The sequence below is a fragment of the Centruroides vittatus genome, unplaced genomic scaffold, assembly GCF_030686945.1.
Source record: "Centruroides vittatus isolate TY-2023 unplaced genomic scaffold, ASM3068694v2 scaffold_712, whole genome shotgun sequence".
Lineage (NCBI taxonomy): Eukaryota > Metazoa > Arthropoda > Arachnida > Scorpiones > Buthidae > Centruroides > Centruroides vittatus.
The window spans coordinates 1687463-1831641 of NW_027122715.1; the positions used below are offsets into that span (position 1 = coordinate 1687463).

General features: G+C 31.9%; 2 protein-coding genes, 1 long non-coding RNA gene and 1 other non-coding gene across 4 annotated transcripts; 3 read left to right on the plus strand and 1 right to left on the minus strand.

Annotated features, from left to right (window-relative positions):
* Positions 1 to 885: 885 nt before the first annotated feature.
* On the plus strand, positions 886 to 958 carry TRNAK-UUU (transfer RNA lysine (anticodon UUU)). The gene has a single exon. It is a non-coding gene; the product is annotated as a tRNA-Lys (tRNA).
* Positions 959 to 6254: 5296 nt separating this feature from the next.
* Positions 6255 to 8232, plus strand: LOC136989599 (putative nuclease HARBI1). Its single transcript, XM_067287816.1, has 2 exons — positions 6255 to 6713; positions 7423 to 8232. The coding sequence occupies exons 1-2, from the start codon at positions 6273 to 6275 to the stop codon at positions 8230 to 8232; spliced, it is 1251 nt and encodes a 416-aa protein (XP_067143917.1). The 5' UTR covers positions 6255 to 6272.
* A 6455-nt stretch (positions 8233 to 14687) lies between these two features.
* On the minus strand, positions 14688 to 65992 carry LOC136989611 (uncharacterized). Its single transcript, XM_067287829.1, is given in 5 exon segments — positions 14688 to 16897; positions 22265 to 22436; positions 45969 to 46050; positions 46053 to 46289; positions 65655 to 65992. Coding segments are annotated over 4 exon segments (1518 nt in total). The 5' UTR covers positions 46270 to 46289; positions 65655 to 65992; the 3' UTR covers positions 14688 to 15850.
* A 2218-nt stretch (positions 65993 to 68210) lies between these two features.
* On the plus strand, positions 68211 to 68942 carry LOC136989607 (uncharacterized). The gene is made up of 2 exons (XR_010882931.1): positions 68211 to 68414; positions 68653 to 68942. It is a non-coding gene; the product is annotated as an uncharacterized lncRNA (long non-coding RNA).
* Positions 68943 to 144179: the final 75237 nt, after the last annotated feature.

Below are 144179 nucleotides of genomic sequence, written 5' to 3' on the forward strand. Positions count from 1 at the left end.
CCACATCGTACAATTTACCGACTAATGTATAGAAAAAGCCATTCAGATAAGAGGTTTTTGAATAATGGCAAATGTTTCCTCCCAACCATTTTATCGGAGAAAAATCTGTTTTTCTACGTTTTGGAAACTCGAGATTAATGATTGATCATATAAGCTTATGTATCGTAGCATGAAATACTTTCATTCTGATTACTCGTATTTTACTTTTTTTTTTATTATTACTTACACTTTTTCTTCTCTCTCTCTTCCTTTTTCTTCTTTCTTCTACACGTTTCCAATGATCTCGATCGATTTTAATCATTAAAATAACCGTTAAAAACTCTTAAAACCCACTCGAAACCTCCCATACACAACTCTGATGTAGCCTAAACAGAAAAATCACCATTGTAACATTTTACGGAAAAGAGTTATTTCGTGAAGAATAACGTAACGTAATATCCCTTTTCGGCATTTTTAATAGACATAAATGCGAATTTAAAAGTGAAATACCAACGTTTAAATATATACAAAGTTATTTCAAACGTTTAAATATTTTGGAAAGGTTTTCTTAACAACAAATTACAGACATTTATAGCAACATTGGAGAATCCATGCAAATGCTTGGAATTTCTGGAAAATCTTTAAATTAAAGCAAATTTTAATGAAAATTCACTCGAAGGGACATGATATTTTAATAAAACTCTCTCATTTCTGACTTATATAAAAATCGATTCGTTCCTAATATATTGCATATGTATTATTGTTTTTGGTACGAATATAAATCACAAAATATGTTCTAAGCGCTCGTTTGATAAATGTAATTTCTATAAAAATTAACTATAAATAGCACGTGTTCAGAAACTACTCATTATTATTAATAGGTTTATAAGAAGGAGTTGTTTCCGTGCCCGGATAGCTCAGTCGGTAGAGCGTTAGGCTTTTAACCTAACGGTCCAGGGTTCGAGTCCCTGTTCGGGCGTTTAATTTTTTTTTCTTTCCCTCGATTTTTTTTTTTACTTTCTAAATTCTTTCATTAATATATTAATTTAATTTTTCTACTCGATTTTAATTAATTACGTTAACGTTTTAAAATTAAATATATTTATATATGTATATGTAAATACAATTAAACATTAAGTTTTTTTTAATCTATTATTTACTATAATTTTTTTTTTTATTTTTTTAATTCAACAGTTAAATTAATACATTATTTTAAAATTATATTAACTTTATTCTTTGTTAGATGGCGCCACGTGCTATTAAATTGATAAAGTTAATTCTGTATTCACCTATGAATATAAACTAATATAGAACTTTTTTAAAATGGTTAATATATATATGTAAATAATTTATATACAGGATTGAGTAAATTGCGTTTAATAATATATTGGATGAAGACGATTTTTAAACGTTTCTAATCGTATTTATTGTAAAAGTTTTAGTGGAGAATGGCAAATTGTACGGTTGATTGATTAATACTGTGTATCAAGTATGCAGACTATTCAACCCTTACTTCCGATCTGACTGTTACCTTATTCCTTTCACATTGCCAAACTAAGTGGTTTAGTTCACTCCGACCATTACCTCTTCATCAGTAATGGATGAAAGATAGAACATGTACAGAAGTAGGAACTCGTGTTACCGCTTTGCTTCTTCTTCCTAACACCTATAGAATATTGCAACTTAGCAGAATTTCTTTTATATTTAAATAACATATATAAATACTTCATTTCTTAAATTGATCGGAATGGGTTTTTAGTCATAATACACAGAAATGTGGTAGAGATCGAATGAAATCAATCCATGACCCTATCGAATTTTGATTAAGATATTTAGTTGGTAAACTAACGGTGCAAACCTTTTACTTGAATGTGCGTCACGTGCTTAATTACTAATTTACTGATTACAACATAATTACAGAGTCGTTTTCAGTTCGTGTGATGACTTTGCAAAGGCCGGTTGAAAGATCCGAAATCCCTTTTGTAGTTACCCTCAACAGTTCTGAAAATCGCTGACGATAATTACTAGTTAATGTGACTAGTTTCTATTATCTCTCTATGGTCAACCCAATTGGATCTGGTCGAACCGATCGAAATATTAACTTTGTTAATTTGTTGGATTACTTGCATATCCGATTTACTCTATCTTTTATCCGATCCTTTTTCGAGACTTCGGGATGGAAAATCAATTTGCAAATTTTATAAGAAATGTTATTTAGGAAGGATTTGTTTTGTTTTTTAATATATCCATCACGGAAAGAACGATATTAAATATCCTCAACGGGATAAAAAATCATTTGAAGAAATATACACAGAAGAATATCGAAAAACAATTATTCCTATAGAAGCAAATCCATTCTTGTCAGAGGAACAGCTGCAGACAGAAGACCTATCAAACAACTTGCAACACAGAAAATCATTCTCTTATCCACCGCGGGATGTCATCCTAACTATTTGACGGATATCAGAGAGACACGCACATAACATCGATCCGAGACGGCCATTTTGTTTCCCATCACGTCACAAACCCACGAAAACATTTTTCCATATTAATAAATTACGGCTTTTAAAATGAGAGCAACGTCATTACCATTATTATTTTAATTACTATCAACTTTTGTCAGCCTTGAGCTTTCATCGAGGGTAGATAATGTTCTGTATAGACGTAAAGCAAAAGTTTTCTGGAGAAATTTTAAACGGCCTGAGGTAGTCGACTGTGTAAAATAGGCGTTAAATAAGATACACCTTCTAACAATGTCGATGGAAATTGAGGATCGAGACAATCGCTATTCCTAATGACGTCATTAGCATCTTATTGACGTCATGGTGGAGGATACTCGGTTCAGGTACGCAATCAACTTCGTGGATAAATTTTCTTTGTCTGTTTTTAATAGAGTTGTTTAATTGCCCGAAATCTTCTCTTTGCAGATGCTTCGACGTTTGAAGATCCTTAAATATCCTCTTTGAATAGATAGAATTGTCTTCTCTTACAATCCATTAACATTTTAAACAGGGAAGAGCTGTAATCTACCTCATATTCTGCTTAGAAAATAAGTCAAAAAGGTTAGTTTAAACTGTAAAGTTTTATTAAATTAAATGTTTAGTAGATTAAATCTAAGTAACTCTTGTAAAATATTTTAAATAAAATTACTGAATCATCTTCGTTTCGTAACTTTTCTAACTAGGCATTTACTATTGCATAACGTCATCCTAATAATAAACTACATATCTTTCTTCCTAATTAATAAAGCTTATGATTGATCTTAATAAACGTAACGAATCTCGTGTGTAAGAAAAAAAAATAAAAATATGTACTGTACACGGCTTACATACAACGCGCGCCATTAAATAATTAATTAATTATCATATCTCATAAAGAAATTTGTCTCTATTATGTAACTGTTTTTGGATTCTATTTATCTTCACAATAATTAAATATATAATGCGATTTCGACGGATTATATTCTTTAAAATCTTTCTAATTTTTATAATTGAAAATAGCGGGTTTAAATTGGTCATTTGGTCCAAGTCATGGACGAAATTTTTCTTTCGTCCATGAACCGTTTAAGCTACATTTTTTTTTTTTTTTCTTTCTTCCTCGAAGCCTTACGTTAATCCGATTTTTGAAATCTTTCTAGACCGATAAGCATAGGTTAATGATTTCAGACACTTCAACGAAATCGAATCCATCTTCGCGTCTTACAAATTCCTCACGCTTATCTCTTTTGCTATTTCTTTTGTTCGATGGAAAATGGAAAAAGAAGTGGAAATCCCAAAAGACAAAGAAAAAAAATTTTGAAACGTTTCTTTCTTAACCGCTAAGAATCAATAAAGACCAAATGACAAGAAGGTGAGGTTAAAAACATTTTATTAACGGATGGCTTTACTTTTCTTCCAAAGCGTCAGCTGTCTTGCTGTCTGCATTTATTGCGATCAGTGTAGCAGATGTTGCCTTTATAGCCTATCTTGAGGTAAAACATAAAAAATTAAAAAAAAAAGAAAAAAAAAGTTGGATCACTTAAAATCTTTCCGAGTTTCTAACATTTTAATTCGGTGTTATTAATTCGATTTTTAAATAAACCATTTTGTTTTATATAGCCCCATTAATAATCTTGTTTTACCAACTTTAATAATTAAATTTGTTTACACTAGTTACTATTTTTAATTGTAATTTAAGTACTTTATGAGCTCAGATTGATATATTTAAAAAAAAAAACACCTTTTTCAACAGACTATCTATTCATATCAGACACGTCTCATTAACAGTAACCATTCATTGATAACTTTATGATTTATCAAGACAGGAGGAATATAAAAAAAGAAACCCCTTCTAATGTTTCTTAAAACTTCGCTTTTGTTTGGTATAAATAAGCCATAAAAGAGCCGCGTATTTTGGTATGCCATTTGCTTTAAATTTCTATTCTGACCCCGAAATACCAGTATAATCTTTTTTTATATACAGCAGACACTTTATTTATAAGATGTGGATCTGAATATTTATGTTCTAAATATTTTAGATATAACTTCATATTTATATTTAAAAAAAAAAAGTGATGACTAAACTAGTTTGAGATCTTTTCTGAAGTCGAATTCTTAAAATGGTTCTAAGCTATTATAGATCTATCTTGTATTAGAGATCAATGAGGTTTATGTTCAGGACAAGACGTATCGATTGCAATTTTAAAGCCAATATTTTTCAACAGCAGTAAGCTATAAAGTCAACGATTTGTATTCCCAGGTTCGGTTTGAGTTTGAAATTAAAGAAACCGATTGGGAATAGAAAGATTGAAGTTTTGAGTGATGTGTAAACCAATGAAACTAATCGAAATTTACTGAGAAGATTAATCTTGTTCAACTTGTTTTTTAATCTAAAAAGCAATGAGAAAAACATTATAAACAAAGTAAGAAATTATAGAATGATTAATTATATTTATACATTTAATCTCAGAGTGTAATTTTTCAAGATGTTCGTCTTGTTTATTGAGGTCAATAGAGTAGTACAGAAATTCTTTAATATAGCAATATGTTTCGAAGAATGGTCTCAATTGAAGAGCATAAAAATAAAAAGTAATCTAATTGGTCTATTTCAATTTAAAAATTTTTACAAAATTTGCCGAAAATACAAATTATGTCAAGCATAAAGATCATTAGTTCCATATACGAAAAGTAAGATTCAAGCGAAGAATCAATAAACGATTATCAAACTTTTCGGATCAAAAGAGCCAAGACAAATCGAACATAGAAGATTTGTCCCCAATCTTCTCGCCTCTAACGACAGATTATTGGTGGGGGAAGTGTAATTTCTTCCCCAAATAGGGTCTAGGAGTAATGACACCGTGGAGGGATGAAATGAGCAGTAAGCAGCTCGCGGGAACAGGTCATCAAAACCCAACCTATAGCCTTAGAAGAGTGTTAAGAGGGGAACCCCTGGCGGCACCCACTAGTACATCACCTAGAATCAGAATTAATAGCCCTGTCGGTGATAAGGGAAATAGGTTGAGATTATGATGTACCCCCGGCTGATAGTGGCAAAGGTACAGTTTGTCGTCTTTACTACATTCTAATCCCTTTGGGCTATATTGGAAAAGGAAGAACATCGATAAGGTGGGGAAATGATCTAATAGCGCAATGTTTGGATCGCATCAGGTAATTCTCGGAATGGCACAAGTCGTTTACTGCAAGTCGAGACCCACAACAACTTTTCAAACTACTCCAGACTAACACCAGAGAATCATTTGAATGAGAGTAAGAGAGCACTCAAGAGATAGCGGTAAGGAAAATCAATTCGCGACGTTTTATTAAAAAAAAAAATCAACAAAGCTACTAGATTAAATTTAAAATTATGTTATATTCTAGATAGAAATTTTGAAGAAATTCTCAAATTCAACTGAATTACCTAAAGCATCGTTTCTGAACTGTAGAGAGCCTCGGGTCTAGAATAGAGATAGTAAAGGCCGCCACACACGTTCAGGAAATCCTTTGAGGAATAACTGTGCAGGCCTGGCCTTGAGGAAATTCAGAATTTCCTGTCACCCACATACGAGGAGGATAATCTCTCAGTTAAATTGTTTTATTGCCCTGTAAACAAAAGCTTTCTCCCCGATTTTAAAAGTCGGTGTTGTCATTTTATTGCATTTAGAAGTGTTCGATTCGTGGAAACAGTGCACGTGTTCAAATCAAACTGCCACTTTGTATTCTTTCAATTTGTCGTTCGACATCCGTTTGGTTTCTCCTGTATAAATCTTTTTTACATTATCGCAAGTACAATTTAATCTCTCAGTTCGTCAGTCGGCCATGGCATCTGATGACGACGTACTGGCTATTCTTGGGTGCTTATTGGCAACGAATTCTATTAAAACTCGCAAGAAAAAACATGTGCGTAGGAGTCTATGGTGTAAAGAGTGGCTTAAAAAAAGAGGATCGTATTCTCATGTGAACCTGATCTCAGAATTGAAGTTAGTACCTAAAGATTGGCACAACTATTTAAGAATGGACGAAGAAACGTATTTAAATCTATTATCATTGGTTACACCAATTATAAAAAAACAAGATACTGTAATGCGAGCAGCAATTTCACCACACGAGAGGCTCACGGCGACCTTAAGATATTTGGCAACTGGCAGAAGTTTTGAAGATCTCAAATTTTCAACAGTAATATCACCTCAAGCTCTTGGCTACATCATACCTGAAACATGTGAAGCTATTTACAAAGTCCTTCATAAAGATTATTTAAAGGTAAGAACAAACTTTTCTTTTTAATAGATATTTATTATCATAACGTACAAAAATGCCAAATTACACATTAACATATACAAATTACATATATTAATTATTAATTAAGGTTATCATGATGAATTTGGACGGAAGTGCTGGAAGGGGGACGACTAGTAATACCGAAACCGGTAGAAATTGGTGGATGATAACGAAAAAATTGATGTGGCAAGTGTTGCTGTTCATACACCAATTTATGCGATAAACTTAAAGTTCCCAACTCCGCTTGAAATAAAGTTTCGTTTATTAACTTTTCGGCAATCAGCATTTGTTGCTTTGGGAGTTCACGCAATTTGATTGCAACATTCTTGCCGAAAATATCGAAACGATCATCTTGAACGTGTGGTTTGTTAAAATGATCTTTCACGGTTAATAAAACTTCGTTCGTCAACGATTCTTGGTCTACTCGACTTCGTTTAGGGGGACGGCTGCGTCGCGTCTGTACTGGTGTACTATCCGAAAGTTCTATTAAATCCTGTGTTGCGATTATTGATGGAGTAATAATATCGTCGCTGCTATGATTCTCCTCCGTTGTATTATCCATAGCGTTATCCTAAAATAACAATTTTATTAATGTAGTAAAGGAAATTGATTATCTTTTAACACGGTTCGTCACACAAAATTAAAAACAGTCAGATATTTATTTATTTATTTATATTTTTTTGCTTTTTAGTTTCCACGAACAGAAAGAGAATGGATGGATATAGCGAAACTTTTTGAAGAAAAATGGAATTTCCCGCATTGCCTTGGAGCAATGGATGGAAAGCATATCAACATTATTCCTCCAAGTGGAAGTGGATCAGAATTTTATAATTACAAAGGAAGACACAGCATGGTTTTATTGGCTATTGTGGATGCGAAATATCAATTCATCATGTGTGATTTTGGTACCAATGGTAGAGTTTCAGACGGAGGTGTTCTAAAAAACACCAAGCTTTTTGAAAAACTTGAAAACAATAAGTTAAATATTCCTGTTGAAAGTAAAGTCAGAAACAGTAGTAGAAGTATGCCCTACGTATTTGTAGTTGACGATGCCTTTCCTTTGAGGGTAGATATGATGAAACCGTTTAGACAAGGAGATCTAATTTCCAAAGATAGAAAAATATATAATTATCGCGTATCACGAGCAAGACGCATTGTCGAGAATGCGTTTGGTATCTTGGCATCGAGGTTTCGAATATTTCATACGGCAATTAATTTACAACCTCGTAAAATCGAATCAATTGTGATGGCTACTTGTGTTTTGCACAACTTTTTAATGAAATCGGTGCCAAGTTTTTATTCTCCTCCAGAATGTTTTGATCACGAAAATACTGATGTCGGAACTACTATTTTAGGTTATAACACAGACGACTCAAAAATGACGCAACTGGCTCGAAAAAATCCAGGAAACACAAGTTTTTTAGCAAAAAAAGTGAGAGAAGACTTTATGGATTACTTTGTAAATGAAGGCCAAATTCCGTGGCAATTGAACTTCATTTAAACATTATCAACGTTGTAATTGTAACCAAATATTGTATTGCCATTAAAATAATAAAAATTTTGTACTTTTAACTCAGCATATATACTTAAATGAACAATGACATATTAATTTATTTAACAATATTTATATTTCAATTTTTTTCTTATGACACAAAAGACACAAATATAAGTATTATATTAAAAAAACAAATTTTACAATACCCCAATGTCGATATCATCGTCACTATCTATGTTGGAGCGACTGCTTCGAGGCGTATCTTGGTCATCTAAAAACCTAATTTAAAATACAAACAACTAAATAAATTGCTTAATTTTTCGTCGTATTTTATTGTTAAAAATTTAAGCTTACCTTAATAATTCGAAGTACCACAACTTTGGTTTGTATATATCTTCAGTTCCTGCTCCTGATTTAATTGACGCTTTAATTTTTTTTAATTTCTTTTCTGTATGCGCTTCTGATGTTGTTTATTTTTTTTACAACGCTTTCTTTATTAGCGTTTGGCTCTATTTCTTTTAGTTTTTCAATTAAACGTAAATAAGCAGCTTCTTTCTTGCTTCTATCGTGGTACTCTTTATTTTTTACATGCCAAAGGCATGGTTCGCTCTCGTAAATTTTTAAAAATTCCTCCAAAAATTCACGGGACATTGTTCTCACTACTCAGCGGCCTCACAACTGAACGACACGACTCCACACACGTTCCGGTCGGCCTGCGCAGTCCAAAACTGTGCAGGAAAATCAAATGGTTTTTCGTTTCTACTTCGGTGGACTGTACAGGCCGCCGAAACTGTACAGTTTTCCCCCACACACATTCAGGAATTCCTCAAGGTCAGGCCTGCACAGACAGGAGAAACCAAACGGATGTCGAACGACAAATTGAAAGAATACAAAGTGGCAGTTTGATTTGAACACGTGCACTGTTTCCACGAATCGAACACTTCTAAATGCAATAAAATGACAACACCGACTTTTAAAATCGGGGAGAAAGCTTTTGTTTACAGGGCAATAAAACAATTTAACTGAGAGATTATCCTCCTCGTATGTGGGTGACAGGAAATTCTGAATTTCCTCAAGGCCAGGCCTGCACAGTTATTCCTCAAAGGATTTCCTGAACGTGTGTGGCGGCCTTATCTTAATCTTAACTCATCACTTATATAATAAGTGATAAGTTAAATAAACACCTTAGCATTGCTTGTATGCATTTCTATACCGAAAAGATTTAGAAATGTTGTGGAGAAGTATTATTTCGAATTGAAAGTTAACTAAATACTACTTAGTTATTATTTAATTTTGATATAATTTCAACTCTTAATGAAAGTTTTTTTCGTTTCCATTTATTTCCAACTCTTTAAATTGTAAAGAAGAGAACAATCTTTAAATAAAAATAGATTACCCAAGGCATTTATGAACATTTCATTAGCAATTTGTGAGTTGGAGATAGATGCGGTTTCGCAAATTTCGTGCCTGGAGTAAATTTGAAGTCGTGCAAATTGTTATCCCAATTATTATCTGCATTACGTTTCGAAATGTTATTTCATCAGCTGTCATCGTTCTATAACCAATAAACTATAGGATCATCATCTATGTTTATGCATCAGTTGGAAGAGCTGAGACGAAATATATTGCTTCGGGGGAAGAATGCAAAAAATTTCTTGAAAATACGTAGAAAAAGTAACATTCTTTCTCTGTATTTACACAAGAAATTCCCATACAGTCATTCTGTTTTTCGCAGAGAAATCATATCTTAGAGAAATTGAGGAAAGATTGTTTTTTGGATAAATAATACAAAAAATATTCAGGATTGGAATCTGAACGTCGCCATATCTCCGTTTATCGACAGGATGGCACCCGGAAAAGCAGAACAATAGCAAATGTCTAACTAATTGCTGGAACTATCGGAACAGAGATATCCGCCGCTTTCTGGAAGTTGTATCGATGATATCTGCTGTAGCTGCTCCCGGCAACCTTCCTTCCTAGGACGTTCTGGCATCTGGTATCTTAGGTCGACCACTGATTAGATGAGACGGTGGTGAGTGATAGCATACTGTGGGAGTGAAATACGATCAGGATACGGTGACGAATCTCGCTCGACACAATTGCCAACGCTGGTGGGCATCATTAGATGTCTGAGCTCACTGTCAACATTGTCTAGCCAAAAATAAATCACTAGCAATGGCTATCTGGATAGGAGGAACTAAGATCTTTGCCCGGAGCCCATGCTAGAATTATAGTTCTTCCATGATCTACCTTTGATCAATATGGCCAAGGAAATACTCATCTAATAAAAGCCATATATTTGCCTTCCTAGTTTTTCAATTTCCTCGCGTAAAAATGCTATTTTTTCATCGTCATCTTTAAAACTCGAAGTAAAGATGATTTCTATTCGCCCTATCTCCAATCTATTATATAAATCGATTCATAAAAAGTTTCAGCTACAGTTTTTCAGACTGTGACGTTCATGGCTAAAGTTAAAGTATTTTTTTTTTTTTTTTTTTTTTTTTACATTATCTGCAAAAGGCGGATTGAAATAGCTTGAAAAATAAAATTCTAAAACACTCGGGGCTAAGGTTGGAACATATCAACCTCTTTTATTAATTGCTCAAAAGACTTATTTTGTCGTTACCATCGAAATTCTAGTTGACGACAACACCGGATACACCCAGTTCCCTATTAACGCTTGCACAGACATAACTCCACACTTAGAACTTACGCTCATTAGTGTCGCTCCACTCCGACTACTAACAATCTACATCCGGGGGTCATTGATTAGGCGCAGTATGCATTGTAGGATAAAGAGAGTTAAACAAATGAAGTACTTCTTCCTTCGTTCCTTATTACTGAAACTTGGCTTAGTTGAACTCCACCAATTGTTGCGAGTGGCGCCACTCTGGAGATCACGATGGAAACGTAACATGACTAAAAGCTCGAGTATATACATTATTGAGGTACATTATTCCGAGTCATATGACATAATTGATGATGTAGTCTATCCCTGTATAACTATTGTCAACTACTATGAAAATTTTTCATAAAGATTCATAGGGGCGATAAGCTACTACCCTTCGTGACGTTATTAACCACTGTCGACATCATAAACCTCTTTTTAAGTTAGTTTCGAATGTTAATGAGTCTGCAATTACGTTTCGAAATTTTTAATGTGTTTTAAATTATGTATAAGTTTTAAAGAATGTAAAATTTTTCTCTGATAAATTCAAAGGATAATCCAAAATTAGTCTAACTGTACCATCATTATCACTCTCTAGCGACACCTTTCTAACCCCTCAAGACGTCTATTTATCTTGAAGACGTGCCACAATACAATGCCGAAATGACAAACTTAACGAAGTGAACGGATTCCGCCTTAATTAAGGCTACTGGATCTACTAACCCAAACGCCAGACTAAGCCGTTTGGCAATGGTCAAAGTCTCTAGCGACATCCAGCAGTGAGTTTGGTGCGAGATCTAACTGCGGCCGTTAATCCCCCGATGACACTGGGCTTACCCTCAACACAACGGTTAGTGTTATCATCGGAAAACTAAATCGATTTGTTCGCAGCTGTGTATGAGAAGACACTCTTCTAACATCCAGTCACATCTGGAATTCGATATCGAAAGAATTTATGTACTTTCACCCACTTCAAAAAGTCTAATGAAAGAAAGCTCTACTTAGACCTATCTACACGCCTCTACTGTAAAAAAATTATCATTAAACATATCGAAAAAAGGAAAAAAATTGATAAATCTCCCTATTCTATTTATATGCTTTTAAAGACTCTTTATCTGCCTTTAATTAAAAGCAAATGCAGCTATAAAAACATACTATTTTAATTAACAAGTAGATCTAGGGTACTCGATTTATGTGATTAATTCTGTTAATTTCTTCGATGATCTGATTTAGGGTAAATACACTAACAAGGGTGTTTAAATTTAAAGTAATGCTATCTAAGACTGTGTGTTCTACAAGAAAGATTTTAAGTAGAGATGGCACCCAGATTGGCTATCTCCTGGGTTAGATTGGTGATAGCCTGAAGGCAGAAAACACGAAATGGTTATTAGGAGTAAAGCAAATTGAATGAAGAGTAGATTGGTATTACTACCAATGATAGATAGCAGCGGTGAGACAAACGAGTAGAAGTCAGTTTCATTACCACACACACTAAAGCAATTGATATAATGGTCCTTACATCATACAAATGATTTGTTTTCTAGTTCTTATTCCACCTATAGGCGTAGCTTTCTGTAAATTCAAGTATCCTATTTCCTATTCGTATTTATTAATGCGAGTAAAGGCTTTTATATCATAAAATCTACTTTTCACAGTATAATTTTAGTAGTGCCATTATAGGTATGATTTTTTTTTTCAATTGAAAATATTTTGAAATTAAGAAAATAGAATATTCTAACTCTTTCTCAAAAACGATTAACATTAAAAGAATCTCAAGAAAAGTGAAAAATACACAATATTTACACGCGTGCAAGTATAGATCGTTTCGAAGCACCTCCGAAAACTTTGGTAAGATAGATAATAAATGACAAGAGAACGCCATCTCCATTTGAAAACGGTAGGCAACGTCATCTGTGAATGATAGGAAGTACTTAGTATGCACGCGGTTATTCTCAACTCGTAAAAATGTTGCCAACCGTAAGCATCGAGCCCCTTTATATAGCGAGGAATATGGCGACCGAGATTTCATTTCCTCGACTTCTCCCACACCAACCGTTTCTTCATCACGTGACCGGAATAAGGCCTAGAAAAATATGTAATACCAGAGAATCTCCGTTCACCAAAAATTTTATGATTGTTCAGCTATTTATAATCTATCTTTAAAACATACGCACTCATTTCTGTGTGTAGAAATCAGTCGAAATATTAATATTATTGTTCTTATTGTTGCATTTTCTAGAGGATCGAGTTTAACCTGTTGCTATTAAGAAAACACGTTCATTAATCATTAAATTTTTGATTATGAATGAATGGTACAGTACATATTAACGAGTAGAATTTGCCGCTAAGATAATTGCAATCTAATCATCTTAAATACAATCCCAATTATAAAAAAAAATTAATGATTTGAAACTGGTTAATCAATGAACTCGGCTAACTAGTTTTCAAGGCAATCACTTTTTTTTTTATTGATATCTTTCATTAAACCAGTAACTCCGCTTATCCAGAATGATTTCAGCCATTACAAAGCTAAATGCTTTTTATAATCTAGTGAATCATCTTCCTGTATACAAATCTGGGTGTTTAATGCTAGCATTCCATCGTTCTTTGTCCAGTAATTATATATATTTTTTAGTTAAAGCTGCCGAAGCAAACAAGGAAAGAAATCGTCCTTCAGAGTCAATTATCTACTCAAAACCCGAATTGCAAGTATTCGAATAATGAAAGCGGACAGATTGACAAACAGGAAACAGCTTTATATCCTTCTCGCTCTAATAATAAGTTTTAATTAATGGTAATATTAATAATGAACCCTCTCTAACTGATTTATATAAGTAATGGGGATCTGCCGTGTAATGTCTTAATTATAAACTAGCATCTTTATAATATAGAAATATTTGTGGCAAACCAAATTTATTTTTAATTACTCTTTTCTCACGTTATATAAGCCAATTAACTGGTAAATATTTTCTTCCGATCGAGCTTTTTTGGGTGGTATACATTATATCCTTTTGGAATCGAGGGCGTCTTCGTAATTGAAACTGTAGAATTGGGGCGTAAATTTTCTAATCCATGGTTAAGAATTAATAGATAATTCGCCACGTCTCGGTAGGAAGGTCGAAGGTATTTAAAGAGAAAAATACGGAACATGGCGTAGGAAGGAGAAAGAATTAGCGACGGATCATTAAGATAAGAGTGACGTCGAGCCACCACCGCAAACCCTCCCATCGTCCACCCCAATCTCACGCCCGCCACGGGTGGGAAAAGAAAAGAAAATAACTGAAATACTTCTACAAAACCGGAAAATCGAAAGCTGTTTGGACACGCGAAACCACCATTAAGATGCGGGGAGGAAAAATTAAGCTTCTTTTAATCCCACCCAATCGACCTTCGGATTGTTGGGGAGAGGAGGAGGAACGGGAGTGATGATCCTTTATTCGCTGTCACGTTCTACCTCCCCCCGCTCTCCATCCTCTTTATCGACATCGACTGGTGGAATCACCAATTGTTGTTGTTGCTATTTCCCAAGGGATATATCGACGGGGATGCTTGGTAGAAGGCAATAAATGCCACCTTGCGGCTACCAATGGAACTATCGATGTGTTTTCTACCTTTCATTTCTTAAGAACTAGATAAGTTCTGGCTATTCTTCCAGAATAAATGAAAGTCTGCCCCAGTCAACAAAGTTAGGTCAACCAAATTTCAGCGATAAGCTTATATATAATAAGAAGTAACGGATCCAGTGATTTAAAAAAATAATAATAATAATAATACGGCCATTGAAAACACAAAGTTATGTTTATATTTTTTATTACAATCATTCACCGTTTTCGGTTGGTTTAGTTAAATAATACACAAGTCAAAAGCTGATATGTTGTACACATGTCAATTCAGCGCACAAAATCGCTTTTTTTTTTGTTTGTTTTGTTTGAGGAAATTTGAAATTCTTGCAGACAAATTGGTAAAAGTCCTGTTGGTAGTAGGCCTATGAGGTCGAGGGAATAACCAAACGAATTACGACCGCACGAAATTTCACAGTTTTACACAACACCATATAGAAGATAAACAAATTTTTACCACAAAACGCGAAATGTTCGTGTTTCTTGAAAACTTTTCCGCTTATAGCGCCTTCGTCCTCTATTGATTTCGGATTTTTTTTTTTATTCCGGTGGTCTGTAAAAACTGTAGGGTTTCTCTTCTTAGATATTCTTTATTTTCGCATATTTTCAGCCCCTTTATAAGTCTACAAAAATAGCTCCGTGTAGTTTATGAACTGTAATGTTTCTCTTTTAAAATTCCTGCTTCTGGAAATCTTGGAAGAATATAACGCGCTTTGACTGAAAAAATTTCTCATTTTTTATATTATTACTATTATTATTATTATTGTATTACTCTTATTAGCATATCTTCTGGAATGGTTTACCTTATACAGGGCAGGATTGCATAATATTAATTGATGGGATATACATATTCTACCAACTCTTTAAAATTTCTCTAACAACATTCATAAAATCGGTTGCATATTGATATTTTCCGTTTCGAAAAAAGATAATATATAAAGGAGAGTGCGAATCGCAAACGTGGTTCCTAATTTAAACGCAAGAAAGGACCAAAAATGACTTTATTTTTTTTTTATTGCTATACTTCCGTCGTCATCTATTAGTGGGCCCATACTTGATTAACAAACGCTCCGAGGACGACTTAATTGAGCATTTGCCGATCTTCTTCATGTTTTTTTTTTTAATTGCATGGATTAACCCATGCTATTGCGTGATGTGCAGAAATGAAGAGGTGGCGAAGGGTCAAAAGGACCGTTATCACAGCATCGACAGGTGCATCATCGTTAGTCGTCGTTAAAAATTTGTACGACGACAACGATCACAACCACGAAGATTGGCAGAAAAACTAAAAAATAAACACTTGCTTCCTTTAGGGGTTATTCGAAAGTGGTCCACATCACGTACAAGTTGCGATGCGTGTTTCGAAGTCCGGTCGAATATCCCCATAAGGTTCCGGTTCTTCCGGTAGCTCCTTGTCTGTTGGCACAAGATGCTTTTGACTAGATGGTTGTTGTTGTTGTGGTTCAGTGTCCTCTTCGTCGTCTATTGTCGAATAGATATTTTCTGCAGGAGAAAGAGGAGAAAGAGGGTTGGATCCTTGGGGTTGGAGTTTTGGGTGGAATGTACTAAATTGTGGCACAGGTCTGCGTCGGGACGGCTGAGAAGATAGCCTTGGTGACGTCAACCCCGGAACATATGGAGGGGGAGGAGGAGAATTTCTTGTATATCCACCGAGAGGAGAAACTGGGGACAGATTTGAATTGGTAGGCTGTGGATATGAATTTGGATGGTCCGAAATGTCCAAAGGATTAGTCATTTCTTCTTCTGGATGGCACATCCTAGATGGTACATTGGACGTTCTGTCAAAGTCGGGATAAGCTAAATCTGGTCCCAACATCCCTTTACTCATATAATAATTTTGTTTGGCTTGAAAGCTGTCACTCGAATGCCCATCTTTGTTTCTTTCCAGAGACTGCGTGTGTTTACACGTATCGTGACCCGAATTACTTCTGTACAGACCTCTGGATCCTCTCACTGCTCCTCCGTCCTCGCTGGCACCTCCTTCTCCGTCACTTGACCCCACATCCCTGCACAGATCTCCACCAGTGGATCCCCTAATACTGCTAGTTCCAGAACAAGGTCTGCTACCGTCCTCTCTCGCTAAACTTAGTTCGTCTTCCGCAAAGTCATCCTCACTGTCCATAGTTCTCCCTTCGGCTTCGCTATCTTCCACGTCCGAATTATAGCTACGAATGTCTGCTCTTTCTTCGGAACCACCAGACACTTCTTCATAGATAGGATTAAAGTGATCTTTATTCTTCTTGGATCTTCCTCGTTGTTCGGAATGATGATGATGAGTATGAGGATGATGAGGATAAAAATTTCCTTGCCTTAACGGGATCAAGTGAGTAGGTCCGAAATTATCGTACTTTACTTCCAGCAACTATAAAAAAGAGAAAAGAAAAAGTTAGATAATTGCTAAAAGAATTTTGCAAATAGAGATATTTCTAGTTTAGGAAAATGCTGATGAAGTCAAAATTGGAGACAAACATATGGAATGAATTATCCACGCATTTCCTAAACCCGGAAGGAAGGCCCCAAGAAATTTAATCGGGCAACGAATGATAGAATTTCTGGTTAAGGACGCAATTAAGAGTTGAAAATAATTTTTTCCGACTCCATTCCTAGTCGATTATTAAAAGAGCAATTCGGCAGGACATCACTCGGAGCGTAAAAGCAATCTGAAATTAATCACTGGAATTAAACGATAAAGAAAATATAACCATCAAGTGGAAATAATTCGAGAAAATATTCCCTTTAAATTAGAACTGTGGAAATTAACTCCTTGAGCAAGTATAACACAGAACAGCAACTTCTTCAAACTCGGTTTAGGGTGCAAATAAACCATTTCCGCGTTATTGAAGTTATCGACGAAAAGTTTTTTCGGGTTTCCTCTAAGCGAATTTAATCTGAGTGACGTCAAAGGAAAAAAAAAAGTGGAATAGAAAGGGAGTTGAAGAACTCGCGTGCATCGGAAAGAGCCTTATCGTCGACAAACACTCGAAGGAAAGATACTCAAACTTCTAAAGCGAGCTTGTAATAGACTCGGGACAAAACTCGGCAGGAGAAGGGCTCAGCTACGGAGTTTGTCAATTTTGTGTCGTCATAGCAACCTTACACTTTCCCCACGTGACCGATGGTACGTGAAATTGATTCTGTCCTGACAGCAGACCTCTAAGAAGGTGTGCGAACTCTACCCTCGCCAAACTAAGATACCCTTACTCTACCATACAAACAGACGGAGTCATTTTTCAAACGACAGTTGGCGAGGAAGGTTAGTAGATGGGAAGGAAAAGAGGAAGGAAAGAGAGAAAAAAAAAGATGTGATTAGATTTCCCACTCAACCGCCGACTGTCCTTTTCTAGTTGAAAGGAAGCAATATTGTTAATGGACTTCGCTTCGCTCTATTGAGAAAAAGATAGTAAAAGGATTCATCAAAAATCGAAGAATTCTTAACGATCTTTATGAAGAAGTTTCAACGGATTTAATTGCAAAATGGTATGCAATTCCGTCTGTATTAAACGTATCCAACTTCGGCCCCTCCATCTTTTCAACTGTGCTAAAAGTTTTCATATTAAAAATTAAGAATTCTAATGAAGATAAAACGCCATCCTGAATGTTTTCATCAACACTAAGATATTCCCAAGTCTGCAAAATGCATTAAGAAATTAGTAGACAGATATGAATTTTTTAAAATGTTAATTCACCATTAACATCAACTCGATGTAAAACGGAATGCAAAGAATATTAATCTAGAAACAAATAAACTTTTTTACTACTCAAAATATCTTATTAATATTATTAGTAGAGTAGAAAGAAGCTCTTTAACGTATAGGTTAGATGTTGGAAACTTTTAAAATATTCCCCTAAGGAGAATGAATATTAAACTCGAAGGATGTTTTCAGAGTAAAGTTATTTAGTTTCAATGTAAAATTATTAATTATCAACCTTTTCAAGTCTTAATTACTTTAAGGAAAAAAAAAGAAATCCAGAGGCAAGTTTTTATTTTTCATTGTTGGAATTTTGATTTGTAATCCTTATGGGTTTTATATCAATGTTGGTCTTTTGTGTCCTCTTATTATGAACACAATGTCCCCATATAGTTAATGGACTGTACAGACAAGCGGGGAGGGAACAAGGGAGAAAAGAAGACAGAAGACAAATTTCACACACAGTTCATCACGTGCAGTGGGTACTATAGACCGAAAATTACTGTGCCATTAGAGGAAATTATGTACCCAACACATCCATTAACAATGGAGCCGTACGGCTTTGGAATTGTCAAAATGTCCTGACGCTATAAGAGGGGTGTCCAACTCTCTCAACCACGTTGAAATACCAACACGCATGACTACCTCTTATATATGGCTACTTTACATTTTTTACAATTTAAATATATTGAAATCGCAAGTGTTAAAACACCTCTTTTATTATTATTTTTACTGCAGTTTTCTCGATTTAGAAGAGATTTATCATCTAAATATGAATGGAATGCTGGTTTTTAGCGCGGATTCCTTTTTTTTTCCTCTCTCTAAAGGATAAGTATCCAGTTTGAGAGAGGGAAGAAGAATAAATATATAAATAAATCATTTAAGACCTAGCGTAATTCAAGTTTCAACAAGAGTCGCGCTTCCAATTCTGTCAGTTTTACAGCTGCTTACGATTATTTTCTACTTTATGGAAAAAAAATGTAACAGAAGCTAGCGGTTAACTACAATATTATTATGACTTAATTGAAAGCACATGGTAAGTTCACATTACAGGCTATCAAAGGTATTTATGTATTCCGAGAAGATATCATCGCCAAATTTAATTATTGTTAACAATTTACTACGCATATGTCACTCTCTGCCCTTTATAATTTGATTCAAAAGTCAAATTTTTATATTCTATAATTTGAAATAGAGAATTTAGCAGAATTTTAATGAACTTTAAAGTGTTTTAATGTTATTTTTATTAACTATTTGTTAATACATCCTAAAATCTTTAGACTACTACGTTTTTATTTGCTAAATAAAAGGGGGAAAACCTAGTATAAAGGACCCGTTGTACTTGGCTCCAGTTACATTCTCGAGGTCCTGCCTTCACCTGTATGAAATTCGACTTATGCAAAATGACATCTTTACTAATAAATCATGCACTAAAACTTCTTTCCCCCATATTTTCCAGTGATAAAATTTTATTGGTAACAGCTCAAAGATTGAAATCATTTAAAAAAAAAAATAAAATACTTTAAAAGATATTAAAACGACGGCAAGTATTTTTGCAACTTTGCCAATATGAATAATGAAAAAATAAAAATCTATATTACCTATAAATCTGCTTGAAATGTCATAACGGGGGGTTTATAGTCGAAGCAGAAAGCTGGGCCATAGAAAACCTTAAGAGTTTGTCTTTATAATAAAAGAAAATCTGTTCTTTCAGTAAAGGAAAAAGGTCGGTTTTAATCTTCCATTTAATGTGAAAACTAACATTTTATCCCTTCTATATTGTTTTAGAGATGAAACCAATTCCAACTTTTTTATACTTCTTCAATATAATACACATCGATACACATCAGGGAAATGATCATACTGTAGCTATTTACCTCTTCATTTTTAACAGATTTACATATTTTAAAATTAATTTAATTCATTATAATTATCATATTTAAATTCTCAGAAGAGTAAGGGAGAGAGAGAGAGAGATGAAAAATCCGAATTACTCGAAGAAAAAAGTAAAATAATTAGAACAAATGTAATTCTGATTTACATAATAAATAGAATCTACTTAAAATGTGTTCTTCAACGATTTATAAATTAGTGGCAATTATTTAAATTAAAATAATTGTTAGCTAAGAAAAGATATAATTAAAAAAAAATAGGCTTCAATTTTTATTGCAATTATAGATAATCCTTGTGTAAATTTTCTTTTGTATAGTCGAGGTAAAGGAACAAATGGAAATGTTCTTCATGAAAATGTATGGGCGAGTTTTATTATTATTATTATTTAAATGAATGAAAATAGGTGCATGTTATCTAATAGGCGTGATGAATAATCTAAAAAGTGGTTGTACGCATTAAAAAAAATTATAAATACGGACAAAAGCGGCTTTTAATCTATTTCAAAGGGAGTATCGAGATGGGATAAGTTTAACGTTTTCTTCCTCATCAATCCTTCTTTAAAAATATCGCGGTCTCAACGTAGCTATTTACAATCTGTAAAAAAAAAACAAGGAAGAAGCTGCTAGTCTAGTTCACCTTTTACTCTATCTCTTAACCACCTGGCTAGCGGCAAAAGTTGTAAAACTTATCAAAGCTCTATGCCGGTAACATCTAGGGAGCTATAAAGTGAGAATTCGTAATGTCGGGGGTGAGACTTTTCTGCTTAACAATGCAACCCAATTCTAATCTCGCAACGTTTTCACCCACAGGTGATGACGTCATATAGTGTGTATAATCTGTAGTTGCAACTTTAAAGGAAAAGATAATCTGCAAATGGACGTTGTGTTGGTAGCTTAGCAGTAGGGAAGAACTCGTAAAAAGAACCCATAAAAGAAACCCTTCGTTAATACGCCGAAAGAGCAGTAATATAACGAGTTTGTATCCTGTATCAATAGCGTGGGAAAACTTAATATTGTGGCTACTGGAAAGCATATTATAATTATAATTATTATTATTTTTTTTACGTGTATAAAGAGATAATTATAGGTTTAAAATAATGCAAACTCTATGCGAAAATTTTCCAGTGTGCAAACTCGGTGAAATTCTATGCAGCTTATTAATTTCTTCTTCACGAAATGGCAGTTAACCCGTACACAAAACTACCATTTCCATTTAATTATATACGTAGACAATAGTCAAACAAGGCAAAAGAATTTTAAAAATATATATATGTAGGGTAATCCCCGCATTCAATTTTCTTCGATGGGAAATCCCCCCAGAGTCATCAAACCTTTTAATTTTTAATTACCTAAACGGTCTAATGGCGTAACACAGATTACGTATTTCGAAACTTATTATATAAATAAAATTTATATTGTATTATAATCCATATTTCTTTTACTCCTTGTCACCGAATAATTCATTTTGATTTATAATCTGCCGTCAATTAACGAAAATGATATTAAATTTTCTTAATTGAATAAATTATCTTTTCTAATTCATTAAATTTAATTTACTAAAACTTCTTACGATGTAATTTTATATAATAGAAAGCTTAAGACATTTCCTTTCAGTTGATAAACACCTTTAAAACAACCGTCTAGTGTTTAATTCTCAAATACGCGTTATTGTTTATATTATATTGTAAGGTTAAAGAACACTGTTTAAAACTCAAACACATGCTCTATTAGTATCGTATTAAATTAAAATAGTTATATAAACTGCTTCTTTTCTCTATGAAAGGTTTAAATAATCTGCATATTTCCTATAATAATCTCATCAATAACAACTACTCATAATGTAACAATAGAGCGTGTCAAAGTTGGAATTACTAGAAAAGTATAAAATGGGGAAATCTCACGTTACTTTGGTTATATAAAATGTGATTTACGTTGAAAATTCAAGGTCGTATTAAATCTCCATATTGGTAACTTTCATTGTTATTAAAAAAAAAGGTTGAGAAGGCTCCAAAATGGAGTCAAGAAAGAAAAAAAAAAAGCATCAATTAAACCGAGAGAAAATCGTGACGCGTAATATGTTAGTAGAGAAGTTCGAAAGAAAGGGGAAAGTTATTATAATAGCTATAATTAAATTATTTTCCGACTCACCTCTATTGGAGTTAGTGTTTGAGAGTCTGGTACTGTGTGATGAGGTGGTAGTCGTGTAGGATGGTGGTTGATCAGTACATCGTCGTACGTGACCCCGTTTGATCCTGCCAGGTCACATCGTCCTTGGTGGTCATCCTTGCATGGCAAGAAATTCTGGACTTTCTTCTTGTGTCTGGAATAACGAACGACTGATTAGAACTCATTATAAAGTATCTCGATGAGCATATTAAGTAGAACACGCTTTCTACGAAAAATGATTTTCCTTAAATAACGCTCCAATTGTTTCCAATTAAGAACCTGCCCACTCTCTTTTTTTTTGAGGTAGATTTTAGGGAAATATAATGAGACCAGTGCTTAAAAATGAAATATTTTTTTCTCCCTTTTTCTTTTTAATTTCGATCAGTTTTAATAACGCTCCATCAATGGGAATAGAAAGTAAACGAATTCGATTTGTTAATTTTACCTGTAACAAATGACGACTCAATTGTTCAAGGCGTTAATAAACTCGATAAAGAAATGAATAATTCTTCACGTACAACGAGCATTTATTTACTAAAATAATTTCGCATGATTGAAACGTTTTCCGTTAATTGCAGCTGTAACAAATATTATAATCTGTTCAATACTTTTTTCATGTGTTAAAATGAAAAGAATAAAGTTCATCGAGCTTTGAAAAATTACATATAATAACAATAAGAAAGTTGCTTCTCGCCAATAATCGAACAATGATTATTAAGTAGAAAAAGCTTCAAACGATCTCCCCCCGTAATAATCTCTTGTATATTATTAAAAGCGAGCCAATCAAGAAAAAAGCTGGTCAAAAGATGAGTCAACCTGGTAAAAAGGGAGGGCCCAATCAACGTTTCCCATTCAACAGAAAGCCAACAAAGAAGGGGGCGAAATGGTAAAACTACACGCAAATCCACCATTGTGCCATTCATAAATATTCCATGACCGATTCGGAATATACGTTTAGATATTTATTTCCAATGTAACAAGAAGAGCCTACTCGAAATAGCGTGAGAAACGAAATATATATATATTGTATATATGACTATATAAGAGGGTTTCATTAAACACAAATAGGGAAAAACGAAGGCAGACCCATTCATAAAATTTGGCTCCCTTCAGTCGAGAAGTCGACCGTTTGTCAATGGTTTGAATCACGCAATTTTCGTGACAACTTCTGAAAGTCTATTTATAACAAAGAATAAAAAGATTTGTAACCCGGTAATTTATTAAAGAACACTCGGATTTCTGTGTAAATAAAACGTGTTGACCACTAACAATTATTGAATTATAAAACTCTAAGCATTGGATAAAATTACCCGGTGACTAATGGGATGAGTCGTTTCCTACTATTATGTTCGGATACAATAAATGATCAAGACGGTAAATATTAACGACTTAGTCGTGTTTGGGTGTGACCCTTCGGCGCGAACACCTAGCAAAATTAATGATCTGGATGTGTGTGTATACCGGTCCACGCCACACTCCAACTTTCTACTGTTTATACCGTTGCAGTAACAAATTATTTTCCTCAAACATTGTTTGTTCGGACTAATGTAGGTACCTTATAAAACAGCTACCGAAAGTAGAACGGTAGAAACATCAATCTCAATCTAGTAGTAGTAGTAGTCATAGAGACAAAATTACAAACAAATTTTGTGGAAAATTAAAGTCGTCATCGTGTTTAATTTCAATTGCTCGATAGAATTAGTTAATTAAACTATCATTGCTAAAAAAGGAGCAGCTTACGATAGAGATTTTAAATTTCTTTCGAAAAGAAATAAAAATAAATCCCATTAAAAGCAATAAATTATACTTGGTTTGGGTGTCCAATTTGTAAAACTGAGACGAGAGAGGGAAGAGGATCAAAGTATATATTTATAACTGGTGCGAAAAAGCTGTAGGTAAATGTATTATATATCAACATGTTTATTAGTAAATTGGACAAGTTGACTCGCGACACCTGAAAAATTAGCCAATTAACAGAAAACGCAGAGGAGTAGTTACATTATCGCACTCAGAAATGCTTTCGATAAATGACTTTTGCTTAGCAAACTGGGAGGACGTGATGTTATAGCCGTAGCTTCTCTCATTTCTTTCTAGATAGTACTCCTTAATTTTATTTTCTCAATATCGAAACATCGTAAGAAGCTTGTCGTTTTAATTTCATTTACTTCCTCTCTCCGTGGTTTTTCTGACATAAGCTGTTTTCTATCCGAATGAACTTTGAGAAAAATCTATCTATAATGGCACAAGTTAGTCGAAACACGATAAAGTTTAATTTGGATAAAGTTAATATTGATTAGATTAAGTTTATCGGATATAAAAATATCGTACATTCCTTAAATTTCATTCTAGGTAGTTTACTAGTTATGCCATACACTAAAACTCACCTTTTTTTTTTTTTTTTTAAGAAGATACACCCGTATACAACGCGCATATATACATAGAAAAAGAATATTTGCTATCATCTCCGAATATAAACTTCATTTTCTTGTATAGATCAGAAAGCGAATTTAATTTTCTTCAGTCACATACTCTGCAAGAGTAATCTAGTTGGGAAAAGGAGCAGAGGAGAATCTTCTCTGCCCTACAGATGTGTATATCCTTCAGGATATCAGTCTACTCCGGGGGTTTATTAGATTTACAGATATGCAAATACCTTTTTTCGAATGACAGAAAAGCGTACCCGAAAGCCAAACTGGAAAGGGAGCATGCTCTGTAAATGAATGCATTTCAAATTTCGTACGTTTTCTAGTGATGGGATGCAGGTTGGCGACAGTCTGCAAGCTACCTTTATATCGATTTTTCGACGGAACTAAAAGTAGCACCTTATTTCCATACTATTGATGTCTCATGGGGAGTAGACTAATTTCTACCTTAATAAAAAAAAAAGAAAGATAAGAATCATCCTTCTAAAGCAATAACATGTTAATAACCCACTTCGTCCTCATTCGCTAGAATATTTACTGAGACAACGATATAAAAACCTTTTCTAATTTGCAATATATACTCCTATCCTCTATTAAATATCGCATTAAGTATTTTTTCCAAAGCCCCATCAGAAAAATAACAAAAAAAAAAAAAAAAAAATGAATAGAGTTACAACCTACTTCAATTTGCTTATCGTCTGGGATAGAGGAAGAATTCTTTTACTATCAGCAAAATGTCAGTTTTGACCAAATTCCCTCGAAGACATTAATGTAATTTGATAGTCAGAAATAGCGCCCGGGTGAACTACAGATATTAAGGGGGGATAAAAAAAAATAGAAGCGATGGATAATTAAAAATCAGCAGTGCGTGACTGCCACATGCCACCCCAAGCGTAACACCATCACCGCTACTGCAACGTTGTATTCATCAGGATGCGCGTTATACAATAGGCTCCAGAACTATATCCACTTTCCTCCGTTAAAAACGACATATCGATGTTGAAGTTAATCAGAAAAGATGAGAGACCAAACCCAAAATTTACTTATGTAAAACAAAAAAAAGGGGGACCGGGGGAGGGGGGCATTCTCTGTGCATTTAAACATTTCCGTTTAATTCCTGCTATCATGTTAAACAAATAGATTTATCATCACGATCTAGATATAGAGGATGTACAGACAAATCATATCTGTCAGGTCGAATTTCCTGTTTCTCTAATTGCGAACCTTATATAGGTGTATCTCCTGTACTAGGTTTAATGAAATAGTACATCCGGTAGCCGATGTTTTGTTTTGTCTGCTTTTTCTCAAACATGATCTTTGTTTAAAAACTATAATTACTATTCCATGACTCATACTTAAAAGTATTATAAATAAAACAGATCATCAAAGAACCTAGAAAAAAAGAAGTTCCTACGATAATAAACACTATTTAGAAGGCATTTAAAAATAATAGATATTTAGTAAAATCTAGTTTATAAAAGTTGGTCAGGGTATTAAGAAGTGACACGAGAAAGATATTTTTTTCGCATATATATATATATATATATATATATCCCTATTTTTTGTATTTTTTTTCTATCCGTTCTGATCTGAAAAACGTCTTGAGTGAAAAACTGAGCACACATAGCTTTGGTGGAGTCAATGCATCACCAATAATGGCTTAAATCAACCGGTCCACTGAGCTCGGAGGGGTGAATGGAGGGAAGTAATACTTAGTTACACTGACACCAGCGAGCGTGACTGTGGCGGATGACGGGAAATCGAAGCCACTTTTCGTTTTTATCTTCTCTACCCTTCTGCTCCATTTTTCTTTTTCTCTAAATGCCATATTTGCAGCGTTGAGAAAAACGAAAGCTTCATACATTGCCGGCGACTCCATCTTTTCCACATTCTTTTGTTTAGATTCTTTACTTGGTAAATGCCGTTTGATGTGATTGAGACGAAAATTATAGTTATTGTTTCTTGTACCATTTTACGTGAACAATTTTGGTTTTCCGGCGATTACAAAAAGAGTAAAGAAAAAAAAAGGATATTTCTTAATAATTTTCGTTTTAAAATTTAACTTAGAACATGAAAAATTACCTCTGGGACACTTTCGCATCAATTAAAGCATAACATTGGCTAACGGACCAAGAATCGAGATATGAAATTCCCCACGTACGAAAAAAGTCTATCGGAAAAAACGGCAGATAACGATGGAGGTAATCCTCTACGTTTATAGAAAATAGGGCGAGGAGGGAATTTTTATCTGTCTTTAACAGAAGTTCGAGTGACACCCCTAAAGAGGAATCTGTTCGTTACAATCAATCAACTTTTAGAAAAAGCAGATGGAGAGAGAGAGAGAGAACTAAGACCGACTTTCATATTAATGATCGTTTTAGTTAAATATTTTATCTGACATAACTTTATTTTTCAGATTTGTCGTTAGATAGGAAAATTTCCCGTGTATAACGTTTGCCGAATGACAGATAAAACTTAAATAAGAGTTTAGAAAAGGGCGGAGAGAAAAACGCGTTACACCCGAGACTTTTCTTATTGTAATGACGCAAAAATGCGTTCAAAAAGTTAGTTTTGGGCATGTTAAATGAACGAGTAGTGCACATGCGCGTTCCCCACGCCCCATCATCCGTCACACGTCATCATTCTGCAACCATTTAGCCCGCCTTCGGCTTTGCTATCTTCCCCTTTTATGTAAGGGACCGCATCGCTGCAGCTTGATGATTAATGCATCGTCGTTAGATTTTCTGCATGGTCGAACATTGTAGAAACAATCGCGCCTGATGGCATATTCCAGTTTTTCTTACGACCATCGGCTTTGGTTTTGTTTAATTTTAATTAAAACGAATTTCTCAAGGATGAAAACCAACATTTACAAGAATCAATTTTTATCCCGCGAATCTTTAAAACTAATTATATCTAAAAATTTTAACTTTTGGATATTCATAAATATGTTTCTTCTTCTTCTTACTCCTTGATTTTTTTTGTTTCTTTCTACTATGTTTTTAATAAATGGCAGTCGCTAATATGAAGTTTAAAATTCTCTTGCATACGGGTTGCTGAAACACTCGCAGGAGGGCTGTTTGCAGAGTAATTGTGCTTGATATATTAACACGTTTTATTCTAAGAAGTATCGCTGGACCGATACGAATCCCACGAGTGCTATACACACGAGAACTCGACATGAGATGCTTAATTTAAGGCTGTTAAGTATTGAAGGATGGGGTGTTATACACTAGCTCGTAAATTAATGTTTCACTCGAGAAACAATAGAGCATGTCTTGTTGGTAATTCCTTCATTGTTCTCCTGGGACTGATCGCTTCTACTTGTGGTCTTTCTTAGTACAGTTACTCGTCACGTCTGACGGTGTGAAAAGATTTGACATATTTCTACTCATTTCTCGAACACTTGTAGAGACTTTATAGTAAGCTAATGTGCATTTTTGTGAAACATAAATCGACATTTCTCTGTTTATTCGCTTCTCGTCAAGCGTGATGGTCGGAAGGATGTCATTCGGGAAGTTTTCGGATTCTCTATGCCCCCTGCACATTAGTTTTCTCCCGTGTCCACCCATAACGTCGTAATGACATTATATAATCATTAAGCCATTTACTTCTGATTGTGCACAGAACCGAAAACATTCCCAGAATAACGAAATTCTACGTATAGAGCAAACCATTCTGTCATTTTTCTAATCAAAAATGAATAATTTATAGATCGTGTATAGAAAAATAAGTTTACGTGAACGGAAAAATCACTATTTAAAAATAATTTCAAATGGAAATTTGAATCAATTTATAAAAATAATAATAGAATATTCTTGTCTAAACTCTATATGTCACTCTTGATAGTCCATTGAAAAACAATAATCTTTCAAAACTTATACTGAAAAGAAGAAAACATTAGAAGAAAAAAAAAAACCTTAACGGGATAACGTCACGATTCTAATCCAATATATCAAAACTTTGTCTTATAATTAATTATTTAGTTAAATAATTTATATCATTAAAGGATCTTAAACGTGTAAAGAGCGTTAATCAGCGAAACAAGTTAATCGCATGATTAAAATAAATCAAAATTGAAAGGCCATTCTCGCGTGAGATAGGATAGAAGGCGAGAAGGAAAAAAATTGTGATGTGGATCCCGGTTGCTATGGTACCAATTCGACCCTATTGAGGCGTGCCCATAAGGCATTCGAAATTTATACATTTCGAATTTTACGATTGATTGTCACGCCAACATCCCTATATACATGGAATTCTGTGTTGAAACAAAATGATTAGTAACATCTTTAATTATTTTCTAACGTTATCCTCCCATTAACATTTGTTTCTTGTTAAAATATGGCATTCTTTTCGTGTTGTTACAATGGACTTCATGGTCTTATAATACTCATTCTTTTATCTCGACAGTTTAATTATCGTCTATTATTACTAATAAAAGGGTTGTTTTAAACGGTTAAGCTTTTTTTTTTGTGTGTTCTCGAATATAAAAGAAATTTCCTTCGTTATTTAATACATTTTTCAAGTATTCTTCCATCGCTAAACGACGACTAATTGTAATGTCAAGGCATGCAAACGTCTCATCTGAAATGTATTTTACGCGTGATAATTCCATCAAAAATTGTACAAAATACTTTTTTTAAATGTAATAATATACGGCGTAGAATTTTTCTCCGGTTATTTTTTGCTATTAATACATAAAAGTGCAACTTAAAAGACACTTTAATAAAGAAACGAATGTGTGCCGAATTGCAGAAAATTCCCGAAGTGAACAAAGGAAAAATCTATATTACAGTAAGCTAAAGATTGGTTAAAGTAGCTTACAGATTTTCTCAGAAATATTTTCCTTTTTTAAATGCAGCAGTTTAAAATCTTTATGCAAATTTCACAGAAATTGTTAAAATACGAATAAATCGTCTAGAAATATCGAATTTTTACTTAAGATTTTTGCTCGAACGATTCGAAATATTGTCTAGAAAAGTAAGATTTAAATTATAACAATACCATTTCGAACAAATAAACTCGACAAAACGGCGGCTCTTCCATGCCTCCAATTAATTAATTTGTACTAGAGCAACCGTTGATATCTATATAACTCCATCTTGATCGATAACGTAAAAGTAAGAGTGAAGGAAAAAAAAAACACCAAATTTGCATTTATAACCCGAATATAAATTAGGAAATTTCCGTCTGTTCAATTATACTTTAATAACAGATGTCTTAATCACGCGATAAATGAATTATAAGTCGGGGTGGTCAACCCCCTTCTATCAAACGTCACGGAAGCTTAAAGTGTGACGGATCTCTCTCTCTCTCTATTGCTCGAATTAAAGGTAGTGTTCGATACAGAAGGGAAGGGAAAAAACAAAAATAAAAAAGAAATGGTGGGTTTCCCAGACGACTATTTCCAATAATTGTCTTAACCAAGGTCAAAAGTGCGAGTTTGCGTTTTGGCATCGGAAAATTGAGTCGTCGTTTTTCGTACAGGAGACGACAGAAGCGTGTCAGCGGATACTCTAGGATTTTCTCTCGTAACACGCGATCTAACAACTCTGTAATTTCGATAATGGCACCGAAATTTGCTGAAATATTTAAGTTAACTCGGCACCTTGCTCTTTCTTCCATTCTATCATAAACATTCTACACCTCCCGTAGAGAAGATTGTTATCCAGAAGAATTTTTCTCGGTCACAGTTTAGTAGGACGAGTGCGGGGTATTATTATTTTTTTAAAAAATGTTGCTAATTAATCGTTTTAAAACGTATAAAGAACGTAATCATTTTATTACCCAATATTGGAGATATTCAATATAATTCAATTTTATACTATTAGAGGGCGCCACGAACGGTAAGAAGGTTAAGTAATTTTTTTTTGAATTTTTTTAGTAATTAAAATATATTTATCGAATTAAATAAAGTTTTATAATTATTTTAATAATTTTAACGGGTATAAAATTTCCTACGTTATATTTAACATTAAACAATTATTGTAAAGGTATGGATTTTTCAGGCGGTTAAAAAATATCGGTGACGAAACATGCAACATCCTTTGACAACCAAGCGAAAGGACCCAAAGTCTAAACAATCGATGATATACAGATGTTTTCTTCGGTAGTTTTGATCTCTGCTGGCAACTACAGAGTTCCCAGCGGCAGAAAGTACTACAACACAGATGGATAGATTTTGTAACTGTCTGTCCAACTAGAAACTCCTTTGAAATAGTCGCTCTTGTATGAATAATAGAAAGGGATTTTTCTACTCCGCCTATGAAATAGAAGGTGAAATTTAAAATTCCGAAAAAAAAAGAAGAAATAAAATCGATCAAACGGTCGTAGAGAGAAAGAGAGATTTCGAAATCTCGTCGTTACAACCAGTGCTTTCTCAGGAGCACCTCCATATCTCTCAACATAGGGGAGACGACCAATACGAGAGAGAGCAAACGGGTTTAAACCTTACTTAATTAATTACACCTATATGACCATTATAAGGACGTAATTCTATCGCCGAAGTTATGAATTTACAACCCTTTCCCTTTGCCAACGAATACCGTCTGGGTGCTCGATACACGTTACGTTAGATAAGATAGATTGAATGGAAGGGCAAGTAATGTTTAAAAGGAGGTTGTGATCAAATACTCCCTACTGCGATCTCAGCGTCGAGTCCTTATGTGTTCGGATACCCACCGTGCAGTCCATTTAGTTTTAAAGCGGCACACACCCTAAAGATATAGAAACAACACCTGACAAGATTTTAGATGTCTTCATTTCTTCCCCCCTTGTTTTCGCGTGGAGGAAAAGATCTCGTTAAGATTCTATGAATCTTAATGTTACGTATGCAAATTTATGCAATTTTCTAGATTGTGAAATTCGTATATTATTAAACTTTCTATATATATACATTGCGGTTGAGTTATAAACGTGATACGTGATTTTCACTATATTAATATTATAATAAACCGAAATTTTCACATTTATGATAATGAATAATAATTGATTTGCTTGTGTAGTCAAGTAAAAATTCAATTGTCTTATTTGTAAGAAGATGTAGTAAAAGCGAAATTTTTAATGCTTATGAAGATAATTGCAAATGAAATAAATAATAATAATTTTGATTTTTATGGAGTTGTTACGTAATAAAGGGCTGAAATAATAATATTCTTCGGAATATATTTATAGTTTGGTGCAATTTTTATGGCATGGAATTCGATTTGCACGTTAAGGGCGTATGTAGTTGCGAGTGCTGCGTTATTCCGGGAGAGTGGAGTTTGCCGGAAGCATCTTATTCCTTAGAGAACGGGAGACAAACGAGGGAACGCATTAAAACTTTGCGAGTTTTAATGGGTCGTGATGTACACCTCATTATGTTCGTCCTTCGTCAAGTTGTATTAATGATCAACGCCTTTAGGCGAGTGTCGCAGAAGGCATTTTCGTATATTCCCCTACAGAGGGAGAGACGAAGGAGTCGGGTTATAGTACGAAAAATATGAAAAAGAACCGGTGTCTTGTACCGGTCCAACTAGCACTTGTCTCCAATTATAGTTACTTTCGGTCGTCTTCCCCCTTCCTTATCGAATGATTTATGTTCTATTCATTATAACGTCCCTAAACTCCGCCCTCAAAAATAGTTTAGGGGTAAAAATGGAAATGGGCGTGAAAAAATTTGGAGAGAGAGAGAAGTGGAAAGGTAGCTTAATGAAGCTAAGCCAGTTCCTTCGGAGAAAAGCAAGAGAAAAAAAAGATGAATGATAATTAGTTAGGTGTCAATCTCAGAAACTTAACCTAAATATTATAAAGTTGCAGCATCTAAAGGTTTAATATTGCCTAATCTTTATTGGGAGGAGATTTACACATTACATGTAAATTTCGGCCATAACAATTAATGAAGCCAATTAAAAATTTACAAAGGCGTAACGCATTTGTAAGCATAGAAGAAAAAAAAAAGGCACGTTATAAAGTCATCTATGGTAATAAAGCAAGCGAAAATATCATTTTGTGTGGCACACAATATTAAAGTTTTCCTCGGATGAAAGTTTGTGGAAACGGCTTTTAGTCGAAACCATTTAGAAGGCCAAAAATCCATCTCAGGTAGGAAATCACCTGTAGATAGGTTTAAGTTAAATGATTTTTCCAACCTGTTGAATTTATTTACATAATATTTTAAAGTTTGGTAAAAACATACTGATGCATATATTAAAGCGTTGCGCAGAATGCAGCTGGGAAGAGTGGGATGGAGAGCCATTCAACAGCGATTATAGCACCCTTATGAAATTCAGAGCGGGGCATCTGGCGTCAATGTATGCAGACCGAGAGCCCATTACGTAATGATGGACGCCTAACTGGCAAAACTTTTTCTCTTTCGGGATAGTCGCTACCCGTATAGCTCCTTTAATGACGTCATTTCCAGCTAGGACCCGTAAGCCTCATTTTCCTTGGCTGCTTTTCGATTTACGTTCGCCTCATAAACTATTGTGCGACTTCTAGCTTCTCCCCTTCTTCCAAGCATCTTTAAGACTCCGAAGACACATACGCGCTCTCTCTCTCTATATATATATATATATATTTTTTTTTTATTCACTACTTTCTTACAAAACAAAATAAAAACGACAGTAATAATAAGAAGAGAAAATATCAGATTAATTTTTAAAAGTTTTAATTATTAAGTAGATAAAGTATATCGAAAGATGGGGTCCTTAATTAAACTGTCAATGACTAATTAGCCTGGAAACATGACACATTGTCATAAATTATCGTTTAGCACCGGGGCCCAAATTTTGTCTTTAGTTATGAAGAAAGCAAGGGTGGCAAAATTCTCGAAATTAAACTGGTCTGTCACTCCATCTGACACAACCAGATGGCATCTAGTCAAACTTACGGTTAATGAAGTGTCGTGTTTTCATGACATTTCTTAAATTCCTCGGACATCTGAAATGCGCATTGACAACTTTTGTTTCTCCTCTTATATGCCACATTAATTAATAATAATTTTTAAAATATTTCCATCAAATACAATGAAATTTTCATATGGGATTAAGTACAAGAAGATTCGATAAGTTAATTATTTACTTTCGACTAAATTTCTAGAATCTCTTTGATCGAAAACAGGTGCTGCAGCAGTACGAGAGAGAGAGATTTGAAAGTCGAAACACTTTTTACTCGGAAGGAAGAAGAAGAAGAAGAAGAGAAAAAATAAAACTAATTTGCACTGTAAATGTTTTGAGTAATGCCCAATTCAATTTTCTTCTCAAAAAAATTTTAAATACAAGAAACATTCCCATGCATTTATCCGGGAAGTTAGATCTATTTTAAACATTTTTATTTCGTTTTAAACACTTCCTCGTGTAAATAGAAATCATGTGGATAAGTGTATTAGATTTTTTTTTAATACTTTTTCAGTGTGTGTACATTTAAATTCGACCGAAAATAATTTTAAAAAATAATCAAATAACGTGTTGAGAATATTAAATAGAAATACACTCGCACTGAATACGCGCTTGTTTTAAATAATGTAATAAATAATAAATGTAATAACGTAAAGAGGTGGAAGAAGTGAGGAAAAAATTCCTTTAGCATATGCTGTCTTATGCAATATAATTGAACTAAGTAATAAAACAAAAAAAAATGTTAACGAAGATTGTTGATTGGAGATATAGGCTAATTACTTTAATGATGATTGATTGGGAAAGTATAGTTTTTTTAATGATAATTAATTTGAGAAATTATGATTAGCGGAAATATATGCTTATTCTTACTTCCGTTTCCATTATAGAAATCGTATATTGTATCACAGACATGTGCTTATAGTATTAATTGTGATTCATCTTACGTAGAAGCAATTTGTAATTTATGGAGTTAGAAAAGCCATTTTGAGAAAACTTTCGATCAATAGCGAGGAATTTTTTTTTTGTAATTTCAAAAAGTGAAAAATTTAATGTGAACTAGTTGTGAATTTCTTCTGCTTTTAGCCGAAGGTAAGCCACTTTTGCACAATAAAGAGCTTTCATCCTACTGAAAACAAGTTACTAAAAGACGAGAAACACACTTCCAAACCTAAGAGAAAAAAAAAATCTTTCATTTCTGTAAGTCGTTTGCACTTATTTCGACGTAACGTAAGTGCCATACACGTAGAAATTAAAAAAAGAAATATTATATTATATATATATTGAATTTATACAATACTCGGCCAAAGAATACAAGCTGACTTTCGCAAATAACAGAATGTCGTCTTCAATCCCATTTGATTCGAAAAATACAAATAGAATAAAACCATTCGTATCTACATTTATATTAAATTTATCTGCTTTAACTTTACGTTACGGCAATGCATATTGGTGTACTTTGCTATTAGAAATACATTTATTCCCATCCCCCCTTTCTGGATCTTGTATTATGAATGGTAAGAATAGAAAACAAACGACTATACGCGATTAAAAAAACAAGAAAAAATCTGTTTATTTTTTTCGTTTTAAATCAATAAGTTTAATTTGAAAAATTAACGTTATTAAATTCTTTTTTTTCTTTAAAAAAAATCTGTAATAAAGTAGTACTTTATAGAAAAAGAATCGAATGCCATCGGTCAATGCACCTAACCTGATCATCCGCATTTCTTATATCCGAAGAGACGATAGCCTCGGGTGCACCAACCACCTCCCTAACAAAATATGTATCTGTGCAGTTCGAAAATAGCCACTTGTCCCTACTTTCTTCCATTATCCTAACTATTTTTTATGGCTACATGGAGAAGAAGAGCCAGAAGGCACACGTGCCGAATATTCATTACTACAGCATCTAGATGAGGAGATAACAGGGAAAAAACTTCCGAACTCGACAGTTTCCCCCCACGACTAATAAAAACAATAGAGATGGAAATGAAGAGAGAGAGGGGGGGAAACATTTGACCCGAAGAAGTTGTAAAAAATTTTCGCTTACTCACAAAACTATAGTAAATGAAAGGGAGTAGGCAATATTTTCGATGGTCCCCGAGGGTTGAATACCTGAAACCTCGATGGCCGTGCTTCTACAACTTCATTACACCGACAAACGTAGATCTGTTGCCACGGAAACGCCACATATATCAGGATAACTGCTTAGACAACGCGAGAAGGGAGGGTTGAGTTGACACGAAGAGGGGCGAAGAATCTACGGTTTATCGTAATGGAGTTGAGGAATTTCGTTTTTTTTTCCGTCCCCCTTCTTTCGCATTCTCAAATCGGATGCAAAGCCGTCTCGGGTCTCCGGGATATAACTGATCGCTTCTGGCAGGATTGGCCCTAGGAATGAATAGGAAAGACGACATAGAAGAGATGCGGTTGGGCCTACAAAAGTTGAAATCCTCTTTGCAAGTACCATCGATTCTGCCGGAGTGTTAGAGATGATGAAAGGAAATGACGAGTACTGGAAAGATTGTCAGTTCTGCTTTCTAGAAATTTGTTGAAATAGGTATGCCTTAAGAGAATATAAACCCTTTAAAAACATGCAAAAACACCGAGATGAAACTTCTCGTTATTTTCGTAAATCAAAATCAATTTTGAACTTAATAAAAAACATAATAATCTACCTAAAATAGTCTAGTAGACACTTGAAAAATATCAAAAAAAGTTGTAACATAACCAGCAAAATATTTGAAGTTTCTTAACAATATCAAACAAGGGTTGCTTATTCTAATATTTTATTGATTTTATGCAAAATATACCTTATAAATTAAAATGATTACACTCGTGATATAAGGAAAATCAATAATAACAATAGACTAATAATTAAAAACCATGCTTATGTTAGAAAATAAACAGAATCCAATGCAATGCATCTAAGCTAATCCAATGTAGTTGTTGAAAGGTTATAAGCCTATTATTTATAACAAAAAGTAATAATAAAAAAGATATTTTGTTAAATTGGACTAAGCTCATTTGCATCGTCAGTGATGCTTACAGGCAAAACTAAATTAGACAAAGTCGAGCTATGTTTACTTTTTAACTCGATTTGAAAATTTAATGGAGGCTCGGAGACTAACAAAACACGGAATTGAGAAAATTTAATCATTAAAACACGTGGGATTGGTAGAAGTTGCACGTGGACGGACAGAAAGGATAATTAATCCGATTGGGGATTAACAAAATACGCTTTTAGCGAGAATAAACTTCGAACACGTCGTGTTTACTATACATATATATACGCTCATATAATGCTATCTTCATCGAATCATAATCGGTAATTGTTTGGCTTCGGACTAGAGGTGTAATGCTGAAACAACAGCTGAACGTGTCTACTGCTTCTAGTATAAAAATCAAGCCCAGTAAATAGAAAATGCTGATAATAATAATGAGATATGACATCTTATGTTCAATCTGACAATCTGTTAGAAGAAACACAACGACCCATCTGGATACTTTATAATGAGATACAGATGAATGACATCTCTAACTTTTTATAAAATAGTATTAATTAATAAAGTTAGAAATTAACGAATAAGAAAATCCTTAATTACTTTCTTCTACGGATCATTTTAAAAGTACTGTAATATTAAAGCTAATGTCTATTAAACACGGGTTATCTTTACTTTTCTAATTTAAAAAAATTGAAAAAACTTTAGATTATATAAACTTGACTTTGTTTAGATACCATAGGAGTGCTACACACCATCGCGGTTTTTCGAAATGATACAAACATCACCCCGAGGCACAATAAAAGCGTGGGAAGAAATGTAAACAAGTATAAAGCAAATAAAACCGAAAAACCGAGTGAGGTAAAGCGTAATTATGTTCTTAAATGTTTTTGTTTTGTAGTAAAATGCTTATATTAAAGATACTGAACTAAAACAGAAAATAGAATAAAGTAACATTAAGCAGCTTCCTACTAACAAGCATCTCGAATCTATTAAAGCTTCCGATTCAATTTTGGATAGAAAATCGTCGGAGCAACGTAGTGTGACCATTAAATATATTATTATTTTTTTTTTTCCTTTCTTCCTTCCACTTAATTTTTCCATCGTTAACTAGAAATTCTTGATGACATTTTTGCAAATGAAGCACGACTTTTAATTAATAAATAAAGTTTCGCCGTGAAAATTTATCATGTTAAAAATTTAACGTTCCGTTTTTCTTCTTGATTCATCTTTTAAAAATGAAAGATTTACGCATCTCTGATTTGATTTTCATAAATTCTGTTATCATTAAATTATATGTTGTGACACCTAAGATAGAAAACTTTTAAAATTTCATATAATGCAATGATTAAAGTGAAGGGGGAAAAAGTTATCTCCCTCTTAGTGTAAAAAAAAGGCGACGATATCCAAAGAAACTTGGTCTGCACGATGAAACACGATGCCTCATTCCTTATATATTAGAAAAAAAAAAGTGAATAACTTTACTTAGTTTTTGATTTGTCAATTGACAAAGAGTAAAACGGTTGTAAATAGAAAGACGACAAAAACTTCAGATATCGATACCACTTCAATTTCCAACAATTCAAGGTCAGTTTTCAAAGTACACAATTCCAGAACAATATAACTACTTCTCTATCCTCCGTTTGGCTAAGATCTTGGCGTTGGGGAGAGATAGGAGGGCGACAGATGCAGCTGCTTCCACTTCATCGTCCCACACGACGGAAGTGGCCACTCCAAGACTTGGAGGCACGGCGAAGCCAATTGTACAACTTGAATCTGAAAAAGTTTTCAAACAGTTTTTGTCAAGCATATCAAGATTTCAGTAAAGAAACCATTGTTGCCCCCTCCCCCAATCGCATAATCTTGCTATTTGCTTCTTGAAGATCTTGGAAACGTTAGGAACAGATTAACATCCGACATCACATATAAATCGCTTTAATCTTAGCTTATCTAAAATAGGATTAAAACAGTGTTGTGAGTATACGGTTTTAATGAAAGGTTGCCCAAAAGGTGAAGAGACACAGATGCTCATTCCGAGCCAGTCAAAAGATCTATTCAAACTTTTTATTTTCTATATCCATTCAAAACTATTCACCTCTTAGCTAACGACGGCTTTATGAAAATAGAAAACTTGGATAGCACCTCCAGGGAATAGGAAGGGGAAAAAATAGCTACAATCTCTATTGCCGGAAGGCAATTAAAGAAATAACTCTCCCTCATTGTATGATTCAGAAAAAAAGGAAAATCTTTTCATCTTTAAATATTAGAAGAGGTATTTTTCATAAATAGATCATTTTATATTAAAAATTTCGTTATTGTCCATGCGATGACATTTGCCGTGTCTCGAGGTGCATCGCAGCATGAATTGAAGCATCAGACTTTGAAGAGAGCGGCTTTCTTTTAACAACCGGATGCTCGATGCTGGTTAAGTCAAAGGTTATCCTCAGGCAAACAATCCAGGAGGGAAGATGGTAATTTCACTATATGTGTTAGCCAAGTCTCCGAAGTTTGCTAACACATACTGCGAAATTACCATCTCCTCTCCTATATTACTCCTAAGAGTAATTTCTTTGCTCCGGATAAAAATTTACGAAAGGAGAACGGTTCTATAGAGTTTAATACAGATAATAACCGCAGATTGATTCTTTACTTCATTTCTATAAGTGAGGATAGATCTTATTCAAAGCAATATGACATTTAATATATGATAAACTGTTTAAAGCAGAAGAAGAAAGTTAATTCTGAACGTTAGGAGGTAAGTAGATTTTACTTAACTTGCTATGTAAATATAAACATCTTTGATTTTTCGTTGTTTATGATTATTCCAAGAGCATATAAATCTACATTATTTATTCTTTTAAATGTGCAATATTCTTAAAAGAACGACGTTTATCAAATGTAGATCTATTACTTAACGTTAGAAAGCATAGCACTCTAGTATATAAAACCATTTTTTTTATCTACAAATTTAGTAAACTTACACAGGAATGATTTTATTTAGATTTACATTTGTTTACTCTATATTGATAAACTTTTACTCTCTTCTGAAACATGTGAACGTACGCAATTAACCTAAGAAAAGATATCGAGCAATAAACATTCTTATTACATAAAATGAACAAGAAAAGAATCTATCCTATGTATTGAAATTTTAACATAAATATTTCTTATCTACAAAGTGTATTTATCCTTCCGAATCCTTTGTTTAAGAAGAACAAAAGAAAAAGTGTACTTATAAAATAAAAAAGGCAGACAACTCGGAACAAAACATGCAACGTCTTTCAGAATATTCAACGAAATGCCTGACGATGGGGCGATGCCAGGGGGGACCTCGACGCGACCTCGCCCTTACTATACAGACAACGCTTAGTTTAACCCGAGGTCACTGTAGGGGAGCAAATCCTTCCGAGAGGTTCTCTCCTTGTCCGATCGAATATTCATGGCCGATTGCACGTCTAAGCTGAGCCTAACAAGGTCTAGATCTGCATGAGGCAGGTGTATTTCTCTAGTTGTTGTTGGACTGCTTACGCCGGAACAAACAGGATTCTCTCCTTTAATAAGCATCGGAAGCGAAGATACAAGTACGGTACACGGTTACATTGCCTTCACGTCGTCCGAATGGAAAAACGGAAGCGATAGAAGAGACTGTTCAAAAAGGTACTTTCTACAAGACGGAGGAGGATCATCCGGCGCTTTGGCTGAGAAAATGAGACGGCAACCAAGGTCAAAGCAATCGCTCCGTCTCGATCTGCCAAGTTTAAGCCGGCCTCTGCCTTGGGGCATCTTGCCGCCTTCGGATGGTGACTCCCCGACGTTGAGAATATCCTGAATGTATTGTCAAACAATACAGTTCGGGTCAACAGAAAATTAACTTCTAGAAGATCGATCGAATTCTTCTAATAATATATTCTACGCTCTTCGACTTTTGAAACGTTTTAAAATGCAAAAAAGTCAGCAAAAGCGATGTTCTCGCACACCCACGTTTAGCAGTCAACGTCCTTTTATCCTCTCGCCAAAAAAAAAAAAAAAAAAAAAAATACATATTAACTTAAGGACGGCAAACCTCACTTTCGGACTCAGACAAAAGGATAGAGCAGAGCCTTTATGGATATGCCTAATTACCAGGACAATTAAAGACATCAACAATACGGAATGGAAAGTATCCTCCTATCTGGAATATCTTCTACCTCGGGCGACATTCATTAATTAGCAGCAGTCGCAGAGAGATAAACTGTTAAAGCGATTTACAGACAACTCCAAGTCTATCGGTTTGACGTTCGACTTGCTGGTAATTAATATAGGCATTTCAATATTAATGCAATAACAATTTCGGATTTCGATTCGCTCTGTTTAATTGGATAAACAGGATTTACTAAATCAAACGCCATAGTCTGTCCATCACAGATAAATATTGGAAAACGAACCTATTTACTCCCTATATCCCTGCTAGGATTAGAATAACTTATTATGTCGTATAAAGTATTTATATAGGATGAACCATAAATAAACTTAATAACCTTGAAAGATGATGCAATAAAATAAAACTACGAATATTTACGATTCTCTGAGACGTAAAATAAGAATTATGAAAATATAACTATCTGAACAGTGATTGGATGAAGAAAATCCAAGTTGACTTGTCTTTACTTATTTATATTTCTTCAAGCAATCATCTAAAGACAACATAGGCTATTCCAGATTAATTTCTCTTGGAATTTTTTACGTAAGCACACGTTTTTCAATTTGTGTCTTCTGTGCATGTGTTGTAAAGAATAATATTTGTATTCAATAAAGAACTTTTTGCCTCCACTATCTCATAATGTTTGCTTTTGATTTAGTATAGCCTACGACTTAGAATGTCTATAGAATTACATTTGCTTTCTTTTTTTTACAGAAATTCCATAAAATCTTAAAGTCTATTTTAATAAAATTAAAAATATACCTTCATTTAATTATTTTAAAGCTATACCTTAATACAAAATTACGCTGTGGCCAGACGTAACGTAACGTACGAAGAGCCTGCCTGAACACAGGCTGAGATATGAAACCGAAAATCCGTAAAGTAACTCTAGTTTAAGTAACATAGAAGCATCCAAAATAAGTGACATTCTATTACTGTGACTACAATAATGCCAATATTATTAATTCCTTCGGGCTATCTCTTTCATTCGGATATTTTCAATTGTCGAATACGTCTAAAATAGTAGCACAGATGTTTATTATAAGAATTTCTATAATACCGGTATATCAAGACAATTTTTAGTATGAAAAACAGTTGGAATTTATTAAATGCTAGTTAATTTACATTTAAAATAGCCGTTAAAGAAAATTAAAGTCAATTATTAGTAAATGTCGTTATGGTTAATGACGAGCAATCATGATATTCTTGGCATTTAATCAACGTCTATTAGTCTTTGTTACTGTCTTCATCGCGTTATATATTAGTTACTATCTGTAAGTTATAGCTAAACAGTAGCTACAATATTCTGTTTAATTAGAACAATGGGTGGAACAAAACAATTGCACGATTTTAAAATGATCGTATGACTAATGATGAATCATTCCCCTGCGATAAGATATTAAAAAATGTAATCAGAAATTCGCATAAAATAATGAAATAAAAATCGAAATTCAGTCGAAACGTTGAGTTTAATAACTTGCGTAGGTATCAAAGATTAAATCACGATTAGATCTGATCTATGTAAATCGTGAGTCAACACCTATCACTTCACATGAGTCAACAAATCAAGGTTAACGTAGCCTTGGATATGTAGCAAAACCTATGTGAACAAACTTATCAATCATACGCTACTTTTGCCGCTGTCGACTCACATTTGAAAACATAAACCAATCACAATATCGAATTACATTCTCTTTTTTTATCGATATAAAACAAACCATTCCATTGAGTCAAGATTTTTAAAGGAAAAAAAAGAAACGACGACATACACGATAATTTGCTTAAAATTACACATACTTAATTAAGTAATCGAACGACATTAACAATTAAGCAAAGTTATAATTAAGTGCCTGTTTCAAACCTGCGAAGGATGGACTTCATCACTTCTCACAGAAAAATACTTTTTTAAACTAAAATATGCGCATACAATTATAAAGATTGAAAAAAAAGACAGCAAAACACAAGTGTTTTTTTTCTTTTTTAACTCTTAAATATTAGCGTGTATAATATAAACGATTGCTTAACACAGTTTTATACCAGGTGAATTTCAATTAGGGAGGCCTATAGTTTTATTCTTAGACACCTGCTCATGTTCTAATAATTTGTAAGCTACTACTACCTGCATCTACAAGTAAATGAAGACGTATTTCTTATGCACCAACCAAACCAGACACTTTATATCCCCCCTTTTAATTCTAATGTACTCGAAGCACGGATTTATGACCACTTTAACTCCATTAGGAATGTGTTTGTTGCACCCTCCCTCCTGTTGAAAATAAAGAGAACTGTTACGAATCCAGTCGTCTCGCTTTTGGTTTTACGTTCTTCGTTTCAAAATATATATATACATATAAAGTGGAATGAATATAATGGTGATTCGTGACACGAATTTTCGTCTAATGGACTAGAATATTTTAATGATCCTAATCGATTTTATGTTTCGATTCAGTTACAATGCGAAAATTGGTACAGCATGTCTGATTCTCGGGGGGCTACAGAACTATTTTATCCTTTAATAACCTGGCTTCGAGTATCTGCCATTTTATTAAAATTTTAGCGGTTAAAAAAAGAAAAAAAAATCCCACCAGTGTACGTTGAACTTGTTATTTTCCTCACTCTTCTCCGTTTTCTATCGATAACTTTTTAACGAAATCCATTGATTTTTCCTCGTGTAGAATATATCGTGTTCTTAAAATACGCTCGAGGCAGGAATATCCGGTACTAAAAAGCAATGATAGTTCCTGAATGACCGGGTGCGGGGTAAAAGAAATGATGTAGATTAAGGGGCTACTGCAATCAAATCCATCTTATTGAGAGTAAGGTAAGAGTCTAACCAGTCGACCTTCATCTCTACTAATAATCATGTGGAGACAGTTTTCCCTCTGGAAACAGCCACTGCCATTCTTTTCTTCGTTTTCTATCTTATACGGTGCATATGGACACAATATAAGCTCGTGAAAAATTTTAAACAGTTAAAAAATATATTTACTCTATTAAGAATTTCTAATTTTATAAGTTTCGCTGCCATTTTCTCGTCTAAAAAAGTATTTCTTTAGAGACGAAGAGCTTAGATTGTTCTAATGTTCAGAATCGATTCGATCTCGTCTTCAGAAATTTCTTTGAATTTTCTGTTGATATAGGATTATTAAGCATTTCTAAATAAATGAAACTTTAAACTCTGGTAATAATATACAATCTATCCAAACGATTTAGATTTTTATACCGTTATAAATCTACCGGCATTTTCAGGAAATAATCCCATATAATCTCGGATGTAGCGAATGTATTTGCAAAAAAACCTACTAAGTTTTTGCAATTGTTTATATTTTAACCATCCCATATTTCCCAGTAAAGTGCTACTAAATCCAAACATCCCATTTTCGAGCACGGAAGACAAAAATAAAAGCAGGAAAACGAGTTCAATGTGTGTTGGGGGAAACTTAACGACATCCACCGATTGCAGTGAAAAACAAGAACGTGGGTGGTCCGAGTTCTGCTTTCCAGGATCCACCATAATTATCCTTAGGAATAAAGATCTATCCTCTATCAAACTATAAAATATCGCTTCTTAATTCCACTTCATATTTTATTTCTTCTCCTATCTTGCAAGAACGGAAACTATATAACGAATGAATAAATCACTATAAGAAACCGGGATTCTGTTAGAAATTTTGGCATTGATCTTTTTTTAATTTTATTAACCTTAAAAAAAGGAAAGTGAATCAGATAAAACAAGACACGAGAGATAAGTTCCCTATTAGAAGAGTTATATCATCTCAACACAATTCCCCCTGCAGCATCTGAGAACGGAATCAAAGACGGCCCCGATGTCAATCTCGCGTGGCACGCTAGACAGACAGCATCTGTAGTTCCGGAATCAGACAGGGATCCTTTATCAATTCATCTCTAAACTGTACTTCTCAATGTAATTAACCTTCTAGCAGCGATACCTTTCCACTCTTCATTCATATACGCAGCCGGCTATTTAATCGATTCCGAGTTTCAGTAACCCCTTTTCTGTAGTTAATCTGAGGAAGTTACAAGGCAAACCCACATTGGCTTCATTAAAACTAGAGCTCGGCTCTAAGGCAACCGATGTTTTAATTGGACTCCCGATAAATCAAAGCGGCCACCTTGCAACCACGTGACTCCATCGATCGCGTAGCCATTGTCACCGGGAGGCGTGCGACGCGTGCGAAGACAATGGCGACGAATTTATACTCTCCGCCAGGACCAGATTATTTTGACAGCCTTAATCTCTTCCCTGTGAAGTTTTTTTTTTCGTTGGAGAGAGATGTTCGATATAAATCTAGTCTTTGGATTTGTGATCTCTGCTTGGCCAGATTGTACTTGCTAATGGAGTCCTGTACAATGCCTCTGAGTAATCCGTACTGTAAATGCGTTTTTATGCTTATTAGGGATTAAACCCGTGTGTGGCTAGGGCTTGTGCGAAAGTTTACAATGCCTTTCGGACATTTTTAATTTAGATCGCTTTATATTTTAGATTCGGTTTGATTTTCAGAGGGCTAGATTGTGTGCCGACTGACCAGGAAAGGCTATACTACAATAAAGGTCGAAGAACCGTGGGAATGAGTAAGAGTAGGGATGGAAGTGGAGTCTTGGAATGTTTACAACTTCCGAGAACTAGCAGGAATAAAAAAAGAAAGGAAAAGAGAGGAAAGGGACTTTTGCTAATTTGCAGCAATTCATCTGGGAACAATTTAAAGACAATCTTAGACAAATTATGCACCTAAGCCGACATCAATTGTCCGAAACGAGCGGCCAACTCGTAAAAAACACCGGCCCACTAATGGACAATAAACAAGATGGCGTCCGAATTGCTCTAATGGCTCTAAAACGTCATGGCTTTAATTTAAGGTTCTTTTTTTTTCTCTAGGTTAGAATTAAATTTTGCAGAAAATTGATGGTTTCGGTAAGCTTATTGCTTAGAGATATTTGATAAAAGTAATCGATAAATCGATATTTTTTTCTACAGCAACTCACCGAACTTATAAATTATTATTGGAAGGGGAAAAAAATATTACTCGAAATAATGTATTTATTAAATTATTTTGGCTACTTAATGAGTTTTTGTATTAGTTCACATCATTGAAAATCAAAAATCGCAAAATATGTTTTAAGATCGAAACAGTTTGAACAAAGTTTAATAAAAATAGCTAAAGCAAAAGGGCTAATGGCCATACTTACTTCCAGAAGATGAAGGATGCAACTAAGAGAGCCACGACGAAGACTGATGAACAGACGGCTATAACTGGTAGGGATGGAAAAGTGCTTGAGTATAACCAGAACCGACCGGTTCCAGATGACAGTACTGAACATCGGAATCGTCTCCACCTCTGCATAGCTGAAGAGATGGAGGAGGGGGAGGAGGGGGAATGACAAACTGCGGCGGCGGTGGCGGCCCGGGACATTCGCAGTTATCATAGTCTCTACTATCTACATCCCAATATGGACTGAGATCGACGTGAGCCACTGCCTCAGGATCCATGATGTTTGATAAGAAAATACCTGAAACAAAAGAAAAGTATAAATTATCTTTCCTTTTCATTTCAAAAAATTTCAAAGGCAGAAAAAAAAATACATATATATTATTTTCCATAACTAATAACAAGATATGCATGATACCCTTTAGGGCCTAATTATTATTTTTGAAGGTTCGTGATCTCTGCCTGTCTAATAATCCATCCTTATGGACATAGTACTTACTAATGAATGATTCATTAGCAAAGTTACAAGGGAAGATCTATCATAGATCTATTTATTAGAGCTGCCTCGTTAGATGAATCACGATACGTTGTGATTGACTGGAATTAAACAAAATAACTATATTTTCTCGAATTGAAAACGGAAGAAAAATTATTACAAACTTCTATTTAGATAAAACTTTGATCGGAAAGTTGATACAAAACTTATCTAAATCAAAAATCAAGCGGCGGAACATTATTCCAATCAGAGAACTGCGAATGCAAATAAACTTTCAATCGACTGAGTCGAAGTTTGGGGGGGTTGGAAGTAGGAAAAAGAAAATAATTTGGCGCTGTGTTTTCAATTATTTTCCTTCCGTCTTGAGCGACTCATCATGGGACTTAAGCTGTCCTCCTGTAATTCGCATCCAACCAAATCTTCTCCCGTTCATACTCCTGAAATCCTGCCAGTGCTGTTACTATAGCAACGACATATCTTCCCCACTTCGTGAGAATTACGCTTTCCAAAAACCTTCAATTGAAATAGGTTTTATATTTATTTTTTGATTTGTTCTAGATTAAGTTTATAAAATTGAGGAGTATCGGGAGAAAGAAAATAAAAATATAGATTCGAAAGTGTGGCGAGTTTTAAATATACATACATACATACACGCATGTATATTTAAATACACACACACAGTATATTTTCCTAACTTCCGTTCAACAAAAGAAAAGAAAAGAAAAGAAAAAAAAGATAAATTCTTAGTTAGCCGGATGAGTCATTCATTGTAAAAATACAGATAAAAATCGGAATTCTTTTCTCTTTTTTTGTTTATTAAACTGGTTTCTAAAGGCTGGAAAAAGTTGAATGGATGCAAAAACAGCATAGCAAAAATTTTCTAGACTTTTTCTTAATTATTTTATCGGTAAATTTAATGTCTTCATCGGGAAATCGTGACAGAAATTCTTGAATATCATAACTATAGCTATCAAGAAGATATATCGTAGTAGAGCCATTCTCTAATTGGAATCATACCAGAACGTAATCATAACTATTGGTTGTTACGGTTTTCGGAGCCATTCTTCAGCGAGGTTACTCAAAACATCATTATTCATTCGTATCGAAACGTCATTACAGAGTAATTTGTTGCAGGAGATAAATTCCTTACACGAATTGGAAGTGTCGTGACTGCTTTCATTTCTCACCGTCCCGCTTCTATCTTTTGAGTAGTAAAGTAAACAATTCCTATGTGTTTTCCATTCCTCTCTCTCACATCATCGGACAGTTTTGTGACAAAAGATGTACGATATTCCCCTAAGAACCCCAAACAGTCCCCTAGGGGACTGTTGGAGGCGGGAATTTAGGGATTGGATAGGACCACACCGGCTGTCCAAACAGGATTCGGATATACTGTACACTGTAGACTTAAAGGTCTGATTCGGTGTTTGTGGACACACCGCTGAGTCACGTTTCAGCCGCGATACACGTGTACCAAAATAGTCACGCTTATCGTGGTCACGGGAGCGGCTCGTGACCGGTTACAAATTTGGACTTTTTTTTTTTTTAACTGATAGATCGAATGGTACGATTTGACTCGAGACTAATGGTTATTTCCGAAAATGCCATTTCTCCAGTCGTTAACTGGGTAATTGATATCTGGGAATCATCACGATTATTTATATCTATTATATGTTTTTTTTTCCTCTTTTCCCTGCTTAATTTTTGTTTCTCGATTAATTATATATTAGCCTAGACGCGATGTCTAATAGTGAAGAATGGAAGAGAACCGAGATGACTCTAGGGAAACGGCGATGGGGAGGTGAAAATGAGAGAGGAAAACCCGTAGATGAAGGGAGAAGGAAACAAAAAAAAAATAGACAAAGAAATATTGTCAAAGTAGTGCTTGAGTGATTGAAAAAAAAAGAAAAATGGCTAGTATCTGGAATGAAAAAAAAAGATAATCAGAATAAAACGACTGAGTGGATTTCTACGCTATTCAAGAATAGCTTTTAAAATAGATTTATGTATATTTAACTATAGAATGTTAGCAAATAATAATAGCTTTAAGTGGATAAGAAGCGAATTAGTAAAATTCATTAGTGACCAATTTAATTATAAAGTTATGTAGTACTGCATATATAGTTCTTTATTAATATATCAACAATATTTATTTCATTCGTACAGATTCATATACTTATATGAATCTATAAGAATAATAATAAATAACTAGTTATTTACATATTATATATCGTGCACTCGCTATTGTCTCACAAAATTCTCAACGTGCTCTATCTAAAATGCAAATAGACAATATTGAATTACTAGAATAGGATCGATCTACTTCACTACAGGTTATCGTAAAATTTTCCTTAGTTTTTAATGCAAAATATATTTCTTAATGTTCTGATCTATCTTCAATACATAATACATCAATAGAAACACGCGTAATATAATAAGAGATACACACTGAACACTGATCAATATATAAAATGTATTGTAATATGGTTAAGCATATAATATTAAAACGTATAGTATGAAAATTTAATGAATATCAGCTTATATAATACAAGAATATGTTATAATTTTTTAAAAACAAATTAATTATAAAATAATGAAAAGTTGTTTATCCAATTTACGAAGAACATCACTTTAAATCTACGTATCCAATTATAACCTGTTGCATGTTGATCTCGTATTAAATTATACAATACCAACACGCTTATATGTGAAATATATATATATATATATTTTAAATACATTTCGCCTATGAACTGAATATATTTTATATTGAAATTAGCGTAAATTTACGGATTATTTGAACAAGATAAGAAGTAATACTTGATAGATTTTTATGAATGAGAAGAAATTAGCATTCTAATTTAGTGATTAATAATTTTCCATCAGAAAATTGCCTCTTTTTTTTGTCAGAAGAAAAATAACGAGTTACTAAGGATTCATTTTTCTGTTTTGTGTGGAATAATTCATAAAATTAAATTTAAAATGATTATTGTAATCATTATTATCTTGACAATTTTAATAAGTAGAAACCGATTTTTTTTTTTTTGAAAGTAAATTTTTTCTGATTAAAAACTTTCAACTTCAGGAAATTTTTAATTCAATTACTTTTTTCTTCTTCGATAAAATTGTTTTTCGTTCGGCTATGCGCGTTATCTAAATTCTGTAACTTAAGGGAGGAAAGGGTGAAAAAAAAGATAGGATAATATGATAAAAATCACACTAAAGTTAACGATACATTCACTTATTAAAACCGTTAAAAATAAAATTGTTTAATTACTTTTTAAAAGAGTTTTTTTTCCTTTTCTTTTCTTTTCTTTCGAAAGGATGTAAGATGATAAGCTTCTTTGTCAATGAATTTTCAACCGGTGTTATTGTCCAAGCTGGACTAATGTTTGACTCATGCAATGTGTATCACATTGCGAACCAACCAAGAAAGATTGATAAGTATCGTATTGATGGGGATTAATGAAACGCATCGCTTCCTAGAAGCTAATCAATCTCTGCATCTAGAAATTTCACAGATAATTTAGGTGTCGAAGAGATACAAAACGAATGAATAAATACATTTACAACAGTGACAATGACCGATAATGAGATTCAATGGCTTCTCTATTACCATATACTAATAAATAACAAAGGTAAAATTAAATTTTTAAATCATATTTCGAACTAAATTAAAAGCTTTATAAAATTCAAACTAAAAAGTTATCACTTTGCAAGATATATATATATATAGAGAGAATATGGAAAATAGCTTTTATGGATAGTGTGCATGCTTATTGATATTGAAAGGGACGTTTCTGAAAAAGAAAATGAAAAAAAAGGTATCGGGAATCGTTATTTTATCGATTTATGGCACCGTTCCCATTTGTCATACGTCTAGGCCATGGTCAGTTTGACACAGCTACCCACCCCTTAAAAAATTACTGGCACATATATAGAACTAACTAGCTAAATTTATTTCTTATACCAACCAACAAAACTCAATTTAGTCTAGAAAAAAAAAAACTATTCTGGACTTAAATTGAAAAACCCATTAATATAAGTTAATAAATTTACACTCGCAATAGTTCTTTTAGCTTTTTATAAAATCGAATGCTTCTAAAGGTTGGAACAACTCGTGAAATAAATCGAATTCCGATTATATTTACTAAGAATTTAATTAGAATAATACAAATTTTATTTGTAATTAACGCTATATATATTCAAAAATTGTTACAAGACTGGGTGAAGCAGACGTTTAACTACATTTCTGTAATCAATATCAATTTATTGATCGACTGAATAAATACGGTAGATTGTTCGTGTTACAAAAGATTAGAATTGATATGAATCGTCCATCTGTTCTCCTATCGGACAATTTCTGAATGGGACAAACAGCAAGAATTTAGAGCAATTGCTCTATCGATTCTATCGATAATTATCACGTGATCGCCTCTTATAATATTCTACTGACAACTAAAAAAGGCGCCGTATATAAACCTTTATCGTACATTTTTCCTGATTTATAGTATTTAGGTACTCTCTAAATTTAGAACGTTACGTAATTTTTTTCTTTTTTTCGCTTGGAGGTGAGTGTACTTTTCACTAGTCGTCTAGGTGATAATTTATCTTTAAAAACTTTTGGTTTACTTGACTCGTGATGCCATTTTTTTTTTCCTACCCCAGTCTTTGGCTCTGTTTCCCTTAAGAATAGAGGTCGAACGTCAAAGGTCATTATAGGGTAGAAATGATAAACAGTTTGGGGTCAAAGCCGTCATCTCGAAGCTCGGATTTCTTGCTCTAAAATGACAAAAGTTTCTAGAGTTTTTCCCTTTTTCCCTTTTTTTTTAGTAAATTATTAAAGCGAATTAATCCAAAAAGTTAAATGGATGAATGTTGAGATTCAATCAGAATAACAGAAAAATTGTTAATATCCTTCATCAATTTTCATTCCATTGTCTGCAGTTCAGTGTCATCCGGATGACGATTCCTGCTATCTGATGTGAAAATCCTGTCTTAAAAACGATTTTTGGAAAGGGATAAAAAATAAAATAAAATAAGTTAAAAAGAATGTCTATTTTACAATTTAAAATATTCGTTATTAAGTGAGGATTTCCTATACAGAGCTATTAAAACGAGAAACGGTGCTGCATGCATACGAATTCGATCCCTGTCGCATACGTTGAATAACATTGGGTGGCAGAACGTCTAGGCCCTGCCTAACTTGATATTCTGCGGCGTGGCAGGAGGAAAGACGTTTGTCAACTTTTTTTGGGTGTTTGTTACTGCATAACTAGAAGTTACTAACAGATACTGTGTCCTTCTTACTGTGTGCAAGAGAATGTCATTTTCCCCTCAAGATTTGAGGGAAAAATCCTACCGCGAAGACTCGTAAAACAAACTATAAGTACAGAGATAATGAGCTTTCTAATTAAAAAAAAAGTAATCAGTTTTATTGTTTTAATTGCTTTCTTGATTAAAAAAGTTGTACAAACAGTTTTTTTTTACTTGAGCAATTTAAGGTCGGAAATTTAAAATTAAGCACACGTTTATATTAGATAGATAGGAAATCGGGTAGAAAATTATTATTATTTTTTTAATAGTGATTGTATAATTAAATTACATATAAAATTTTATTAAAAGCAAAATCAATTGTATGCATATCCTGAAAATCAAACGGAATAAGTTGGAACAATTGTTACAATTATCCAAATTATGGAGCCAAATAGCAGAAAATGTATCTGCTCGAGTGTAATAGATATAATTATGTTAGAAAAATCTTCGATTCTCGAAGAAAATTCGTAGTGAAAATAAATAAATTCATCTAACGATTTTTTAAAACTTTATTCTTCAATTCTTTTATTGAAGGTTCACTAAGTTAATTCAGAAAAAATTTAAATTAATTTGGAAACCACTTAAGGTAATGAAAAAACAGGAAGTAGAAAAGAGCAAAAACTAAAAAAAAGAAGTGCAATTGTGCACGCAAAAGAAATCTCCTAATGCCCATAAATAGTAAGATTTTATTGTTTATACGTCAATAAAATTATGAGTCATTATTTAAATATAATAACGCCCATTAATTATCTTAATTTCTATTTTTTTTAATTACCGCTAAGTAAGTTGTCTTTTCAATCAAGAGCAATTTTTCAGGAGGAGGAGAAGGAGGAGGAGGAGGAGATGAAAGAAGTTTTTGAGGGACTAAATAAAAATTAAATCTGTTCTTAATAAATATCGGCGTAGAAACCTTATCTAATTAGCATATTAAATACCATCTGAGCCCAGGGGTATATAATAGGGAACCTATAAGGATTGTGGAGTCTATCCCTTGTCACAACATTGGGCCCATTTAAAGAGTAAAGCCTTCTTTCCACAGTGATTATTTTAATGCTACCCGATCTCTTCACACTGTCTTGATTAAAATGCGTAGAGTTTTATTGGACAAACCGTATGACAGCAAAGTTGACAGCTAATTTTGCAGGTAATTTGCTGTTTCTCTTTAAAGCCAGCTCTTCTGCACTTTTGTGAACTGGTCTTTCCCTCTTTTCATTTTTCAGATTAAAACTTTTATCTTAATTCAACTTGGCAGACGAGTTGGAAGGTGTTAAGCTGGTCGTAAATCTGGTGATTTAACTTCGACTGTAAAGATAAACGATAAAATTCAATTGGCTGGAATGATTGATACTAAATGAGTAATGGTGTGAGAGACTTGAAAGGAAGAATAGAATGAAAAAATTAATTATTCCTCATCTTTATAGTCATCTCCTTTCTCTTCATCTCTTTCTCCATTCAGTAAAATCAATTTAACAAAACAGTTTTGAGGATTAATTTTGCTGGATTCAAACTTTTTAAAACTCATTTAAATAGCTTTACAACTATAAATAGTGAAAAGTGTAAGGAAAATTAATAAGTCAAAAGAAATTTTTACAAGTTTTTTCTAACCTTTCTCAAGCCGATTCTTTAACGTGGATTGCTTCATCATAACACATTAAATACTATAATTATTAATTAATAATTCAATAGATAATTCTATTTATCTGTTTAAAAACGTTCTTCGTTTGTTTTATAACGCGCAAATCGACTTAACATCCATCCATCACACACGTTTTACGTCAACCAGTCCACAATAGAAATGTGTAACAGCATATTGTAAGTTAAATTGTTAGACGAACAAAGAGAAGAAAAGTATATTTCGAGTACGTTTGACTTATAACCTTTCTAACGTCCTTCTGTTTGTTATAGAGCTTAAACGACAAAGAACAAACCGGAAAACGGTACAGACCTCATATTCTCATTTTGTCATGCTGATTGAGCAGATGTTGGCAGTTTAACAATGATTTTTGATAGTTTTCAGGGGGTGCCGTTCGAGATAAGCTTTTTAACAAATTTAGCTTGTTAAGAATTTTGTCAAAGACATTTGCCTTTCTCATTCTTACAGATAAGATTCTATAGAACGATAAAATCTTACTGTAAATATATTTTAAGGATATTTACTGATAGTTTACGACATAAAAATGCCTCTAGTTTCCTAACTCGAACAATAACTAAGAAACTCTAAAAGTATTGGTAGATAATTTTCTATTTCTCGATACATTTTGATACAACTCTGGCATCATTATCATTCTAATAGCGGAGACCATCGACATTCCAAAAGCCCTTCATCAGAGTCCTTCAGATTAGATGACGACAAGTCCTTGAAGTAGGATGTCACTTCAGTCGATGAGAGGAACACTCCATTGACAGATCTCTAATCTCGAACGCTGCGGGTGTAAGAGTTCCTGTTAATTCCGTTGTTTCAGGAATGTTCGCACTCGATAACATGGGAAAAATAAGTTCTGTGATTACGGCCCATATAACACTACTCGTATAACAGCTTCCAACAATTTTGGAGACGGTCGAACAAGTGTAATTAGCCGATCTCCCGTTCTTCTAGTTGAACCAATTTCCACGTAATAACTACAATGTTTAATGTTGCTGAGCATTCAACCAATTACTTCTTTCTTTTTTTTTTTATCTAACCGAGTGATACATAGAAATACACGTATAACAGATTATAGTGATTTCTTGCTGGAAATTTCATACATTTTAGTAAATCGAAAACAAATTACATTGATTTATAAATGAGATGAAACGTGGAGGAGAGGACAGATCCATTCCGAAAGTGTATTTCTCTACGTTGATATAATTTTCAATTGTGAACTAAACAGGGCCATTGTAGTTTCGACAAAAAGCTCTAGCGAAGACTCGAGTCTATTGTAAACATACAATACTTTTCTATTCGAAACGAAAGATTTTTTTTTTTTTTCACTAAAATACAATTTCGCCATCTGGAAATACGACCGAATTATCAAATTCTAGTCAAATCGAAAGAAGAAAAATTACTTTTAACTTAATAGAAATATAATAAAGTTATTAATTAATTTGGAATTTTATAAATATAAAATATTCTTTAGTTAGAAATAAAATATTCAGCAAAAGTCATTTATGTCTTTGACGGAGTATTCAAAGATTAATGAGACAATAAAGTTACAAAATATCAAGCTTCCGTGACAAAATGTCAAAACACGGTTTGTCCATGTTTCCAATAAAGATTTCTGCATAAATAAAGCGCTTTTCAATAAATATCGGTTGTTTAGATTAACGTGACACGTTTTCGGTGGCCACCTGGCACTTTCTGTTGCTTGATGAGTTACACACGAACGTGCTGATCTATTCTTATCTTTTAAGAACTTTATCGATTACATTAACCAATCTTTAATGTCATTAAGGAATGTGTTTCTTTCTGGAATTTCGCGTTTCAAATGGGATTTTTTTTTTGTTTTCTTTTTTGGGGATTGACCGTATGCTTTGTTTGTTGTTTGTGTGTAGCGGATCAATGAAATATATCAACTTTAAAAAATATTACGCAAGAAAATTGCGTAAGAAGAGCAAAGATTTATAAATAACTCATTATCTCGACACGCAATCAGTTTGAGGAAAATTCTTTGATGGGTTTCAACTGTGATATGACCTCGGGGAGGAGACTAAAGCAATCCCTTTGTAATCAACCGAAGGCTTGACCATAGACTTTTAACATCACCGGTTTCCATAGAAACCGTCCATCAAGTCGACTTGAGTCATCTATCTTCATCATTCGTCACGTGCACCTCTTTACTCCCTCCATGCTAACCGGGTTTAGATGTGCGCGGCAACTGCAAGTAGGGCACGAGGCCCGCCAGTTTCTACCATACAAGAAGCACACCGAAACACCTTTTCGGCTTCCGCACGTGTCTAGCAATATCGCAGCCTGCCTATAAGACTAGGATATTAAAATCGGGTGGAACATTGATTTGTAAGTTAACAAAAATTTATATTTTAAACTCGAGTAAGATCAACAGAGCAATTTAATTAAGATTATAATTCATACTTAGCCTAGAATTTACTATAAATGATATTGCAGAAAGTAGATTAGATGGAGGAGGAGGATATAAGAATAAATTTCAGAGGAGTTAATTACAAAAATTTTGTCAGGAAGCTGGATAAGTTTGGGATATTACTTTTAAAAATTCTTCAGCCGCCTTCCAATTCCATAAAAATAGCTTTTAGATATGACATAGCGCGAGAAAAGTGTCCCGAAGTGTCTTCTTCTGTCACATGTTAACCAAGTGAACAAGTTTATGTTCCCCGGTGTGTTCTGTCTATGCTGATAAGAAAGAAGCTTGGTCGTGAATAAAAATTCATGTCTTTATTCTCAGCTAACGACTTTTACTGTTATCAGCAAGGGACTGTTTATTGTTCGGTCCGGTACAATCAAAGTACATAGTTTTTCAACAGAAAATGATGACTATCTTCGCATGTTTTGATCGTATCCATAACTAGAGTGCAAATACTATCTTAATAATGGAAATCACTTTTATATATACTACTACTACTTAACACTTCATTTCCTAATCGTTTAATTGTTATTAGCTAACGATTTAAAAATGAGAAAAAAAATAAAGTTGATACGAGAGTGCCTATGTTTTCTATGCTTAAAAACACTTATTTTTGAAAGATTTCAAAGAAAATTTTTACTCAAACATATGTTTAAATATATAACTTGAATGTTTCAATCTATATATATATATATATATGTGCAGAGACTATTTCTTTTGGTAAAGATAAATCCAACACCCTCCTAACCGAAGCGAGATGCACGAAATTCAATCTATTATTGCATAATCTGAAATTTCACACCTGTGGTCAGGTTTATCAACACAGCAGAAATTTCTCACATTTTCCAATACAGTTCACGTTATACAGATTAAACCCAAACACGCTCTTTCGTCACTAACAAAGAAATATTAACACTCGACAAGGTAACGTTTGCATTCAATTTACAGCTAGCTACAGAAAGATAAACGAATATATTATTTTTTTCTAGAACGTTTCTAGTTATAAAAATTAAAAAATATATATAATAATGCTAATAGTTTATAAGCGTTGAAACAAAAAAACTTTTTTATATTTCACACTGTTATGAAGCCGTATCCCATCTGGTCATAAACTAACCTTATAGTAACAGCTGTCAGCAGTTATATAAAATTAACACCTGGTAACTAAAAACCGCTTTACAGTGCAGGTGTGCTTCTAATTAAAACATTGGTGAAAAGAAAGTTTTAAAAATTTACTGTATTTTTCCTAGATAAGAAAAAAAAACACAAGTGATATCACTCCCTATTAAATATTATGACACTTAATAAGAAAAATGCACACTTCTTAAAAATATATACTTGTTTCATCGCAGCGAAAATTAATGTTTTTTTAAGCTGTTTTTCCTCTTCTTTCTCTCTCTCTCTCTCTCTCTTCTTTTTTTTTATCTCGGGATAAGTTAAAAGAAACAATTTCTTAACTGTCAGATGAGAAGATGCCGAAAGTTTTCGACAAGTCAGGCAATTTCGGTAAATTCTCTAGCCACAGAAGTTGTGTTTAATTCGTGAGGAGTTTGCGGCGTCAATTTATTTTTCTTTTGCTCCTGGTTTATCTCAATCCGACTGACAAGACTAAGACGCTATTAGCGAGAGAGTAACAAGTTTGTTAGCAGAGTCGTCACCCACGTTACAAGTGGCAGATGGAAAACTCGAGGTAAGATTGTATTTATAGTAAAAGAAAATATATATATATATATATTAAAAAACAAAATACAACGCTGAATATATTAAGAATTTTTGCCAGTTTTTTTTTTACGATAATAAATCTAACTGCATCCATCATCACACTTCCTTTTATCTATGTAGGAAATATCACAGATATTTTTATCGGCAATTATTCTAGATAATTAAATATGTAATAAAGAAATAGTTTGATATATAAACATTAAAGTAACGTTTGAATATTTTAATATTTTTATTAAAAAAAATCGTGTTCTTTCGATTGAAGGGTCGTGATTTAACTTTGATGTTGGTGAATCGAATCGATATTAACTATGGCAAGAAACCTTACAACTGAAAATGAGTAAAAATTTATTTTAATACTATTCATGATATTCTAATTTATTCAAATATAATTAAAGAAGATTTCTAAACATATCTCTTGTATTATAATTATTATATATATATATAAAAAAATAAGAGTTTCGAGATCAGGAAATTGCGGTGTTACTTCGTCGAAAAATTCATACTTATCAAGGTTGCGTATTACGTATAGTTTCTATTTGATTTTATTAATTTAAAACTAGCTTACAACCTTGTACTCGAACCAAAAAGGTGTTTTTTTATGATGTAAGATAAAATCTGGTTTGTTTTCAAACTATTTTCTCTGGTTATGTCCAAGGAGGAAAAAAAATAAAATACGACTACAGATGATATGTAACTAGAAGTAACGTTTTTAATATATTTTTTCCCCTTCATCTTTTTCCCCCTCGACAGAAAACTTTAATGAAAACATATTTGTAACGATTTAAGCACATTAAAAACACATCAGCTTTTTTCTGATAATTAGTCAGTTGATATAGAGGCAGAATTAATCTAAATTACTTTTGCTACAAATCAGAAGAGGATAAAATTTGTTTCTGTTAAAACGAATTATCGTATTATGACAAATTGTCTACACGTTTTCTCTTAATAAATGAATTCTGCTTCTTCTACCGATTTTGCTCTACGTCATCTCCATTATCTTTTCTTGTAATGGTGATTAGATATTTCGTGCTCCATAAGGAACAGTTAAAAAGAAAAGTAAAAAAAAAAAGCCTACACAGTTAACCTAGAGAGTTCGTGAAGGGCGTAAACCTCTTCTTTAGCTTATCGAAGCTAGGCAATGAGACAGGTGTTACGAGAAGAGAGCCAGTTACATTGAAATGGGCCATTCTGTTGCTGACCTCCACTACAAGGTTGCTGGACGCTTTGATTCACCGTCCCAGATGAAAATCTACTGGCTACCACCTTTTCCAATGGCTCTGTAATTATTTTGCTCACCACGACCTGTTTCGAGGACACTGCTCCATACTAGAGATAAACTGTTCATTATTTTCTTATGCTACGATTTTTAGTTAGGGTGATATCTTGCCAAAATTACTATCTTGATCGTTTCTAAAACCTATAGGATTGTACGCTTGCCATCTGTGATTATGACGAAAGTAAAATTTAACATTCTCTTAAAAGGTTTTTTATGCAAAAAAAAGAAAAAAAAACATATTTAAGACCCGAGGCTGTTTGCTGTTAAGGAACATTACCGTTAAAAAAAGCAACTTTTTTCTATATTACCTCGAGTTTAAAGGTGCTACAGCTTTTTGTAAATATTCGAAACTGATTTAAGTTTTATCGAGAAAAATCTTAAACGACTTTGTTATTGATTTGGCTCAAGACTGCTGCTCTGCCAAGTCAAAACTTCGGTTGCAAGTCTGGCTCATATGACTGGGCGCTGCCATTATGCAGACCCTATTATTTACGAACATCGGAAGTTCTACCGAAGGAAATAGCTCGGTAGCGATAATTGTGTTATTCCGGAGCCATTCTTTTTATTCTGATGGACGGAATATAAGAACGATAAGCTTCCTGAAAGCACGGAACAGTCCTCCATTAACGTCGACTGAAACGTTATTAATTTTTTACCCCACCTAAGCAAAACTAGTCCATTTTTAACGTTACAGATAAAGTTCCAAATATGAATTTTCCTACTTCTCATTACGTCTTTGATTGCGGTGAGTTAAATATAGTAAGTACAGACAACACGGAGAAGTGCATAAGAAGGGAAACTACCATTGGCAATCTCGAAAATCTTACATATTCGGTTACAGAATTGTTCGTGGATATTTTTAATCACTGTTCCAAATAGAGATATCATTCGGGGTGCAACGCTTAAAGAGAATGATAGGTATATTAGCCACTCCAACCTCTGGATAGATGATGCTATTGTTGACAGAACACAGCCACTACTATCTCCCCCATCCCCCTTTAACAAGTAAGCTGTATTAGGAATAACACAATGCTGTGGTGGTTAAGGACTACAAGTCATCTGATCTCTATACACAAACAAGAGGCCCTACCTACAGGAAGGCTGTCAGTCCAATGATGGATTAGATCCACAAGGAATAGGACAAAAGTCCTGTTATTCTCATCCAGTCAGAAACAACAAACAGGGCTTAGGCGTAACCTCTCTTTCCTCTATCTGGCTCCATACAAATGGTGTGTTCTTTCTTTTTTTTTATTTCTTGGGGTAGCTACTCCGATATACAATCTAAACGAGTGGTGAGAGGCGGTTTAGAGAGATAGTGTGCCGAAACAATCTCTGTTTTGTTTCAAAGTCCGTGTGGAAAAAATTTTAAAAATATATTTCCTTCTAGTTCATACTATTCTGTTTAGTGTTTAGCTCCTTCATCCAAATAACTTTAAACAAATATTACATTAATTTAATCTTCATTAACAATCTAATTTATTTATTTACTTTAACTGTAGCAGTAGTTTTCGATGTATACTACACGAATTTCCTTTCTATAAACATTACTAAAAATTATTTCGAGATTATTATCAGTTATAAAATAAAATCTATATATTTTTAGTTCATTTATTTTAATTAATTGTTAAAATTGTTAGAGTTGGTAGTCCTAAATATATGATCTTTAATCTGTGGAATTAACTACAGCTGAGTTTAAAGTACAATGGGTGTACTTCCAGACTAAAATGAACCGTAAATAAATAAAATTCAGAAATGTTAGATACGACAAATGCATTTTTTAACGAAAATTGATTGGAGGATCCTTCTTTCAACAAGTATTTACTGTAGAAGTAAAAATATCTATCTAAATTTCTACCCATCTCAATCAATTCTCATTACGATAACCATATTTTCAAGCAATTTCTGTTAAAAATCACTTATATAACTAACATACACTGCAGTATTTACATTCATAAGAGTTATTTCACTTAATTTTATCATCTCTAACATATCCAAAGCTTTATACTGTACTGTACATCTATCCATATCTATCATAATTATATTTTCATTGCTAAAGATAGAGTCATATTATAGAAATTTCGAAAATAGGAAGCAATTTCATAAAAGAGAAGACTGAATTTGACACTATTACATATCAAATTTAAAAAGCATTTAATTTGATGTTTAATGGCATCGAAGTGTATTCTTGCTCTTTATATATCTTTCAATTAAATTTCTTAAAATTAATCATCTATCTTCGATAAAAATAAAAATAACAATTATTTATTGCACTGTCAACAGCATTTTAAATTTACTATCTTAAACCTCTTAGTTCATGGCGGAAAGAAAATTGGGAGATCATATTGCTCGATTCTTTAAATATTCAGAATGGTAGAAACCGGAAGAGAATTTTATTTTCATTCCCTACTTAAAAATTTATATCAGATATTCGAAGAATTCTCATTTGTTGTAAGGCAAATACGAAACAAATTCTTAAAAGAAAAGACGTAAATATTAAAGAACTTCCACTACCTTCATTAGAATCAGAGAAATTCCGAAAATTCTCATAAAATAAATTCTTTTATGGTCCCCATTTACATAAATCATTGGCAGTTTATAGTTCAGGACGAATGAAAAGCGATAAAAACACACAAAACGAATGATCACTACTCCATTGTCGGTAATTCATCTTAATACGTAGACTACGCGACGTTAAGAATACGGTGACAAATGTTACTTTTTGAGTGGATTCTTTCAGTTTTTAATGCACAAAACCTTAGAGAAAATGCCGAGTTTAATTCTGCTTTACTCAATTAATGAAAAGAATTATGTGATTTGTTTGAAACAAAATCAAACTAAAAGATAAAATTTAAATCTCTTCGAAAATTAAGCAGAAAAGTGTTTCCTAAAGGCTCCACCAGTCATTAACTTTTATTAGAGGGTGTCGTTAGCAAAAGTACAAACAATACCATTGGGAGAGTTCCATTATAAGTAGGATTACTGCAATAACAATGCTTCGGGCTGAATTCAAAATTAAAATCTCTTAGGGAATTATAAGCCTCTTGTTTCAGAGTCGTTTTATTTATATTTAAACATAAAATGTTTACTTTCCAATATAGCTTTTGTATAAAATACCCGATATAAAATCAATTATGGCAGCTTACATTACCAGTGACGTGCCTACTTTTCCTGTTATCCTTACTAGATAATATTGTAACTATCGATTATTTTTATCGAATAGTAAGTTTGATGCTATTGGGCTGCCGTATGTGTGAGAAAAAAAAAGCATCAACGTTCCCCGACAATGACACACTATTAGGTTAACGGTCTCATTAAGGCTGAGTGGGTCAGCATGGAATTAACACTGCTACGAACGTCCCCTTTCACCAGATGGGGTGGTTAAAGTGCACGCCCGTTTCGCTCCCTTGCTGTTTTCAATGTTAGAAAGGTACTTTTATTAGGGCTATCATTAATAGCTGACAAACAATACCGTAGGGAACGGCCTTTTACTTTCTGTATAAGATACTCTCCGCTCGAATCCCACTCTGTAATTTGATAAGTTATCAAATTCCATCACAGTTTAGTCTGGAGATTATAGCTTTTGTTTTACAACTTAGGTTAAAAACGCAATGCCTTTAGAAAATTCATAACTCATAGCAGCATAATCGCCGTTTCGGATCGACCATGCTAGTGCCGCAAGGTTGACGTCCAAGTCCTGTTTTTGGTGCAGCGACATTCCAGCCTTGGAGACTGGAAGGTTAGAGCTGTCCCCGGGGTTACAACGTGCTAAGCCTACCCGACCTAGAGAACAAGGGTCTTGTCCACACCCAACAGAAGCAGCGAGGTGCCAACTCACTCCAGCTTGCCATCATTGAGTGCAAAAGATAACCACTGTAAGACCCCCAGGCTTTTCTACAGCCTGCCGGATTCCCGATGACGCAAATGGTCATTCCATTGTTTAACAATTCGAAATTAGCGATTGCACCCGCTCGCACAATGCATTTTATCCCATTGTTTGATGTAATCTATGGCAGTCAAAAACAGCACGATGCGAAAACACGGCTCTATTTGCATACAAGAAGATTAACGCATTAACCTTTTCTTCTATTCAATTAGAATTCTTACTCGATTCTCCTCTTTTTTTGCATCCAGTTAGAAGATTTTAAATTACTTTTTATAGTTGCATTTCGATTCGAGTAGACGAGACAGATGCGCAGTTCACTTGACGGTTTGTGCAAATTGCTGAATATTTGGGCTTGCGTGATGGAAGGTGATCAACCTCGTATTCCTAGGGCCACGTACGGTACAACGCTGTACACGCCAAGCGAAGTACAAACCGTCAACACGAGCCACCAGCACCACCACCATGCTTGTTATCCCGGACATGCAAAGATGGCAAACGATTACGTGCTCCAGACAGACAGGGTGGTGCAAATAAGTGACCGGTTTGAAAATATGTGCGATTAGACTCTACTAGATGCTCTCGGCCATAGAAAAATTACTAAAGGAGCAAAAATAAATGCGCATGCAAATTCAGTTAGTACCAGTGCCGTTGAAGATTAGCGTTAGTAGCCTGCAACCTGGGAGGTGTCTAGTTACTAGTCATTACTTGTAGAAAGAATATCAGATGTAGGATGAACGGTTTTACAAATTGTATCCATAATACTTTCTCTTCGAGGGGTAAAAACTAATTTAGTCTACTTAAATCGTCCAGAATAAATTTAGAACTAGAAAATGGATTTTTATTACAGCTTATGAGGCTAAACAAAAAAGAGATAAAAACATCATTAAACACCTTTCTCACATTATTAAATTTTAATTATCCGCTATAAAAAAATCCATAAAAAATTTTTAAACTTATCCTATAAATATTTATATTGGAGATAATTACCTTCTAGGATATTTTTCGATTGACTTCTTAGCATTAACGTTCTTTGAATTTTTCCTCGACTTAGAATTGTTTCAGTTTAAATAAAAGTTCAGAGACAACTACCCATGTAAATCGGTAACATGTGGAACTACGAACGATTCGTCTAAAACTACAAAAAAATAAACTTTAAAAATCGTAATTCTCGTTTTTTTAAAGAATAAAAGAGGGGAGGAAAAACTCAAAGACAAGACTGGAGGCTAAAAGAAATAATAGGAAGAAACAACAGTCTGAATGACAGGCAGGAACAACAACAATAGCCACAGACATGAGAAAACGTGGTCAAAGACAATTGCAGCGTTGAATGCTTTATAACAGTCTAGTCAGAAAAAAAACATTCCTGGCAACAGTAATGTGTTTTGAATGTATACAGATAAAGTCAGACGCCCAGATACCTTCGGGGTGGCTATTGCCAGATGAAAACAGTAAATATAATCGGGGTAATAAACAGCAGATCAAAATGTAGTCTGGAGTTCAAAGACATTAAGTTCTTTACCGATTCATTCGACTACGACTTGTACTATCATTTTTTTTTCTTTTAAAAAAAACAGCATTATATATATATTAAATATTTGATTCTACTTTGAAAGTTGCTACATTTAAAAATTGAAATCCTAGAGATTTATGAAAATTTTTTTTATTCTTTTTTCTCTCTCTCTCTGCCTCTTTATTAATATCGTAATCTCAGGTCTAAATTACTTATTGAAGCTTGTGTATTTAATCGCATCAATGGAAGAAGACCCAGTTAATAAATTGCGACTTATCTCCGTTGCCGATCGATTGCTTTGGTTCCAAAAACCCACATTGAATCTAACAGGAGCAGTTTTTCTTCTTCCTTCTCCATAACAGGAAGGAAAATAAATATCAGATAAGTAGAAAAGTGGACGTTAAATAATAAAATATTTTGCTATAATTAAAAATTTATCTTCGTCAACTTTATCGTTTAAAATACATATAAAAATCTTTTCTCGATAAATTACTATCTGATACAAAGATTTAATGATTAAACTCGTCGATATCAATCGATTAACCATTTCTGAAATTTTAAATGTATGCTTTTGTATATTAAAACAGTCGCGTGTTGGCTTACGACAACGATGAAAAGCGGTTTGGCAACAAGAAGTCACTTATATATGCATATCTAATAAGTAAAGCGTTAGCTAAACTTGACACCATAGCAAACTGTAACACGATACAGCGGAATGTTGATTTACTCAAACGTTTGGCTTTTTTTTTTTTTTTTTTTTGTTTGACCACCTAATTATTATACAGTTATTTAAGGACATAACCCCATTAAAAGTTTATTTGTATGGCCTATAAATAATAGCAATTTTTTTTTCATACGTTATTTAATTCATCGCACGTTACAACGCAATGTCACTATGTACTGTAACACACCACAATATGATTCATACGAAACTATTTAAACGAGTCATTCTTGAGAACAAAGTGTAGTTTATATAAATGTCGTACAAAGTCTTGCTACTAGATCGAAGTCATCGAAAGTGAGTCCTAGTAACATTCCGATAAAATCCCTCATTCTTTGAACAGAATGGTACACTAACAATAGTCTTAAGTAAGCGATCAATACTAATTCTGCAACAAACTCCGTCACTTCTAGTATAGCCGGGAAGGAGCGGTAGGAGCACAATTCCCCGGTGAGTTAGTCAGACAGTTAAGAATTATCGACTGCCTGGCTGTCTGATCGGTAGCCAGAGCAGGTAGGGAGTACCGAGCTGCGGCACGTGAAACACACATGCAGTCAGCTACCGTAGATTAAAAGCCGTATATATCTATTACTAAAACGTATTCTTATACAATTATTTACATCGATACGCTCCTATTTAACCAAATAAATATACATATATACTCACCTAACGATACTGCATCCTATAAAGTTGGAAAATTGCATATCTGTATATCCACGACAGCTTTAGAAACTTTTTTGGGGGAGTGTTTTTCAGCGTGTGTTTAGTCGATCTAACGAGGACGGCCTTGACTTCCGAAGTAAACCAAAATGAAAATTTTGATTTATATATATATATATTTTTCTCGTCTGTTTAACGTTACTTAACTTGATAGAATGGTTATCATTTGACGACAGCTACAAATATGGCAGACTATGGGACGGCGACGAATGGACTCAAAAGGCCGAGTCTGTAAACGATGTTGCTAGACTTGTGTCTCGACACTGAATGACAAACACTGTTCGTCCGGTCAATACGCTCGCCGGTTGGCGTGTTCCATTACTGTACTGTAGGGATGGTAGCAGAGTCTGTGGTAAAGCTCGGTTTTCTCTCTTCCTCGGTCTGTCGTAGCTTAGATTTCTAATTGCACAACCGTGTTAAATAATACTGGTAGGGATTAGAAGTAGCGATATATATATATATATATATATATATATTTTTTTTTTCCATTAAAATCTCTCTATCCTAAAATTTAAGATTTCTAAGTAATAATCCTCATTTATTCTATTTATATATTAATATAAAAATAACTCGCTCGATCGTATTTCAACTTTTATGTTAAATAGTGAGTAATTTCAACGAATTTAACACTTTTGAATCATTGTAAACATTTAGAGTTATATAAATTCAGAAAAACAAAAAAGAAAACGCCATTTTATATCTTAAATAAAATTTAAAAAAAATACCTGTATCGAATTAAATGTAATTAGAGTAGGAGATAAAATATGCATTGGTCACAATTAAAAATAGGTAGATGTAGCGTATATTAATGAGTAATTTTCTCGTCTATTTTTTATCATTTTTAAAACCGTCAACATTTTTAATTAGAATTATTAAAATTTAACGAAAAACAAAACAAATAATCTCTTTTAAAATAACTTTATTATATTCTGAAGGGTTTATTTGTTAAAGTATTAAATTTATTTCATTAATCTACATCGATCAAAAAGAAAATAATTCATACATAATCTTAAGATTTGTTTTCTTATTTTCCATTTCTAAAATCGCATTAAAACTAACACAAAGTATTCAATTCGCTTAATTATCTTGGGATCTTTTATTGTATAATATAAATTTTTATATAAATTATTTAAAAAAATGAAATAAATAGGAGAAGAAACGAATTTTCTATATTCAATTATTAATTGCGTGTTTTCAGCGTGGATTTAATTTATATATTCCTGTCGTAATTATTAATTCGATACAAATTGGATATAAATATAAAATTAAGTACTTAAAACTGTGATTAATTATACATAAAATTATTTAAATTTATCAATAAATATTCTATTTTTTTTTCTTTCTTTCTCTTAAAAGCTGTAAACAACATTGCTGACATTTCACTGAACTGTAAAATCATACAATTGTAAAATTTAAAACAGGAATGTTATCTACAAAATATATTCTTATCACAATAAAATAGGTCAAATTTTGTAATATATATATAATTTCCTTAATTTATAAGTTACATTTTATTATTTTTCTAACACTAATTTGTGAGATTAATTAGATTTTTTGCATATATTATCATATAAAATTATTAAATACAGTAAACTCCCGATTATCCGGTTTGCGGATTATCCGTGCATGAATTTAATTTAAAAATAATAATAATTATATGTGTATGTATTTTTTAAATAGTTGCTCACTTTCGTGTTTACGTATCCTATAAGTATGCAGGTGTTCGTATTTAGATGTTTAAATCATTAAAAAAGATTCCTGCAAACTAACCAAAATCACAGATTTTTCTTAATAATAATGAGCATTAAACACGTTAAAATAATTGTCTGCCTTAGAAATGTATAATATGTTGTATTTTTGAAATAAATGCTTGTAATTATAGTTCGGATTATCCGTGCCACCTGGCCTCGCCGCTATCCCGGATAATCGGGAGTTTACTGTATTTAGTCAGGAATTTAATCTTTCGTAATTACAGATTTATACAGAGCAAAGAAATAAGGTTTCTTTGATAGAAGAATGCCATTATATTTTCATTATTACAAAATTATATCTAAATAGGAAAAAACGTTTTATACGACTGGAAGATCATCTATAACAACTATTCGTGCGATAACTTATTCGTTTAATCTTTTAAAAAATAGACTTATAAAAAAAAAACACACGTTCTTAATCCTTGTTCCTCGTCTACGTTTCTTCTTCCATTATAATTTTAGCTGACGTGATTTATAATACACACAAAATCAACAGTATAAAACAAGTGAAGCATTATCTGTCATGTGTATGATATATAAATTAAAACAGGTTTAAGTTTATGTAGAGAAGTCCGAGTCATCACAAATCTTCGTTCTTCTGTCAAAATAACAATTGAAATTATTCCGTTCTTTTATTAAACACGTGTAATGAATAGGAAAAAAATTTGTTCTGTAAACTCTATAAAGTATTTTTCAAGAATATTTATGGAAAAAAATGACTTATTTGGAATACGCTTTAAACGGGAGTAGGTTGTTTAGTACCACGCCCCTGCATCCAATGACGGATTACCACCTCGATGACGTCAAAACGGACGGTGTCGACAGTACCCGAAACATGATACCGGAAGTGGGAGGAGTGATAGAAAAAGGAAAAGCAGCTGACGTCACAACAGCTGACATTAGGTCCTTACATCCCAATCCAGCTGCAGAGTTTTAACGCAAATACGTTAAAATGGTGATTATTTAACGATATAAAATTAGTTCTTATAGTTGTTAATATTATAAAACTTAGAACCCATAAAGTTACTTAATATAATTGGATAAACGTAACTAGCGAAGGAAATCTATCAGATTGATATTAATTTTACATGCATTATATAGATAGTTTATGCAAATAACTGAAGCATATCCTGTTGATTTTATTATATTAAATATATTATACAGTAAAGACTAGGTTATTCTGTTTATTTCAGCTCGAAGTAGAAGGAAAAATTGAGTGAGATGAATACTATAAGCTCTACAATCCCGGATTTATTCGCATCGTTCCTCTGACCGAGAAAATGGGAACGTTTAGTAAAACAAAAGAGAGGAGACGATCGGATTTGTGTTTCCTCTTTTTATTAAGATGAATACGGTTTGCTGTAAAGAATCTGAAAATGGATACGTGGTAATGGGAGATGTAAAGCATAAATATATATATAGATACAAGTTTAAAGTAGAAATTTACCTATACTTTCAGTAATAAAATGGAGAATGTAGTTAATCAACTGTTCGCTAGTTTAATAGATTTATAATCCGGAACACTCAAACACAATTTAAAAGAAATCAAAGATGAGATAAACCTGATGAGTTAGATAAATTTCATGGAGTTCGGATTTATAGCAATGTCTCTACCGAACATAAAGTCATTACGATAATCTTATTATTTACCTTTAAACAGTATTAAGAGTTTTTATATTATTATCATTATCGAGAAAGAGAGGAAATGCGAAGCTAACAAATGGTTGGAGTCATCACCGAGAATCTATAAAGGCAATGAAACAGTCATTAACTTATTCTAATGGAAAAGCCCTGTCATTGCCTAGACCTTTTAATATTTTTGTGATTTAGTCGCGGATTTCCTCTACTAATTTTATTTTATTTGTATTCTCCTCTTTATGATTTTGTTAGAAGTTTTATGAATGGCTCTTTCGTACAACAAACGAAGCTCTAGGGCGTTCGCTTTGTATAATATTTAAACTCAGACCCGATGTTGTATAGGGTGTAGCTAATTTTCTGAAAGCCAATCTCGGCGCCTTATTGACAGTAAAGGGAATGAGTTTAATGGCATTAGTGTATCCTCCCTTTTATTCGGAGACACGAACTAACTGTATGGTTATACGGCTATGACATTGTCGCGTGCCAACAACGCCTAGACCATAAAAAAACAAGAGGGAATATAGAAATGACGAAACTCGTGGGTCAAAATGTTAAAGATGCACTCTCCCTTCAAATCTTCCTCGACCAAAGTAATTAAATCTACTACTTTCTCTGGGTAACCCTTTAAAAAAAAAAAGGCCTATTAAATATCAAGTTATTCTTAACATTTTTCCTATTAATCTGTAATTTTCTTAATGATTTATCTTGTCCTACACGTATTATATCGTAAATAAATGAATTTAATGTCCATAAAAGCTTATATGCTACTATTTATATATGATTTTGGATTTATTTATTTTTCGAAAATTATTATAAATTAGATATAATTATATAATTAATCATAATTATAGATCCTACAAATTACTAAGTAGATATATCAAACGTTCATTATGCAAGAAGCTGAAGAAAATAAAAATTCCTAACGACTAAAATTAAAAAAAAAACTTCCTATTATAATTAATAAAATTAGTTGTAATTAACAGATTAAAAAAATTTATTTGTACCATTTGCAATTAACGGAGAGAAGAAATTCTCATCTGGAATTCTTACTCGTGATCGAAACAATAAAGGTACATTTTTATAAATTCACTTTACTTCATTTTTGTCAACGACGATATAGTTATAATTTATTGTGTAACCTATTGTAACAATATCTACTGGTAATGTTTATTAGTTGGGTTGCTTTTTTTTTAGTTTTTTGAATAGATAGGGTGAGAAAAAGCAGACCAAACTAGATCTACTTATTGCCAGTACTTTAACCCTTCGACTGAGAGTAATCACCTTGTAATTAGGCAGCAGTCCTCGTGTAATGACCATGTCTACTTGACATTAAGTGGCAATTCTGTTATGGAACGTAGGATCAACTCCAGTTGCAAAGAATAGACTTCAATTTTTTTTTATTTTTTTTTTATTAACATTAAAATTCGTTCTTAATTTATAATTGTAAACGGATAAATTCTGTATTAAATACCCTATTTAAGGAAAGAATTTCGATGTTTATACTTAAATCCTTAATATTTTAAAATAAAATAAAAAAAATTCGAATGAATCATTTCCAATATAATGTAGTTTATACACTGCTAAACTTCGTTACGTTCAGCGTTGTTAGGGATTTTTCAGTTCTTGTATAATACACAATATCTTTAGGCAAAAAATAATAATAATAGAGCAGTGAAGATAGAGCCAAATTCTCACAGCCAGTATTGATCGAGCCTACTAATCATTGGTGTGGGGAGAATAAAAGGAAAAGGCAGGGTGCATCAAAGCTATTAGGTAGAAGTCTAACGAAGCAAGATGTCACGTGGACCAGCGCTTGCTATAGTTATGGATCTGCCCAATATTTGGAGGTGGTAGTAGGCATTCAGCAGGTGTTCGGTTACAGTTGCCCGTGCAGCTGGAATCAAATTGGGGAAGTGTGGAATAGATTTTAAATGGCGTGATGGAGAACCAGGTGACGTTTTCTCCCCACGTTCGGCCCCTCATTTAACCCATATTCCGCCCCTATAAACTGTTAGATTGAGAAGCGAGAGCGTAAGAGCCATTTACAATCCCAAACCGATTGTTCTCCTTCAGGGAAATGTCGTTTCTAAAACCCGAAAATTGCAGCAAACGTTCTTTTCAAACCATTGAGTGCGTTCTTCCGCATTGCTTTTTTTATGTATGCATGTATAAAAAGCTCGTCTGGGTTTGATTTTGATCCCAAGGACTTGTTGGTTTTTTTTCTTTTAGTTGGTTTACAAATTGCTAAGTCGTATGCAATGGAATGGGAGGCGATTGTGTTCAATGTGCTGTGACGGTCGAACATTTAGGACTAAGTGACATTTAGGACTAGAAGAATCCACAAACCCGGAACATTGTATTGTCAGTGGGGGGTAGATAGCTAAGTGTTGATGATCCGTGTCCCTCCTATGAAATGGTCCATAAAATTCGAAAGGACGGACCCTAAAATTACGCAGAATGCACTCTGTTTTAAGTTAAGGAATGTGTGTTGGTACACAGATATATAGTGTAGTATATTTAGTTGTCTAATACGCTGTACAGAGCTCTCCTTCCACAAGAAACTAAGAAACAAACATTTTCTGGGTTTAAACTAATCCAGTTACTTTTTATAACCTTTCTTCCTCATAAATCCACACCATAGATCTTTTTAACAATGCACATTTAATGATCATTAAATTTAATACGTAATTTATCATCTAATTTTCCAAGCAATCACTGTCATTGGGATCGTAATCCTATATAAAGAACATTGGGCAATAGAAACAAGCACGACACACCTTTTTAAATAGGTTATAAATGCCTACTTTCGGTTGACAAGGTAGATTGAGATTTTCGTAACGAATTGAAATTTAATCGTTTTAGAATTAGCCAAAGTCATTTTTCATGTCAAAAATGTACTCCAGGTAATTACAAGGACTTTCTTTTTTCTTGTTATATCAAACTAAAATCATCTTTCTAAAAAAAATTTTCATGCACTCAGATTAATTATATTAAATTTATTCTGAATATTTTACACGATTTAAACAGTAAAATGTGGAAAAATCAATCATTGCCTCCTACAACATAATTCTTCAAAACATTACAGCTACCTCAGACACATAATTTATTTACTTAAACGAACAATAATAATTTTCTATTCAGACGTAAAACGGGAACCATTCGAATGATATTAATCATTCTGATCATTTGATCTTTAAGTTTCGTCTGATTGATGATCGAAGACGGTCAAATCATTATTACTATTGAATGTTTCAGAATTACGTGGAGGTCTTGATTTTCGAATATTTTACAAATGAACTAATTATCTAGCCGTATTATTATCTTATTGTTATTAAAACGGAGATATTATCACAATAAATAAAGCATTAATGGCAATAAAGAGAAATGAAAACACTTAACGTTTTGTTCCATTGTGATGAAACTTTAAAACTTAATTTTTTTTATAGGGAAAAAAGTCCACTACTTCTAATTGCAGTTTTATTTCCTCTCTTATTTTTACTTTTATTAGACAAACAAAGCCAAAACAAATATGTGACGTATTTTCCTCTTAGTAAGCCTATGAATCATCTAATATCCTGTACAGATTTTACCTGGCGAACACCTGGACTTTGGAATTTATTTTGTCGAGGTGACAAGAGAAAAATAATGGAAAAAAAATCAGGCGGTAAGATATTTTTACCGCAAATCTGGACTATCCTATAAGTGGATTTTACATTTGTTAAGGTGTATTGTAAAGTCATTTTGTAAGACCTAGTCGGGATTAGTTAAGCTCGGTAGACGTTACAAAGTCAATAGAAGTAGTAAACAACAGTCGGCCACCCCCACATCAGAGAAGGAAGGAGAAAAAACGACAATAGACACACTAATTTTCCCCAACCTGGGACCATTGGCCCCCAAGGGGGCGAGGTCGAGCCATTGTCCACAGCGGTTTCCTATTAACTGTGTTCTTTTGACAAAAACATGCTTTTTTCTTCCCGGCTGGTCCTAACTTGTGATTGAGATACAATTGTGGATAGTCTGAGGTTTGTGTGAATAGATCTCTCTCCCTGTCTAGCCTCGGAAAAGGATTACTGGTCGGATACAAGTAGGGTCTTCAGAAAAAAGACGTGCGACTGTTGCGAAAATGTCTCACCCCTTACTCATTGTCAACAGTAATAAGCATCGATCAATAGTTGAGAGATTTACAACTTTGCCTTTGCTATGGTGTAAAATGTATAGCTTAATGCCATTAGTAGATTGGAGGCTGCGACAGGATACTTTTCATACTAATTCATCTGCAGGCTGCTCTCGTTGTTTAAACAAATTCTCAGTTTAGGAATGGAAAAAAAAACCCGACCACTTTAAATTTCAATTGAAACTTAATTAAAGTCTAGTCATTTTTCCTGTATAAATTAGCAGCGAGGTTTTAATATAAAAGAAAGAAAACAAATTGAAAAACAAAAGAAAAAATAGATGGAATTGAAGGATTATTCATAGAAATGAAGGAAGATTGTTTATTTAAAATCAAAATTTTTCGAATTTATTATTGAAATTTTATAATTTATTGGCAGAAGAAAAGTTTTTAATCTAAAGAAATTTGTTCTTTGACTGTCTTAAAAATATTTAGAGCTTGACAAAGAACAAAAATACATATAGAAAAAAATACTTTTCGAAAGCACAATGAAAACAAAATTGAATGAGAGAGTCAGAATTGAATTAATGGAATAAAAAAGAAAGTGTCATTCTTTTCTCATGTGGATTTCGGAAATTAAGGTGCTACAGTTTATGAATAGTTTGTATTAGAAAATCAAGGGCATTTGTTTAAATTTCTAGATGGAAAACTAAATTAAATTATCATTGTTATTATTCTCTTCTTTTTTCTCTCTCTCTCTCTTTCTCCGCTTTCTTCTTATGAAAGAAAATGAGAAAAATGTCAATAAATTTTTATAATTTTAAATTCTACATTTCAATAATTAATAAGATCAATTTTAAATAAGTTTTCCAGTTAAATATATTCTTCTAACTAAAAATTTTCCATGAACATTAATTAGTGGATTCTAATTAGTGTAAACATTAATTACAATTCACTTTTCTAGTTGAAATGGGTATTAACTGAATGACAAATATGAATATATTCAATATAAGTTGTGTGCTAGTAATAGTAGAAAAATGGCATAACTTATTCGTTTTATTAATTATTCGTAGCAGTTTTAATTTGTGCAAGTGTCGAAAGCGATTTTTGCTGTTTCTACCCGTTCCGAAAATAGAAGTTTTGATCCATTTATTCGCAGATGTAATAAACGTGAACGTTTATCATAAAATTAAGTGATAATTTCCTCTATTGAAAACGAAGGTCACGGGTAGGAGGAAGCGCATTTCTGCTAATCATTTGTCTGGCAAACGGACTAATTACTAACTAACATATTATATTTGCAATATGCTACGTCGTCTCTTATCAACCATCAACATATTATATAACACATTGTGTGGGATTTTCTATCCATAATACAGAAAATCGATGCGGTTAATAAACATAGAATCTTTGTCAGTGAATGAATTATGTATAGACTACTAATCTATACTCTTCCCAATACAGATAGTTATGTTGGCTTTGATCTTAGTTATCATCGTCGTTGCTTTTATTAATATCTCCCCATTGTTACGTGACATCGTATTTATTACAAGATAAGAATAAATTACAATGATGTAAATTTTATTTATGTAATTTTTTTAACCTGTTTTTTCTTCAGAAAACGATGAACAGTTTTATATTTCTTGACATAAATGTGTATTGATGGTGTTTTCCCCCTTAATTTCTGTATACAGCATTTAGAAAGCAGGAAGAATAGAATAAGGGATGTGATAATACAAGGACATATTATTATTATTGTTTTATATTTGAAGGTAAATTTTTTAAGTATTTTAATCTTATTTTTTCACTAGGTTTAATGACGGGAGTAAAAAAAAGCTTCATCTAATAAGATATATGCTCTGAATGAATACATTGTTTGATATATAATAAAGAAAAAAAGAAATCTGAATAAGCAAGACAGGAGATTTGTGAAATTTCATATAAATTAGGCCTATATAAATGATGAAAATCTATATCTCAGTTCAGACAGGTAGAGATTCATAATGAAAAACAATTTAAGAATCATAAATCTGGAGAGATGACTCATAAACGAAATTGTAGTGAAGATAATTACTATATTTTATTTCTACGATAAGGAATAAAAGTATACGTCTTCGGATCTGGATAATATGTTCAATTTTCTTGCAATAAACTTATATAAAAATTGTGCAGGAAAGTTTAGATGCAGAAGAATTCGTATTTAAAAAATAAAACAAAGGAATTACACTTTATAAATAAAACTACAATTTTTTAAAATGAAAAGTATATTATGTTTTATTGCCTTCTCTCTGTGTGTAAGTGAGAAATATAGACCTATACAAGTATTACAGGAGAAGGCTTTAATGATAGGAAAATATAAAATAGCATAAAAAGGCAGATATATTTCAGAATTATATTTAAACATGCATTCAAAGTAACGTTAAAGATTTAATTTTCTTTCGCGTGTTCGCCACAAATTTCAATTAATTTTCGCCAAGCGTACCTGTAATCGATACACGTTTTCGTTACGGTTTAGACTTGTTGAATGGCAAAATTTTTATTATTTTTTTTCCTATTCCGAAAAGGAAAACACTTTGTTAGTGTTATCCTCTCTACCTTTGTTTGAATTAAATAGTGGTCCTACCCAAATTCCTAAGAGAAGCATGACACTGATAGGTTACACCATTGATAAACGACTTAAAAATGAAAGGTTAGATAAGATCAAATGGGTGTTTCGATTAAGATAAAACGTAATATATCAGTTGTTCTTTCTTTAAGAACTAAAGATCTTTTGTTACTTCAAACCCCATGTTTAAAAAATAAAAAAATAAAAAAGAGGAGAATGAATTTATTATACAGTATTAATGCTATTTTTTCTCAATGGTTGATTTGAATTTGAATTTAAATTTTCGTCACTACTTTAAATGGCACGACAACAAAGAACCTTTCTACTAAGAATGCTTAATATTTATGTTTATACAATTTTCGGGTTCTTCAGGTGAGGCCAAACCACCAGATTGAATATCTAAAATGGGTATTAACCATACAGGTGTTATCCACGATGTTAAATTAACACATGCCTTGCTGATTCCTTTTTGGATATCCACTCCCCTTTGGAATCGGACCATTTTTTATTTCCTATATCTCTGGTAGAAATTACAAAGATGGTGATTTGTCAATATGGAAATCTAAACGTTGGACAGGGTAACTCACAAAAGACGTTTGTCGCTTCGGAAAACACGTTCTACCTTGGGCTCATTGTTGTCAACCATTGTCATCTGCGAACCCATGTCAAAACTCATGAGTCCGCCTTCGTCGTTGAGGGCTTTCGATTGATATGTCAAACGTACTCGAAGACGGTTATTGTCGGTGACATCTTCACTTTTCCAGCTTTCAACCCTGATGTAATTTTGATTAGCACGAAAATGTATCGTGTTCAACAGGAAATATTTCAACCTTCCCGATCGTTAAACTCACAAAAAATATTTAAATGATAAAAAGACACATTAAAAGCTTTTCGAAAAATTTTAAATTATATATACACAATTATTTCTTAATCTTTATTCGATATTAAATGGAGAATGCGTAAATGTTTACAAAGATAATTGAAAGAATATAATCTATAATCTCTTATCAAACAGAAATGAATTTCTTTTAAATTTCTTCTCTTTGTAAAAGAAAAATTTGAAAACTTAACTAAGATTATACGAGAATAAATATGCATAAAATATATTATTAAAAAATTTTAATAAATACATTAAGTAGACGTAGGAGAAAATTATTAAATTTAAAAGACGTAATATTATGTAATAGAAAAGAATAAATCCTATTATTTAGTAAATTTGTTAAGTCGGCGTAAAGAAAACAAGCATTCCTCGAGGGTTTAAGAGGAACGTTTTCGGGTACGGTTTGCGTAAATTCTTTCATGCCAGGTGAGTCCATAAGTGAAAGGTGAACGGGGAGACAGAAGCAAAGAGGAGGGGAAACGATCTGGAACAAATCAGATTAACTTTCGGCGAAAGATTGGAAACGACGGAACTGTCCATTGATAAATGCGAGTGGTCACTTCCGGTTTCGGTGGATGACTTCGGCCGGAAACGTTCCAAAAAAATATAAAAAAAAAAATACTTTATTTTTCTTACTAACTAAAGATTTATTGAATTTACGCCGTATTTACGACATTGTTAGACTACCTTTAAGATGAATGATGATGCGGTTCCTAGAATGGAACGTATCAAATATACGTCTATAGCTTTAAGGAATCGACTCGGGGTATAAACCACGTAAACAAATAAAGAGCAGTTTGTTCTAAATAACTGCCAGCTGAGTTCTAAATTGGTAAGAATTCCACAAAAGGAAAAGAGAAATTTATCTTTAAAATTTCCAAAAAGCGCTCGGGGACATTTTTAAACTGTCACACACACACACACACAATATTACAAAACTAGAGAATGTCTGTGAGTAACAAGTTTGCTTTAAAATTTTAATTTTCCTCTCGTATGCAGGAATTTATTCTAATTAAATATTTCTTTCGGCATCGAGAGTATTTATATCGTTTAAAATCAAATTTTAATAACAATAAATGCTGAGGAAGAAAAAAAAAATCAGTGGAATTTTGCCAGGAGCAGAAAGGAGAGTTGATTTTGCTATCGATTAGAACAAAGTGGATCGATTTTTAAACGACTGTTAGGTAATTAAAGTTAATGAGCAGAATATGAATGTTCAATAATCTACTTTCTTTACTTTCTAAATAAAGGATTAATTGTTTTCGGGTTTGGAACCTACTTAAACTGTTTCTGCAGCATTAAAGCTAATTCTATTGTTGCTTCGTAAATAAAATTATAAAAATTAGTGAACGAAACATATGTTCAAAGAGCTTTCCGCTAGGCAATATCGATCTTAAATATCAATTTTCTTCACACGACGTTTAGAAATGTTTACCGCAATTAAAACTATTGTGCGTATCCTAAATCTTTCAAGGTTCGATTGAAAATTAGTACTTTTGCATTATTTGTGTTTTAAGGACAAGTATAAACTATAATCTGATTATATTTTCGATCATAACTGGAATGTGTTTCATAGACACACCCTTAATCGCGAATTAGTATACGTGACCGAGATAAAATTTAAGGCTTGAAAGAAAGATTCGACCTTTGTTCAGCACTCTGGAATAAATAGAATATTAAAGCTTCAAGTTTAATTTTGTTCTCTTCTATACTTAAAATATCCTAAGTTTTAATAAATTATACGTATTTTAAGTAGTGTAATTTTAAATTATATTAATTAAATGTGGCTAAAATTTACGAATTTTTCAATACCGTTAGGAGAAAGACCCCCCTTTTATAATTATATATCCTATCTCCAGCTTACTAAATATTCACTAAGATGTAGAATATCTTTTGCAGAGATGAAAGCTTGGCTGACAGTTATTGCTGGAACGTTCGCAGTGACAAAGTCATCGTATCTCAATTCCCTTTGGGGCATCGTTAAGACGATAAGTGGTACGCCCCTGGAAATTGTTGTTGGATATCAGAAAGCTTTCATAATACAGTTCTTTACATCACCAACTGAAAGCCGGCTTTCTTTGTTCAACACTTATCGAATCCTCGGATAGAATCAAGCGCCAATCTACCCAGGAAAAAAAAAAGAAACGTTTTATTAAAATTAAAACATCGAAAATAACATAAAAGAGGGAGCAGAGTACCATTTGAAACTATTCTACGTACGTGATATTTCGGAAGAATTTTTTTTTTTGCAGGATAGAAAACGTACATTTGGGATAGCTTATGGATTTTGAATAGTGATTGTCTGGAAGTAAGAAAAGATTTATCGAAAGAAATCGGACATGTCAGAAAGCACACCTGCTTATCCTTAGGCACACAGCAATGCCCGAAGTCTTTGCCCTATACGTCAATACGGAAAATCTCCGCAATATGAAAGGTTATGAGCATTCTATTCAGAAAATATGACATGGCAGATATTCTGGAATATCCTGTAAAAATACATTTATTATTATTTTTTTTTCTTTTAAATTTTTTATAGATTAAATCGAAATTTTAATTTATTTTTATTTTATCTTCACTTATAAGGGAAGGAATGTAACAGCTGTCTTTGCTATATTAACGTAAATCTGTCACATTAATCTTTGAAGAATAGTACTATTCGATAGAATATCCATCCATTGAAGTTCGGTTTCAGTCGTTTTGTAGAAAAGTTGCTGGAGCGTACTAGAAGAAAGAGACTAACCAGTGTTGTTTGACCTAAACTAAATCCTTATAGAATGACCTTAGCCTTTGAAACGCATTGGAATGAAACGGTTTAACGTCTAGAAGAAAAGCTGAGTAAACTCTCTATACATTGAAAAACTAATGCTCAGAGGCAAGTAAATGAACGAGATACGTTATCTGTAAAAATCACATGTTCTGACAATATTTATACCGTTTAAGCTATTATTATTGGATTAATCGAAACGATTAATCAGCGACGATTATATAAAAACCGCAATCTAAAAGTTAAGACGATTATAAACATTGTATTTTTCCTCTTTTTTTTTTTAATCATTCGCTTGAATTATTTTCGAAATTTACGTTACTTTATTCATAAACTATTTGAGTTCTAAACAATTTCCTCTTTAGTGATTTCAATTATTGTAGGGCAATAAATTTAATAATCTAATTATGTAGCGGATATTAACGAGTTCTGCAAAAAGAATGGATGTTATAAATTTTTATCCATCATGCAACAATTTTCCAATAAATAACACGAAGTGGAATTTTTATGTTGAATATTGGATTTTCGTAAGGCTATATTTTTTTTTCTATTTTTTCTGTAGGAAATAAAAGAAGACGATTTAAAATATCTTTGGCTGATATGTGCTTACCGAGATATGAATTAAGCAACGAAATTTCTTCCGGTATTTCTAGTTTAAAAGTAAACAATATCCATTTAGCGTGACTTCAACGATATTGATACAAGGCGCAGGGTTGCACTGTTTTAACTTATCAAATAGAAAAATTTTTACTTTGGTAATTATTGCTGAGTTTAAAAATTGTTTCGTGGAAGTACTTTTAAGTAATTTGCAAAAGTGAAACACTACGTTTAAAGTTCAGTGCTTAGAGGAAATATATTCTGGTTAAAAGCATAGTAGAAATGTTTCTCAAACAATAAGAGCTCCCTTTAGTTCTGGAAGATGAGATTAAGATAGTAAATACTGTTGATAACAATCGGCTAAAAATCCTTAGTACTACAAACAACAGGAAACGTTGTGGAGAAATATAAACGAAATTGTTCCGAGAAGAAAGGACAAGAGTGAAGAAGAGATAACAAGACAGCTCCAACTATTCACGCGGAAAAGAAGAAACCTTTAGTACAGAAGGGTAAGGAGCAATTTGCAAGCATGGCAGGCAGCTGAATCGTTGCCCTGATCTATGAGGCAAGGGGAATATCTACAACAGCTGGGTTTCACCGTTATCCTGTCAACTGCTTCCTTTTCACTTATCCTAAAATTTGTTTTTCCCCTTGACCATTTGTTCGAATTTTTAAATAAATCCGACTTTGTTGTAAAAAATAAAAGCTTTACACTATTATTTGAACAAGATACTTTTTATTTGAGAGTAGGAAAAAATGATTTTTTATTCTTCTCTAGTGTTGGCATCCTACGAAAAAAAGTGGAAAAATTCGATGTCTTCTCTACTCGGCTAAGGATTTGATACAACTTTACCGGATTTATTCGTAAAGAAATTTGATTCGGCACCTCTTCCTTTTTCTCTCTTTTCAATATAGAGAATTCCATTAGTAATTTCTCCTGACAGAAAATTAAAATCACTTCAAATAAGACTCAATATCCGATTTTGATCCAAAACAGGAAAAGATGTCGAATGGAAAAATTAACTTTTGATTGCTATAACTCGGTTTGTATAATAAAAGAGACGAATTAAATCAAGATTTTGCTTTGGATTCCTTCCCATCAATATTTTAAAATAATAGTGGATCGGTTGGAGACACCAGACGTTACCAGTCGCACGGACTTCAGTCCCTAGTAGTAGCTCCCTTAATGACCTATCGATCCAATCATCGTACACTAGCATTTGGGAACACCCCTGTAGCTTTTCGTGTGGGTTGAACTCACCCCAACACGCTCTCCTATCTCTGTGTACAAACAAAGTGTACAATCGTGTAGAGAAGTTCCGTTAAGTGCGAATTTTATGTTGAGAGTAAAGGATGTCAACAATTCAATTTAATTTAATGGCTATCATTAAAGTATATTATTACTCTGACAACTTCTCCATAAGCCGAATCAAATTTTAACCCAATCCTATCTACACCCCTAAATGACTTAAATTTACTCTGTTTAATAGATTAAAGACCCGCGTATATCTATCTATATATACATATATATATATAATTCTTTTCGGAATATTTTGATTAACTTGGAAGATCGCATTAAAGTTTTGCCTATAGCGTGATACCAAGTCATTTGTCCGGATACGCGACACGAATGATAATTTTTACAAAATATTGAATTATATTTTCAGAATTTTGACTAATCCTTCTTAGAAAACTTAAGAATTCATTAATAACTGTCTGAAAAAACGTTTTAAACACGAGAATTTTGAATTTACATTCGTTACACGTAAACTCATTCTTAAGAAAAATATTCAAATTATGAATCGGGATCACTTATTATGTGTTTTTTGAATAAAAGAATAAGACCCGCTTTCAATAATAGACCGAACCTAAATTAATTCATCAGTATAAAATGCACTGAAGATAAATTCTTGTAAGGTTTTTGCATACAAGTCATTTTTCAATGTCAGAATATACAAAACGATGATTAAGTAAAACATGGCATTAAATCGAGGATAAAATCATTAAAAATTTTTATTTCGTATATACATTTTACTATAACAATATAATATTCCACAAGCAACAATTTAACATTAAAGGAAAAAAAATTATACAGGCCTATTATATTATATATATATATATTTTAAAAGTTTTTATTGTTATTATAGTAGTATGACCTTTCAACAGCAGTGATTTAACATTAAACAAAGGAAATTATTATAGAATTGTACATATAATAACACTTAAACATGAAAAATTGTGTTTTTTTCTAGTCTTAATTGTTACTATAGCAACATAATATTCTAACAGTAGCACAATTTAGCATTGAGAAATGAATGTGTGTACATATAATCGCATCTGTATCTGGAAAAAGAATTTTCAATTATTTATTATTATTACAATCAGTATGATATTTCAGTAGAACTCGATGTTAAGTAAAGGAAATTATAATAAAAATGTATACATAAATATTTTTCTAGTAAATATATATATTTTTAATTTACAATTGTTACTATAGTAACACAATACCAGAAATTTCGTATTAAAAATAGAAAGTTAGAATTGTAAGCATTATTGTATACAATCACACTAGCAACTATTATATAAAATATTTACTCGCTTTATTTCTTCAATAAGCTTAGTAATAGTAGTATGATATTTTTAATAATAGTAATTCAACATTAACAAAAAAGAAAAAGAAATTTATAATAAAATTGCGCTCATAAATAACTCAACTAAACGTAGAAAAATTTTTAATAATTACTTTTTTTTTTATTTCAGTATATTACTTTACAGATTTTGAATGAAAATATTGGTGGAAGATGTTAACATCTGATTTATGTTTGGCGTAATTTGTTCAAGAGTGTGTTGTTCAGCATTAAACGATCGATGCAAACAAGGTTGCAAGTATAAGACTCTATTATTGTCGACATCTGGAAGTAGATAACGTCATTTAAGTACCTGACAGAAGTTGACGCAAATCCTTTGCTGCTACAATGTAAGTGTAGATCATTAAATACACAACGTGCTACGTTTAAAGTGCCGAACCGAATGAACAATCTGTATTAATAAGTAGACATTAGTTAAAATTACAGCCTTGATAATATTCTAAAATTTCCACTTATGATTGAAAATTATTCTATAAAACAACCCACCAATTTAACTGTTAATTAATCTCTAATGAATGCTTAATTAATTTAATGATTAAATTTTCTTCACTTTTATCTTTAGTATCTGTTTGTTGTGTGTATTATAAATTTTACCAAAAACTTTCAAACTTTCGGGAGGAACGTCTTTTGCAATTTAATGTGTTACAAGAATATTTTCTAATGTAATTATTAACAAAATTAACTCTTGATTAGTTAAAAGGTAAACTTTAATTTCAAATTTTCATTTATTTTAAAGGTAAAAAAAGATTAAAACAATAATAATAATAATAATAATGTATAGTACAGCCTATCTCCATCTAGTGGCAACTAACGAAAATGGAAACTTTTTAGCAACGTTTATATAATAAATGTATAAAAATTAATTAGTTTCATCTATTGTATTGTATTTAAAAATGTTTAAAATATCATAAATTTTCTACAGTTAAATGAATAATAATTATTAAAACGGGTATACATGTCGGTATAGTTTCACAGCTTAGTTTGGAAACTTTTGTTCTCGGACAATTACTAGAAGTATTTTTCCGAGAATTTATTTCTTCCTTTCTAGTCGAGAGTGTAATATCAAAGTTTCCTTTTCGGTCCCTCCCCCTACATATAAACAGAAGTTCTTCTCTTTGCCAATTAGGATTTTTCTAAGGTAGAGAGGGAATCCGGATTCGTAGTTGATTGCAATACCACAATATCTCGCATTCTTTTCATCGTCTTTTCATCCTCCAATATTGATGGAAAAAGTTACAGATTATCTTGAAGTTTTTTTTTTATTTTTCTATCTGATAAAATAGCATTTGTGAAAAATAAAAGTATTTTTAATTTATACAAATCTCGAATATTGTTAAGAGTTGGATTAAAAATTCCATACAACATCCCAAGTGGCACAATTAAAATTTCTAAGTAGTCTTAAAAAAAAAAAACTTTACCTTTCTCATTAACATTATTTATTTTTATAAATTTAACTCCCTCAAGGTTATTCGAAGTTTGTTTAAAATTTCTAAGCAGAAAAATAGTTTTAAAAAAGCTTAAAAATTAAAGTGACAGGAAAAATTAACGCCTGAGATATAAGCTTCTCTGCGATGTCCCTTAATTCGACAGTGAAGCTGTCATTTTATAATACAGTATTAGCATAAATGGAGATTATAAAAAGATGCATTTATTTTTATTATTTTTTAATATAAATAAATGGTAGAAATATTTTAATAATAGTAATAATACTTCTTGAAACTTAATTTAGAAGAGTACTAAAGATAAAATTAAAAAAGAGAAAGAACATACTTCTGCCTGTTGTTTATATAACAGCGATCCGTTGTTGCTCTTCGATATAAATAAATATATACATATATTAATTCATATTTTCATTTATAGATAAAATCCGAGTTATTCCATAAGAATAAAAGCTATTAATAAAGAATAATAATGATAAAGTTAAATCGCTCGGCGATTCAGTTATAATTTACCATTATTTCGAAAGAACTCTTAAAAATGATTGATAGAGGACCGACGATTGAGACAAAGAAGGTTATCATTTTTAAAAAATTCCAACATTCGACCTTAACTCGGAACCCATTTATTTCTGTCATATGAAAATTGAACTAATTCCTTGTGTTCTGCAACCATCAAAAGTTCTATTTATGTGTAGAAGCAGAAACAACAAAGCATTAAGATTTATGAGGCAATCAGGAATAGGAAAGAGATGAGATAGTTTCATTCAAAAATGCAGTTTGCATGTAATCAGAAACGCGTTATCTTTCGGTATTCGAAATGGGCTTACGAGTGCTACTGGCATGGAAAAAAAGAGGGTAAAATCATACGATGCACGACTATTCTAATTTTATACGGTCACGAAAATTGCGAGGAAAACCTGTCAGTTGGACCACGCACAAAGATAAAAAGGATCGAGTTCGATACAGTAAAGGTAACTGTGTAATATCAGGTTGAGGAAAAGAGAGGAGGAGGTAGAAATGTTGATTGCTAAACGACCCGTACTGACTAGCGTCAGGTGTGTTGTGCTTGAAGCTGTCGTTAGTGGCAGTGGTACAGCATTTCTGCCATTATGGATTGGCTCCCAAATGGTCTGCTGGAATTCATGATTGAAGCGGACGACAATAGATTACATTAGATAAATTCGGCAAAAATGCGTTTGAAAAGTGTAATATGGTGAATTTTTTTTTTTCGGGTGGAAACAATAATTTAAAAATTTTATCCACGTTCTTTTCTTATTATTAAACTTTTACTGAAAGAGAGTTTGTATTTGTTATTAGGATATAGAAAAACGGGAACATTTTTCAACATATGGAATTCTGGTTGCTCGCATCCTATCACGTGACCGGGAGCGACCTTGCCGACTGCTTGACTCCAGCAGCAGTCGACTTGTATATTATATTGTATCCTCTTATCTATATACGAGAGAAACGGTTTACATAAATTTAGTGTAGATCCCCCCGGGATACAAAAGGCGAAATGAGGGGAAGAGAAAGAGAAAATTTTTGTCGCCCTCCAGCCAACAGAAGGGACGTTTTTATTGCATGCCCGCGGCTCTCCACTTTCCGATGTCATTTAGGGAGAAGGTTTTTATTATTCCCTGGGTGAGCAAGACCAACACATGGGGGAGGGGGTGGGATAGAGGTGAAGGGTGGCCTATGACACATCCCAGTAGAGATGGGGGAGAGCACCATCTGCGTTCGTAAACGGAAACAGATGCACACGACGATTCGAGATGGGATGGAAAGAAAAGTTGCCTCCGATGGGGGTTGTGGTGGTCTGCAGACCCCATTTCATTAGAAGCTTACCACGGGTACCAGAATGGCTTTCTGGTACTAATATTTGGGGGTTGGAGGGTGATGAGAGATGTGTCATTAGGGACATCGGGGCTAATGAGAGGGACCCAGCTGAGTATTGAGCCAATCTAGAGAATGCCAGCAGGAGACATTGGGGTTGGTCATACGACCGAGAATGAACTTTGAACTCGTGTGGAGATGTCGAAACTAGAGGGAATTGGAGTGCCAACAGACGTATAAGTCTCTCAAGAGACAAGAATTGCTCTTTACGTTACAGTTATCTCCATGTGTGAAATTACTGGACGGAATGGAGAATTGATTGATATCAGTACTAAAATGTCACATCGCGGGAAAGTAATATCCCACAAAGGGCCAAGATGGACTCGTTGTAACAAAATTCCTGAACACTGATTCATCTTATTTTATGAAGATTAATCTTCAAACGAAAGTCTGTAATAAAAAAGGAAGAAAGATATTATCTCTTGCTGAAACGAACTTAAATTATATATCCTCTATCGGTTCTTCGAAAAGAAGAAGAATTTTGAATTAAAAAAAAACAGGAAAGATGATGAATTTCACGTCGGAAATTATGCAAAGAAATTAAATTTTGCAACAGTAACGAGAGCAACGAGAATATTTATAAAAGCAATTTGTATATTCTTCACAGGTCTGTATAATTCATATTAATTAATTACATTCAGACAAACGAAAATTAAATTTCCTTCTATTTTATTGTTAAATTTTCGTCCGTTAATGATCAAAAAATGAAGTTCATTCTAATAATAATAATAAAATTTTAACTAAATTTACTTATGACTGGAATAGAAGAATTTTTAAAAGCATATTTTATAACTGGAAGTATAAAAAATGAATAAAATTACGGTTAATTTATAAGTGGAATTCCTAACTGGAATTAAGTCGATGCCATCTTGCTGTCTGCTTAATGTTATAACGACTTTAAAGAAATTCCTCTTCGGAAAAAAAGAACCTGTCTTTGTCAAAATAAACTTAGTTGCCATAGCAACATCATTTACATTCCTTGTTGTCTTATCGTAGGATTTTCCGATATCGTCATCCTCGAAAGAAAATTCTAAGAGAATTTTTTATTTCCTCCGCCGTTTCATTGATGGATGCCATATTAAATTGTTTAGATGTCATTATTCAGATAGCCAGATCATTTTTTATCAACTTTTTATATTCAGAGAGAGATTATAGACTCTTTAAATCGTATATGCTAAAATCTCTTGGATGAATTCTTTCTGTGCACAGAATTCTAGTCATTAAACGAGACGAGTGTCTCGATAATTATCATAAGATGTGGAACTACCTTTTCACCACTTTCAATGGTTAAGATAATAAATAGGATCTAGAGAGGTGTATCTGTATGGAAACATTGCACGGTTGTTTATTAAAGAATCAAAAATTACCATAATCTTTGTTTATATTCATAAGCTCTTCGGCGAAGTTTACACAAACATCAATTCCTAATAACCAAACCGTATATTAATTCGATTGTTCATAAAGCTTCTGTTGTTATAAGATTGTATAAACTGTGAATATCAATATAAATATAAATCTTTCGTCAGAGTTACGTAGAATATTTTTTTTTTTTGTAATTTTTTATAAGCAAGAATCATCGGGAAAATAAAATATGACCATCTTAGTAAATATTGAATTTGAATGGATGTCATTGCCCTCACAGTTAGGCAATTTCTAAAATGATTACTTACCATATAAATGCACGAACTGCACGTCAAAAAGTCATCTAAAAACAAAGCTCATTTCGTTCTGTCACTCATGTTCAGTAATGAAAAATCCCCTGAATAATAATAATAACGTATATATAAAAAATCATCATCGTAACCCAAATGACAATGATGTTTCAATGAAACTCAATAATAATGTATTAATTACGGTGTGATGTTCATTATTTGCTTTCCTTATCTCGACACATAAGGCTGTAGGATATCAAAAAGTGCTGACGTCTGACGAACAGCTCGAAGTACGTTATACAGCAGGGAATGACAAAGTAACAGATGCCTCTTGCCTCCAGACTTGTCCTATTGTTTTGACGACAGGCCATAGAGAAGGAAACTGATTAATCAAACAAAGAACTAAAGGAAAAGGAAAGCGGGGAAGACCAAGATAGAGGTACTGACGACTCCGACTTCCTAATCTTTTTGTATAACGTACCGCGATAGGTACACGGAATTTTTTAATTTCTTCTTTAAATCATTTTCTATGGAATCTTATTACCAAAACTAATGCGATTTTTTCAACACAATAATTAATTTTTATCTCTTCTACAATAATTTAATTTCGTTTTTTCTAGATTTAAATAACCAGGGATTTAAATAAATCGATTAATAAGGACAGTGATTTAAAAAAAAAATGAAACTATTATTTACTAGCACAAAGAAGATTTCGAAGAAATAAACGTTAACATTTCACCCGGAATAAATTGCTCTAAAACGTTAGAATTAACTCGAGAATAGTGTTCCGGTATTTCTTTACAAGCGTGCTGTACACAAATTAAGAGTTCATAAAGTTCATGCATAAGGTGAAGTGGACTTATACTCCGACAAAATGATTGATGTGTTTCAGTTCAAAGGAGATAGAACAGTTCTCCTTGTAGAAAGTTATCAAAGCAGTTCACCGCTAAACAAAACTGGTCGTCGAGTCATTGATTCTTACAACTTTCCTTGTGCAAATACATTCTTTAAATAACTTTTCGAATTTACTTTCGATCTCGTTTCACTTCTACAAACAAAAATATTATTGTACAGTACAATAAACTATTTTGCTCTCGTTCGATTCTAAAAATAATAGAGTAAAGTGAATATTTTATTCGTCAAATATTGACAATTCCTACTTTTAGAGATTTTTATTCAATATTAATTGAAGAGAGAGAGAGGAATGTATAACAAATTCTTTGTAAAATGAATTCGAATAGATGAAAATATTAAAGTACTGATGTTAAATTAGATAGAAAGCAAGTGAAATAACTAAAAAACAAACGTTTTAAAATGAACACGAAATCTGAAATTTTGACATAAAGTTACTTCCATCGTTTAAAATGAATCACATTAGATTTTAATAGTAAATTTATGCATCAAGTAGCGATTTGTATGATGAAAAACCGGAAATGGTCTGGACTAAAGAAGGAAAAAAATAGGAAAAAGAAGAAGAAGGACAGTAGCAACGAATTTATTCGTGGCTTTTAAAGTATTTATTTCAAACGAGAAGCGAATAAAAAGTAATAAGCCCAATCAGTTGGCCGAGTAGCAAAAAGCTACAATCTCACGATGCTCTTTTTTTTTTTTTTTTTTTCTTCTTCTTCTTCTCGTGTTTTATTTGTAGAAGTCAACCGACCTTACCACCTCAGATGCATTTTTATTATCTTTCATTAGCATGTAAGGTCGTATGTCTACATGATCGTCCACTTTATTTATAGTAGAAAGAAAAACAACTCATTACTTGGTGCACGTAACCATGCAAAAGTAGCAATTTAGAACATAATTTTCATATTTCTGATATAGCTCATATATAAATGAAAAGCCATTATTTTCTGAAATTTTTTTTATTATTAGTTTCTAACATAATTCATATCATAATTTTCGAAAAAACGTATTAATTATAAAAAGAATTAAAGCAGTAGTTTAGAATTTAATTAATTAATTTTCCTTTTTTTTAATGGAAAATCCCGTTAAGAGTAGATATAAAAAGAAGGAGTAAAGTTTCGAATGTTATTCTTTTCACTTAACGAAAGTTGCAGAATCGTTTTAAAATGGAAACAATTTGTTTCGTTCAAAAGATCTATTTTTCTTCGTCAAACAACATTGACAAGAAGTAATGCATAATAATGAATGGCTAGGTTCTATATATTCATCTCTCTGCCGGAATGAAATATATTTTGTGTGGATCTATGAAATCAGCAGCTCATGATTGCAGTACAAGCGACTGTTACCCTCTGGCAGTACAAAAAAAAAAGCAATAAATTTCTGAAACGAGAATTGCTTCTCTCGCCTTTCGTTCTTACGAATTTTATTTTGCATTTCTGCCATTTTTTACTTTAATGGAGAATTCCGTTATGGACTACATTTGAATTTGACCGATCAGAAGTATTTTGTAAGCATAAGAAGTAATCGTTTGTAAAATAAACAATTTAAATTTTTCTTTTCTGTTTCTTTCACTACATATTTATATATATATACAGTCGTTGCATATATGTAAACGTTTCGAGTTTTTTCACACCATTTATCCATTAGCAATGCATTTTATGTTATGTAAATATATAGAAAACTGACTTAGTTTATGGATAAAGTCGACTCTTTGATGTTTTATTGTTAAGAAATGCTATATTTTTTTTGACTATTTTAAATATGTTAAGTTCTACGAAAGCGGCTTCAATTGTTTGAAAATTTTATCGTCTTTTAAAAAATAAGTCCGTTCATTAAAATAGGAAATGAAATAGAGTAGAAAATTATATTAAAAAAATAGAATGATAGTTTTCTTATCTTGAAAAGGAACAGAAGTCGCAGTGTGAAGGTCTTTTATATTCTGTGTTAGAAGTTGCGGAGATAGTGAAGAGTTAGTATGCAAAGCTTAACATGCAAGAAAGCTCGAATCAGATTGATATGTCTGTTATGTTGGACTAACACTTCCCGAACTATGCATTGGAATAGTAGCTTCATTAAATTTAGCTGTCAAACATCCAGGGAGTGACTAGCATGGCGAAGTGGTTGCAGGAGTACTCCCTAGTCAATTTTCGACTTATGTTAACTTCTATGAATTGCCTAGTAAGCGCTATCCGTAGCCAGATGAAAATTATCCAGTGAGCTGGACTGTCATCACTCGAAATAGTAAATAAAATCAATCATTCTTAATGAAGGATCCTATCGTAAAACATTTATTCATATCTTAAATAATCTGAGATGATTTTACGATTATTGGAAGACACAAATAACGAGGGGGAAAAAAATAAAAATAAAAATAAAATAATCGTTGATGTACGCCGGTGAAAAGGGAGGTGAAAGGTCATAGGTCGAATGAAAGTTTATTTATAACGTCGGTGGGCCAATGGTGGCAATAAATTTTTTCTTAACTCGACAGTAGTTTGATGTCAGAGAAGGAAATGTCTTTTTAAATTTATTTGCCGTAAAAACTTTGTTTATAAATGTCAAGGATTATCGACTATCAGGTTGTTGGAAGAATTGTAATTTATGATCAGTTGACCTATAAGTTGTTATTCGAAAAGGGAAAATCGGTCATGACATTGGCATTATTTTTGGATATTTGTCACGAGTAGAAACGCCTGCTTTTTTCAATTTCCTGTGTGCTTCAATCTTGCATGATAATTTATGGAGTCTGGGAGATGACACGAATTTAATAAACTACTATCCCGACCCGATCCGTGGGTGCATTTTCCAGTCTTTAAAATATATTATACGAAATCTCGATGATAATTCCTGCGTGATTCTAATCGTTTTTGAATAAAAATTCAAAACAAACGAAAAATCTCACGGATCCTAAAAATTAAATTTGTTCCCCATCTAGTTTTTAAGTTCGGATATCAGCGACATTTATCGTCTTCGGCTAGTTTTCTCCATCTGACTGTCAACTTAATGTTTCAGATGTTGAAAACTTCGAATTCAATTGGCGTTTATGGATGTCGTACTCGAAAAAGAAACGCTATCCTTCCATTTAATTCAGACTAAAAGCAAAAAAAAGAAGAAGAAAAAAAAATTGTCATGACTTTGAGAAATGATGTTTCGAAACGCTTTTCTTACAGATCAGCTTGAGTGCGATGAATTGCAACTGAAAGATTTCATATGGATTACAGTTCCTGAGTAAAATCGAGAAAAACACTTTTGATAAGCTTAAATCTTTCCAAAGTAATCAAATTTTAAGAAAGAAAGAAAAAAAAATAAAGGGAAAAAAGGGGAAGAAAGGATAATCTCGAAATTATAACACACCAGATCATCTTGAAAATGCTATTCTATATCGAAATTAAAAACTAGAATAATGCATTTTAAATTGTTCTAAAACCAAATTGATGACTTATCGATTGTCTACGGTACAAAGATGGAAGGGAAACACAACCAAACGTGTGCAAATTATGCTTATGAGTGGTCTGTAGAAGACCGAGAATGGGATTCTGATCATTAGTGGATGCAACTCGCATGTACTGTACATTCATAACTAATCAATATTACATTAGAAAAGAGTAATAATTCTGTAATTGAAACGACCATATGTAATTATAATTATTTTTTTGTGCGAAAATACATATATTAAATTTATGAATAAGATATATGATACTGATAGATATTTAATAACTATTAAAATATTGTTTCGCCATTTGGTAGTGAACCGTAAATCCGGTAATGTTAGTAAACAGAGTAAATCCCCATTGACTGCACCACGATGTCCATTAATGGGTGTATTTGATGGGTTGTGCTGTAATCACGATCCTGTCGCAAACAACCTGCCTTGTCCTGTCATCAATGTCACAATGACACGTCGCCACTTTACTGAAGTCAATTAACATTGCTGACGTATTGCAAAACGTCACTTCCTATTTCTATCCAGCTAAAACATCCAAAATATTTACAATAATAACACGTTCTTAAAGAAACACCAAGCGATTAATGATTAACGACGTCAGAAAGGATGTATAAAAATATATTCCCATTCTCATACAATGGAAATAAATAATAATTTTCTAATTTTCTTTATCCACTGGGAAATCATGTTTTAAAAAACTTGATGTTGCTGGCTTATGTTCGTTACTACATATAAAGGGATTTACATCACATTAAGTTCTTTTCATCTTGGAAATGAATAGAGAAACCGTATCAAAATAGATAAGCTAAAAAATTAGTATACGAACGTGCTGCATTGTGGTGCAATACCCATCATTATACATTGTCAATGCAACGTTTGTAGGCAGAACAAATGCTATCTGCCAATTTATTTTAAAAGATCACAGAGAATTAGAAAGTATCTAGGTGTATTCATTCAAATAGCTGGTAATATTATCTGTTAAACATATGTTACCCTCAAGCTACTTCTTGAATTAGTTCGAATCACGTTTCGACTCCACCTTAACATGTCACATTTAACGCTATCGTTTGTCTTACAATGAAAATTTGATAACTATGATTGAGTAGAAACACAGTAGAAACACGGATGTTCTATACGTCTTTAGACTGTTAAAGTACGAATTTTAAATTCTACTAAGTATAAATGACTTTGAGTATTAATAACGTTTAAATGGGACGATAAAAATTAATACCATTATTCATTTTTAATGTGACTTTACGTCTAAGTTAATTAATTTCACTTGATGTATTTCTATACAGGAAAAAGAAATAAAAAAGCAATTTAGAGAAAGTTTCAAATGTTAAATTAAAAAATTTAGGATAAAGATATTAATATTCATAAATTTAGAATATAATCAAGCTTAAAATCAATGCATTTTGGGGGGATAAATAGGAAAAGTTGTGCAGGAAATAAGGAAAAAAGTTTAGGAAACGTTTAAAATAAAAATATTGGATTTTTTAAATATATATATATACGCCTAAATATAAGTTAAATTGAATAGAATCGTGATAAAAGCTAAGACGTTGAAGTGATTCAATAAATTATTTTTATGTAATGTAAAACATATGTGTTATATATAGCGAAAAGTAAAGATAAATGCAATGTTGTCACATTTGTTCGCATAGGATGAAGAAAGGATTAAATGATTGATGTTTCGGTCCTCTTAAACTCTAAGTACTAAAATTGATTGAAGTGATCGGATAAAATAATTTTTTCGACTGGCATTAGGGATCGAATGTCACATATTGATAGAATTTTGAATGCTTCAACATATAACTATGATGGATGATATATCAGTCAAATAATTTTTTATATATTTCTATATATATATATATATTTTTTTTCCCCTATCATATACAACTTACAATCGGCATAGAAAAGAGAAAATCGAAACTGAAAATCCGTCAAGATTGAAGAACCTTTAAAAATAAAAACATATCTTTTCTCAAGAAGGATATCCCTAAAGACTAGAACTATTTGGTCTGACCAATAGCAAGTTTTCTTGCTTGCACTATTGGAGGGAGATAAATGATTCCTGCCACGTCACAGGTCGCTTTCGGCAAACTCCCAGACTGTATCTATCTGTTACCCGTGGTGAGCCATTAATCTTGGCTGAGACCTGTTGATCTGCTTCAAAGACCCGTTGCACCTGTCGCAGGTGTATGAGATACTATTAAAAAAAAGTCGCTACTCCAGTTATACTTATACCAGTTGAAGTGTAACTTTTGTAAAGCGAATTATGGCACTTTGTTCCTACAGCTGGACTATTTTTTTAAAAAAGGATCCTCCGTATTTTTTTGATTATTCACCTGTTAATGTTTATCTTCGTGACTATTGTAATCAATATTTTCTCTATAGTCTAGTTTCCAAGCAAATGACGATTCTCAAAATCATCTCTGTAAAATAAATTATACATTATAATATTGTTGTTATTATTATATTTAAATGCCTTTCTTTAGATAAGTAGATTAAAAACATGAAAATATTTTAAAACAGTAGAGGGTTGGATCATGATTAAGACTTTAGTACTGTATCAGGTGAAACGTTTCATGGATCAGTTCGTATTACTCCACTGAAATGTCACGATCCGTTCGTTGTTTTAGCATTTTTTACCCTGAAAAAGTACTGTTTGCAAGTATATACGCTGCAAAATACCGTTATATTTTTTGAAAGAGTAGCTTTGTAAGGTTAGGATAATATTTAACTAACATCCTTTGGCTTGTTTATCACGAACGTTTTTATTTAGCAGAGTTATTGCAATATCATCGTTCTGCTGAGCTAACTAATGTGATTATAATAAATTATATTATTGTGTCTAAAAGAAAATCCTTGAATTGAAACGTTTTGATGGGAGGAAATTTATCATTTCAACGATTTTTTCCATTACACGTCTTTTCTGAACACAATTGCATCTGGTGAATTATGAAATATATTAATTTCAACAGAAGTATGAATACAAATAAGAGATTTTTCTAGCGACTACAGTTAAGAATTATTTAAACGATAGCTTATCTCGAACTTACTTTAATAATATCGTTATTTCATTCGTTCATAAGAATTCTATTTTATAAAAGATAAGTTTGAGAAGAGAATCTTGCCTATTATTTAACATCAAAAGCGTATAAAAGCCATATAATTATTAATATTATAATTAATTTAACCTGGTAGGAAGTGAATTTTATGCTGACATCTCCATTTACAAAGGCAGAGAAGTGTCGCCCTGTTATTCTATTCATCTACATCAACGCCTTCCTGGCCCAAGACAAACAACTAAACGAAACACTTTCGTACTCTGCAGGGAATCTGTCGTCACTAATTAAACACAAGTGGAAGACAGATAATCCATTTTGAGTATCTCGTTTATCAAATGTGCAGTTGTGAAAGCGAAAATTCTTCAGAAATTGCAAAAGCTAACAGTTATATTTAAATAAAGGAGAGATAAAGCTTTGGCATAGCTAGAATAGAGGTGCGTGACGACTAGTAGACTTATAGCCGTACGCGTAATTCGATAATATGCTAATATAACTAGTTAATCAGATTTTAAATCAAATTCTTAAAGGCATTCTTCTTTAAAAATAATTTGTCTTTTCGTTATCTTATGAATATTATAAAGAATTACTCGAATAATATTCAAATTCTCCACTTATATAATTAGCTAAATTTTAATTTGATATTGCCGACTTTTATAAATTACAACCATTAAAAAACAATTTAATAAATATTCTTACAGAAAATAATGAATAGATTCTACCTGTTTATTACCTTTAGCTACAGGTAATGAAAGTTTAAGATTACGAATATAAAACGAGAGGAATTAAAAATTAATTAAAATTTTCTACTGGGATTGAAAAGAATATTCAATTATCTTTATTAAAGTCATACATTTCGCTTTATTTTAATTAATTAAACTTGATCTAATTTTGATTCGCAAGAAGTAATTAAATTCGTATTTAGCTGTATATAATATAATATTTTTACTTTGTACTACCTATTATTTTTATTATTATGTTACTTTTTTTAAATTAATGAGATGCCGATGTAAATCTCTTCTAAATTTAACTTTTCTCAATGCTAAATGAGACAAATAATAGTCTAGACATTTGTAATGGAAGTGATTAGTGGGTAGACTTTCGGTTCGAAGGATATGAGTAACGCTTTATGGAGACGATCCATCAAATATTGTATACATAAAGTTGAGAGAAACTAAAATTGATAATCTCCATTTTTCCCTTATATTATAATGGATTTATGTGTTGGAATAATTAATCAGCAATCGAAAGTTTGATACAGGAGGAAAAAAAAAAACTACTCTAATATCGACCCTTTTTGCCTTATGGTAGAAAAAGGGAAAGAAGAAAAGTTTTGTATCATAAATCTACCGAGGATTAACCAAGAACAAGAGTACTAATGTGTCTGACTCTCTACCATTACTGAGAGCAGGCATTTGGCTTATAACTTTTCCAAACAACCTGACAAAGTAAGGGATATATCCAAGAAATATTGCAAAACGAAATGGTGTTCTCTTACTAACTACAGTGATAGAGGAGTTACTTAAATGGTCTAAAACATAACGATTTGTTATACAGATTTATGTCATAATATATAGGATACGTAGGACTAGCTCTTGTCAGAAACCATAACAGATTTATATTATTGTGTAAGTGGCGAAGAGACTTATCATTACGAATTCAAAATATTGTATATTGATTGATTAATTCATATTTATTAACACTAGATTTATATACGTGAAATGTTTAAAAAGTTTTAAAAAGATATTTAAAGAAGTTAAACGAATTTGAACTGTGTAGATTCGTCTATTTCCAGAGAAAAATAATCTATGTTGTAGATCATCTCGGAGTAATCAATGTTAGGCGACTGGGAGGAGAGGAAATGCTTCATTGCCCTACTTTTCAGATAGTTTTCTTTTGTAATTACTAAAATCATTTGTAGTAGCAGTAGACCTAAAGATTATGAGGAGGGGAAGGGAAGGCAAAAGAAAAACAGCCTGAGGGAGGAGGAGGAGGAGAAGGAGGAGACCAATCCTGTCGAATGACCCGTGCTCCATCTGTTGCATAGTAGTACCTCGACAGTCGAACCATACAGTTAATTTGCTCTTAACAAACTGTTGACTCAACCCAACGCGCCATAATTCTCCAAGAATTTTCCCATCCCTTTCGCAGGATAGGAGATTAATGCGTTTGTATTTAGGATAGGTATCTCCTAAATATTTAGAAGCGCTCTAATGTAGATCGATTTTCATTAAAACAATCTTCATTCAAACGATTAAAGGGGATTAAAAGCAATCAAACATAAAGGGTAATTGCATAAAGTTTAAATTAATATGATAGGAAGAATAATTAATGTTTCCTCACTTAATATATTTTTTAACCTTCTTATTAAATTAATATATTGTCTGGTTTTTCTGACAGTCATTTTAGAAGAGAATCACCCCGAAAAATATTAATTAAAAGGAAAATGTACAGATGGAGACGACTAGAAAGTGCAATGAAGTTACATAAGAGAAGGAAAAGAAAAAAAAAAAATTGAAAGTCTATCTGAATTGAAAAATAGTTGAGGATTAATTATTTCCTTGTGAAGTATTCCATTTGAAATTTTCTCTATCTTAAATCGTCCATCAAGTGGCTTGTACATAATGCTATTTGGTGTCTAAGTCATGGCGCCGTCTTCTAACGTCTTTGAATATTTAAAATTCGATAGTGGCTAGATGTGGCGCCGAAACTTCTTTCTCCGCAGGAGACGATATCGCTTAAAAGTTTTAAATTTTATCCATCAAGTTAAGTAGAGTAAGATTCTAAATGGGAATTCTACAAACTTGAATGTTGATTCGATCATCTTCTGATGGGGGAATAAAGTCGATTTTGTAGGAAGAAAATATGAACGATTTATTTTTAGAATAATTTATTTTCTAAGAAATCTAGACAATAATTCGATAAATTTTCTTCTGAGTTATAAAATGTAAATATATATATATATAGGGGTCTGTGTACTTTTTCTTCAAAACAACATAAACATACAAATATTTAAATCAGTAAAGTATAGACTTTAGTACCAAAAAACTTAACTTTTTAGAGCAAAATTTTAATTTAAAATATCCAAAATAAATTTTACATATATGAATATAGGCTTATGAATATAAAGTCACGTCTACGTCCATGATATAAACAAGTTTTAACATAATTAACTTATCTAAAATGCTGAGAAAAAAAGAAGAGAATCCCGGCTTTAATATAAATAAATCCATAAATATACCTTATCAGAAGGTAAGCTTGCAAAGTTGTTATTTGCTTATGTATTCAGGAAGTCGATAAATTGCAGGATGAACCTCCTTTAATAAAAGGCATTAAAAATGCATGATGAGAATATTTCACTGGCTTACGCAATGTAAAACCATCGCCTACAGAAGTTTGTTAGAAACCTGTTTTGGTTAGAAACTTGTTAAAGTCCAAATTTGCCTAGATGACAATTTTCTTCGTTTCGAAATTAGCCCATTATCACAAAACAGCATTCATTATTTTTTGAAATGGAGACTGTTGCTATTGCAGATCACTTGGCAGGTGGGCAAAAATCAGAAGGAGAGTGAAGCGTGAAATTAAAACTTGAGGATAATAACAGTTATTATTTCGGAAACAAACAAATAAAAAAATAATGGATATAACCACAAGAAAGGGAAAACTCATTCATGCGTAAGGCGCCTTATGTTGCAGGTGAGCATATCATTTTCCCAAAAATGAAGATATAATCCTGCTTTAGATATGAAGTAGTTATCTGTATTATATTATTATTTATGTAATTAGATATTAGAAGCGACTGTTTAAAATCCTTGTACTACTTTTTGTTTAAATTCTCTTACTCTCATCGGTAGGATACCGCGATTAAAATAGCATCTATAATTCATATAAAATTCCGAGAGAGAGAGAGGAGGAGGAGGACAATTACATATACTGTTATTGAATTAATGTTAACATAGTCTTAATTGTATTATTCACATCATAACTTAATCTATGTCGAGAATGTGAAAAACAGATACAATCCTTCATAGTCAATCTTAAGGTTTTCTCAATTCAAGTATATAACCAAAAATTGGGTGTAGGAGTATCCTAACTTTTTTATGAGAGAAAGGTAAAGAAGGAGAAGATGAAGCTTCTTCTGTAAGATGAGATCGTATTTCTTTGTGATTGAATGTTTCACAGTTCTATAATAAATATTGCACCGAAATTTCAATCATCTAAACTTATAAACATTGCATTTCTGGTAAGTCTTGTAACCACCGTTTTTCTGATCACCCAATCCGTCTCTATTTGCCTAAAGACAACGAAACAAATGACCTCATCTCTTTCTTTGATAAGAGGATCAGTGGAAATGGATGGTCCCTGTCTAAGAGGGGTCTTGCCCTGCCCCCACATCGTCAATATCTACTTGGGACTCGAAAACTGTATGGAAGGACCCAAAGGAACGCCAAGGGCGGGGGTTGAGGGAGAAATCCCGATGGGAAATCTCATCAGGTCCGGTATAGAGAGATTCGTCATGTAAGCTGAATCGATTCTAGATGGGAGGAAAAAAAAAGAGGAGACGATTCAAGTGATGGATACAGTAGTACTATGATGCTTTTCGATTAGGAGAGGTGGTCCACAAGTACTTTGTATTCTCTTCCAGTTTTAATTTCCTTTTTCTTCTATCTTCCTTTTCTAGCTGGGTGCCGAATCAATGAATTCGATTAGTCGAGCAAAACTGAGTTTCTCTGTTAATTTATGCGATGGCATTCTTGATGAATTCTCCACCATACCCTTTACCAGATTAAATTTCTGCATTTAAGATGATGGGATCGATGATGCTCATGAAAGAAAACATCATTTTTACCTGTTTATTGTTTCTAGAATAGATGAGGAGGTATCCACTTGTGACATTCAAGATAAATTAGTTAATAGACTCAAATGAGGAGGGGTTTTTTTTATTATAGAAGCGAGTAGAGCATTTAAATTCATCAGTGATAATTTATATTTGTTAATATGGATCTTTAATGTCTGTTGTTGATAGGATATCGAACAATTTTAAGGGGAATAAAAAGTGATTATATCAAATACGAATTGTTAAAACTAAACATTTCAATTCGAATGTATTATATTTTCATATTCAATATTATAAATAAAATATTCGAATTTTTAAAGTGTAACGAAGCCTTTGAATTAATCATAGTCTGTAATAATCGATTTATTCTGTGTTAATATTCTCTTCTCTTACTATATTAATATTTTCTAAAATATTAATAACCATTAAAAATCTTAAATTTTATACATAAATGTTTTAAAAATGATCGAAAATTAAAGGTTTAAAAAACGCTGTAACGCTTCAATTTGACGAAAAATATTTAAAACGATATCTAGTTTGACTTTAAAAATTATTATTTTTAAACTTTCCACTTATTACAGTTTACTCTTAAGAATCGAAACAGAAATCCCGCAGAGATTAAAAAACTTCCTGAATGGAGATAGGAACAAGTCATTTGTGTGTTGGCACAACGACACAGCAAAAAGGCAACACGACAAGACGTCAACTACACGACATCAGAAGACACAGATCGTCATTTCCAAAAATGTATCAGAATTAAAAGGGAAAAAGGATTAATGAAGCTTTCAAAATTCAAACCGAAAGAGGGAAGAAAATGAACAATACACGTATATTTTTTTCTTTTATTGTTATTAATTTATTATGCCATATTGTGCGATATATTTGTGAATATTATTTTGATAATAAATGCATTAAAAAAAATTCATTTGCATGGAAATTCGTTTAACACAACATGGTTTAATTTCACGAATTAATGAAAAAATATTCCCTACATTTATGCGTGTAGTCATTAAATTTTTCCATATTCAAAAACAACGGATTTCTTAAGAGTGTTTGATTACAGCGATAATAAAACTATCGCGAATAATTTAAAATTTAATTTATGACCATCCTTATAATATATTCTATCGAATGTACTGTACATAAAAGTGTTTGTAGACTTAATTTAATTATTATCTAAAAGTTTTTTTTTTTTAAATCAAAATTTATTCTTTCTCTCTCCTTTCTATAACAAAAAATCTATGTAATATACAAGGCTAAAAGTAAAATTTGGAGCATGTATTTAAAGTGTTACACTAGAATATTTCGTGTAGCAAAGGGAAAATGCTGATCAACAGAATTTTAATATAGCAGGGGACACTTCTTACCTCATCTTTTAATACTGTTCTTTATGAGATTCGATGCTTAATTGCATATAAATTTTAAAGGTAAAATAATAATTAATTATCTAAGCAATCTCTTCATTAAAAATACTTCATTCTAAAAAAATTCATAGCTTACATTATATTACTGAATGTAGTTTAGATATTATTAGAGCAAAGTCCTTATTAACATGTAAGATATCATTTACATTGAAGCAATTATTTCTTTTCTTTCTCGGAAGAATTAAATTTCTTTTTGCTTCTATAATATTTCTCATTTTAATTTCGTATTAAATTTAACGAGATGAATAACTCGAAATAGATTAATATCCAGACAAAATTATATTTATTTTCCAGTAAAATTTTAAGTGGAAAATTAATGAAAAGTCTTGACTATAAAATTTTATGACTAACTTACTCGAATTCGAATCGCAAATTCCTCAAAAACTTGGACGCTTTTGGTATTTGTACTATTGGATCAAAGGTCAAGCCATGTGTCACCCAGGTTATGTCGTCTTCTAAGGAGACTTAAAAAAAAAGGTTGAAGAAAAGAAAATAAGAAGAAGTCGAGCCCGAGGTGATTCTACAAAGAGACACCTCACCTCAATCCAACCTTCTTAGGTAACCCCAGGAGGCAAAAAAAGGAAAAAAACACCGAAAAGAAAGAAGGGACCCGGGGCGATGGGGGCGACACCCCAACCGCACGTTCACCTCTGAAGACCATTGTCACATCCTGTTAGGTTGGGAGAAGGTTGAATAGCTGCGGGCTCTTCGGTGATGGCAGTTTCCAAGTTTCGAATATAAAGTTACAGACATTTCTTTCGTCTTTCTTACTTCTACCGATTTCTTTTTCCACAATGGATTGGGCCTAACTGCATTTCCTCGGCGTAGAAGAAAACTCGAGGAAATGAAGTTAAAAAAAGGACTTCAATCATCAGTGATTAGAATCTTGTGGGTGGGATGTAAACTCGATTTGGTGCTCCACTTTGTCAACTCTATTTTCGAAATAAAATATCGTGTCCTAATAGTGGTCTCTGGAGTGATAAGTAGTACGACAGTGCTGAAAAGTCGATAAAAGCATTTCCCTTCTGGAGCAACCAAGAAATAAGCGCTAATTGGAAGCATTAGCACCCTAGTTTAAGTTTTAATATATCAACTTTTACTTTTATTTTTACTTAATTAAAAACAGTCAAGTCAAATGCAGCAGAAGTCTTGTATATAACAAAAAATTTGTTATTTTCTACAGAATATAATCTGTTTAAACTTTCATGAAGAAGGAAACTTCTTAATTCTTCATCTCTTTTTTCTTATTTGTGTTTTTTTTTTAATTAGAGAATAAAAGTGAAGCGGTTGACGACCAATTACAATTATTAGATACACATAAAGTTTAGAATTTTAAATAGATTTCTGACTATAAATTTAAAAACATCATTTGTGTATAAATAAAATATAAGATATAATTTTGATCTTTTTTATTTCTCGTTCGGTAGAATATAAGCTCTGTCGGCTTTCTGGTAATTAGTAATGAAATGATCACAGTGGGATAAGTAGGCTAATTACGTCTTCCAAGAAAAACTAAGTTAAGAACTTCCACTAAATGCAGGTGGCTAGCAAAAATAAATAGATTTTCTTGCGCTTCATCGAATGGAACCTATTGGGCTGCACTTGATAAAAAGCCTCATAAAAGAACCTAGAAGACCATTAAAGAAGAATAATTCGTTTTATAAAAATGTGCCACGTTCTATACTATATTTTTTCTTTGTTCATTTAAGAAAGAATCGAAAGAAAAATATAAAAGTTTGAAAAGATTTATCAAAATATTGTAACTGCTTTTTAACTTTATGGCATTTGAAGTTAATCTCTTTTAAATTTTCACAGCATTTCTACTTTAATTGTTTTCGATGGATGTTATAGAACTAAATATTTATTTCGATGAAAGTTTTTAACCGATAGAAAATTCTTTATAGTTTTCTGAATGGGAAACTATTGACCAGCCGAACTTAAACTCCACAATGAACTAGTTCCACATCATAAAAGGTCCATTAGCTCAAAGGAGCCTGACAGTTCTTGTTAAGGCGTAACGCAGCGGGTAATCCACACTGCAGGAGGGTGATTTTTCTACCCCCCCTGCCCAGGTGTGTGAGCGGGCCACACTTGGGACCTACTCTATATGAGAGTTCACAAGGTCAAATTCTCTTTTTTATCGTCGTAAACCGCATTTCTTTACGGTGATATTACTAATTAACGAAATCGTGTTTAGGAGCCATATTTAAAAACAAAAATTATATGTGAATGTTTTCTGTTATGGAAGAAAACTCGAAATAAATTTACATTTAAATAAACAAATGAATGAAATGATTATCCATGATATCAACTGATATCAACTGGAAGAAAACTTAATTAAAATTTCGATAGAATCAATATTAGCAAGGGTCATATCCATATATTATTTAATCTTTGTCGATAAATTTTCTTTTATACTTAAAAATTTAAATTAAAAAATAAAAGACTAACATTAAATAAACGTTACATACCGTACAGGAAATTAGGAGAAATAATATATAGTCACAACCGAGCACAAATTAATAACATTATCATACAAGTATCATTAAGTAAAATAAGAGTTAATAATAGAAAAATATAATTATAATCATAAGTTATTAATATATTTATATATTCGTACTACAACTATAAAAATTCTTTACATTATAATTAAACTTAATAACATTCGAAACTTTTAATTCAATAAATTATAAAATAAGTAGCAATTTGCATTAAATTCTTTAAGTGTAAAAAGTGTTTCTTTACATTTAATTTATGGGGGGAAAAAAAAGTGTTATCAATCGAGCTTTTCTGATAAATTTACCAGAAATGATGGCCGATATATATTCACTACGTAAGTTACATTCAAGATTTAAACAGAAAGAGAAAATAAATAAGATAATGGATAAAAATAAATATAGGAAATAAAATTCCTACCAGCATTTGTTGTGTGGCATTTTGCCAGATCCTGTTGAAAAATTTAGAACTTTCGTGAACAAACGGCTGCGAGCGATCCGTAGATTTGTTGTCGACACCTTAAGAGTGGTGATTCAAATTTATTGTTCGAGCCACAAAGTAAAATTTTTCGAACCACTTCGATAGAGAAATAAATCTAAACCTTAAGAAAAATGAGACTTTTGCATATACTACTGATTTGTTCCATTTAAAAGAATAATAAAAACCACACCTATCTTTGAGATTTTTCAATTGAATAAACCTAATCAAGCCTACTTTTTCTAACACTAATTTGTTCTAATTATTACAACTCGAGCAATAAATAGAATATTCGCTTCTGAATCTCGTATTCATTTCAATATGCATAACTAAATTACAATTAATTACGCTATTGTTAAACCTATTGTTAATTATCTACTTGGACTAAATACAAAAAAAAACTAATGTAATTTTAATGACTTTAATACAAAGATATAAGATATGTTCCTACAAGATAGTCATTTTCTACGTTTCTAAATAGTTAATACTTTCTAGAAATATCACTTTCATTTCCTAACACGGTTTAGCTTAATGGTTTCTCGTTCCAAAAAAAAAAAAAAACATAATAAATAAATAAAATTCTATATTTAAATGCTACATTTTGAATGAATAAATTTGTAACTTTAAAATCTAAAAATTATAATTTTTTATAGAAATATTCTTGCGTAAAGATCGCATATTTAGAAGATATAAATCATAGTTTATATGTTAATAAATATAGTAGCAATAATCATAAAATAGCTGGAGTAATTTCTTACATTTCGTCTCATCAACAGAGTTAATCAAATGACAGAAATCATCTCGGTAACTTTTATCGCAGACATAAAACTGTCCAAGTACGACAGAATGAAACAAAGTAAATTCATTGAAAATCGATAATTTCGTGATATTTATTTTTTCGTAATGGTTCCATTTGATGTAAAATTATCTCAATTTATTTTGTCTAGACATTAAAACGAGCAACACATTTACATATTAAAAATTTATAGGAAAAAAAAAATATATATATATATATATATAATATTGAATTGAATAGTTTAACTGGTTTGAATTTGACGATTAATTTTTATTATGTGTTTATTAATTACTAAAAGCCACTGTTAAATAGTATTTTGATTTCGGGAAAAGTAATTAAATTAATTTTTGCAATCTTTATTACCAGTTAACTACTCAATTTACATCTTAAAAGTTTTCACTTGAAATCGCTTGCTAGTTGACATATGGAGAGAGAGAGAGAGAGAGAGAGAGAGAGAAAGATAGATAGATGTCAACCCCTTATAAGGGCTTCCCATTCATTTCTCTCGCATAGAAGAATTGCGCCTTTAGGGGTGGTTCATATTACATTCTATGTATTGTGAGAAGCGTTCTTTTTAGACGTCAATCCACTTTCCTATAGATGAAAACGTTGTGCTTTTTTTTTCTATCCATTGACGGCATCAGAACTGTTTTTTACTACTCGCGATAATCCAAAATGGTTGCTGTCCTTTTGCAAATTCTTCTCTGTGTTCCATTACAAAAGATTTCCGCTTGTTTTTTTTAATCTATCGGTTTAAATTCTGAGAAATTATGACTCAATCAAAAAATTTGATGACTTATTAATAACCTAAATAAATTTCATGGAAAATTTCCACATAAAAAAAGAAGAAGAAAAGCACTATTTTAGTGATTAATTTTGTGCCAATTCTTGTATTATATTAAACGAAATGACAGTATGATAGTTCCTATTGTGTTCTACGTACTACACTACGGTACACTTGTTAGCAATTAAGAACTTAAAGAAAAGTTTGGAACAGATAAACCGTAGAATTCTCATAAAATCTAAATAAGTAAACATTCTGGGAATGTTTAAAAGGAGAAAAAAAGAGAAGATATTTAATTTTTATTTCTACTTACATTACTGGAATCATTTAGGAAGTGGTTCGGAAAATGCGCGCGAAAGTGCAATTGATTTGGAAATTTCTTTTACGAAGTCAATTCTTCAAAACATCTTAACCGAAGAATCGATGCGAGGGGGGAGAGATGCAGCAGCAATCAATACAAAAACGCTTTTAACAACGTTGGCTACAGAAAAGAAAGGAAGACGAAGAGGAAGAGGAAAATAAAAAATAAGTAAAAATAAAAAAAAGAAAAGACTCGATGGATTTTTATACATTTGTTCCCTAGAGGGCGTTATACCCTTCCTCATTTAAGAACCTCTGTTACTGGTCGATAAAATATTCCATTTCGTTTTTGCGTGTGTTTTCTTTTTCTTTCTACTACGCTCCTGCGCGCCGTTCAGACAACGGTAACAATCTACCCCTAGGCTAACATTTTGCTTTCATTCTCTTTTTGTACTTCGCTTCAGCGTTAAGGGAGGTGTACAGTGTACTTCTAAGGTCAAGAACACTTTTTCGCCTTTTGCAAAGAGGTGCTTTTGTTCCTACTCCCTATTCCACATAACGAAACATTTCCTATTTCCCAAAGTCAAAACTCGATGTACGAAATGAAGCGCAACATCTATCCAAACATACGAAACAATACCAGAACTTGAACATTCTTCTGTACTTTACTTCATTGAACTGCCATCAAAGAAAACTCTATACTTTATATAAAGAATGCAAGGATGAAGCCGGGGAAACAAGATGAAAATTCTCCAGATTACGAGGAGGTATGATATACAGCATATTTATTTTTAGCATCGGAGAAACTGTCCCGGTTCATCGTCTACAGTATATTGTCAAAAGGATGAAAAGAATTTTTCTACAATTATACTTTTATTGTATAGAAAATACGTTAAAAAATTTTCAGAACTAGAAAATAAATTCTAGATTTCACAATATAAATATATATACGAGACATAAAGAATTAGTCGACTTATAAATTTTTTTATATACGAAAAAATTTATGTTTAAATGACGTGAGAAAATTCTTATATTTTTATGACTTACTGTTTTCTATCATAAAATATGTTACAGTCGTTGCAATGTCAAAGACCGAATAAAGTTACAAACTATCGCTTATGGACAGCAGACAATATATATATATTTTTTTCTTTCTTTCCTTCTTTTTGATTCTATTTTAAAGAGTTTATTCAACTGGAATCAACGAGAATAGAGAGCTAAATTTAATTATAATTATAATCATTATTTATATGGTAGAAGGTCGTTAAATGGGGTCTCTAATAGAATTCCTCAGATATTATATGGCATGGAGGTGTTGGCAAAGTTCTTAATTAAGAAAGAGGCACCCCTAGAGGCAAGAGAATGAAGGGAATTCCTAGACAGCGGAAATGAAGACATCTGACTGTAAGAAGGGTGGGTGGAGGTAGAGCAACACCTGTCTTCACCAGTGGATGATTTTACCCTCCTCAACAGACCATTACTGTGACCCGTCTTTAGCGTTTCGCTAACATCCGGTCAGTCGGTGGGCGTTAGACTTCGACAGTAATTAAGAGGTTAGCCTCAGGGTGGCAGATGGAACAGACGTCCTTCCTAACAATTATCGCTTAACTTGACAACGACACCTGTCGGATTAATATATTGTTCGAAGTAAAAACGTCCAGCTCTACTCCATTACGCTACACCTGTCCCGTTATACAATTGGTTAATTGTCGTTGATTAAAAGAGCTGAAATATTATAAACTTACGAATACAACGTTCTTTTTTAATAGGACGCCATAATAGACTTTCTTTCTTTCGTAAATAATGTAAAAAAAGTCTATAAAAACAAGACCGTTCGCATCTGGCATTAAAAAAGAATTATTGTCAAAACCGTTACTCACCAATTTCCGATCTTTGGCATTCCATCTTTCTCTTGTAAGTAGAAAATGAATAAAAACTCGGTAAAAACAATAAAGTTTTGTTAGATTTTATTATTTTCTCCACTCTTTCTAAACATCGCTTCATTCAATTTATTTACTACTATAACAGATAGCTGATGCAATTCATTTTACCTTTTATTTTTTTCTTTGTCCGTTTCCTTTCTGTTTTTCTCTACTTTTATAATATAAAAATTGAATTAATATCCGCGCAGTTAATATATTTTGTTATATAACTAGCAGGCATTAAAAAATCACTCCATGTTAAATCTAATTTGACCGAACGTGACGAAGAAGGTCATGGTCGAATACCTCACCTTCTGGGGGGATAAAAACCCAACGAACCCCTTGTTGGTCGTTGACAACCATCTTGCATGACGGGTGCCACTATCCTGATGCCTATACTAATTATGGGTCTGACTACTGGTTGTCATACTTGTCCCGACGAGAACGACAATTAATCAATGAGGGGTCCTTACCACTAGTTTGGGATAAAGCTCCCGTATCACCATTATGGAGTCATTAAGGTTATTTAAGGTTAAACATTACGATATCGATTCGTTTACTTTAACGATTAAGTTTTATTTTTGTCAATATTTTAAAATGTTTCCTTGGCTCTTTTCATGAATCACATTACGAAAATCTAAGGAAAAATTTCGTTCGCTCTAAGCCGCATTTTTCCAATTATGAAAATGGTTAAATTTAATAAATAAACCATAAACTAATTACAATTTAAAGAAGATAATTAATAAACGATTTTGAAATTTTAAAAGCAGCAATGATGAAAGAGAATAAAGAGAAAATCAATCATTTCGTAAATAGGGGAGAAAATTGAAAGTGATTGATCTTTGGTTTTATACTTGTATTATTCTTTTCAATCACGATCTTTCCGTACATTGTCATAAAATAAAAATCCTAGAATAATTCCTGCTTAAATTGTTTTCCTTAATAGAGTTTAACGTGCATTTTAAAAAGTATGAAGTCAACGTCCTGTTTTTTTCTTAAAGGCCATACTTAAAACACGAACTAATAAAAAGGAAGGTGTATAAATTAACCAGATTCGAATTTGAAAACATTTTAAACCTATATAAACGGTCGTATTGATAATTTTATCGGGAGAAATATTAATTAAATTGATACATATTAAATACATTAATTGACCCCAATATTTATACTAATATACATACTTATTAATATTAATGAATAGCGAAGGATAGTGTCCATCAATCAACCTATCTCATTCCCACCGACCGTGACACCATATCTTGTAAGAACTGTACTTAATTTGTCTTGTACAATGTTCTAATAGGCACTGTGCGTACTCATTGTGTAGCAAATATGCAAAATATAATTTTCAAATTCTTTGAAAATCCTTACTGGTGTGGAAAATAACAAAATTATTACAATTTAAATGATTCGATTGTATTATAAAGTGTAGTCACGTATATAGTAATTTTAACTCACACAGGCCTAATACGTTATTTTTACATGCCAATTTATACGATTATAATATATTTAAACTGAAAATAATCCGTTTTTGCATACTGGAAAATCAGCTAACCAATACTTTCTTGTAAGTTGCTACGCACTGGTTGGAAAACCGTCCTGCTGTATGAGGAAGAATTATAAGTATGTCAAATCCCAGACACAATCACTAAGTTCCCATAAACAATCCTTGAATTTGTACAATTAAATATATAATTCATATATATATACATTTCACTAAATTTTACTTAAGAGAATAGATTTATGAGCAATTCATTTATGGTATTGCAAGAGAAAAAGATTTATGTTGAGAATCCAAGAAGTTTGGCATAAGGCAAATCTTAATAACTTTAATCAAATGAATATTAACCTGTTTATAAATTTATAAATCCCTATTTAAACCAATACTTATCATAATTATAGCAGTTTTGTAAATATTTAATTATCTATATTCATATTAAACGAGAATCATTTACGAGTACGGGAGTCGGGTTTGAAGACAATCAGAAATTTAATAACGTTTTCAGCATTAACATGAAGATGTAATTCCAGTAACAAATTTTCCAATTTATCTGTATTCATTTGTATCTTTCATCAAGATCTTTCCCTCGGTTACTCTCTAAGTATCAACTCGATAATAACGAAACCATGAAAATGCTAGCGACAAGCAATAACTATAGATTCTCCAAAAGATAATGACAAATGCATTAATTTTAATTCCAGATTCATTATCAAAGATGTTTAAATCAATATAAGAGAGATTAAGGTTTTAAAAATAATTTATTTATTGAAGTTTTATCAATTATCTATCGTGAAGTGGATAAATTGACTTTACGTCTAGGCAAGTGGCAATCTTTTAATGCTTTCTTGGTCTTTAATGCTTATATAACAGGATAGAAGTTCTGAAGGAAGTTTTACTTATATAAACAACGGATGTAATATCCTGTTCTGACTGAAGTTGTTAACACAACACTGAAGAGATTTTTTTTTTCTTTCTCTTCTTTTCACAACTAACTGATCGATCGATGAATTTCGTCACCTAAATCGCAAAGAAAATCTGGTCTCTTTCTCTTTTCACTTAGTCTAAAGTCAATTACATCAATCTTTGTTCTGTAGTAAGCTGTCAACATTTTCGGTTACTTAACAGAAACACAATCGAAAGTCAAGTATCCTCTATGCTCTTTAATTCTTATACAATTTTAAAAACTTCACCACTTTCTTTAAACTTTAGTTTTTACAGCAAATTTTATCTCATTTACAATACCTTTGTTGATATTTACGTTTCCAGAAGGTGTGTAATAATATCTACGTCAAGTAAACAGTTTGTAATACTTAAAACGTGTTATTCTCTTAACATTTTTTGTACGGTGAGGGGGGAGATTTAAATTTTTATTTTCGTCAAAGATCTGTGTCGACCTCAACGGTGTACGTACGAACTACAGAGTGACAGTGGCAATACATCATGGCCTGTATGATGCATTGCTACTGTCTGATGGTCCTAAAAATGTACATTATTATGAAGTCAATGATTTATGTTCTCTAGGCACACGAATTATACATCGGCTCATACGTTTTCAACTACAATGTTTATAACAGCTACTTGAAGATTGGCAACGAATCGTTCTTTCCCTCCCCCCCCTCCGAAAACGGAAGATATCAGCAAATCGTTTTATAAATGTAAATCAAAACAAATGTTTAAAATGTAATAGAACGATGATATATTAATATTAAATATATTAACCTGTTATTTTTGATTTAATAAAATGAAAAATATTTGAAATTTCATGTGTACAAAATACTCCTATAATTATTTTAATAATAATAATAACTGAAGACTTTCTAAGCATAGAATTACGATATATTCAATAGAGGAGTTATTCTATTCTCAGTAAATGAACTTAATTCACAACCAGCGAGCAAATATTTTATCTTAACACGACAAATTAGATACCCATTAGGTGCCATATATATAGAAAACGAGGCCTATAAATAAATATTGTACGTTGATGCTAATTCATTCCGTGCTTATAAGTTAGTTTGACAGTTAAGAGAGGAAACGTAGGTAAACAGAGAAATGTTTGTGAACGGCTCTGGACATTTTCTGTTAGATATAAAGCTCCTCTATTCATCTTTGCGTTAACTGTGCCTTTTAGTCAATGTTTGCGCTACAATACAAAGGATTTTCCGGTCAGTTTGTCTTTGAGTAATTCTCTGATATATCCCTTACAAATTTATTCAATAGAGAAGTGAGAGATTTGCACATTTCGGTCAACAATTGCAGCACGTTATAGAAAATCTCTACATTTAATCAATTTTAAGATAAGATCTAATCCGTGTTTTAATGCCTTCTTTGTTCAATTTGTTAAAATTTATCCCACTTCTTATTAAATTTTGAGTGTATCTCTTGGTGTTTGATAACTGATCGAAACAAAATAGCCCTAATATCAACTGGGAGAATGATACGTAACACCATAGAATCGTTGAATGTAATATACTTAATAAAATAAAGAGTATTAAAAATGTACGTATACTCAAAATTAATGTTCGAGTGTACGGAACATTAACTTTTCTAGAAATGAGAATATTGTAAAATCTATAAGAGTCGTGTCTTCTGTATGTCCAATACACTTAACAGATTACACAGCGATTTAATGATAAAATATTTTGTATATTAACCATAGATTTTCATTATAATCTGTTAAGAATTTGAATTAAAATTAGGAATAAAAAATTAATTAAAAAATAATAATAATAATTTTCTACTTAATTCCTTATATAATTCTTTTTCGAGTTCAAAGTGGCGTAAACAAAGTTAAAACCAAGCCGATTACATAAAGAAAGATCTTTATTCCATTATTTATTTTTTTCTTCTAATTAAACCATTAGAAATTTAAATACATATAAATAAATAAATTCCTAATAGTGCATTAATGTTGCATAACTAATATAGAGCCTCAGTTAATCAAAAACCATAAAAGTGTATCCGATTATGACACTTAAGGAAGGAAGGAGTAGATGCAACGTTTAGCATCTTTAAAAGTTAAGCTCTGGAGAACGGTGAATAATGCTGAGGGAGTACTGTAATTACCATCTCTTCTTCAGTTTAATTGTTCTTTGTTTTAATTACCCGCTGTTTTTTCGCCCCTAAAGCGCTTCCTCAACTTGATTTAGTGTCCCGTCGAGCCGCTAGAATAACAAGAAGTAGTCGTGTTTAATTGAAGTGTAATTCGGCCCGAAAAACACCCTGGGGAAGTACATCTCCACCAATGGGATTAGGAGGCTTTCTATTGTTTCTCTCGCTCTTTTATTCCCTCCAAAAAATAGCACGTGGAACAATTTTTTTTTCTTAAACTTACCTCGGTAATAATTTATGAACTATATAAAAAATTAACAGCAATTTAAAATTTTGTGTCAAGCATGGATTAACCTACCGGTGTTAAAATCCTTAAAAGAATCATCTGTTTTTACAGAAAGAAATAAGCTCCTAAATTATTTCTCTTTGTACCGATGGACATTTAAATTAGTTTTTCTACCGTAAAAGGGCATTAAAATTAGTTTTGCTGCCGTAAAAGTTACTTAAAATACAAAAAAAAAATGTACTTTTTTGTCAATGATTTACTGTACATCTCGTCGCAATCTCTTCCTGCATTAAAAACTAAATGTTTTACAGCTGAGGGATAAATAACTCGAAACAAAATATCCTTCTTTGTATTTCTAAACGTAAAATTTATAATAAGTACTCACATTTTCAAAAATGTATTTTATTTTATTAAAAATATTTCAACTCCAAACTTGTTTTCTATGTAAAAAATTGTAAAGTTGGATAGGTAAAACTGGTTGCTGATGTTACGAGACAGTCGACTTTATGCCACAATATTCCGTTTATATATCTACATAATCCCCTTACTTGAGTACATTTATATATATATATATATATATTCTATGTAATTGAAAACGTTCGTTCGAATTTAATTGCTTTTAAAGCACACTTCTTCAGTTAGAAGTTGTTTTAATATATTTAAAGTATCATAAACATAATAAAAAATATATGCATTCACTTGAGACTCAATATACATTTATATATTTATTTATTGATTGATAATACAGGTAATGTCACAGGCAAGAGATATCTCCCTCCGGTAACATCCCTTTAAAAAATTATATTTATATATTTTTAATAGTTAAAAGTTACATAAATAATTCGGTATTTGTAAAATTTCAAATATTTACCAAACTGATAAATAATTCGATAGAAATCGTTTGGTTTTATGGCAAAAACATTAAAACGATTAAAACATTTTCTTGGATAATATTTCTCCTTTCTGTGTGTAATATTTGTAAAATTTTAATAATTAAATATAAAAATATTTTAGATTGTAGTTAAGCATTGAAATTAGATTTTTCTATTACTAATATATTATAGATTAAAGCACGAAAATAAATATAACCAGTTTCTCTTTCCCCCCGCTTTAAGAATGTAAATCTCTAAGCGAATTGATAAATAAATTACACATAAACATCTTTAAAGTATATTAATAATTAAAAGAAAAAAAAAATATCTACTTAATTTTAAGTGGAATAATTTATTTAAATTTTCAAATTTAAATCAGCATCGAATCAAAGTAGAATATTTTATCTGGCTGGTAACTAACTGCCTGATTACCATGTTATTTTAACTCTTCATATTTCTGAGAAACTTTCCTCTCCTCTAAGTATACAGAGGAAGCTCATTATAGAGTTAACATCTGCCTTCTCTAGCAGAATTAAAGTTATCCGGCCTATTCAATATGTATGAAAATCAACAAGCCGTAACGAACATCAGTATCCGCTCGTTATTTCCATCACCTCCCCACACCGCGACATTTTACAGCCAATATCTGTGGCTACCTCTCGGACACCTTCCGAGATAGAAATGAAGATGCTAACGATACATCATACTATGACATTCATTGGTCGCCTTAATTAACGTCCCGAAATACTTTCCTTTACTGCCTCCAGGCTGAGATTTACTCCATGCAATCTACTACTTCGCTCCCCCGCTTATTTTGACGTTTCAATTTTCTTACCTGTCAGGTGTTACGCGGTGCATCTGTTTCTATTCGACATTATCGCAATTTCAATAGATAAAATTACTTAATTATTTACGGTTATTGCGCGAAAGCGTTTAATCAACAATACTCAACAATAGAAAGTAAAACAGAGAAGAAACTGAAGATATTAACTGAGGAAGCGTTTTAGTATTGTCTGCAGCATCCTGTTGGTTCTATATGGAGTATAGATCCGAGCAAAGAGAGAATTCTCCTCGCATATTTCCGCTCGGTCAACTGTTCAGACGGAGATTCTCTTCTTGTGTACCTAACCTCGGAGAGTAACCACGTTATCTCGTGGACGCCACCTATAGGAGAAAAAGCGAGTAATAAAATTTGCTTTTCCTTTTTTTTTTTTTTTTTTTCATTTCCATATTTAATGACGCCAACCGGTCTCGAGACGTACTTTGTTGTTGGTTGGCCAATAGGGGGATGTAGAGCCGAGGGCGCTGGAGCGTGCAGGTGGAATGCGGTGAAGCGCAATCGTCGCCCCTTCTTTCTGTGAGCGTTGACACAGCTGGAACGAGAATTGCATTGGCAGGAAATACCCGTCGCCCTTCTTGCAAAAGACAAACAAGAACTGAAACTTTGTTTGGATGTAAAGGCATTGTTTTAGATAACTTGACACTATTTTTCTCCTCTAATTCTTGCGGAAGGTTTGAATTTTTCTGATTTAGAAAAAGAAAGGTAAAGAGGATTCTAACTGCTTTCGTTTGCAGTGTTAAACGAAGGAGAATTTTAGATATTTAAAGAATTTTAAGCGATGTATTCATTTTACCACGTTGCAACTGTTTGAAAGTGACAGAATACTCTTTTTTTTTTTTTTTTTTTTTTTTTAAAAGATACAATTATAAAAATTTAAATGCTAAGGAATATGTATAAGCGTTATGTTATAAGATTCAAGAAAGTAACTTTTATTTTAAAATATAGTATCGAACGTATTACAATTTTTATTATATTAATCTACGTGTTAAAGTTATTTTATATGATTATAGAGTTTCGTACAAGTACAGAGCATTAGGAGATTCGAGCGACACAAACGAGAGAAATTCTATAATTTAGAAGATTTTAAACAACTTTTATAAGGTAGAAAGAACTTTAACGTGTTACAATAGGTTAAAAGATTAAAACCTGCACATGCAAATGTTATCAGTTTAAACGTCTTAAGAGATTCTCTTGCAAAGATGTTGAGAAAATGCAACTGTTTTAGGCAGATGCGGGGATTTCGGGGGGGGGAATACAATGGTTTTAAGAGATAACTGCAATTTTAAGAGATGACATTTCGGTTTTGTAAAGGTCGTTATACCTTAAATCCTTATATGTTATATTAAAATTTTTTTTAGTTATCATAAATAAATAACGAGAGAAGATCTAACTCAGAATCAATTTTAGTTTCTCGTGTACAATTTCGTTAAGAGAAGATGTATAATGGATAAACTTTATAGTTTCTTCTCTCTCTCTTTTTTTTATATATATATACTTTTTTTTTTCTAGATCGAAATTAAATTCCGATCAGACTCGTAAATGTAAATCGAGTCTCATAAATCGCCGTATGGTTCGGTATATCTGTATAAAGCGGTGGTAACTAAGATGCCAAACATTAGTAATCCTTACTCAAGACACGTTACAAAGTCTAAAAAGAGAATGTTCGCTTTAATTCAAGTTCTGTGGAAAAATGTCCCCAGAGATCTGCTAAAATCGATTCACGTAGTGAGCGTCACAAGTTCTTTTCTGTTCACGTTGTTGGATGTGTACTCTTCGTTGCAAACATTTCAAGCAGAACTGGGATTACCAGTAATCAGTGGTAATCCTTCACTAAAAGGACGGGACTCGGCTCTTTGACTAGAAATTTAACACAATTAAACCGATCGAAACGAAACTTGGAGAAAAACAAATCGAACCTTTTCAAGTTAAACTCTTAACATACAAACTTTTTATCTTCCCATTTTAATTTTTTCCGAATTTTAATTACCGAATTTAGTTAGGCAGCTGATCGTAATCTACTGTACTTAACATGCAAATTATTTTAAATCGATTAAAACTTATTTTTAGATAAAGTAAAGAAGATTAATTTGTATATAAACAAACTACAACAAGAAAACTTTGTTTAATGCGTACATATACGTATAGACTCGCATTAAAAAAAAAAAAAAATCTATATCTTCCACAAAGGCATATCTAGGGGTTTTTTTTAACTAGTTCAAAGAAGATCATCAACCCGAATTATTTAATCTTATCAGTAAAATTGTGTATTACAGGAGAGTTATGTTATCAGCTCACGTACGATTTTACCTTGAAGAGTGTGATTCAGAAACCTGCGACTTATCTTCTCATAGCAGACGTGGGTTCTGCCAAGCGTGTATAAGTAAAATTTTCACCTTCATCCCAACACTTCTCTTAAAAGATTAAAGACACTCGGTTTGTTAAATTGAATGAAACTGGCTAGATATACTTAAATTATTTTCTCTAATCCCAAACAAGTCGACTTTAACTCTTATTATATATATATATATTATATATATATACTTATAGAAAGCGACGATCTAAAACTTTTGCCACAGACAACAATAGTTAATAAAGTTTGTCTGAGGGGGTGGTAGATCTTTTGCCTTCATTTGGAATGCACGGTGACGGTATATTATTAAGGAATTCAATGAGCGTTGCAATCAGAGAAACAAAACGAAATCGATGAAACTCCAACAGAATAATAATCATTGATTCGAATAGAATGAGAAAGTTGGCTGTTATGGTTAAATGAATGTTCTGTTCTAAATTGATGATGAACATAATGAGAGTCATTTTGCTAGAGAAGATTTACAAACTCGATTGAAGTGATTTTTGTCTGCCTTTTTTCTTGGTTTGTTCTAGATAGACCGCTATTGAATTACGAACTTTCTTACTAATTAAGCTTGATTAAATTAGTCTAAGGAATTAATGAAGTTTCCACGAACGACTTCTTTTTTTTTCAACTCTACAAAATTTAGGAGTTGAAGAATTATTCGAGTCAAAATAATTCGCGATCGGATATTTATTTTCTATTAACTTAAGTAACGCTATTCCATTACAAAGGATAAAAGAAATTCCTACCAGCAATCCATTATAACTGCTAAAAAAAGAAGAAGAAATAAATATTATTCAATAAAATATCTTTATAAGAATTATTTTCTGAAAAGAAACTCTAAGATATTTAAAATACAAGTTTATTATTATAAAATATATAAATGTTTATAGAGTTATTGAAACTATAATTTTAAGCAGAATTTATTAAAGATTTTAACGATAGAATAATAATAAAAATACTGATATTAATGAATTTACAATAAGAAAAGACGAGAAAGAAAAGTTAAAGAGAAAGAATATCATGTTTAAGAATAGATAAATGCGAACAAATATTTATATAAAGAAACATCCCAAGACAAATATTTTGGAAATGAAAGAGATGGCTAGAAGATTTTTGCTGTAAGAATCTGTTAAATAGTTTTAGATACAAAAGAAAAAAATTCGGAAGAAGATAATAAAGGTTTGAAGGATGGAGGAAAACAAATAACTGAAGAAGAAAAGGGGGATGTATTTCAGTAAAGGTGAAAAGGAACGTTTCGAAAAATGAAAAGAGATTCGGCCTCGGGTACTGATGAGAAACATTGGAAATGATAAAATATAGAAAAAGATTTGATAGAAACTGTTATAAAAGGTCTCCTGCTCAGTTTGGACCGCAAAAAAAGTGATGCGAGGTCAAAGATTATCGTAAAAAACCTTCCTAAAAATGAAATTACATAAAACTAGAATAGAAAAAAAGAATATAAAAAAAATAATAAATGAGATTTATTCAACCTGTTTATTTCTTAAATAAAAATAAACTGTATAAAAATATATATTTACAATAGTTTTTTCTTTCTTTTTTTCGACATACGAATGTTATTTAAGCATATAAAATATAATATAAACAAATGAGTTGTTAATAAATTATAAAGTTAATTTTAGATCAAAGTTTTTTTTTTCCTCTGTAATTTATTTTATGAATTATTAAAAATGTTTTGAATTAAAATAATATTCTATGGAGTAGCTTGTGTATGAGATAGAGAATTTGATAAATTAAAGAAATGGGAGAAGTAGAAAAACAAAATGAATAATTCAAAATAATGTAGTTGGAAAAATACGTAGAAACAGATGGTCGAGCAACTAGTGCTTGGGGCAATATTGGGCTCGAGTGTATTTTTTATCCATAAATATTCCTTTTATGAGAGAAAAATCATCGCAGAGAGGAATATTTATACAATCTTTGGCAATATCTTGTTTGATTATTGATATAATCGTTAGCTTGTTGACCGAAAAGAATTAATTTTTTATTCGCTTATGGTATGTGCTGCAGTTCAGATGTATGGATAAGATTAGTTAATCAATAAACTTAACTAAGTAAGATATCATATAGTCTATAATTCAATACAAAAATTTAAATTTTTAAATTATTATATATAGTTTTATGACAACTCAATAAGTTCAATAAATAAGAAAATGTACAGAAGAACAAAGACTATATAAAGAATACGTTTAAAATTAATATAGTAGAAAAGAAAAGTTTGAAAAATTAAAACTAAGAATAAACAGAGAATTAATGTAGATTTTAACAGAAAGTTTTGTATAATTCTAAAACGAAAGTATTTTAAATCAAAATCAAACCATCCTTTCTCCAATACAAAAATCAGTAACTGGAAAATTCAGTCTTCAAATATGTACATAATTTAATTATTTTAGTGGAAAAATTGATATTCGAAAAGTATAAACTGGAAGAACAAACAAAATTATATTACTCTTTTCAAAGCCTTTTTAATACGGACAACGTAATTGTCATTTTCTAGTTTCAATATCTTAGTCATTATTGTTTAAAGTATAATCGTATGTTGAACTGTAAAGGTGAAGTGTCAGTTGATTTGCAAGAGAATGCAATAACTTTCACAGTTAGACTCTAGAAAAACGAACGGAAATGACGAAGACAAAGTCTTTACTTATTGCATTCATTTAACGTTCAAGAGGAGAATATTGACAGACATTTTCCACTTCCTTGCTTTCAGAGTCTCACGCTTTCTCTGCCAAGCTAATAAAGAGAACTGGGCGTTCCTTTAGCAGTTTCGAAGGGGGCGAAAAGGCCTTTCGACATGCTTGGATATGCTACGAGTGTAGATGACGTTGTTTGCACAGAAAAGAAGGTCTTCATTAACTTTTACCGGGGATAGTGGAATTGATGATTTTATTTTATTTTTAACTCCGATCTATAAGAAGTTTTATCTGAATATCGGAATAAATATGATTTTTATGTACAGTAGTAACATTCCAATAGGATAAATTAATTTGAAAAAGCACCGAAAACGAGAAATATTGAAATTTGTATGAACTACAAAATATGCAATAAGGCAAACTTTTATAAATAAAATACCCTGTTTAAAATCTTTATGATATAAAATTGAAAATATTTCATAAAAAATGGGAAAAGTTTCATTATAACCACTCGGTTTTTATAATTTTATCACTTTTTTTTTTAATAATACTTTTTTAGTAACGTAGCTTGGTGGATGTAGAAAGAATATTGGAAATTTGACGATTGAAGGATCAATAACACGTTTAATAATAATTGAATTTGAATTTATAATAAAATATTTATACGTCTATGTATATATATATATATATATTATAAAAAAACAAACATATTTTATTAATATCCGAGCTTGGCAATTTTTCGTTTTCAGTTGTATTATCTTGCTGATAGCAAGCAGCAATAATCACGTTAAGATTTCTAAGTTAAAAAAAAAAAATGCAAAATAAAAAAATTTTTGATACATTTTCTTTTTCAAAAATGAGTACACACAAAGCAAGCACGAAGAACGAGTAAATCAAAAATGTGCACCGCAGACAAAGGTGATAGTTAAATTAATATTTATAGGAGGATATAGGCCATCCGAACTCTCTTCACGAAAGACAGTAAATCCGAATCTAGAAGAACAAATAAAGATCTATCGAGAGAAAGAGAGAAAATCCCCAAAATTCGAGAGAAGACCCCAGGGGATACGGTTGTTTAAAAAGTCGTTAGGAAATTTTGGAGATGGGATGGGAAGTAAAGTAAAGCGAAACCGACCCCCCATTGCAAAGGATGCAGAAGAGAGAGAGAGAGAGAGAGAGAGAACTTCATTAAAAACGCATCACAACTTTTTTTTTTTTTTTAACTTTTCTACAGCAGGTGACTCCAACTATTGATAGTAGAAGTGAAAAAAATCAGTCTCTAGAGGGATCCAACGTGTGGGGTCTCCCGTAATATAGTTTCCAGTTTGCTTAAACTCTATCAACAAGTAGAAATCCACAAAATCTCTTATTTCTTCAAGCCATGACGTCTATCAACCAATGTGTTCTTTTATTACTTGTTTGCCGTGTTTTTATGTATCTATTCCTGTTATATAATATAATATAAATGAAATTCTCAAAAAGAAAAAGAAAAGAATTTTATATAAAATTTAATTTTATTTGTAAAAGAAAACATTTTTAATAAATTCTAATTAATAATAAATATATAATTAAATTAACATAACATTTAAAAGAATATTTTTAAGATAAAAATGAAAAAAAAAAATATATATATATATATATATTCCCTTAAAGTTCGTAAAAATCACTTTAAATTATTCAAATAAAATGAATATTTATTTTTGATAATTTTAATGATAATTAAAATAATAATTGTCATTAAAAATTTTAATTGTAATAGAACACAAAATCGAAACTAAAATTTAAAAGTACTGTAGTGTGGCGCCACCTTACAGTAAAATAATGTACTAGAATTTTTTGGAATATATTGCACGTGTTCGATCCGTCATTATATAAATAGTATTAATTTATTTAAAAAATTTTTAAATTTATACATTAAACTGTTTGTTTATTAATTTAATTTACTCGATTCAATGAAAGATACAAGACGAATAGAGCAGAAAAAAAAGGATTAATTTGAACAATTCGACATTAAAATTAATTATTTTAACACCTAAACATTCATTTCAATGTTTAAATTACAACTGTAAATTAGTGAAATTGCTTTATAATAATAATTTAAATCAAATTACAGAGAAGATATTTGATATTTAGTAATTTTTATAGACAAATCTAATGACATTAAAACCTTTTTTAATAATAAAATAATAGAAAAAAGATTTTTTTTAACTGAGAGATTCAATTGTGAGATGAGTTTAGAAATGAAAGAGAAATTTAGAAAGGAAGTATTTTTTATTTTTTTTTTTTTTAAGGAAGAGAAAAAATTTTGAAGTGAAAATTAAACTTTAGAACGAGAAATCAATTTTAGAAAATAGGAAATAAGTCTTAGATATAGTAATTTATCACTTTTAGGACTGAGAGGAATTATAGAACAAGATCAATTTTAGAACTTAGAAAGAACAAAAAAAAAAAAAAACTATTTTTAAATTTTAATTTTAGGACTTAAAGAGTAAATTTAGATCGAATTTTACAGCATTTTTACACTTTTTAAACTAATTTAGAATATTAAATAATATACTTTATACAGCATTAAAAAAATTACAATAAAAATTATTAACATTTTTGTTTATTACAAATTTAAATTGTAATTAAAAAAAAAAAATTTTTTTATTTATTTGTGAAGTAAAAATACTGTTCGATGGCTCCATCTAGCGTTAATATATTGAATTACAGTTTGAAATTGAGTTTATTTCTTATCTGTGTATTTCATTCCATTATTAAAATTTTAATTTATTTTTTTTATTTATTACAAAATTTTTATTTACAACATAATAAATAATAATAATAATGTTATCGATTAATATTTATTTAATTAAATTACTTAATAATTCAAACAGTTTTCTCACAAATTAAAAAAAGAAAAAATGTATAAATGAAGATTTAATTTATAAAGTGGTTTATAAATTAGTTATGTGGGTTTAAGGCAATAATATTATAAAGTGAATTGCGAATTAATGCAACAAATAGCTGGAAGAATATTGCCTAAACGAGGAGAATTCTATTGATTCGAAGAGATTTGGTTGGTACAAGACATTGTTCCTAACATGTTAGGATCTGGCTAAACATGAAGGATCGCCAATGCTTAAAAAAAAAAGAAAAAAAAATATCACCATCAAAGAACTTTCAACATTCTGAACTGATTCGTTTCCAAGAGAGAAAGGAAGAGAGAGAAGAGAAACACAAAAAAAGATCAGTTTAATCACGAAAGAACTCCTCTCGTTCAGAAAACAGAACCGAATTTCTTTGAAGTAACAAACACAGTCATAATACTTCTTTTGATCGATCTTTAGATAATTTTTTCCATACATTTTTTATTTCATTTTTTCCACAGTCTTTTCAGATATTTTAAAAGAACCATCTGAATTATTATAGCGTAAACCTGACGAGTTATTTAAAATGTATTTATCGTTACTCCATGTACTTTGCCTTTTAAAAATTTCTGTTGAATGATTGCACTTTGTAGACAGAGGTTTTTTTAATCTTCTTTTACCACTAAATATAGAGGGACCAACGAGATTTCTAAACACTGGATTCAATAGTCTCAACCTCTACAATTTCTTTGCAGTTACCGATCGAATTGCACTTCAAATGAGTCTGTGCATCTCTACCTAATTGGGATCTATGAAATAAGTCGGTATTCATATCGACTCCATCCACTTTTTTCTCTTTCTTTCTCTCTCTTTCTCTCTTTTTTTTTTTCCTCCTACTCATTCCTTTCTTTTCCTTTTTTATCGTAGACTTATTCAATCTTTCTGTCCATTGAACGTTATATATTCTTTGAAATTTCAAAAAGTATGATGGTATAAGAAGAGTAATTAGATGTATCAATAGATCTAAATCGGGATAAAAATCTTTCTTCTGTGTAGAGTGGATATAGTTAATGTTTAAAAACTGTACTAGAAGCATGCCAAGAATACTGTTTAAAAAGCGCAACAAAAAGAATTGAGGAAAAGAATCCGAAAAAGTCAAATATTAAGTTAAAAACTGAAAGAGCTGGTAAATTCTAAAGAAACTTTGGAAGCAGAATTTGCTGAGATCATCTCTTTTTTTCGGAAAATATCCCGAAAGAGCAAAAGATAAAAAAAAGGGAAGCATTCCTAACGATAAAATGCCAAAACAGAGCACAAGAGAGACAGTTTTTCATCCAACGGTCAGCAGCGATTAGACTTAGCCATCCATATTGATTAGTAAAGTGTTCTAAAGGCAATCCGAGTCTAGATGGCCGAGTGGAGTAAAATTGAAATATATTTTTACTCTGACCCTTATATATATATATACACACATACCAGTTTTTTAACTTTAAAAACCTCCCTCCTTCAATCTCTGTTTGACTTGTTTCAATTTAGAAGGCTCTCACCTAATTCGACAAAACTTTACAGAACAATTTCGTTGGAGTGGCAGAGAAATGGACTTTACCGTCTCTTTAGAGGAGAATTGCTCATCTATCTCTCACCTCTTACCAAATGGGATATAATACGGTGTGATTGTTTTATTTTTTTCTTTCTTTTCTCTTTGCTGGAAAGCTAAATGGTGTGATAGATGTTGCGTGTTCTTTAGAAGAGAAAAATTGAACGAATGTTTCTCGCTTTGTTATTTCTCCTTTACTGCTGCAAAGAGATTCTATTGGAGTAAAGTATTAAAAAAAAAAATACAAAAAAAAAGGAAAGCTTAGATTTGTTGAAAGTTGATAAAATGCACTCGGTCGGATATGGGAAATAAATAAATATAGAAAAGATTCAGCAAAATGCTGAAAACAACGAGTTTATACGATTTAAAAATCGGAAGTTTCTCTTTAAATTAGGTTATTATTTTTATATACGAAATACAGAAAAGAAATGCACAAACTTTTATATGTAAATACAGAAACTGGTTTAAATTCAGCCTTTAAAAATACGTTCACAAATCAGATTGATTTTATTTAAAAAAGATACAAAATATAGCTTTACAGACACACACACACAAAAAAAAATATAGAAAAAATTTGGGTATAAACTATACAGAAATTTCACAATAGAAGTTTCATAACAAGCTTCATAGTCTTATACAAACCATATGTAAATCAATAGAAAAGTATGTCTTGAATAACATATGTATAAAGTTTTTGACTGAAATAAAAATGAATTTTTAAGTAGTATTTTTTAAGAAACGTTGTCTTTTACTTAAAGTTTGAAAATAAAAATAAATGAACCATTAACACGCGAAATACAGGGCATATCTTCGACTAAGATTTCCGTTAGATGCAAATTAAAGTAAAATTAGAATGATTGGTACGTCTCATCAGCTTTTTAAGAAGTTATTAAAAAGCTAAATTGCTTTCTATTCAATGTTATTTTGTTCATCATCGATTGTGATTCCATAATTAATGTAATTAAATGCTTGATATCGTACGATTGCAGCATTTTTGATAGCGATTGTTTCCGAAACTTCCTCACGTGTCGGACGACGATTGGCCACTTTTCTACAATGACAGAGGGAAAAGCTAAAAAGTATGAGGAGTTCATGCGTGAAATTGACTTCGTTCCTTACATTGGAGATGGTAGAACAGTTTTTTTCCTATCAGACTTCGTTTCCTGCATCTCATCGTTCCTCTCTGGAGACTGGCTCGTTTACAGGATTTTAACTCGGGATGAGAGAGAGAGTATTAAGAATAAATGGCTAAAAATTGTTTTATATAACGTAACAAAATATAATTTTTACTTACATAATTCACTTACGGGACACAATATTATCTATAGAATTTAAATACACGTCATTTCGGTTTGTTTTTTCCTTTTTCAAACTACAAACACCATTACAAGATTTTCTTTTGTAAGAAGACGAAATCTAATTTTTAAATTTCCATCGAATTAATCTAGAAAGAGAAAAAGTTTCTGCTTAAATCTAACCAATCACAAAGTAAAGATGGAGTATAATAGAGGTTCTTTAAAGCTTAACAGAAAAGGGATTGTCGGCTAATATCATTTACCGAACACCCATAGATCAGCCTGCTTCCAATTTAATTGTTCCCCATATTGGAAGAGACGGGAGATCTCACTTCCACCTCACATTACATGTGACCGCTAATTGACCAATCAACTAACTCCAATCCCTTTGGGTAGAAGGAGAGGGGGAGATTAAACTGCATCAGAATAGACAGCAAATAATGTTAGTTGCCCTCTATCCGAAGATAAAGAAAGCGGATCGATATTCTCATCTCAAACACGTTTATAAACAGCCCTAAGTTTTAAAATCTTAGTTTTTAACCCCCGAAATCGATCGGGCTCGGTTTCGCTCCTGACACATTTCTTCATTAATCTCCCGAAGGACTCTCTCGCCCTGTCCCTCACAAAAGACTGTTTAAACTTGGATATCAGCTAGCTTTAGCAATAACTCCGATCATTTACTTTAGTCGTATTGGCATTTAAACTGGAATAGTCGTGATTGAAGTGACTAAAAGATAGTTTGAAAGTTTCTTAAGGATTTTTATCTAGCAAGTGCTCTTTTACTATAGTTTGTCCGAGCTTACAACACTTGATTCCAAAGCTATCTCACTCATATAGGGGTCGTTTGCGGACTTTTAAGGTCGACCCCAATGGAGGATGTATGTACCTTCCGGACATACGAGAGCACTGTAAAATTTTACGTCCCGTTTTCTTTTTTTATTTTTATTTTCTTCCCTTCTTTTTTCGCTTCAGATGCTTTGATGGTTTCTTTCGGATGATCATTCCTGGTCACTTTTATCGATTGGGAGGTCCAGTCTGTGGCTGCTGGTTTTATGCCTCAGATGTTAGACTTAGTCGGGTCGATAGATATTTCTGATAAAGGTGATGTATTGAATTCTATTTTGCTCCATGATGAATGATCCTAATCATTAAATAAACTCGTGTCGAACTTAACTTGCTAAAATATATGTAAAAAATTGCTTTTCAATAAGGAAATGGAGCAGCGTTTTTATCTTTTCATCGTCGTATTGGCTGTGCAATCCGTCTTTGGCAAAGTAGAAAGGATCGAGTGACTTTTCAAATTTTAATCACACGTCGCAAACTCTGCAGGTTTTAGTTACAAAGACGGAGAGTTAATTTCGATCCACTTGTTTGTATGGATTTAAGAGAACTGTTTGATTAAAAGTTGGTTTGGATTGTGATGGCTTATTCGTTATTCTTAACCCCAACGTCGTTCCTAAACCGGGAAGAATATCCTTAAGCATGAAACAATTGGCGACGTCATCCAACTAACTTCGCATTAAGTCGCCTTGATCTGCTTCTAATCCTGACAACGGTGATGCCGGTTAAGCCCAGCATCGCTGAGTTGGTCGCGACAAACCCAAAACTTCGATCGATGCAATACACAGACGTGGATTTCCATTCATCCGGACTTTTACGGCAGGGAGACATTGTCCGTCAGTCTTTCGAGAGTTGGGGGACGAGATTAGAGACCTTACCCTCGTTGTCATGGAGACGGAGATTACGTACCAATTCGATTTCCGGAACAGAACTATGGAGGTACAGAGCTTTACGACACCATTAAGTTTAGTACCATCCGTTGCTCCCTTCCTTCTCCCTTTAGGGAATAGGAGGGCGAAAGGGACCCCTAGCACGGCCACCTGACTCACTAGGACTACACTATGTTGCATCGGGGATCTAACTTTACCTAAAATCTTTTATTTTCTTGCTTCTTACCAACTCTTTCTTGATTTTACTCTCACGACTTGTATCAACAAAGGACCTGAGAGCAAAGAACCTTAAGTCTTAAAAGATTAGACTTGAATTTTATGTTTTTCAGTACTTTTGTTTTGAATCTATAAATCTATAAAAGAAATATATAAAAAATTCAATTTAAAAGTCTTCCATCAAGATCTTCTTTAAAAGCAATAGTGGCAAATGCTACGCTTGACAAGTTCTTTCAAACTTTCTCTCCAGATTCAGTTATGAACTGATAATGGCTTTTATAAATAAATAGATTCTTTTATAATATTATTATCTTTACAACCTTGCAGCATAATTCGAAATTACTCTAGTGCAAAGTTTTTGAAATATTCCATTTTTCCGACTATAATGCATATAAAACCAATACATCATTTATAACTACTGCTTTTCTTTTTATAGTATAAAAATTAATTATGTAGTCAGAATCGTTGTAGATTATATTCAAATATTCCTAAAAATTAAACAGAATTATCTTAAAAGAAAATAAAAATCCAGATATTAAAATAACTTTCCCGTGTATTTTCCAAGTCTCGCTGATAAGTCTCAATCTATTCTAAGTGCATATGAATTTCTCTTTCTTTTTTTAATAAAATGATCGTCTCCAAAAAAGGATATGCTTGGAAGAATTTAACGATTGAAAGTTAATATTGAATAAATTTAAAATTCAATTTCCATTTTATCTAACTTTACAGATAATAAAAACGGTTCAAACTAAGTTTCAAACTAACTTTAAGAAAAAAGGAAAGAAAAATTAATGAAGAGGAGCGTATCAAGAGAAAATAGTCGTTATATCTTTTCTAGTAAATCTCTCTCAACTTGGAAAATTTTTTTATTTATTTCATAGAAAGTTACTTGTTATCCAAGAGATTTTAAAGGACTTTTATTGTAAATCAAACAGAACTTTTAATCCACCAAAACTGCGGCCGTTTGTCGCACTTTTAACGCGATTTAAGTGGGTTTAGATAAAATTAAAACGATACAATTTTTCAAATTAAGTATAGAAACAACAATAATATCATCTTTTAACAATCCTCTTTAAAACTTTTATGCAAATAGAAACTTTTAGAGTGTCATAATACGAATCGAGATGACCAATTCTAGCCGAACAGAAAGGAGATACATTATCTTAATTGTCAACGGTACATCATTAAGCAATGTTGTCCAAATGATGTCGTCGGTATCGAAAGAGTGAACGTGACCTTCTCTTGTCGACAGAAGATGAGGCATTCGTATAGCAATTGAGAAGATTAATTGGTATCTGGTTTTCTTCGATATACACGGTTAATAATCTATAAGATTCGGCACTTTGTTTCCTTTTACCTTACTTGACTAATTATTCATTTTTAATGAAGAGTGATTAACGAATATTTTTTTAAAAATAAATTTATCAAGTAAGATACGATTCTGCATTAAAACATTTTTAAAAAATATGTATGAAAAATTCAAATTTTTTTTTTCTTTTTTTCCATATATTATCTTATGTATTGATGGAATTTTTCGCCAAGTTATTCAGCTGTTGTATTATTCAAACTATCAAAAACGATTGTATATGATAGTTTGAAATATTCCAATCGATTTTGAAACCTTTAAACGCGTTATCATTCAGTTCTGCACCTGAAGATAACAAATCTCTCTTGGGATTCCAATTTTTTTCTCAAAAAATCTAGCTTTGATCATCCTATATTCTCTACAGGAATGTTTAAATTTTTTAAAATTACCGTCCAACCAACAACACACACACCGCTTTTTATGAAATTTAATTGATTACCTTCAAACAATTCTGTTCTGCATCTTACACTTCTTTGTTTTCTAACATTTCTTGTATAGAATTTTTTATTATAGTAACAAAACTATTGTTATACCTTTATAATTCTAAATACTTTTTAGTTTAAGGAAGTGATTCTTTTGTTTAAAAAAACGACGTAAAATAATAATATTGGATTATCAATTCGTGAGAGTAAAAACGTTAGAGGAAATTTTAACAACGATTTGCAATAAGTCGATAAGAGAAAATGAAAGAAATTACGTAGTATTTCACAAATATTTAGTATAAAAAAAAGGGAGAAAAATCAAGTTTTCATTCCTTTTAATGTCGACAAAGCTTAATGTGATAATAATGAATTTATGGATGTATTCGGGTTGATATACATAAAATATCAAAAGGGAGAAGGGGAGGAAAAAAAAAAACACTGCAGAAACACATGTTCAGGAAGAAAAGAATTATAGTAGTTTCGATTATTGTTAGCTGTCCCCCTTCTTCCAGAAACGTCTCATTTATTTAATGTTTTATTGTATATATATATATTCTATCAAACAGAATATTTTATAATATTTCATTTATATATCGACTGGCAACTATATAAACATTTAATGATTATTCATTTAATTAATTATTTAACAGCATATTTATTTAAATTTTATAAATATTATATTAATATTTCATTGGTAATATATTCCTTTTTGAATGTTTTATTTATTTAAATCTGCAAATTGGACATTTATTTTAAATAAGATTACAATGTTAGAATTATTTATTTCGTTGTAATTTATTAAAAATATATTAAATATTTAAATAATTTTAATATTAATACTATTTATTGATGATAGATTATATATTTATTTATATAGAGGAGAATTCTATACTTTGAAAAGTTTTCTTTTCAATTTTTTAGCTGAGTAAAAACAAAGTTATATAAATTTTAATAAATTCCCTTTCTTCAGAAAATCAGTCAAAGTCTGTGAAGTAAGATAAAAATAAAATAAAAAATAAAAGGAGAAAGAAGTTGGGAAGTCGACTTGACTTTCTCTCTTCTACAAAAGAGTGATTACGAATAGAAACAGGTTGCAGATTCTGTCGTAACAACCAACCCAGTTGAATAAAGTCTAGTTTCAGTCTGAACAGAAAATATTAAAATCTCGCCTTTCTATATGGAGAGTTTGTTTGCATGTGGAATTATATAGGAAAGAGAGAGAGAGAGAGGTAAAAAAAGAATATATTTTTTTCGCTTCATTTTCCACAGAAAACGAAAAATTCAAAACAGAAATTTCTATTCTTTATGAATTGCATATCTTGATTTATTTAAAATGATTTTTTTTTTACATTAGTTCATTTGAAATTACGTATTTAATGAAGTAATAACATAAAGTATAGTATGTAAATTGATGAAAGGTCCGAAAAAAAAGAGAGAAAAAGTTTAAAAATAGGTCATGCAGCCACCTTGATATCTTTCTGAAGTGTTTCGAATGTAGTAACTTTTGAGCATTTTTCCAATGATCACTCAAACACGTTTCTGTAGTTACCGAACACGTCTTCGTCACGTCTTTTTCGAGTCGTGTCTTATCGCCAGATTGATATTATTGCACATTTTTATGCCACACAGTAAATGACTTACCATACCATACGTTTAGTGATTACAGTTCGGTAGCAAGAGTTATAAAGTTTTGTTCTCATTAGATTACTTTTTAAATAAAATTCATTTGACAATTTTAATTCTCAATTAATCTGCTAATAAATGCTTATTAGTAGCCCCTTATACTTTTAGAAATTTTGATATTCCTATTATATCTGATTATATCGTGAATGAACTCGCTGTCAATTCATTATACGTATTTAATATTTAATTAAATAGGATTATTGTGTATTTTTTTTTACGAAATAAAAATTACTTATATTATACAGTTTAATCTTCTTAATGATAAGTTTTAGTCTGACACCTTTCAACATAGTTTTCATTAAAAACTTTGCTAAAAATCGAATCAGGAAGTTAACAATGTATCTTCGTTATCTGAAGTAGAGAAGAAGGGGGGAAAAAAAAAAAAAACCTTTAATCCCAATGATGTGGATTATCATCTATTATTGTCCAGGGAGTTAAGCAACTTTTCCAAAGCTATTAGTTTCTCCGGGCTTAGCAAACAACCGTGAACATTTTAGTCTGACGTCAGACTTTGGTTGCAGATGATACTGATTCACATATAGCGTTAACATATACAACAACCCTTTCATTCATCTCCCCACGGGGAAGTCAAACAGGCCGCAACAAAGCGAAAGGCAAAGTCATCTGCTCTCCTCAGAGAATCAGTAGTGTCTAGTAGCACGAATGATGCACTTAATTACGCTATTAGGCGTAGAACAACGATAAGGCGTCAAAATGAAATCTATTTTCTCTCCCTTTCGTATGACAGATTAAGAGAAAGTTTATATAAATCATACGATTTATCTATTACCTTTAATCATTTTTATAATCAAAATTTGGATATATTTTCGTGGAATAGTTTTATAAAAGAAGAAAAGAATCAACAAATTCCAGATAAAAGAACACAAGAATAACTTGTAGTAAATTATCCCGGCTTACAAAACCGGGAAAGTTTTACTTATGCTTAGAAAAGAAAATATAATGGCTGATTCATTTAATCGACGATTTAGTGACAGACTTTTCGAGCTTAGAATAGTGTGTGTGGATCATTCTTCTGCAAAGCTGACGAGCGTTACCAATCGGGATGAATCGGATCGTTAGCTACAATATCTGTTCCCTGGAACCAATTAATGAAACGGAAAAAGAATGATGGAAGAGTGGACAACAAACAATGGGTTAGGTCCACAGTTGAGAAAGGCTTGGTTAAAAGATAATTGGAGCCATACCGCTCCTAAAGAACTGTATGTTGTTTAGAGAAAGAAAGAAAGAAAAGAAAGAAGACAGTACAATTACCGAATTTTTATATACCAACTGTATATATAGAGTTTAACTATAAATAAACGAAATTCTGTTGACAAATTTGTATGCCAATAAGAGACGAGCCGTAAGCAGAAGCGAAATTATTTTATTGTTTAAAAAAAAGGGGGTTAATGTTACCTATGGTACCAAGATGGCGGCTCGTCTGTGATTCCAGCAAATAGAAGAAGGGAAACAGTGGGGACGCACGTTCTATCCTAACCTAACCTATTTTAATAAATTACCATAATTATTACCAACAAAATTATTAGAATAGGTTAGGTTAGGTTAGAACGTGCGTCCCACTGTTTCCTTGCTGGAATTAGAGACGAGCCGCCATCTTGGCTACTTAAGGTAACATTAACCAAGATTTCAATTGCTATTAATTATTTTAGAGTATAAAGGAAAAAAGAAGTTATAAATTAAAAGTGAAAATGTGTAAAATATAAAACGCATAAAACGTTTTTATAGAAGAAAAAAATATATATATATTGGTATGCGAACCTATAATTTGTATTGGTATAGAATTGCAAAGTTTGCTTTTCGGACATTTCAATCCTAAATACTGCTATTGTAGTAAAATAAACGCATGCGTAGTGACCGATGTAACCTGAACGGTTCAAAAGCCGAAGAAAACTTGGAAGATTTGTTGGGTTTTCCGCTCTTCTCAGAAATTCTACACCACTGGGGTGAGCGACCGGAAAATACAACTCGGAGTGAGAAATGACGGTGTCAACATCTGTCTCTAGAAAACGAATAAAAGGCAATAATCGAAGATTTTAAGCAATAATCAACTCTTAACTTTCATAATACTATAATAGTATAAAAGATAGATAAAGAGGAAAAAAAAAAATCTATTAATCCTCCAGAGATTTTAATGTTCCGCTTTCATTTTATCCAACTTAAGTTAAGTACAAAATGCGAGTTAAAGAAGAAAGAAAATAAAAATAAAATAAAATTCTATTAGATCCACAAATGACTAGAAATTTCTTCCATTTAGTAAAGTGTAAGACATGACATATGACCGTACTCCTACGCAGTATATACTATTCTTTAATGTCTTCAAACAACATATTTCTTCGAAGTTGATCCGATCACTTTGACTTATATCTAAGGAGTTTACACAATCCAAGTAAATATCCCTACTTTGTAGAAATGAGTCGAAACGAAAAATCTAAAGCAACAAACCCTAGCCCTTTTTACAGAGAAAGAAAAAGAGAATAAATGCGGTTTTCTGTTTTGTCAATTCAATTGAGAAGAGATGGTTTGAAGGAATGGCAACTCACAATCTTTCTGAAAAATACTTTCCCTTCCCCCTCCCTTTCCTCTTCTTGAATTTTATACTCTTATGGTTTTCTTTGATAAAAATCTGATGCGCTTTCCTGCATATAAATGATCAATATTGACTTAAATATCGTCTTATATATCGAGCGATGCATTCTCTATATAACTTATCCTTATTCAGATAGACCACATATAAATAAGAATTTTCAGAAACTTTATGAGACTTATACTAAGAGCATTAAGAAATTTCGTGTACGATAAATTGTGTATTATACAATATATTCATAAATTCAAAGAAAATTAAATTAGCTTTTATTAAAATATACTCTTTTTTTTGACTTTTAGAATGTAAAAGAAAAATATCTTAAATATCATTTTTATTCGTAAAAAGAAGCACGAAATTCTCTAGTTAAATATTTTCTTAAGTGTTTTCATCTGTAAAAACTTAAACAATTGTCGATTATATCAATTAAATAGCTATTTAGTAAGGAAAACGAATGCAACACTTTTCTTCTAAGGTCAACAAACATTGAAACCTTCTATCTTTTTATCGTAGAATTTCTTTCTTTTGAAGCATCATCGATCGAATTTTTTTTTTTCCTGTGACGTTGCAGATGCTAAGAAAGGTCCGTCGCTTGCACGGATGATAGACCGACGTTTGTGTGTACACACACACATAAAGGTAATGGAAGAGCCGTGTCCCGTAGGCCTAACAACCCGATCACATATTCATGACTTCGACGTTTTAGTTGACCTGTGTCTCCACTTCACACTGCAACGATCCCGCGGGCATGCGCAATAAATATCCACCCCCCTCTCTGTCTCTCCTTCTTACTAACTTTTGTTTTTACCCTCGATCCGTGAAGAGAAGACTAATCGGAAGGAAATTGCTATTTGCTTAGGATTTACAATACCGATAACCTCCGCATTAGATTCGACTTAAAATAAGTAGAATTAAAGGCAAAAATTCGAATTTTTCTTTAGTAATTGTAACACAAAATATACGCTATATCGAAATGTTACATATTTTCGTTTATGCAGTCAAAGCCAAGCGCGTTTGAATCTTTGTGAAAAGTAAAAATGAATTCGATTTCCTCCTTTTTCCCACCTGCCAAACTCTCCGGGAAATCAACTCTACTTTCCTTTCTCCAAATATCCCATAAACTCATTGTTGGCACTTTTTCTTTCCCGCTGCGTTCGCATTACGTCTGAGTAGTTCCAATAAACTGGCCAAATCTGATAGTAACGCACACAAATGCTGTTAGCTCCGAGTCTTTGTGCTCAGGGTCACAAATAAGGACATTTTGCCAAAAAAAAAAAAAAAAAAAAAAAAAGTCACTCCCCGGTTTGTAATTCTCTTTATTGAATTCTGATATATTATATTGTCCAAATATTACCCGTATGAGTAACATCAACGTCTCCTATTTCAAAAATCCGATTTTGTCGAGTAGAAGAGAAGATAAAAAAAAAATAAATATATATATAAAAGAAAAACCAACAAAATTTAAATCGTCTCAACTGAATTCTGATCGGATATCATTCGATTTTTGCCTTAATTGCCTACGTTTTAAGGATATACACACTCGTACAATGTAAGATTAACAGTTCGAAATTGAAATTTTCTCTTATAATTATTGGAATTTTTGTTATTATTCCCGTTAAAGGTGTCGGCTGGGGATTGTTATAATCTTTCTCCGTTATCAGAACGGTGATATTCAATACACGTTGGATCTTATCCATTCGTCAGAATCTCTGCACTTTAGTTGTCAACTAGTTTTTAGAAACATTGTGAACTTGTACAACATGAAATCTTTATTCAATGATAAAACTTGACATATCCTTCTCTAGCTAATGCTATTTTATAGTGTGGAAGCTGTCTAAAATTCCAAATTCTGGATTTTCTCCAGAGATTTTCTCACTGGTTACTATCAATGAATTTCTTACAATGCTAACTTATTGGAGCAATTGGAATTTTGCAAATGGAAAAGGCTGATTAGAAAATGGTTACTACTAAGTAAAATTGTATTTTTCTTTTTTATTAAGTTCATTTAAGTAAAATTATCTCGTTTAGCTATTATACTAGATTAGAAGCAGAAGAGATATTCTTCTATTTTTTCATGGCATTTCGAAAATTTCCTTTTCTACTAAGTTTTGGGAATAAAAGTGTTATTTTTTATCTTAATCTTTGTAATATCAGTTGGAAAATTCGAATAAAATAGTAATTTAAAGAGATTTTTAAAGCATGTAAACCTGCATATGTTTCCTTCTCGAAGAATTAAAGAAATTGCATAAATCCTTTAATCCATTTATATGGAAATAAATTTTAAATTATGCAAATATCGATCGAGTAAATGGAACCCTTTTCCATTAAATCTTTTCTAAAAATGGTTAAAGAATATTCGATATTATACGAAAACTTATTTATAAAATCTTCTACTCTTTATAAAAATTAAAATTATATATTTGTAAAGAAAATATTGGAAAGGTTTTGTACGTTTTTCTGTGTGTTATAATATTCTAAAAATAAATTTTAAAAGCATTTGTTTTTAAACTGAATGGTTTCGACGTGTTTCTAAAATGATATTTTGAATCGTATAAAACTTATCAGGCAAAAAATATCGCGTGTAAAATATTGTCATGAAGTTTTTTTTTACGTAGTGAAAGGAGGAAAAACAAAAAAAGGGGGGAAAAAAAAGGCTAATGTAAATCGGAATTTTACATGTCATAAACAGTTTTTCGGTATCAAGAATATCTCTAGCGAAATGCGAAGGATTTTCCTAGAAGGGAATATTTTTATTTTATCTTTAGATTTGGTGTTGACAATGCTTTGTTTTGGTCTGACAGTAAGGTTCTGACAGCTTGGTCCCTTTTGTGGTGTTTATCTGACAGGGTGAAAGACAATTCTGTGAAGCAAATCTGTAAACTCTTCTGTTCAATTCTTAAAAGATTTTGGTTGGATGTTGGTTTATATCTCACAAAAACCATAAAAAACGAAGCTTTTAGGAACATTCTGACTCTTTCCTTTTTTTATTTTTCTTTTCGAAATTGACTCGAATATAACTCTTGAAACCGGTAATAAACTTTAATATTTTAAAAATTTATATCGTTTTTCTATTTATTTTTTTCTTTTTATTTAAAACATCCGAAAAACTTAGGAATAAAAAATTTTAGAAAATCATTTTACTTAATAGTTAAAAAGTATCAAAATGAAGATGAGTATAGCTGTAGTAGCCATTCTGCTGGGAATAAACATCTTGTTATAAAAGCTTCTAAAGCAGATAAAATAATTATCATTGCAAAAAATATAAAGAAATGTTTTTCTAATATAGACTTAAAAAGTTTTTCTTTTCTTTTTTTTAACTAAACATTCAATGAAAAGAAATTAAAAAAGAAAAAAAAATAAGAGTGTCATTTTTGAGTTCTCACAGCTCCAATCAGCTATTGGGAGATGAGAGTTGATACTGCTCTCCAGAGAACTGCACCATAGGCATCCACTAAGCTTAACGTCAGTAACGAGGTGACGTCGGCCGCATTAAGTGTGACTTTTTCTTTTTCTTCTTCGATAATACAGCGTGGGATGGGCACGAGTGGCGTTTTGTGTGGTTCTCTAGGGACCCGAGTCCCAACGAAGTAAAGGGGGGGGTTAAGAAAATTGTGGATTACAGTCCAGATACTAGATAATTAAAGGTCTGTCGTCATTAAGGTACTGGACCAGATTATTAGGGAAGAACGTATTTGTGATGATTGCTGCTGTCAGTTCTTTCTTGTTATCGCTATTTCAGAAATGAAAATAATTTGTTGGGTCGTTATCACTTTGAAAGGTTATCCAGAACAAGAGGAAAGAATAATAAAAAAAACTGTAGTTTTTTTGTGGTAGAATAAATTGTAAACTTAAAAACGTTTTATTAATATTGCAAAAAAGTTTAGGAATTTAAAAAAAAAATTAATAATTAGACGATATTTTAGCTACATTAAATTTAAAAATATATATATATTTTTAAGGGTTAATGTATATAAAAAAAAGGAGCAAAATTTTAGCCTAATGTTATTTTTCGACGTTTTGATTTCGAAGTTGGTGTGTGCCCACAATATATATATATATACTGAAGGTAAGCTTATATATAGCGGTATTTCCACAATGGCAGAGAAGTAACAATTGTTAGAAAAGAAGATTTGTCAGCCTAAAACGACTTAAGTACAGTATTTTCGGTCGCACTTTAGACCTAATGGCTTTTCAATGCGGAAAGAGGTGACTGGGGATGAAACGGGGAGAAATTCTTTCGAAAATTGCAAGAAAGTTCGTAGCTAGGATTGGAAAAGCCGGAATTCCGCTAGCGTCGGCGAAAATCTACCTCGGCATTTCCAAGGAGAAGCGAATTGGCTAGCTTGGCGGAAAAGAGGACGTACTTGCAGCTTGGACAAGTGCCAAAGGTAAATCCTTCATCCCTATAGCTTATAACCATCACCTCGCTGTCCATCTACACTAAGCAAAACATTTTAGGCTATTTTCGTGCCTTTCGAAACTCCTCCAACATCTCAATCAATTTAAAAAAAAATAAAACTTTCTAATAAAATAAGCAATCGTTAACTAGGATATTAAAAATTACTTGTAGGGATTACCGAGATTTTTCAAGGGGCGAAAACATTTTTGCTTTAATTATTATTCGTTTAAATTCAAAAGTTGTAATTGTTTAGCGTGTCGCTACAATTATGCTATTCCTGTAAGCATTTAAAAGGGGGCACGACTCTCCACTTAACTATAGACTGCATAAACTGTAACTGATGGCGAGATATATATATAATGTAATTGTGAAACTCCTGTTCATTAGTCAAGTCAGCAAATCGTACCAAAATGACATTTGTAACACGACATGTAATGTAGTGAGATTTAATTTCTCGTTAACCCCATAGCAACATCTGGGTGATGAGGGCGACTCCATTAAAAATGCATTAAAGCCCCGAAAAACGCAGTTATATCGCTAAGAAGAAAAACCTGACGTTGAATGTTCTAACGTTTTCATCAATCTGAAGTCCGCTTCGACTCAACCCCCTGTCATTTCGGACGATTAGCACGCCACCTGGAGATAGATGGAGAGTGTCACGTGATCGAGTTTTCACCCTCTTTCAAACCAGTCCGACTACTGCTGGGTGGGTTCGAGTTCCTGTTAGAAAGAAAGCTTTTCCTATTAAAATTGATATTTATCTCTAACTGGAAAAGATTAATTCTGTCCAATTTTACTTGTTTAATCTCTTTAGACACAGAATATCATACTATTATCAAGAGTCATTTCGCTACTTTAAATCTATTAATAAATTTAAATGAGGTTTGTATGAGAAAGAAAGTTCTAAAAGTTAAAAAAGAAGTTTAATAAATCCTCTCGTTTATTAATAATTAAACAGAAATTTTACTCGATTTAAAAGCATCATCGTACTTAATTGGATAAATCCGATAATAAAATCAATAAGTTTATACGTAGCTTATTGTCGTTAATAAGTATATATTTTTAATCTGTAAACGATAATTTAGTGTTTGGATATTATAAAAATGAATATTTTAATGAACATCAAACAAGGATGGATTGTGTGTAAAATGTTGTTTGTATAAAATTCTTAACCGTGAATATTAATTAATTTGAGATAATGGCTTTATTAATTAAAGAGGTTTCTTCGAAATCTTGCATAACTTTAACGTGATTAAAATTTAAATCGTTGCAATCAATCGAAAAAGTTTTAAACGTGGAATTTTTTTTTTTTAATAATAAACGGTGTGAAATTCATTCGTAAAATATTCCTTTGTTAAATATATATAATAATTAAAAATTAAGGTTAATGTTACCTATGGTTCCAAGATGGCGGCTCGTCTTTGATTCCAGCAAATAAAAGAAGAGAAACAGTGGGGACGCACGTTCTAACCTATTCTAATAATTTTGTTGGTAATAATTAGGGTAATTTATTAGAATAGGTTAGGTTAGGTTAGAACGTGCGTCCTCAATGTTTCCCTTCTTCTATTTGCTGGAATCAGAGACGAGCCGCCATCTTGGAACCATAGGTAACATTAACCAAAATTAATTACAGTTAATTATAAAATTTCCTCTTTTATAAAATATAATAATTGTCACGAGGAAATAAATTTATTAGAAAAGATTCCTTCCGATTCTAGTCAGTTACAAAGATTTCTATATATATATATATATATGATTTTTTTTATCGCTCCAATTTCCTTCAGCACTGGCGTTAACAGTTTGGTTTCCTCGTTTTTTTCCAATCTCGCCACGTTAGGGCACAGGGCACGCCTCCCTAAACCTACCAAAACGGGTGTGGTGTTACCAAATATATACTTAACCTTCTTATGCTTGTTATTATCGGATATTTTTTCCTTCAATTTAGTGATTATCCTGTAAATCGCTATTACACCTTCCCATATAGATAAAACGCTACTCCTCATCATACGTTTCTTTATTTTGTCAGTATAGTAAAAGCTAAAACAAGATAAGCTATTAATCTACACTATAAAACTGACATTAGAAATATTTTCCATTGCATGCTTTCCGCGAGATACTTCTCAGTTCTTTATAACTGAGGAAGTAATGTCTTTTTTCCTAACGGAAGTTACTATATGAGTTACACCCTTTCCTCAAATCTATATCTCAAAACATGAACTGTTAATTTTTTTTTTTTTTTTTGCTTTTACCAATCAAGATATCGTATTTTTAGTTATAGAATTTAATTACCACTTTAAAGGAAACACAGAAAATAATAGCCAAGTTGTAACTTATACTTGTGTAACTTGTAATTTTATTTCTATTAATAAAAAAATAATTCAATTAATTTATATCAATAGAAATGAAGTTTTTAAAGTAGCTTATATATACATATATTATTTTTTTTTCTTCTAAAAATGTTTTTAATTATTATTTTTCTTAATTATGCATCGAGTACTTAAGAATTTGATGATAAAGCAACCACTCCAATCAGAAGTACAAATTGAAGATAAAGTGCTTTCTATGAAATAATTTAACAATTTTTTTCGAATATTCTTAATTGGATCAATTAATATTTTAATTATCGATCAATTTTTAAACACGTTTAATTTATAAAACGTGTTTTCGATAGAAAGAAGTGTCTCATCATTAAAAGTCTTTTCCATTAGTTAAAGAAATATTCTCTGGTTGATTTTAATTGATAGCATCTTCAAATAAATTGCACAATTTAATAAAATTTACTTCAAACTTACAGATTATTAGTCATTAGTTGATGTTGTATACTTTATATCCTTTTTTTTTCTTATTGTTTTTTTTTTATACTAGAATTTTTTTTGTTTCTTGCACTAAAGTTGATTGATGATTACGTATTTAGAGAATAAGTGCCGGATGACTTTTTATAATTTTGATAATATAATAAAGATAATGGGTAGAAATAATACGCAAAATATAAAGAAGAAAAGCTTATATTTAGATGAATTTTTTTCGTAAATCTTAATGAGAAAAAAGAAACGAATAAGTACTACAAATGTAGGAAGGAGTACTTTTAAGATAATTAGAAAAGCTATCATTTATAATTATTCATCCGTCTGGCATAATTAATTTAATTATTACTGATTCTTATACGACAACCTATCTAGTGTCATATCGTTTTATCATTGTTGGAGCTTCTAACCTTTTGTGTATATCTCAAGAAGACATAAAAGGTGGAATTCGTCAAAAGTTGACGTATCAATCTGTCCGAGTGATATCATCTTCCAAGTATTTTCCTACCTATTAGTCGAGAGACAGTTCTGTCGCCACCTCGTCAACAGGGGTGTAATTAATGGCGACCGGATTAGAGTGCAGCGTCACGGTCACGCATCACGAAACTTTCGTGACGCACGAACAAGGGAAGCAATTAGTTATAGCGCGGGCGCCAACTCGCCTAGCTTACGACCTACACGTTCAAGAATGTAACCAGAATAGAAGTAAAAGCTTTCAGTTGGTCGAACCTATCGGATACGTGTTGGAAAATGTAATGAATGGTACGTCCAGCATCCGGAAGAGAGCGAAGAAAGGGATATGGTAGAATGTGAACTATAAGTTATTCAAATATCGAGTGGCGGAACTGTTAGCTATCAATGCAACTGGTTTTTCGATAACGTTAACCACATTCGACTCACGTATGACGTTGATACGTCCATCTGTCTTCGTACGCATTGCACAGCACTCTCCCATTAGACTACAACTCGTAAATATTCGTGAGGGAAAGATCGGGTTTTGTCCGTCGGGCCCCCGACTCTAATTACACCGATCATGTTACATGTCATTTGTCATGCTGCAAACTGTCCACTGCAACCCTATACACATATCGCGCTTGCGTTCTCCACGTCACGATCGTCCGGATCCAATAGTAGACCCACTAAGAAATCGAATCTTGGAAAATGAATAACAGGAAGTAGACGTCAACTTAATAGCAATTACGTGAGAGAATTACTCGATTGAATGTTGAATAAATTGACTGAATGATTTGGAAAAGGGTACCTGGCGTGTGCGGCTGATAAATTGTATTCTGTATTACAATATGTATCGTGGGAGATTGCTTTTTCTGATACACTTAATGGCATAAATAACGCTTTGAAACAATTATTCGGTTTCGGTAATTTGTTACGTGTCATCTGTTATCTCTGAAACTTTTGATACTAGTGACAAGGCTTCGCCTTAATTAAATAACATTACAAACTTTAAAATTTATCATAGAATCCATCGGAAAAAAAAAAAAAAAACACAATCCCAAACCGCATTCGATATTTCAAATTTTTACTTTTCTTTATTAAACTTGACACTTCTTTTCAATTTTCTGCTTTAACATTCGCATTATCAATTATATTTTTTTATCAAAATTAATTAAATAATTAAGTAAAGTCGAAAATATTTGTTTAGAAAATCAGTAATTCTTCTATTCATATTTTCTAAATTATTACTTTCTACTTCATTATTATTATTATAATTATTGAAGAGAGTTTAAGGAAGAATGAATATGATTCTTTAAAATAAGAAAAGAAAAGAAAATAAGGCCTTCGTGCAGAAAGTAGGAAGGATCAAAGTAGATTTGATAACTAATCTGTTCTTTCTATTGATCAGTTTAAATTAGAACTCATGAATTTTTATTATAAGTAGAACTGTCAGGACCACATAGACAAAGAATTTTTCTACAAATTATCGATTCTTTTATATAGTTACAAAAAAAAAGAAGAAGTATTGTACTTTAATAAAATAGTTTTCATCGAAGGAAATTATAAATTATTTATATCATTCTTTAACTTACTAATTATTAATAAATATAAAACGTAAAAAAGAATCTCTACGAATAAACTGTACATTTTTTTATATATTAAAAGAAAAAAAAAATACAACTTTTTACTTATTTTTAATTAAAACGTTTCTATATTAAGTAGTTGTGCAATATCTATTGAAAAGAAGGGGGGAAAAAAAATATCTTCAAACTTCTCATAAGACAGGATTAAAATATTGAAAGAAATTTTCCAATTTAAGGAAAACAATTTAATTAAAAAAGTTTTCAAGATTTACTCGCTGTTTAGCTGTATCGGCTTCACTTGTTGTGTTTAATTCGATAGAAATTATGCTTATGTAATGCCGAGTTTTCTAATTATAATTTATTCTAAGAATTAAAATATTTTAGATATGTAATAAGGGTACTACTGGAAGTGCCTCCATCTGTTGATGCAAAATTGCAGTAGGTATTTTATTTAAATATATATATATTTAAATAATGATTTTTTTTACCCCATCTCGTTAGTCGAGGATTATGTTTCAATGTGTCGTTTGTGTATTTGAAAATTATAATCCGCAATTTTAATTTGTAAATAAACTAGTGTTTATTATATGCGTGTAGTTGAACCGATTTCTAAATACCGTTAAACATCGCGATGACGATATAAAATTACCGTTTTAATTAATTAAAATGATATCTCTAAGAATATTTAGAGTACAAACAACGACAGTAAAGGAATATTAATTTACAATTGGTAAATTGTTCCCGGAGTTATTATTAATATAAATTAATTATTTTTTATTAACTGTTAACTGTAGATTTTACTGTATTTTTTTCTGTACTTAACATTATTAAATATTCGAATAAAAATTTGTGAAAGATTATTGGAAAAATTCCTTTATTATATATTTAATTCCAATCTTTTATAAATATTACATGTGTTAAATTCAAGAAGCTTTTAATGAATAATTTAATACTTTATGGGTATAAAATATATAATTATGTGCAGTTAAATCTCAGTTTATTCTTAAAATAATTAAATATTTTGCGCTGCTTATAGAACAGTTCTGTAATAAACCATTGTATATTTTATTACAGAACTGTTCAGAGATTTATAATTAATTTAATAAAAAATAATTTCAATAAGTTACACGATATTTTAACTCTCAAAACGAAAAATTCCGTAAATAAATGGCAATAATAATAGTTAAATAAATTTATATTTACGCCTTCAAATGTACTAGTCACAACCTAGAGCTAGGGAAAATTATTTTAAAGATTTCCGAAACAGTACGCACAGCAAAATAAACGATATTATTAACATAGATTCAATAATTATTCAAAACTTAAAGGAAAATCGAGCGAAGCAATATTCAATATTCAACAGAAAATGATTGTCTTGGGGCAAACTGTTGCGTGCTGTAGCAAACTTAGGACAAATGCCTTAAAGGGTACGTCATCAGTAGAGGAATGTCCTTTAAAATGAGAGTAAAGCAATTAGT

What these genes read in the sequence shown, in the direction of transcription:
- LOC136989599 (XM_067287816.1), top strand. Translation starts at nt 6,273, where the DNA reads ATGGCATCTGATGACGACGTACTGGCTATTCTTGGGTGCTTATTGGCA. An exon ending in TTCATAAAGATTATTTAAAG is followed by an intron (nt 6,714 to 7,422) that starts GTAAGAACAAAC and finishes TTTGCTTTTTAG; the next exon opens with TTTCCACGAACAGAAAGAGA.